Below are 135,474 nucleotides of genomic sequence, written 5' to 3'. Positions count from 1 at the left end.
TTCTCTGGATGAAATGAAAATTTTGTAACATGGCCGGTGTGCTTGTTTTGGCCTCCGATCCATCGGCGGTTTTAATCAATGGCAAAGGAAGTAGCTAAGCTCAGCTGCTGTGAAGAATGTGGTGTGTCATGTGTAGTAGTAGTGCCAGAGTACAACATTGATTGGTTGATGAATGATCGATAATCTGGTTGCTGATTGGGCAGTTGGGTACTGCCTGCTGTGGCCTGCGGCTGGCTCCAACTCAAATTGGTTGGCTGATTCTCTTGGATACTCTTCTCTAATTTTCTAGTACAAGGGGGGAAAAAAGAGCCATGTGTTGTGATCCAAAGCTGAAATTTTTATATGTTTTCTTTCTCTCCTGCTGATGCGCATGGACTTGTCCAGTTAATTCCTCTCACTCATAGTTTTGAAGATGCCAAGCACCGTTTAATTAATGATTTTTAGAGATAAAAATGATGAGGGCAGACTGAAAGATCGAAACCATGATGAGTTGGGCGATGCCGACTTGGCTATCAAATCGTGAGACGTGCGTTGGTCGTCCTCCTCCCCCGCCCGGCCGAGTTGGCTATCAAATCTCTGATCGATTGAGTTGGTCATCTGCAGTGGAACGGAGGGGAACATCCATCCATCCATCTCCGGCTCGAGCTTGACGAAGGCACCGGGACGTGAGTGTATTTTGTACTCTACTTCAGCGAGCGCGCGGATCGCCGTCAGCGCGTCACCGTGCATTCAAGCCAAAGAAATCATTCATTATTACGGCTACCTTCTTATCTTACGGCGAGAGATGAGATGGCGGATGGCCACGAAAACGCGTTCGCCGCCAAAAGCGGACGACTTGCCTCTGATAAAATAGTGTCTAGTTGCAATTCGAGCATGTGGACGAGCTCGAACGGATAATAAATTGCTATTTTTATACCCCTGCGCACAGGTAGGGGATGGATAGAGGAGGAGCTAGCTGCGAAGAACATTCCCCTGGGCTATCCTACGTGCTTCCTGGAATGTGCGGCGGTTCAGAATATAATACGCTACGGTTTGTTGCTTTACACAGTAGTATATCCACCGCTACAGATAAAGATCCGCTAGGCCTTGTTTAGTTCCCAAAATTTTTGCAAAATATAAATAGTACCACTTTCGTTTATATTTGACAAATATTATCCAATCATGTACTAACTAGACTCAAAAGATTCGTCTCGTCAATTTCAACCAAACTGTACAATTAGTTTTTATTTTTGTCTATATTTAATACTTCATGCATGCGTCTAAAGATTTGATGTGACGGAGAATCTGAAAAATTTTGCAAAATATTTTGAGAACCAAACAAGGCCGCTGGGATGTGCCCACGGAAGTATCTTCATATAGTACAAACTATATACTCCCTACATTTCAAATCACTCTGTACAATGCATTAAGTTCAAGTCTTACACAATATATAGAAAGTTCAAGGCTTTCACATAGCAAGGTACAAGCTTACTTAGACCACAGATATAAAGTTCTATGTGGTACTAACAAAAGAACCATCACATGATTACAACCTTACTGATCAGGATCAGAAAAGTTGTTAGCAGCATCAGGGTAGTTGTCAGCAACGTGCTTTGCAACCCAATGAGTTTATGTTCAAAAGGCAAGGAGTTGAAAGCTCTTGCTATGTGAGGATTTTGGACCAAGTAGGAATGGTAGAAGGATAAGTGAGTGGAATTGAAACTAGGCATACCCATCACGTTGTCATACAAATCAGACGGCACATCATTGTCAGATTTTCCCGCTTCCTTTATTGCCTTGGCTAACTTGACACTTCCCCATTTAATTGCAGCCACCAATGGATCTTGGTCAGTCCTAGCCCTCTTCTTTCCCCCTTCTTCTTAGGATTCGTGGCCTTGCTAGCTGATGAAGTCGCCACATTGTCATCTTGAGTTGCACCCCTATCACTCTGTACCTTCATCCTCTGCACCTCGGTGTCCCAGTCATCTGTACTTTCTTCCTGTGTACCTAGAGGCACACTTGAGTCCTTTGCAAACCTGCCTGTAGCCATGGTGCTCCCAAATATTGTGTTCATCTCCACAAAGTGTTGAATAGGCTTGTTTAGAAAATCAGCATCACCCTTGTGATCCTATAATATATGTACAATTTTAGCAACTATAATTCAGCCACTACAATTGAACAATTATAATTCAGCAATTATATAAATGTGAGAACTAATAATTCAGCAACAACATACCTTAATATGATTGTTGTAGTGCTCATCATCAAGAGTTATAGTGTAGGTATCTTCATCCCAACCAGCAGCACTCAACCCACGAAGATAACATACTTTACGAAACTTCTTTTGCCATGTCTTAAGGTGGTTCTTAACCTGGTCACCACTGCACACAATGCCAAATTTCTGTTGGAGAGACTTTGCACACCCATTGTAGTGAACCATCTTGAAGGTGGATGAAGTCTTGGTGCCACTAACCACTAAATTTGCAAGGTATTCAAGCATGTAGGCTGACCAAGTGGGAGCCCAAGTAGCATGACCAGCAGTCCCTGAAACACCCTCTACATCCATTCCCCTACAAAATTGACAATACAATATATGTCCTCAAATAATAATGCCAATAAAGTAGGAATCAATGTGTAGGGATATGTCCTCAAATAAAATTTCAGACAATAATACAATGATTACATTGTCCAATCAAATAAAATACAACACAACTTACACACACCAATACTAGTTTCCATGGCTTAGACGGTCTGCCCACATTTGGTCAGCCAAGCCTTGCCTAAATTCTAACATGATGGCACTCTCACTTGCTGTCCCAGCAAATGTGATGTGTTGGGTGTCCTCATCGCTGTCACTTGGTACATTAAATTCATCACTCCCATCTTCTATCACCCAATTATGAATGATGCAGCAAGAGAAGGGAGATGCAGTGGAGGAGAGCCGGACCTTGGAGCGGCGGACCTGAGGGCCGGAGATGCACCTTGGGGTGGCGGACTTGGGAGCACCTCGTCCGTGCGTTGGAGCTGGCGGCGTCGGGCGGTGGAGGACCGGGCAGCGTCAGGCGGTGGAGGAGCTGGCGCCGTTGGCCGGACCGGCGGCGGCCTTCGCGGGGCGGACCTGCCTCGCTCGACCTGCTCGCGGCCGGCGCGGTCTCCGGGAGAGACCGGCGCACCGCGGGCGGTGGAGAGGACGGCGCTGCGTCGGGCGGGCGTCGGAGATGAAGGGCGGCGTCGGGCTCCTCTCTGCCCGAAGAGATAAGGTTGGGGGTGAAGAGATAAGGTGGTGCTCGGGGGTGAACACGTGAACAAGGCCAACCGATGGGAGCGGCTCCGTCCGTCGAAATCCGGCGGACGGGTCCAACCCGCATAATCAGCGAATATTCCTTTGGGGTTCAACCCATCCCTTCCCCAACCTCCATCCAAACACTCCAAAAACGGGTCCAGCGCATCCGGGTTGGTCCCAACCTTCTATCCAAACACACGGGTAATGTTTTGGGTTTTTAGATGCATCTAAACAAACCCTCAATCTACGCTGCTGCTCTAGTAGTATCTTGCACTTGAGAGATGATTTTTTTTATGCAGCTTGGTTCGACTCTTCTACACCATCTGATTTCAAATATGAATATATGGTTTGGTTGCTGTAGTGTGCTCGGTTCAACTTTTCACTCCCACAGTTCCATGATTCTCGTGTACACTAAAGCTGCTCTCACGTAACATAAGGGATTCAACCGACTTTTACACAAAGGGCTTGTTTGGTTCCTCTTACTAAATTTTAGGTAGCTAAAATTATTTTAGCTACTCTTGGATGACTAATAGAACTAAACTATTTTAGCTCCTTTTGGTCAATGTGTTTGAAACTTTAGTTACTAAAATGACTAAAGTTTAGCTAGCTAAAATTTAGCAAGGAGAACCAAACAGGACCTAAGGACATCAGTAAAAGATCACCTTACCTCCTCACTAATTATGACCTTGTTTAGTTCACCCCAAAAATCAAAAAGTTTTAAGATTCTCTGTCACATCGAATCTTACGACACATGCATGAAGCATTAAATCTAAATGAAAATAAAAACTAATTACACAGTTTGTCTATAAATCACGAGACGAATCTTTTGACCCTAGTTAGTCTATGATTGAACAATATTTGCCACAAACAAACGAAAATTACTACAGTAACAAAATTCAAAAAGTTTTTACATCAAAACAAGGCCTATGATGGATAGAGTAATTCAGTTGCTATTTTTCTTAATTAATGTTGGTTGTGTTTAGGTGATGCTAAATCTTAAAGGAATCTCAATATCTCTTGCCTGAAGTTAGTGAAGTCATTTGTTAAAAAAAAAATCAACTAGGTAAGAGGTTCAAACCGGTAAAGTGTCTTGGAGTTTCACCTGGCTCTTGCTACAGTAGCTTCTCGCTGTTGAAGCCGCCCTATGAAAGAGACGTAATACTTTTTATCTCTGATGATGAAAACAAAGAAAATCGTATACACACTGCACAATAATCTGGCGTTATATACGTGCGGTCCGGGTGAAAAATAGTTGAGAGTTACTGTGTGGTCCGGGCTAAATAGTTGAGAGTTTGGATGGTAGTTTAATAAATAATTCGATGAAATATTTTCAGATTCAGACAAAAGCATGACAACTGTAGGTCTGTAGTCCATCCAATCCAGGAGCAGGAGGAGACGTAGCGGGGCATGGCAATCGCATCGCGACGCAACGGCGATCGGCGACAGGCCGCAGGAGGCAGACCACCGGAGCGCGGGGGACCTCGGCGTGGAGCCCCGCCGGTACACACAAACATCGCCCGCCCCCCGTCATCAGCACAAGAGTCCGGCCGGGTCCGGGGCCCCTCCTGCTTTTCGCGGACAAGGACGTCTCGTCCTGCAGCTGCAGGGCCCCCTGGCTGCCATGGCGCGCGGTGCGTGAACCGTGAACCCGCTGGCGCTCCCCGCCGGAAGCCGTCGCTAGCTCCACTGCGGCGTCGTGACTCGTGTCGTGTGCTGCGCCGTCGTCGTCCCATCTGCGCTCCGCCGTTGTTGCCGCCCTCGCTCGGAGACGGAGCGTAGCGAGCGGATTCTTGGCGGCTTGCTCGCGCGCTCCGGGCCAAGCGATTCAGGAAACAGTGACTCCGGTAGCTAGCTCCCGTCGTCGCTGCTGCGCGCCTGGACCCGCCAGGCCCGCGGAATTGGTCGAGCGGATTTCGCAAAAATCTCGTTCGATTTTCGCATTTTCGCTAGTGTTTTAGGGGCCTTTTTGGGGGTGATTCGTTCGCTGGCCGTGGTTGTCGTCTCTTCTCGCTGTGGTACAAGGCTACAACGACACATCTGTCTAGTCAGTAATAAGTTTTTAACAGCTCACTCACACTGTGTGAACTCTAGATGACCCTGAGAAACCCCCAAGTAAACACCCCCTTGCGACACCAAGTACCGTACTAACACTTTGCTTCTCTTGTCTTTTGTTTGGGAAGAAGCCATGAAACTGCCACGACATTGTCGATCCTGTGCAGGCACCACATCCAAAGGTGGCCTCACTGGCCGAGAGAGACGTCCAATGACCGCGGAGCGCCCCACGGAGAGGGACACTCTCGCCCGGGGCCCCGACGGCCGGCGCACCGTGCTCATGCATGCACCTGCACCTGCCCCTCCGTTCTCCAAAGGCGCGCGCACGCGTGGATTTGTTCCTTTCCTCCCATGTCCGATCCCCCGGCGGGCCGAGACGCGGACTCCTCCGCTCCGGTGGTGCCTGGTGCCGGGGCTCGATCGTGTCCTCAGCTCGTGACATGCCACCAGCGGGCAGCGCCCCAGAATAAGTTAACAAAGCCGTTCAGCGGCTTCCTACACTGCACGCCGTATGTACGTGGGATCACGGGCATTTTTATACTTCTACTGGTGCCCGTGACATGTGTATGCGCCTGGTTTCATGGTACTGTACTATTTGCCTTCCGTCGGTAAAGATGATGATGTGTTTTGGCGATGCTGACAGTGGGAGAAGTTTTCCTTGAGTAGGTGTGTTCTGGTGGCGACTACTATAGATGATGGCGCACTGGTGCGTGCGTGCGTGCGGGCATGTGCTATAGCAGCCGCCTGCTCGCCCAGAGCTTGCTTTGACTTGGAGACTGGATCCAATAGCATGTTTAGATCGATATTTGGAGCTAAAAATTAGTCTTGATTAGCCATTTAGTAATTAGCTAACAACTAATTCAAAGAAATTGTCCACCTATTAATCTTTCTTATTATCTGTTTGGACAGGCTAGAGCTAAAAATTAGGTAGCTGGCTGACCATTAGCACTATATACATCATTAACATGGTCCCAATAAAGTCGGCTGTGGGATTTAATTTCCCTTTTTCTTATTTGGTCTACTAGTCTTAACAATTTTTTTCTAGAGCTTTATTACGCTGGTTAGTTGGTTGGAAAGTACCATTATTGCTACTTTCAGGTAATTTTGCTTATGGATTATTTGTATGGTGACAAAGCTCCTTTTTGCGTTGAAAGAGCTATGTTAAGTTTTACGAGTATAGTAATTATTTGTGATAGTCGAAACACTTTTCCCTTGGTGCTAATTAAATTCCATCCTCAAATATCGTGGCATTCCAAGGTATCCGCAAAATCTGTACAGAGCTAGCTCTGGGTGTGAAGCAAATCCGTGTCAATCAAACTTTTCTAACTTTATGCGTTAGCTTTATATGCTAGAAAATGTAAACACTCTGCAACTTGGTTGGGTCAAGCTCCTGCGTGTGCCTTGAACTCAATCAAGGCTGATTGTAATTCCTCTATTTCTAGTTAATAAAGCTCTCTCTTCACTCGCAAAAAAAAACTTTTCTAACTTTAACCAACTTTATAGAAAAGAGCATCAATATCTATGATATAAAATAAGTATCTTACAAAAATATATTCTATAATAAATCTAATGGTATTAATTTGACACTATAAATCTTAGCATTTTTTTTCTATAAATTTGGTCAAAGTTGTAAAAGTTTGACTTAGGACAACTCTAAAAATTGCAGCTTTCAGAGACAGAGAGAGTATATGCATTGGCCAAAACTGGAGTTGGACAATATCAGTTGGTTAGCACTTCAGGTGTCCTATCTGTTGTTTGACATTCTACTTCAATGAGATGTCAAAGATATATTTACATGTAGTTTCTTTTCTTATACTCTTTTGCATAGAAAAAATTGAGTCGTAGCAACGCACAAGCATGCATATGCTAGTATATAGAAAAAGCTAGAACGACTTTATAATTTTGAGATGGAGAGGGAGTAGTACGTTAAGGTGTTTTTAGCAAATAATACTTGCCCAATCAGTCTATTAAATAACTAGACATTGGCTAATGATCTCATGATGTTCCACCTAGCATGTACTAGACGGAACATTAATTCCTGGTTGCAACACTTTGCCTCCCTCCCTTTTTCTCGTCTCTGATCTGGATGAAATTTGATAGCCATAATGGAGGCACAATAATGCTCATCTGAGTCATCTCCTCTAGGTTGAACTGCCACTACAGAGTGTCCAAATCACCTTCCTTTCTTGACAAAACCCAGGAGGAATATTCACCGGTGCTTATATATCGCACATGAGCGGAAACTGAAAGTCATGCATGCACTCCGTTCTAAGTATACAAGCTACTCTATCTTTGTATCAAATTAAATTTCTAATTTATTTGGCTGGTGGAAATAAGTCTGGCTAGAATAAGCTGAAAAAAATGCCATTTGGCTGTAGAGAACTTTAATTTGCGCTTCTTTAGATTATGATGGATCATACATGGATCCAGCTAGGTTGCTACATGCTAGGGTTTGATATTCTTCGTCTTGTCAAGGTACGGTGCTTGTCCTTTTAATTTAGGAGTAAGTGTTGTGTCACTACTCAGTAAACTAAGTTTGTATCATCAGGACGAATATTCACTGGTACATACTATATATAGCATGCATGGAAAGGTATGGCATGGATGTTAATTGCTCGGCTTTTGCAGTGCCTTTATTTTTTTTCCATGGAAGTGCACTCCACTCACTTACCACTGTTCTTTTGGTATTTTTCTGCGGGTAGTCAACAAGGTGTTTTGTCTATCTTTCGGGAGTAAGTTGTGTCTCTGCTCGCAACAACTTGTTCTCTCAAGCTTGTGATGCTTCAATTACATGCATACACATGTGTAATAAAGGGCGATCTCATCGGATCTGCAAAGCAAGATATGTTGGTGTTATCTGGATCCTTTTGGATAGAAACAGGTCTGCTAGCTTCGACCAACACCTCGATCGTGCTCACGCTTTACATGCTACAGGTATAGTAGGCATCTTCCCATTTCCCTGTTAGTTTGTTAACGGGATATATATGCGCATATATTAATAGTATATAGGTGTTCACCTTTTTATCTGTTTATTTATTTGTGAAAGAGTATGCATGCACATGCTATTCCCCGCCGTATAATTCTGATGAGTACTAAGTCAACAGGAACAAGGCATGTTGGCACTGAAAATATATCGAACGCCAATTGTTAATCTGCCACGCTGATAAAAAAGGAAAAACATGCATGTACGAGTCCGAGCTAATTGTTTTTGTTTAAAGGACTAGACTAGACAAATGGCCTGTGTGGGGTTCGCCAATGCAAAAGATATATAATTGACAAACATGCATGCATGGCTTCATCATAACCAAAAGGTCCGCATCTAGGTTAAAAAAAAGGTCCGCATCTATATACTATATATCCACCATGTGTACACCGTCACATGCATATATACATCTTTAATTACTCTATCTACACTTTTCTTATTGGTTTGAAGAAAAAGCCTACCTTTCATAACAAACGTAACAAAGAGATGAGAGAATTACTAGTTAATTAGTTACTTTAGTTTATGATTAATTTTTTTTTTCTGTCCAGGTGTATAGATTAGTTTTCTACTCGCAAAAAAAAAAGTTTTCTTGCAACTTTGGAGTGTGTCCTAATCGTTCCATTGATGAGCATCTACACAGTATATGACAATTATTTTTTTCTTTTAAAAAATATACTACTCCCTCCATCCCAAATTATAAGTCATTCTAAGAATTAATCTTGAAGAGTCAAGGCATTTTAAGTTTGATTAAAATTATAGAAAGAATCACAATGATTTATGACATAAAAAAGGATATAGTGTGGAAATATACTTAATAAAAACCTAATAATGCTTGATTAATATCATAAATATTATTATTTTATCATATAAATTTGATTAAACTTGAGATGCTTTGACTCTCCAAAATTCTTGGCTTATAATTTGGGATGGAGCGAGTATGTTACAAAGTATTCCACCTGATGATACGATATCACTATTTACATATATGACATGACAGACCCAAAATATATATTCCCTTTTAATAAATTGTTGAATCTAGAGATATTTTTAATTACTGCAACCGGAGATGGAGAGAACAGTAAATGTCACTATACGATGTCGACAGTACTTTACCCATTGTGTTTGTCAAAGTGTCACTGTTTTTGTGCGTACACAGCAGCCGTGTGTCCTTGTTGCACGTACGTAAACAGGAAGTTTCACTCTACCTTCCCGAGTTCCCGAAGTTGGTCACGTGTTCACTACATACCGTACCCCTTCTTAATTAGGTGGCTAGGGGCGGCTAGGGGTACGAATCACGCTGGCAAAAGCAAAGTGCTTTACTCTGTAAGTAATATAAATAAATAACGTTCTTAATTAGCCGACATGCAAGCTCATAGCTTCACTCGCACCTTTTGCAGTACGTACTGTAACTTTGCATGTGATAATCGTGGACATGAAGCGGCCACAAAAATTGACTAGTGCCAAGAGGCGGCTGAAGCTCACAGGCTCACCTCAGTTTGAACATCTCATCAACCATGGCTGTAAAATTATTTTTTTTATCTATACCTACTACGTGGCTAAAAAAAGGACTCACATGATAACTGTAGATTACCGTAATGTTAAAAATCACAGGCTCCACAAGCAAGGGGCCGTCCCGGAGGGAAAGCTCTCCCAGGCTGGCCTGCAAGTTCGTTTGGTTAGGACCGGACACCGGAGAGGGGAGCAATTTTAGCCCAACCCATGTTAGGCACTTCATTCTCCCTCTGAATACAGTTTCTCTCACTTTATGCTTACGGATGTAGCCTTTCCTTGCCATTTTTTCGATTTCCATATGGAAAGTTAAGTCGATTTAGAAATGCAATTATATCTTACCGAGAATGTCAAGCAGAGAGGTTCACTTTCAGAACTGCGTGTCTCGGGAACAAGTTCAGCTGAAGCTTGAATTATTCACAAAGAGCGTGCGGATGACAGATTCCTGTTCTACTTCAAAGTTTTCTTCACAATCTGGAGTGCGTGGCTTGACATATCCCGGGTACATAACAGGTTTCATAATTTTGGTACCCGGTTACATGGATGCTTCTTAGAAACACATTTTTTTACCATGATACTTGAAGAGTCCTGAAGTTGCCACCCAGAGGTATTCATCAGTTGCAGGCTCACAACTTCACCATTGCACTAGGTTGAAGAACAACATGCTGCAAAGAATTCAAGAATACTCTTTACGAGATGCGCCAACAAAAGGTTATTGTGGTTAGAAAATTAGTGTATGCATTAGAGATGTTTACCTTAACCTGTGTCCGATTGTATGTGTAGGTAATATGTATGAGCTCATCCAAAGACTGGATCACTGCAGGATACGAAAATTCCATACCTTTGGTATCCTCTAGCGTCATTACTTCATCCCATGAATCGCCATCGTTTGAGGAGACTGCAATTTTGAGCGTTCCTCTGGAGAAGGTGTTGTAGGCAAGCAGTACTCTTCCATCCTTCATCTTAACTCCATCAATTCCTTCAAGTGTGCAGTCCAGAGGTGAAAAGTGAGAGATAGCAAGTATTATTTGAAAACTCATAAGCATGCATTTTGAACTTTCTGAAACATCAAGCCATCTATTGATGGTTGCTACCGGGCTTTTTAGATGAAGCAAGTATATCTTCCGGCCTATGCACCAACGAGGGATGCATACAACCATTAAACTCCACAAACATCTAAATAAGTGCACACCAGGAATTCCTGGTGGGTGGAGTCATGCACCAACAACTCCACCACCACACGGATGATGCTTTTTGGTCTTGAAAAAACCTTTTAAATATTACTGTTACAAGGCTACTGAATCATGCAGAAAGCTCATTGGGCTCACCAGAATTTGGGTTTGGAAGCTCAGTCTCATGGACATAACTCCATGTCACACCTTCATCAACAGAATCAGCCATACAGACACGTCCGATTGTTTCAAATGATCGCAGCAACACTCGAATAGTCCCATTGTCAGTCCGGTAGGGAACTGGTTGAATCACCCCAAGTGGTTGACCTTCTATACATATAGGGCCATACTTTCTCCATGTCCGTCCGGCATCTTTCGTAACCTTTGTTGATAAAAAGTTGTTAGAACATACAACCATGTTGCACAGTGCTAAATAGAGTTGTTGTCAATTTTTACATGAATTTTTGAAAGAAATGAAACATGCGAGTACCTCAAGCCATGCACCCCAAGAATTCCAACTTTCAACTGATGATCCACACAGTAGGCGCCCATCTTCAAGCAAGAAAGGCTGCATCAGAGAAGTTAGCATTTGGTTCCATCTTAATATGGGAAAACATACATCATAATAAAAGGGACAGAAAACCAATGGACACTAGTAAGATGTGAGGTAAAGAAAAACACCACATTTATACATGCCTTATTCTTAATAGGACCAAGGATACCAGGAGGTAACTGCTCTCTCTGTGACCAGGTTACACCGCCATCTAACGATCTTTTCATGGCACCGCTCCACCTGAACAGGTAATGTTGAGCATCAGATCATTACATTCCTTGAATCAGAGATAGTTGATCAATAGTCACACATAAAGGTTTTACACTCTTACTTCTGAACTTCTTGACCAATCTTGTAGAATAGAAGAAGCTCACGTGAGGGAAGTTGAAACAAAACAGGATTCCACATGGGCACCCCATCTTGTTGATCAGCGACCACTGGAGGATGCCAGTGTCCATCCTATACAAATGTAATATTCCAAGTAAGAATTGCTCTTCTAGTTTCAGAGAACAAAAAGGAAGCATTTCGGATGCGTTGAACCCACACTATATCTCTGTAACCAGATTTTAACATCTGGAGCACCTTCGCTGGATCCACCAAAATATGCTACCAAAAAATTGTGTTCCTCAATCTGAAAAGTCAAAATTCACATGTAAATAATTTCGAGTTTCCAAAATGCAGTTGCATCTGAAGGCCATATACCTGTACAATAGTTGAAGCATGGCAACTTCTGAAAGGGGCACCTCCAGCAGGAAATGTGAGTTCTTCTTTCACAATGCACCACCCAGACGTCATATTCATAGTCATGTTGATAATGCTTTGGGTGTCCTCTTCCAAATTTTGTCCAACTTTCACCTTGCTGTCATTCAGGTTAGCGATGAAGTCAAAAGATGAAATTACCAAGCCCATTAAACATAAAAAAGAAAAATCTAGCTTCCTAACGCTGTGAAAGGCAAGCTAGAACTTACTCCTGAACAAGTCCTGAACTTTGGCCGATCTCAAGCAACAACCTAGCACTAGCAGATGGTGTAGTGAAGTTGAAAGGTTTATTTTTGGAGAAGATTTTATGTGTTGAGACAGGAATAAAGAGGAGCGCAGAAAATAGCAGGATGAAGGGTACAGCGTTCCACACGTATTGTAACCTCATCAAGTGTGTTCCTACAAGGCTGCAACAGGGTAACGTTAAAGATAAGTAAGCCATATAAGACAGCCTTTGCAATACCAAGTAGTACAACATATCCACTAGCCTAGTTTTCAGAATTGCTTTAAGGAACAGAAGATTGCAGACTGCCAACAATTTCTTTTCTTAGGATTTCAGATACGCCATACTAGCTTTGAAAAAAGAAAGGCTACTGACCTACTGTATATCCTAAAACTGGATACTAACTCCGTATCACATATTCACATTACAACTGGCATAAGGAAAAAAAACATCCATGTTCTAGGAAGAGAACGAACACTATGCATTCCTGACAGAGGATATCACACTCACTGCTTCACATTAGTGTACCACTAAATCACTTCGATGCACATATAATCACTCTTTTGAGGCCATTCTATCTCCACCAATCACCAAGAATATCGTCCTCATCATCTCAAAGAGAAGAATCGAATATTTCTTTCAACAGGGACACACATATCGATCCTCTACCTACCGCGAGAACACGGCGGAAGCGGAACTACAGGTAACCCGAGCAAAATCCACGAAGTAACCGCACCCACTTAGCCATTTAGGCCTACATCGCACAGGACCAACAGAAACGGTATGAGGAGAGGGATCACCATCCACCAGAGCACAGACTCCCAGAGGAATCGGCGGCCGTACGCCCACGGCTGGCTCGGGCGTTGGTCGGGCCGGCGGCGCTGCAGCTGCAGCTAGCAAGTTGTGGAAGCGAGGCGCTCGCTTCGCTGGCCCCGGCTTCGAATGGGGGTCGCGCCGCTGCGGTTCGCGGCGGCGTTGAGCCGTTGACGGCTATGGTTCGGGGCAAGACACGGCAGCAACGCCGCGGTGACTGCTCTAGTCGCGTCTGCGGTCAAGTCACGGAGGAGAGTGGAGACGAGGGAGAGTGGGAGGACAGTGACTGATTTGGCATAACACTTTTTGTTTAGTGCCAAAAAAAATAACGAACCGAACACGCTCAGCTCCTGCTCCTATACTGTACTATACATTTCATAATAAAATTTGTCAACAAATACATCCGTGGTTTCTCTTTCATTCCCCTATCCTCTAACGATAAGTCATCCTAGAAAAAAGGCTGAAGATTTGTTACGGATACTAACTCCCAAACAGAATGAATTAAGCAAGACAAATGCATTGTTCTGACAGGATGTTTTGTCGGAGTGAATCTGTAGCGATGACCATTACCTTTCTCTAATTAATGTTGGAATTTGGTCATAGTGAAAGAGCCCAACCAGAGCATATGATAGTTGACTGGCACGACAAGAGAAAGGGATAGAACTGCCAGATAAGGAACAGCTGTGCACATGTACATCTTTCCATTTCCAACAAATCTTTAATAATTTTACTAGTATAAGATGATGTGCCTACAAAAAAATGACTCTTGGTAGCTGGTTCCCACCAAACTAGTCCAGAGGGTGAAATGACACTCTTTCTGGAACAAATTTTGAACACTAGCGTAGCGTGCCACTCTTTTTGGGAGGGATGTATGTAGCATCTGTTAAAAATGTAGTTGCAAACGTTTCTTCAGCAACAACCTAGAAGCACAATACAATCAGGTAATTTAGCAAGTATGATGTAATTGTCACACAAAGCTGTTGAACAAAGTTTAAGTGCTTCCATGTTGCAAACCATGATCCTCCCATAGTTGCGGATTCACTTCATCGTGGCACCAGGTTTAATAACAACATGCTGCAAGGCATTCAAGAATACTCTTTAGCAAATGCAGTATCAACAGAGCGAGGAAAAAACACTAATGCTGCAAAGATTACTGTTTCATTATGCGTGAATCAGGGAAATCACCTTAATCTGCGTTCGGTTGTATGTGTACGTCACATGTATGAGCTGATCCATGGTCTGGATCACTGCAGGATATGAAAACTCCATACCACTGGTATCCTCCAGTGTCAGCACTTCGTTCCAAGAATCACCATCATTTAAGGAAACTGCGAGCTTGAGCGTTCCTCTGGAAAAAGTGTTGTAGGCAAGCACCACTCTTCCATCCTTCATCTTAACTCCATCAATACCTTCAGCTTTCAAGTCTGGAGATGTAAATAGAGCGGTAGCAAATATTTTTAAGAAATTCGTATGTATGCCTTGAAGGCTTTAGGGAACTTCACCAGAATTCGGGTTTGGAAGCTCAGTTCCTCGCACAAAACTCCATGTCACACCTCCATCAAAGGAGTCTGCCATACAGACACGGCCTATTGTCTGAAATGATCTTAGCAGCACTCGAATAATCCCATTTGCAGTACGGTAGGGAACTGGCTGAATCACCCCAAGTGGCTGTCCTTCTACATATATAGGGCCATACTTTCTCCATGTACGGCCGGCGTTTTGTGTAACCTTTGCTACTAAAGATTTGTCAGAAGCGAGAGCCATTATTTAAGAAACACTAGCTGTTACTCCCTAAGTGCCAAATTATAAGTCGTTTTAAGAAACACTAGCGGTTAAAGACAGACAAGTTTGAACAGAAGGAGTAACTTCTACATGATTTCTCAAAGAAAGAACAGAGAAACATCTGGATACCTCAAGCCATGCACCCCAAGAGTTCCAACTCTCAACTGATGATCCACATAGTAGGCGACCATCTTCAAGCAAGAATGGCTGCATTTGGAATTTAATTAGTTTTGCAGAAAACATAGCATCCAAAACTGCTATGCTATGATGTGACACAGAGCAAAAGACCAGGAATTTTGACATGCCTTGTTCTTAATTGGACCAAGGATACCAGGTGGCAGCTGCTCTCTTGGTAACCAGGTTAGTCCGCCATCCAGCGACCTTTTCATGGCACCACTCCACCTGAATGAGTTGTAGTTAGCCTCAGGTCACCAAATTCATCTATTTCTTTGGAACAGCCTGGTCTATCAGAGATAAGGGGTCCGAGGTCATAACCAAGGTCATACTTCTGGACTTCTTGGCCAATCTTGTAGAAGAGAAGCAGTTCACGAGAGGGAAGCTGAAACAGAACAGGGTTCCACATAGGCACCCCCAATTGCTCATCAGCCACTACTGGAGGATGCCAGTGGCCACCCTAAAAATGTAAGTTTGTTAGTAAAATGTAAAGCCTGCTCTTCTAGGTGTAAAAAAAAACTTATGTATGTTTGATGAATTGAACCCACACTATATCTCTGCAACCAGATTTTGACATCCGGAGCACCTTCCGTAGATCCACCAAAATATGCCACCAAAAAATTCCCTTCATCAATCTGCTTGAACAAACTTCATACGTGAGCGATTCTCATGTCTTCTTTAAAATGCTATTACATCCAGAGGCCATGTACCTGTACAATAGTGGAAGCATGACAGCTATTGAAAGGGGCACGCCTAGCAGGAAATGTGAACTCTTTCTTCACAATGCTCCAGCCAGATGTCGCAATTGTAGTAATGTTAGTAATGGTTTGGGTGTTTTCTGCCAGCCTCTGTCCAACGACGACCTTTCTGTAATTCAGGTTAGCCACAAGAACAATGGGTCAAATCTGAAGCCTACTAAAACATAATCAAAATCAAAACAGAAAATAGATAGTACAGAGCTGGCTCAGGCTGTTGAAAGACAAATCAGAACAGCACATACTCATGAACAAGTCTTGAATTGGCGTGGATCTCATGCAACGACCTAGAGACCGATGTTGTGAAGTTGAAAGGTCTCTTGCTGTGGCAGATCTTATGAGGTGAATCAAAAGTGATGAAAGCGTAGAAGAGCAGTACGCAGGATATGGCGTTCCATATTAGTTGTAGCTTGCCAGTACAGGTGGTAAGCATTGCCTTACATAGGTTGGTTCCTAAAAAGTTGCATTGGGTTAATGTTGAAGATAAGAAAGTTTATAGGTAAACTCCCGCAGAACCTACGAAAAGGAAAAATGAATAAACTTGTGCACAACAGAAATTAGAAAGCAAGATACCCATACACCAAATGTAGTATACCAATCATTAGAAAAACGGAATTTTACTTCAATCATTCAATGAAGGAAGTAGAGTGGGAAACATTTTTTTTCCTAAGGCATTCCATTGTATCATACTACTAAAGAAGCGAAATTCACTTTCGTGCTTGTGTAATCACTCGTATGAACCAATCCATAATCCATATAAAAAATAATCATCACGTGCTTGCAACTATTTAAAAGATCTGTATCAGTACAAGGAGAGGGACTATCTGTCCGGCGTATATGCATATATGAATGGATTTGTAAATATATTTGTATATCATTCATATGCGATACCAAAAAGAAAGAACTATGCAAACAGCCTGTAAATGGTGCGAATTTTGAAACAACTAACTTGTGTGTAGGGTAGCCAATTGTAAAGTAAATTAACTTGCAAAATTCGATGAACCGCAATGTCCTAGTCCTTAGGACATGCTACGGATAGAACCACGCACCAAACGGAACCGTTTAAGATCTGCACCCACGATCGGCACCAAAAAATCGATAGAACCGTGCACACTGGATACGATATGGCATCGGACCAAAAACCCCAAATGCCCAACCCAGTGCTGCCAAAAAAAAGGGACGGGATGAGAGGGAGAGGGAGCACCTTCTGATCAGACCAGTCGAGCGGGAGCGGCGGCGTTCAGCTGCGGGCGGCAGCTCGGTGGCGAGTCTGGCGACGGTGAGTCCGCGGCGGCGCTGTGGCCTCGTAGGACTAGTGTGGGGGCTCCTAAACTGCTAACGGAATCAGGCTGCTTTCTATAGTGGAGAAGCAAAGTGGAGAGTAGGTAGGAAATGATTATAGTGAGGGATTGAACACATCAGAATCTATGAAAACTATTACTCTATCCGTCTTTTTTAATTGTCGTTGTTGTTGTACGTGCCACAAGTTTGACTTGTTTTATAGAAAAATACGTGCAACATTTGTATTTCCAAATAATTTTGTTAAAAAACTAGATTCAAAGATCTTTCTAATGATACTAATTATGTATTATAAATATTAATATTTTTTAATATATAATTGACGGTAGCGGTAGTTGTTTTTCGGAAAGCGCAAGCGACAATTAAAAAGGGACGGAGGGAGTATTTCTCCAGAAAGTGCTGCAAAGAGAGGTCGTTGCATTCAGACCCATGTTTTAAATAGCGAGCTAAGACCAAGGTGTTTAGCGTTTTATAAACCGTAATTAGCATATTTTAGCGGCAAATTTATGTATGAACGTAAATAGCGGCATAATTTTTTTTAAATTATTTTAGGCTATAGCGGCAAAAATAGCGGACTATTTTTTTTTCCATGATTCAGCCAAAAAAAAAAGAACCCGCCCAATCTTACTGCAATCCATTGCCAATCTTTCGCGGCGGCTGCGCAGTTTTTCAGTAGGCCCTTGTTTAGTTCCGAAAAGTTTTCACTTTTCGGTACTGTAGCACTTTCGTTTGTTTGTGATAAATATTATCCAATTATGTGCTAACTAGGATTAAAAGATTTATCTCGTGATTTACAGCTAAACTGTGTAAATTAATTTTTGTTATCGTCTATATTTAATGTTTCATGCATGTACTATAAAATTCGATGTGACGGAGAATCTTGAAAACCAGTTTTCAAGGTGAACTAAAAAGGCCTAGCGTACATATGCGATGCCAGACGTCCTCTGATGTCTGAGCTACCGCCGCTGCCCTTCCCTGCGTCAAGGGAATCACCCCGCGCCTCTGTATGCTGTTTTTATGTCTCATTATAAAACTTAGCTATTGTTTAGTTCCAAATTTTTTTGTAAAAGAGACAATGTATTATTTTCACTTGTATTTAACAAATATTATCCAATCATAGACTAACTAGATTCAAAAGATTTACCTCGCACAGACAAACTGTGCAATTAGTTATTATTTTTATTTATATTTAATATTCTATGCATGCGCTACAAGCTTCGATGTAACGGAAAATCTAAATTTTTTTTGCAATTTTTTTTGAGAACTAAACAAGGCCTTACGGTGTGTTTGTTTGTTGCTTTTACAAGTCTCACTATAAAACCTAAGGCTACTGATGTTGATCCATCGTACTCTTAAAGAGCGAAGAATCCGAGTAACGAACCACCCAACAATTCTCCTACCAGATGCACTGTTCACACACACATCACTTATCCTGGACACCAAGGTTTATTATCCGCAGTTTTCAGGAACTGGACTGGTACAAGTCTCATTTTTTCGATTGACACTAGAAGTACTTCTACCACAAATGCCTCAGGGGCTTCCAGGATAGTGAACTACATAGACACGGTGGGAATGCTTATTGATGATTTTGATGAGTGGTTGAATGATCTGATTAGAGAGCCGCGATGCACTCGATCTCAATCCTGGCATTCAGTGGCAGCGCTGCCACTTGGTATGTTGAACGTGCAGGTGCAGGTGCCGGGAAATCTGCAACAAGAACCGCAAATATCTTCAGAAAAAAGGAAAAAGAAAGGTTAAGGATATGACATCGAGAATCTGATTATGGTAATCTGAACTATTACATCACTAGGACCAGGAAGGGTAACACAGCTCAAACTTACATTTGCCATAGACCTCGTTCACTTTCTTGAAATCCTGCAGATCAGCCAACCTGCGGGTACAAGAATAGAATCACTGAATCACACCTGGAGAGATCAAAATATCTTTAGCAAAGTAGCCTTGACCCATGTAACGAACATGTGCTTACATGATTGTTGTCTTCACAACTGAAGAATAACTAGCACCACTTGCTTTCAATATCTCGCCCATGTTCTTCATAACCTGTGACAAAGAAAGTATGATACAGCAGACAACTGTTTTCTGAACGCAAACTTGAAAAAGGCAACCTATGTTCCTGCAGAATGTCATACAGGATATCCCATTTCTGCATTTAGCAGATGCGGATTCAGTATCAAATTTCTAAAATATTTCAGATAGGTTTTCATATAGCATGAGTGAATCATATTAGTTATTTTAACAGATGTCTGAAACGCATATTGTTATGCCAGATCAATAGATACTGGGAACAACTGAGAAACTGAGTCACAAATGATATATATTCACATCTGGGAATCAAAGTCTTCACCTGCTCAGTTTGCTCCTCAACATTTTCAGATACAAACTTCCCGGTCTGAAAACAGAAAGGCACATTAGTTGTGTCATCACCTACAACCAGCAAACTAGCCGATACAAGTCATGTAGATAAAACCAACAAAATGGTAGAACAACAGCCAAAAGCAAACCTCAGGATTCAAGCCAAGAACTCCAGAAACAAACACAAGATTGTTTGCTTTGATGGCCTGAGAATAAGGGCCTAGAGCTGCCGGTGCCTTCTCTGTCTGAACAGCCTCCTTTACAGCTAAACAGAATTTCCCAAAATTGTCAGTATAGCATATGAGATGGTCCAAGACGTTCAAATTCTATTTTAGACTTCCCCCTCAATAGAGAATCAAATGCCCTGCAAAGTTGCCATGTGTAGGACTGTAGGAGAAAGAACCAGTTTTGTTTATTTGTTCAATAGCATCAACTCGCAACTCATAAACCATGTTAATTATGTTTTGGGTTTGTAGTTGTCCTTTAGTCCAGTTCCTTTCTTTTATGTTTGAAAACATCAGGGTCAGGTGAGCAATTGTTGTCCAGGATAACTGCATTTTCACAGTGTGCTAAGATTGACACTTTGAAATTAATTTCATGATTCTCAGTGACATATAAGGGATTGCGAAAATTTTCAGTGGCACAATAGATGCCTAATTGCATTTTAAAGAGGTATAGCACTGTTCTAGCAAACTGTCACTACTAAATAGTAACCATTCAGCACTTGTGAGAGCAGTTTCTTACATAGAAGTATAGAACCATGTGAATCCCAGATTTCCAACCGAAATGAACACCAATCACCTTTATGTGCCCTTTGTTCCCAACACATTCAGCATTCCACTAATCCTCTTGGCATCAGAAAGTAAACCTCATTGCTTTTCTTGCCCTTTAGAAATTAAATCATTTATCTATGTTTATATTGGCCATTGCTGGTGTCATACGCACTGACCAAGTGACCATCCAGCTAAATGAGCAACCAATAGCTTTTTTTTATTGGTTAACGATGAGTAAGCTTGCACTTCTCATTGCACAATGCAAACTTTATCGCCGGCAGAAAACATTGACCAGCAAATTCAGCAATGCACATATTTAGCTAATTATTAGCATGGATTAGCTGCCCCTACAATCGAATCGCTGCAGCAATCCATCCTCCGTTTTCAAACAAGAAAGGATGACTAAAATTCGCCGCCTCGAATTACATTTGAATATGAAATAGGATACGACGAGGTAAACAGTAAGTGCAAGGAAACCACTAGCGATCCGCGCGTCTGTTGGCGGCAGGGGAGCGGGAGGCGTACCGGTGGCGGAGGTCGAGAGGGACGCGGCGACGGAGCGGCGTCGCCCGCTGGAGAAGGACAGGGAGGAGCGGGAGGCGGCGGCTCCGAGCCTGACGGAGATGGGTGCCGCGGCCGGGGAGGTGGCGGCGAACCTGGAGACGGCGGCGGCGCTCCACGCCATGGCTAGAACCCTACCAACTGCGAGCACGGGCGAGGGCGTTGGGAGTTGGGACGGTGGGGGCCTGGGGGATTGTCGCGATTTGCGTGGGTGCGATCGCGCGCCCGCCCGTGCTGTACTAGTATTACACGGATACTCCAGCGAGGTGACGCCGATAGATTTTTTTTTTTTTAAGAAAGTGTGTATCCACGTATCCGATACCTATTATATCGGATACTCGTATCCGTACTCTGTGTAACGTAGCTAGTAGTAGGCTAGCGACGGTGACGACTGACAGCGTGGAGGCCGGAGGATTTGCTTGCTCGTCTGCGGCCCTGCGGGGTCTTTCGAGAGGCGTTTGCGGAGTAAGAGTTGGGCCTCGGCTGTTGCTGAAAGTGTTCCTGGGCTGGGCCAGAAAGAATCGGTTTGTTAGAATGCAATCTATCTATGAATTTATCCATCCTCTCGCCGAGTATTAACTCAGTATCTAAATTTGTAGAGCACTACATTGCTCAAAAAAATATATCTAAATTTGTACTATAGTCCAGTTCAGAGTTTTCTTGAAGAAGCTTTTATGTTCTGATTCTTTTTTTTTGAGAGAAATAATATTATGGTTAAAAGTGTTTCTCTTTGATTTTTTAAAATTATTTCACATAATCAGGAGAAACTATTATTTTCAGTTTTTAGCAGTTTATTTTAGAAAATCACTTTACAAGATCAACATAGAATTTTTCTCTCTCAGAAAAAACTGTTTGACCAGATTCAGCGGAGAATAAAGCTCTGAGAGTCCGCCGAGTGCGAAACAGGGCCTAAGCCCGAAATGATTCTAAACAGCCGCATACATTTTGCATGAGCAGGTGTTCGCTAGTGCAGTCGCACGACAATGCAGGAGATGTCGTCCTTGCTGCCCCGCCGCACTGCCTCGTCGACGAGCCTGACCGCCGCCTCGCGGGCATCCTCGATGCTCCGAGCCTCGTCCACCGCCTCCTGGTTCGACATCACCTTCCACAGGCCGTCGCTGGCCAGCACGAGCAGCTCCGCGCCGTCGCCGACGTCCTCGATGGCCACGTCCGGGTCCGCGCTGATGTGCTCCTTGAGCGACCGGTCCCCGAACGCGCGCGCCATGGCCAGCTGCGCGTCCACGCGAGGCACGTCTCCTGCACGCGCGCGCGTACGTCGTCGTCAACAACAACAACAACAATGGGATCGTGTCGTTTCGTGCATGCAATGCAATCGATCGAGGGGCGTTTCGTTTCGTGCGTTACCGACCGTGGATCTCGGTGACGAAGCCGCCGCGGGCCTCGATGGCGCGGCGCTCGCGGAGCGGCTCGTGGTCCACGGACAGCTGCCTGGCCCTGCCGCCGGCGTCGCACAGCACGGCGCGGGAGTCGCCGACGTTGGCGACCACAAGCTCCTCTCCGTTCATCAGGATCGCCGTCACCGCCGTCGACCCGCCGCGCCGCCGGCTGCCCATCCCCTTCCCCTCGCCGTCGTCGTCCTTCTTCTTCTTCTTCTTCAGCACCTTCCGGTCCGTGCGGTGGTACGCGCGCCGGATCGCCTCCATCGGGTCCGTCCAGAAATCGAAGCCCGGCTGCCGCGCGTGACGTCACGGCAAAAAAAAAAAAAAAAAAATCGACGCAAGCATCGATCTCAAGTACTGCTAAAGAAATGGATGTTTTACTTGGTTGAGGATGTTGTCGAAGAGGTGCTCGCGGAGGTAGGTGGCGACGTCGGCGCCGGAGTGGCCGGCGAAGAGGCCGACCTCGTTGCCGTCGTCCAGCTGCCGGAACTCGGCCACGTGGCGGTCCTCCATGCCGTGCGGCGTCCGGCCCTCCGCCAGGTGGAACCCGTACGTCACCTTCCGTCGCCCCGGCGCCGCCTCGCTCTTGCCTTTCCCCGTCCCGCGCACCGCCTCGTCCGCAGCCGCATGGCCATGGTCGCCGCCGCTCTCCTCCTCGCCGGCCGAACAATAACAATACGAGAAAAAAACCCCAGTCCACGCAAGTTATTTTTTTTACACGAAATCGTACGTACACCGGATCACCCGGCCGGCCAAGACAGGAAGACAACTCTCGATCTCACCTTGCGTTGCTGCAGGGAGGCCATGTCGTAGCTGGTCTGGTCAGCTTGATCGAGCTCTTGATCGATCGACTTCTTCACGTACGTACGGTCACCGACGGGAACTAGTAAACCTCAGCTGCAGAGGTTTACCTCGCCGTCTCCTGGTTTATTTATACCGAGGTGTCGCTGGAGCTGGAGTTCACCAGCGTGTTCTTCTTCCGGTGACTTCGTGCTAGGCTTAGGCGGGCGCGCGAGAGTTCCATGGAGGCGGCGCCGCGCGACACGTCGCGGTCCGCCGCGGGCGTGGAGGCGCCTCGTCGGAGCACCTGGCGGCCATCGTCATGGAGTGTGGCTTGGGGACTGGGGCCGGCCGGCTAGGCGGTCGCTTGCTGCTGTCCACACACGCTCACGGGCGCGCGTGCACGGTCGCAACTCTGCAGCTTGATGTTTTCTTTAGAGGAGAACGAAAGTGTACGTTTTCTAAACTAGGTCCAGTTCGCTTTTCAGAAAGCTCAAAACGGGCTTTCTATCAAACTTGTACAACTATGGCCTTGTTTAGTTCCCAAAATATTTTGTAAAATTTTTCAGATTTTCCGTCACATCGAATCTTTAGACGCATGTATTGAGTATTAAACATAGACGAAAATAAAAACTAATTACACGGTTTGGTCGAAATTGACGAGACGAATCTTTTGACCTAATTAGTTCATAATTAGACAATATTTATCAAATACAAACGAAAGTGTCACTATTTATATTTTGCAAAAAAATTTAGAAGTAAACAAGGCCATATAAACCGAAGCCAAGAGTTAGGCTTAAACTGTAAGGACTGAATGAATTTGTTTCAGACCTCGTCATCACAAATCACAGCGAAATTAAAGCACCGATGAACACCAGTACGTTTATTTTGGGCATTTGTGTGGCAAGACAGAGAGAACAATATTCCAGCATGCCCAACACAGACAAAAATTAAAAGCCTGGTTTGGATCCACCTAGCTAAATTTAAGCTAGAAAAGTGCGTACTGATATTTAGCTAATTTAAGCTGGCAAAAAGCCTGCTGACAGCTAAATATTATCTGAATGGTAGGTAAGATATCATCTAAGGCCTTGTTTAGTTCCGAACTGTAGCATTTTCGTTTTTATTTGACAAACATTATCCAATCATAGAGTAACTAGGTTTAAAAGATTCATCTCGTGATTTACAGGTAAACTATGCAATTAGTTTTTATTTTCGTTTATATTTAATACTCTGACGTAAGATTCAATGTGACGGGGAATATTGAAAAGATTTTGGTTTTTGGAGTGAACTAAACAAGGCCTAAAGATCAATAGGACCTCAGTTGAGGCTCCATTTGGTAGGTCATGTTTAGATTGGAGATGAAATTTTTTTATGTGTTATATCGGATGTGTCGGAAGAATATCGAAAGAGGTTTTAGAAACTAATAAAAAAACAATTACATAACTCGTGAAACTACAAGACAAATGTATTAAACATAATTAATCTGTCATTAGCACATGTAGGTTACTGTAGCACTTAAGGCTAATAATAGAGTAACTAGGCTTAAAAGATTCGTCTCGTGATTTTCAACCAAACTGTGTAATTAATTTATTTTTTATCTATATTTAATATTCCATGTATGTGTCTAAATATTTGATGGAATGGATAAAAAAATTTTAGGTGGGAAACTAAACAGGGTCTAAAGCTCCCACCGGTTTTAGCTTGTGTGAATCATGAATGTGTCAAGAAGCCAGACCCAATAAAAGCTACCAAAAGGGGCCTAATAACAGTGAATATGTGATCCAAACATGTCCTAAATAAGATGGCAAAATGGTACTATCACTCGATCACACTGTATAGATTCAAATGAAATTATCGGTAACACGCTGCTTTACAAGCTGACGTTCTCCCTCCTACAGTCCTACAGGAGCAGACACATACTAGTACTACACACCTGAATCTTCTAGCAGTCGAGCCATCCAGGTCCAGCTGCAACTGCAAGCTAAGGACCCTCTTCAACTGGCGAAGAACCACGTGCTGCAAAATCACAAGACACGAGGCGTTGAGGGCCTATCAGAACTGAGGTTATTCCAAACACCGAAAGGGGAGCCTGGGGTGATCTGGTCTAGAAGAACTTAGGGCACTTACAATACAGACTCTATCATGGAGTCTAAAATTATTTATTACCTCGAGCAATGTAGACTTGGAGTCTAAGTAAGACTTGTAGTTTTATTTTTTCTACCTCTTTCTTCAATAAATATAGTGCCACATCAGTAAAATATCATAAATAATATAGAGTCTTGCATTAGGAGTGCCGTGAGTGGCCACCGACGAAGCAGCGAGACGGCGAGACCTAGAGCGTGCGGTGTGCAAGGGCCGAAAGGCTGGTCGTGACCGCATCTTGGTCCGCTGCCGCGGCGGCGGCCGGATGATAGCTCATCACGGCGTGCTCTCATCATTTTCGATCCCAAAAGCAAAACTAACTCGCAGGCCTTGTTTACTTCCACCCTAATAGCTAAAATTTTTCAAAATTTTCCGTAACATCGAATTTTTAAATATATATATATATAATATTAAATATAGATAAAAATGAAAACTAATTACACAATTTAGTCGAAATTGACGAGACAAATCTTTTAAGTCTAGTTAGCTTATGATTGAACAATAATTACCACAAACAAATGAAGATGATACAGTGTCACGAAATTTTTTTCTTGCGTAACTAAACACGGCCCGCAGACACTCGCCGCCGACGAGACGGACTGACTGAGGATGGGGCCTTGTTTACTTCCTAAAAAATTTTGCAAAATTTTTTAGATTCTCCGTCACATCGAATCTTTAGACGTGTGTATAGAGTATTAAATATAGACGAAAATAAAAACTAATTGCATAGTTTGGTCGAAATTGACGAGACGAATCTTTTGAGTCTAGTTAGTGCATGATTAGATAATATTTGTCAAATACAAACGAAAGTGCTGCCCATGGAAGTCTCGCTTCCGCCGGCGCAGGACAACGCCACGTGCAGGTAGGTGCCCGGTGCAGCACGCTTCCGTTGCAAGTTGGAACGATAGTTACAAACAGTCACCGCGTAGTTGGTCACCCACCGGTCACCGGCTGCCTACACGACCCGCTGCCCGGTGGGGCCTCTAGGTTGGGGCCCACCCTGCTCATATCACCTCACTCACGTCACGCGCACCGCAGCTCAGCGGCATATTTCCTCCTTGGCCAGCCATACTGCCCCACCAGGCCACCACACCACCGAAGCCCTCCGTTTCGTACGGCCTCCCCAAAAATCTCTACCGGTCTCTCTCTCCTAACGAAGAGGAGGAGAGAGGGGGGGCAGAAGAAAACCTCGCGCGGGGGAGGCGCGAGAGGGATCGCGGGGGCCGGTGGAGGTGGCGCGCGCCGGCGCCGTCCGAGGTGAGCGCTCCGCTTCCCCACGACGCAGCCTCGCTCGCTCGCTCGGAATTGGGTTTCGGATCCGCGGATGGGGGGGCCCTAGATGCGGTAGCTGGTTCGATCCGGGTTGCGCGGATTTCGCGCTGGATTGGTTGGCACTCGGATTAGACGCCGTGGTTGGTCTGTTGTGTGGTTGCGGCCGTAGTGAATTGTTGCGATCGGGTCTCATTGTTGCGCTTGGTTCATGTGTGTCACTGAGGGGGAGTGAGGATCTGCGTAAGGAACCGGGTTCGAATTTTTTACCGATTTGGCGCTGCTGGTGTTCCAAAATAGCTCACTGAAATCTCTGGTACTCTGTGCAGTTGATTTTTGTTCCGCTGCTGTTTCTAGGAGGATGCTAGGGGTTACTTCATAGGCATTGTCATGTTGAAGTGTGGGAACGGTACTAATGTTCTGGGATTTTACGATAGATGTTGACCTTCTCAAATAAAAGCTGGAAAATCACCATAAATAAACCTGTTACCATGTATGTCCAGAGTGTCCAAAATGGTTTTTATATAGCGTCTTATGTCCTATGTTGTTTCTCTTCAAATAAACTTGATGACTTGGAAGTGGAACTAGAGTCTTACAACTATTGAAGTCAGAACTTGACTCGTGGAATTTCGTGAATGTTTTTTTAATGTGCATGTGTATGTGCCCTTTATAATCTGTAGAATTTTATTACAATCACTGTGAGAACCAGTGGAAGGCTAGTTGGTTTGTAGCCTAATATGCGTTACCAAAATTTGGCGGGCAAAAGATTTGGATGGCATCTGATAATTGCTAAATTCTGTTGGGTAGACGTATCGCACCAAGGCTGGCTGGGCACAAACCAAACAAACCTTTTTTATTATTATTTTAGGCATCATTGTTGGATTTGTATTGTTCTGATTGTAGAACTAACATGGCTTTAGAATTGGAATATCTAACCTGTATTGCCATTTATGAAACATAGTACTAAGATTGAGTTATGATTGTTGCTATTTTTGTTCACCGAACACACTTTGCCACACCTGACCTGAGTTAGTTAAGTCTGACATTCCACTGTAGTATTCTTTTGTTGACACACTTATTGAGCAATACGGTCTTAATGCAAATGCAAATCAGCACTTCGAAATGCAAAGAGGCCTGTTGTTTATATTATTTCCTATGAGGTAGTGCTGCACGCATCATACCAAGAAGGTGATAATTTTGCTGCTTCAGCGTATCTATTTTTTTTTCTGTTCGAAATTATGGTGTAATGAGTTATTTGGACCTGTATAGCTATATTGAGCAAGCTATGTATGCTTATGCTATTCAAATTTGCTCATTCAGATGGAGTACATATCCCCTGAGAGAAATCTGGAGGGGACTTGTGGAGATCCTGGGCCATTATTTGGAGACCAAGGTGGCAGCCTGTTGGACCACTTGGGTTATCAAGGAGGAGGAATTCCACAACATGAGTCTCCAACACTGGATCATGGACTTTTGGTTGATCCAGCTGATGCAATTCCGTATTTATCTACAGATTCTCCGCCCTTCATGAATGATCAAATCACTTGTAATGTAATGAAATCTGCTTCAGCTAGTCCAGAATCTTCGATGAAACAACCTCAAGAACCTCTTAATATAGAATCTGATGTACAGAATGATGCAGCTGAACAAAATGTTCACAATTGTAACTCTGAAGAACAGATCACTTCTCTGGGCTGTGATGAACATCAGAACACAGAAGTGATTGGTGCAGTGTTGCCTCCAAAGCTTCTTGAAAGCAGTGGTAATGATATATCAAACTTTCAACCAGAAACTACATATTCTGATGCCTACCATGGTGACTCTTTGTTAACTGAAAATAGTAGTAAGGGTTACCAGCTTAACAATAGTGGGGCTCCTGCTGATGATATTCCAAACTCTCCTGCGCTTCAGATGGAAAATGAGGAGATGGAAAAGTTACATGAGACTTCTCACAATGAAAACAGTGGGTCAGAGGATGATCAAATGAATGGTAGGAAACCTTTCCCCATTAATGGTCGAGACAATGAGAAGTTTAACACTTCAGCTGTACCTCCTTCTTGGGAACAGACAGAGCAGAAAAATCCTGGTACTAGAAATGGAAGTTCAACTCCAGACAATCAATTTGATTCTCCACCGGACAGGTTTGCAAGACTGGAAAGGGACACACCATCTCCAGATGGGAGAGTATCCCCTGAAAGGTTTGCAAGACTGGAAAGGGATACCCCATCTCCAGACGGGAGGATATCTCCTCCAGTTGAAGGTTCACATGCCCATCAATCTGAGAAGATGGAGTCACAATATCGTGCCAAAGATGTTGGTGAGTTAGCTCATTCTGAAAGCCCATCGATAAGACATCGGTCCCGATCTTCTGAAAAACATGACCCCAGCCGCAAAAGAGCCTCGTCAAGGGAGTTATCTCCACACGCGCGACATAGTTCTCCTGTAGAAAGGAAAAGACGGAGAGAGTCTCGACATGGTGATGTGTCGCCTCGACAAAGATCTGCATCTCCTCGAAGAAGATCTACACCCCCTCGAAGAAGATCTATATCCCCTCGAAGGTCCTCACACAAGAGGAGGGAATCACCAAGAAGGGGAGACTCACCTAGGAGGAGGCACTCACCTAGGAGGAGGGAGTCACCAAGGAAGAGAGATTCACCAAGGAGGAGAGACTCACCAAGGAGGAGAGACTCACCAAGGAGGAGAGACTCACCAAAAAGGAGGGATTCCCCAAGGAGGAGGGATAGGTCAAAATCAAGGTCACCTTCAAGAAAACATGATACCTCTAGACATAGAAAAGAACATGATAGATCTCGGTCCAGGTCTCCCCACTCGAGGGATCATCACAGGCGATCTCCAAGGTGATTCCTTGCCATTAGTAACTATAAGGCAGTAAGGCTGCTGAAATTATGAATTCCTTTAAATGACCGTGCCAGGTTCATGTTTTTCAACATACTGGATTTATGATTAGATACTGTCTGGAGTCTGGACATGCATCCTTGAATAGGTCGTTTTTGTATCATGTATACTTCTATTGTAGGACTATTTATTTGGCGTCTGCAGCATCATTTTTCTGCCTGTTATTTTATTCTCTTCTATTTATTTTTGTACTGTAGAAGGCATTCGCCAAGGCGCAGATCACCCCCAACTAGTCATCGCCATCGTTCACCAAGAAGACATTGGTCACCACCTGCCAACAGGAAGACTGGATTGGGTAAGCCTGGAAAGAATCTCTTTATTGCAGGATTTAGCTATGCCACCACTGAGCGAGATTTGGAGAAGAAATTTGGCAAGTTTGGACGTGTAACAAGTGCACGTGTTGTTCGTGATAAACGGTAATTACTTCCATATTATGCTAAATTTGTATCTCCCAGCTTCCTTGGTAATGTTGTCAACGATCTTTTTTGCAACTCTTCTGGTTTCAGCACTTTTAGTATCCTTTCTTTCATAGTGCAGTGCCATCATTGGACAAGACCTTTTGCTCGTCTTTTGTTTATGTTTTTTTATTTAAACAGTTATGATTTTTTATGCTTTTGCAAATTTGAATAGAATGCTTTTTGGTTGATTTGTGAAGCTGTTCCAGAATTAATCTATTAGATAGCGTAGTTTATTTAAACTACATTCTTCTATAAGTCTAGAATAAGATGCTCGTACATTTTGGTAGGCAATCTAATGTCTATACTTCATTGCACCTAAGTTTGGCATGTTGACTCCTAAATAACAGAATCTTGGCTAAAAGTAAAACTTAAAAGAAACCACACCTTCTTTTTTTGGTGAAATTATACAAAGTACTGGGCTTTTAAGTCGATACGTCAGAGCAAATTGCAACTGAATAGCCTTTGTTATACATAACTCAAAGCAATTAAAATGAAAAGTGGAGTTGGCCTGGCAATGGGAAATTTTCAAACTGCTTATCATTGCACTGCAAAACCTTAATTAGCTAAATTTATCCTGTCAAATCAGTAATAAACCTGAAGCAATCAGTCATAGGAATTTGCCTGGCTTATACTCTTTACAGATCAACTATAAGAAAGCTACTACTGCATTTTCTAGAGGTTTGGTATTACTTTCAGCATTGTGTGAGGGAATTTCACTGTTTTCCCCTACATTATCCAATTAGTTCCCAGCATGCAGTAACTTTTTTGAACCAATCATGTTGATGTTGTACTCAGATACATCACTTGGATAGAATGAAGTTACTCAGTACTGTTTCCATTCTTTATAGAACTGGAGATTCCCGTGGCTTTGGATTCTTATCCTTGGAGAAGGATGAGGATGCTGATGCAGCAATCCGTGCTTGTGACGAGACTGAGTGGAATGGGAGGATCATTCTTGTGGAGAAGTCAAAGGCACCTGCATGGTGAATCTTCTGCCTTGTGGGCCTCCGCACACCATTGTTGGAGGGGGATCTCATTGCTTAACCTTGCACAGATTTTATCATTCAGGAAAAAGTTACTATCGGTATGACATACTCGGTACATGTCAAAGTTCATCCGAACCTGGCTTTTGATGCTGTACTAGGAGTAAGAGTAATAAATAATGCACTTCCTTGCTGACAGTTATTGCAAGAATAAGATGTAACGTCACACCTTAGCTTGTTTCAGGGCCCTGCTGCTGATAAGAGGGACTTAGTGGTACCTTTTAGTGTCTGCAACCTCTACACATGAAATGTGATACGTGCCTGTTCGTGAGCTGTCAGTTCTCTTCTTCACCTTCGTCTCGCGCTCACTGATGCCATGAACCGATTCCGGGAGACTCAACAAGCTTTGTGATGCTGAGGGTTATGTTAGTAGTTCAATAATCTACATATTAGTAGCTTTTCAATGTTTGCATCCTCTGAATGAGGATTTGGAACATGTCCTATAGTTTGTGTTTCGGATTCCAGATGATGCTTAATTATGGTTGCCACACGACACCTATGCCCCCATCTGTTGGTGATGTATTTTTTTTTCCCGCTGACATGGTTTTCCATCCTGTATTCTTGAATCTAGAGCTGTCTGTCTATTGGCACAATATTAGTGGCATGGAAATTGAGCTTGGATGCATGCCAGTGTGTTTCTTTTTAGGTGAGCTATACAATGACAATGTGCGTACTACGTCGACGACAACTGCTCAGGTTATGATGTCGGCTCTTTTTTGGTCTGGTTTGTTGGCGTCACAATGGTATGGTTGTTGATCGACTGAGATGCTGCGGTTTTTCTCAACGATGACAACTCGATCCTGAAGGTCGCAAATCTTTTTAGAATCTGCGGTCACATGTGCGGACATTTTTTTTTTCAAAGACAATGCGGTGCGGTGTAAAGTATTTGGTGCCTCCTACTCTTTTGTCGACCGACTTTGGATGCACAGACCCTCTGATATAAACAAACAAAACCGTTTTAGCTAAAATACCCACACGTTTTGAACAGATCTGAGAGAACAGTTAGACTTTTGTCGTAGCTATAATACTTGATCTGACTTTTGTCGTAGCTGTAATATTTGATCTGGAATGTTGTTCATATATAAGTTTTACTGTAAATTATTACTGGATCGAAAAGTAATCGTTGGAGTTGTATTTTGAGAGAGCATGTAATCAAGCAGTGTATATGTAACCACGGCATCATATCTAATGAAGCAGCAGATTCACGCGCTCCGATGCTATGCCGCTACTAATTGGAATCCAGTCCCTCCCTCGCACCAGATTGTGCCACAGAAGCGAGCCTGTGAGCCTGATGCGCCGCACGTCGCTTGTTGATGACCAGTAAACAAAGCCATTATCTGAAGGTGAGAACTGGACAATCGTACTATAGATAAAATAAAATATAACCCAAGTTAGAAACACACACACAGACACACTGCCTGTGTGACTGGATACGTTGCACAGTAGCAATCGTAGTATAAAACAGAACAGTGTGGTCCTTTCATTCACTTATCCTACGCTCACACGTATCGAGCTGTAGATGTGGGTTTCAGTGAACGAGTCAAGGAGTGATACTGATATTTTTTTTCCGAGACCCATCGAAAACGCTCACATACACGTACAATTATCCTATGAATATGCACAATCTATTCTTACGAGCACACCTTTTTTTTTAAAAAAATACTTTGACAGGTCCTATTATCTTCTGATTGAGAAATATGTACGTTTAACTCCTATAGCTTAACTAAAATTAGTAGTCAAATTTTATTATTTAATTATTTTTGTAAAATAGATTTCTTTTCAAAAAAGATCAACAACAGTTTTGCTATAGCAAACACCCGTAGTTATCTATATATGGTTATCGAAAATTAAAAATCAATCCGCTTTCAGTTCTATAAAGTTAGATAGCATATTTTGTTTTTTTATTATACAAATTTTAAAATAATCTCCACACAATAGTAATAGACTGGAGTCACTCTAAGAACGGCGTCATCAGTCCTATATCTCAGCATATGACAGATATGGAAACAGATCCAATGATCATTTATGCCACAGGCCGCTCAATGCGCATTGATGGGTGGGCCTAGTGGCACTTCGATAATCATCGAGCTCCTCCGCCGGTTGAGTTCGTTGGAGATACTAGGCCAGTGTAGTTTTACCAGGATGTTATGCATATTTATTAGAGCGTCATGTCAGTAAAACTGTACTTTTTGCATGAAACGAAGAGGAGAGAGAAGGAAGTAGTTTCACCATGGTGAAACTCCGCTGGCGTTGTTTCCCACGCGGTGAAACATGATGAAATCCCCACTGAGAACTAAATCGTTTCACCATCTTGCATGTGATCCAATCATTTTACAGTAATTAAATGTTTTGTCCAGCCTTAAAAACATCAAGATGAAATTTATACATTGTGTAGGTTGTTTTATTGTTCGTTTATTCCTGGCTCCCATCCGTCCCCATCATCGTCAAATCCTCGTCGTGGCCGCCGAGTAAACAACATCATCCCATCCGGCATGTGGGCGTCACCACACCAACGTCCAAATCGCGGTCTTTTGTCGCGTCATCGCCACTACCCAACGCCCCTCCACCTAAGGCCTTGTTTAGTTCGCAAAAATTTTCAAGATTCCCCGTCACATCGAATCTTTGGTCGCATGCATAGAGCATTAAATATAGACAAAAATAAAAACTAACTACACAGTTTACCTGTAATTTGCGAGATGAATCTTTTGAGCCTAGTTACTCCATGATTGGACAATGTTTGTCAAATAAAAACGAAATGTTACAGTACCCAAAAACAAAAAATTTTGCGAACTAAACAAGGCCTAAAGTCCCTAACAGCACCTTTTTTTTTTTTTGTCTCTACTCGTCTCTACTCCCACTAGGAACAGCAGCCATGATGCCACGCTCGGACGTGGCCATTCTAACTTCTAGTTTTAGTGACCGCGCACCCTCTTGGCTAAAAGAGAAAAAGGTATAAAACGTGATATATTATATACCATGGCTATATCGAAGAGGATTAAAGTTGTACGTGTTATTATCGTGACAAAAAAAAATATGTCAAAAAATGCTGACGTTTTAAAATGGCTATATCAAAGTTATTATATATAAAAATCATTTACTAAGCATTTATGTAATATGATACTCTCTCTGTTCTTACAAAACTATATTTCATACCTAATTTAATGGTACATTTTGTATGATAAATGTTAGCATTTTATATATAATTACTTTGATTAAATTTTAAATTGGTTTAACTCCTGCGAATTGCATCCTTTGTAGATCGAGGTAGTACGTAGAAAAGCTATGGTGGAGCTAGGACTCAGTTGGATGTCTGTTTTTCGAGAAAAAAGGAAGTCCAGTCCATTAAATAGTTTACACTACTGACGAGTAATATAAAGGTACAAATAGTGAAATGTAAATGTAAACTATTCATGAAATAAATAAAAACTAGCAAATATTTAAAGAACTATAATCTGTCATTTACTTGGTGCTCCTTCCTAACTTGGAAGTGACCCATAGAACCCTAGCCAGTTGTGCACTATAGTAGTAGCATATCGGTGCACGACATTCTTTCTATCGTATGAATATGTGGATATTGTAGATGTGTTCTTCCTCTATTGTAATGTGCCTCCAACTACAATAATAATCTATGTGTATTCATTGGGGTCAGCTGACCCCGATAACTTGCCAGAAATTTAGTTAAAGCTCTTTAATCGACCTGCAAATTATTCTTTTAAATAGAGAATTAACATGTGTTTGACCCCGTTGTTTAGTCCTTGACCCCAGTGGCATAATATCCTAGATTCGCCCCTGATAGAGGCAGTAGTAATTTTTGTTTGTGCTAGCATAGTAGACCCTCTTTCACGATGCATTAGTGTGAAGGTGGGCATTATAGCTAACAATGGTGGAAATGTGGAATTTGAAGGTGGTGAGCTCTTGAGAGGTCACACGATGATAACTTTGATGAAAGATGAGTTGTCATGGATGTCTAGAGACAATACGGCCATATTTGGTGTGGCTCTGATGACAGCTTTGATAAAGGAGCCGTACCAAAAGTCTAAAGAGGAGCCATTTTTGGTGGTACATAAGAGAAATTGGGACTGTTTTTAGTGTATGGAGGAGATACAATATGAGGCTCCTCCCTTCATTTTCAGTGGATGAGCTACTGAGCGAGGAGCTATGTCAAACACACACTATGATATACCACATGATTAAGCTATATATGGAGGCAGAGTAAGATCCATTACACGTCTGCAACTCTCAAAAGAAAATGGATTAAGTCTATTTTTGGCCCATTAACTCTTGCCTTTCTCTTAAAAGCCATCGAACTTTAGCACATCAACTACCAAAGTGTTTGATTTTGACCACAAAGCCATCTCAAAACCACTCATGAGTTTGACAAAGGCAAGAGTTGATGGGCCAAAAATGGACTTAATTAAGTAGTTTAGTTTTTGATATATTGGATTTTTTTGTTGTAAATATGAATCTAAAATTATTTAAAATATAATCTATATGTTTGAATTTCTTATATTTTAAAATTCAAAATTTTGAATTATTGGACTGAATTTGGATGAAGAAATGATCAAAACAAAAATAATAGATCTCGATGAGGTAAACAACTTTGTAGTTGATGTCTTCTTTATTTGAAATCGTTTACAATCCCAAAATTTTGTTTAAAGTTATCATATTTTAAAGTTTATTTTTAAAGTTATTAGAACAAGCTTGAATGGTGAAATAACCAAAACCAAACTTGTAAATCTCGATATGATATACAACTTTGTAGTTGATATTTCTTTAATTAAAATCATTTATGGACCTAAAATTATGTTATTTGAAATTCAAAGGTTTTGAATTGTTTGCAAGAATTTGGATGGAATGAACAAAATCAAACTTGTATATATCGACGAGATATGCAATTTTGTAGGCAATGACTTTTTTATTTAAAATCATTTACCATCCCAAAAATCTTTTGAAGTTATCATATTTTGAAATTTGTTTTTTATTTTGATCAAACAAACTCGGATGGAGAAATACTAAAACTAAATTTATAGATCTTTTTGACTTTGTAGTTGATGGCTGTTTTATTTGAAATTATTTACTGTCCTAAAATTCTATTTGAAGTTCTCATGTTTTAAAATTTAAAAGTTTTGAATTGTTTGAACGATCTTGGATAAAGAAATAACCTAAATCAAAGTTGTGCATATCGATGAGATAGGTTATATTTTTATTTGTTACCAAAGTTTAATTTATGATAATTTTAGAACTTCTTTTTATGATAAAAATCCAATAAAGCATAGATAAATATTTTGATACATATATTTATCAACATGTAAGTTTATTAGATTTTTTCATAAATATCTAAAAAACTGAAGGTGTTGCTGATGACACATGTAAACATGTTATATTTGGAGGGCATGCTAGCTGGTTTACCGAAGGTGTATCTGATGACACAGATGACTCTTAGCTCTTACTGTTTGACTATATATTTTCAATTTTTCATACAGCGTGCGCTTATATATAAGTATAACGATGATATCCATATTTTTAAAAAGGAAAAGGAAAAGGAAAAACATGCATGGTCTATGGTCTTCGGAGAGAGAGAGAGAGAGATTTCCTGCTTTGCACCGTTGCACGTCTACCTCGTCGTGCTAACAAGCAAAAACATTGGCCATCAAGAATTTCTGCGTGAACATAAGACAAATATACCTAGTCAACTAACACAGTCCGTTAATTTAGATTATCAAAGCTTACAGTCACGCACGTATGTACAACTAATCGTAAACAAGATGCCCACGTAATTAATTATTTATCCTTAATCTCACAGCTGTCAGAGTATAGTTTACCCACGACGATACTACGACAGTTAGATTCTGAAAGCGCGTAGAAAAACAACGCGGGAGGAACAAATTAAAAAGGAAGTCCAAGAATGTTCTGCTACGTACAACCAGCATAAAAGACCACCTGCTTATTGTATATTTATTAATTCCTTTTGTTACTCGAGGTTTTCCTCAACTTCAAATTCAGAGATTAACGGCTGAAAGTGAAAATGTTGACAATGACGGTGAATCAGGGGCTAATAACGACGAAACAAACTAGGGCAAATCCGAAAAGGTGTACATTGTTTAGATCCCGATAGGATTTATAGTGCGCCATCCAAACAAAAAGGCTTCTAGGGGATTTTGGTACGTGTTTGAGAAATCCAAGGCATAGTCCAATATCCTTTTGTATGAGCTTCTTGGGAAATATTGGGTGGAACTGACAATTTTGTCTCGCTTCAACCTTATCCACGGAACCATTTGAAGGGTATTTTAGTAATTAACTTGCACAATGCATCCACTATCCATAGTGTAATCTGGGAAAATCAAGATTCTCAAAATCACTACTCTCTCCATCCAATATTAGATGACGATTTACAACCTCTCACGCCAACCAACGTTGAAGCCAAAAGTCTAAAACATCCTTAAGGGCTTCCCCAGCGCAAGCAGATGGAATCGTTAGCCTCATATAAAAGTAGTCTTCCACCTATGCAAGAGATGAAACGAAGCAACACTCCATTTATCACGGTGCTGATGTCTCTACTGCTCTTGCAGAGCTAAAAGCTTGTCATGCTCTCTGCACCCAAAGCTCTCCGTAGGAAGTAGTGCTTCTGCTCTGTGTCAGTTGAGGCTATTGGAGCTTCTGTAAGAGACTCTGCACCTCTGCGAGGCTACCAGCCTTAGTGACTTGGAAGTTTAATGCAGACGTGGAGTTCGGGGCAGCACTCCATGCTGTCGCGTTGGGGAAGCCCTAAGAAGCAAAGATAGAGATGTATTGGAAAAGAGAAAAGTATATTGAAAAAAAAAAGAGAAATGTGCATTAGGAAGTGTGAATGTCAAGTACTAAAGATAAATTTTGAATGCTATAAGGTCATCTATTTTGAGACAGATAGAGTATCTACTATCTAGATTCTTATAATCCCTGGAGGATCCAAACGGGGCCTTATCTTATGACGTAAGGCTTATGACATGTGGTGTGTAAATATGATGAAAAATTAGTTTTTATTATTGTTTTAAAAATTTTTGCATGGTGCGGCACCCACTGCAATGAGTATAGATCCACCCTTGCTGTGAAATGGCTCGAGTAGTAATCTAGCCACCATTGATGCCCCGGAAGCAATTGGCAAAATGAAAAATTATTATATAGAGTATAATACCTTTAAGTTCTAGATTGGTGTAGGTATTCATGTTCTTTAGATTTATCTTAGAATTTAATAATACTAATCTTTTAGTAATGATGGCAAAATGAGAAATTATTATATAGGCCTTGTTTAGTTCCAAAAATTTTGTAAAATATGAATAGTACCAATTTCGTTTGTATTTGACAAATATTATTTAATCATGTACTAACTAGACTTAAAAGATTCGTCTCGTCAATTCCGACCAAACTGTTCAATTAGTTTTTATTTTCGTCTATATTTAATACTTCATACATGTGTCTAAAGATTTGATGTAACGGGAAATCTGAAAAATTTTGTAAAATTTTTTAGGAACTAAACAAGGCCATAGAGTATAATACCTTTAAGTTCTAGATTTTTGGTGTAGGTATTCATGTTTTTTAGATTTATCTTATGATTTAATAGTACTAACCTTTTAGTAATGATGATATGTTCATGGACGACAAAGTATATCCTAATTATTTTTCTCAATTTCGAGATCTGTCAGCATATGTGGAGCGCACTCATTCCTATAAGCGCTCCACATATGTTTTGCTCATTGAAATAATTTGAAAGGGAAAATGAATATATTTTTCTTGAAAACACGTGTTTAAACTGTTTAATATTTGTAATTGTGTAATCAGACACGTAGATCCCTTCCCTATATAATTATTACTAATACAGAAAACACAAGAGGTTTCTTTCGCAAAACTGCCACTCCATTTGCCTTATCTTCCGGTAAAGCTAGGCAACTAAAACAAGCTGACAGCAAAGCAAAGCTTGAGGCTTTTTCTCCAAAAACGCGCCGTCGCCGTTTCTTCCCCCCTGTCAACCTTTTTTCTTTGAGAAAATTCGACCCGCGGGATCTTTAGCTCCGGACCCCGTGTGGATTAGTCGCTGTCACGATCGAGGCGGGGCGCCAATTGCGGTGGCCACCACCTCCAATCCACTCCCCGTGGTCGCCTGGCCGAGCTGTTCTTGCTCTGTCCTCTCTCCAACTCCAAGATTTGTCTCACACCCGATTCCTTAGCCTCCGCAGCGCCTCTTCCTGAAAAGGAAACGCGAGTTCTTCAGCTCTAGATCGGTAGAGAGGCGGTTGCTTTGCGGGCTCTGAGGTTGGAAACTTTTTCTTCTTTCACTATGCAGCATCTCTTCCTTCCTGGATCCAGAGGCATGTTACGATGTGACTCTGTTTGGGGATTAGAGTTGTTTCTTTTGTCCTGTTGTCTGGGTTTTGCTTGCAGATCCAGTTTTGGATACCGTGTCTTGAATCATCAGCTTGTGAATTCCAATATAAACGTTCCTTGCTTTTTCTTAACACAAGTGTTCTACTCCTTGGGATTTTCCTGCAGGTTCAGTTCTTGTTCTTGATTTGTCTCACCAACCCATCAGTCGGGTTGCAGGCTTAGAGCTGGAAGGAATAATTTGACTAGAGAAATGGGGCAGTGTTGCAGCAGAGCGACGGCCCCGGACTCTGGACGGGGAGGCACCAATGGTTATGGCTACTCTAACCAGGCAAAGCCAGCGCAAGCACCTCCGAGTTACAACCTTCCTCAGCAGGCGGCCGAGGTGAGGTACACGCCGCCGGCGATGAACGCACCGGTAGTCCCACCTGTGACTGTGCCACCGAAGCCAACGGCGGACACGATTCTTGGCAAGCAGTACGAGGACGTGCGCTCTGTCTACTCCCTCGGGAAGGAGCTTGGCCGGGGCCAGTTTGGGGTGACATACCTCTGTACAGAGATTGCCACTGGTAGGCAGTACGCCTGCAAGTCCATCTCCAAGCGCAAGCTCACCAGCAAGGCAGACAGGGAGGACATTCGAAGGGAGATCCAGATCATGCAGCATCTGTCTGGACAGCCAAACATTGTCGAGTTCCGGGGAGCATACGAGGACAAGAGCAATGTCCATGTGGTGATGGAGCTCTGTGCAGGCGGGGAGCTCTTCGATCGCATCATTGCAAAGGGGCACTACACAGAACGTGCAGCTGCGACAATCTGCAGAGCAGTTGTGAATGTTGTCAACATTTGCCACTTCATGGGTGTGATGCATCGTGATCTGAAACCTGAAAACTTCTTGCTTGCGACCAAGGAGGAGAATGCAATGCTCAAGGCCACTGATTTTGGGCTTTCTGTCTTCATTGAAGAAGGTAATGTGAATATTATGCTCTGTGGACACTTGGTATTGCATTGTTAGCTGAATATAAATAGCAGTTAAACATATATTTGATCTGTTGAGGTTCATGGTTGGTTGTAATTATCAATTTATCTTTTATCATATTTGCGAATGACCCTGCTGAGTAGTATTCCATATGTTATCTGATTTTGGGTTATGGGAACATATGGTGCTTCTTAATCCAAGCAATTGGGGAAACTCGAATCTTTGGACATGTTCAGGCATTTTTTTTTGTCACTTCAAAGTGTATACTGTATAACATGACATAATACTTTAGTAACTTGAAAAGCTTTCGCTCCTGCGTATCTCCATAGAGAACCAGCCAAAAACTAGTGGTCTTTGATGTTCACTTTTGAGGGGAAAAGCACTGAAAACTGTACAGCTGTTTCTACATCAGTTAGGCCCTGTTTGGATCCATTGGCTGCTAATAGCTCATAGCTAATAGTAGCTAGCTAACTATTAGCTGGTTTGGCCAGACTAGTGAGATAGTCAATAGTTGGGTATTCAGCTAACAATTAGCTAGACTACTAACTGGACCTGTTCAGATCCAAAGGAATTAATTACTAGCATCTGTTTCTATGTCAGTTAGTAGTGGGAAACCAGCAGTAATGATATCTCAATGGCTTTTTATGTTTGACTGGTTGAAACCCGGTCGTAATCACATTAAGATATGAAACCCTATATCATTTTATTGCCCTCTTAGTGGCAATTCTTATACCTGAGATATATATTAATATTGTTGTGGGCAGTAATAGCAATTGCAGAATATGACTATTGCTTATTTTGTGTGTGGGTGGGTGGAGGCAAACCATTCTTCTGTTTTTTTTCCTCGTACATTTTCATCAGTCATCCCCAGTATATTTTTTTTTCTATGATTCCTAATAAAAGAGAACTTGCTGTCATAAACTGTAGTAACTTGTTTGTGATTGATACCATTAGATTAGATCCTAAATTTCCAGGCTTGGAGTCTCATTATCTTTGCACTGTATAACAGGAAAGATGTACAGGGACATTGTTGGGAGTGCTTATTATGTTGCTCCTGAAGTCCTTAGGCGCAGCTATGGAAAAGAGATAGATGTTTGGAGTGCAGGTGTTATTTTGTACATTCTTCTCAGTGGCGTGCCTCCATTTTGGGCTGGTATATTGACCTCTGAGAACTACTTCAACTTTTGAACTAATGCATACTATTAAGCAGCAACATTGTCCTTTTTTTTTGTTGTTGTTTATCCTCGGTTTTTGCTGTGTAGAAACTGAAAAGGGGATATTTGATGCTATTCTGCGTGAGGAGATTGACTTTGAAAGTCAACCTTGGCCATCAATTTCTGAGAGTGCTAAAGACTTGGTTAGAAAGATGTTGACACGAGATCCAAAGAAAAGACTGACTTCAGCTCAAGTTCTTCGTAAGCTTCTCATGAATTAATAATTCCAAATATTCGAAGATAGAACTTTTTTTAAATAATAATAATATGTGTATGAAATGCTCGATCAGAACATCCATGGCTCAGAGAAGGTGGGGACGCATCTGATAAGCCTATCGACAGTGCTGTTCTTTCTAGAATGAAACAGTTCAGAGCAATGAATAAGCTGAAAAAAATGGCCCTAAAGGTTATTGTCTTCATAATATAATAATAGCCCAAATTGGCTAGTTTTTCTTTATCTAATGATTTTTAGTAAATATATGTGCAGGTTATTGCTTCAAACCTTAACGAGGAAGAGATCAAGGGGTTAAAGCAAATGTTCATGAACATGGACACAGACAATAGTGGCACAATCACATATGAAGAACTCAAAGTAGGATTAGCCAAACTTGGATCAAAGCTGTCAGAAGCTGAAGTAAAACAGTTGATGGAGGCTGTATGTTCTAATCTATAATCTATATTACAGTACCATTATTAGAATCATGTTCTTGACTGACATGCTTACCTTTTGACCTATTCCAGGCTGATGTTGATGGGAATGGATCCATTGACTATGTTGAGTTCATCACTGCCACAATGCATAGACACAAGCTCGAAAGAGACGAGCATTTGTTTAAGGCATTCCAGTACTTCGATAAAGACAACAGTGGGTGAGTACTTCAAATTGATATCTCAAATGCTAGCATAACACGCCACACTTGTTATCCCATGAAAACATGTCTACACTATCGATTATGTAAAAGAAATACTCAACCCCTGGCACTGACTTTCTTCCAAAGTATGTCTCATGCATAAACTATTTTTGTTTTCTCAAAAGCAGAAAAAACTGTTTTTTGTCTAACATGGAGATTACTTTGATTTTATGCAGCTTCATCACAAGAGATGAACTGGAATCTGCTTTGATCGAGCATGAGATGGGCGACACGAGTACAATAAAGGAGATCATATCAGAAGTTGACACGGACAATGTAAGCTCTTCACGCCATTGTCTTTTCAGCTGTGTTTTGTTTATTCTTTTCATCTTCTTGATGCTGGTCATTTGCCTGCCACAGGATGGGAGGATTAACTATGAGGAGTTTTGCGCAATGATGAGAGGAGGGATGCAGCAGCCAATGAGGCTCAAGTAGCCTGTTCCCTTAGTAGAAATGGTGTACCATTAGTTACTGTTCTTCACTCTTTTTTCTTCATGTTTGGTACTTGGTAGCCGGATAAAGCTTACAATGGGCGTTGCTTTTGCATTGTTGACAGATGATTGTGTATATCTTTTTCTTTTTTGCTCGTGTTTGTTGCATTGTAGTATCTTGAACGTCCCTTCCTTTTGTAAGTTTGTTTATGTAAGTACATCTAATAAAAACTGCATTTTTGCCTCTCACTTTGTACGGTTAAAATCTAGTTTTCAGTTGGGTAATTAGTAATAGGAAAAAGGTCTATTTTCAATTACGTAACCAAGATTGCTTACTAGTTCTGCTACTAAAATTTCTTTAGTGGTCTAATTTCTCACCTCATTTGATTATATATTCAAAAAAGAAATTGGACTATATTACTGCAAAATATATTATTTCTAGGTATAATAAGGCAATATAGCATGAAATAAGATACAAATATATATAATTTTTGTGCGCTAGGAGCCTATTTGAATGTTTTTTTAGTTTTAAGGGAATTGTAGTTTCTACCATAGTATTGGGAAATAAGAACATTGAGTTCCGAGGTGTTTGGTATGCAACAAGAACTTCTTCAAAGGAGAAATCCAGGTACATTAAATCCATGGTATTTCTTGTGCGTGACTCTTGTGGCCATTTTGGTTAAAAAGCGAGGTAAAATGTGATAAATCCATCTGTTTTTTGGATATAGAACGGGTGCACCTCGCTTGTCGGTCAAACTATGACATCGTTATCTCACCTCCCCCTCCCCTTCCCTTCCCATGGTCATTAGCAGTTCACCACTTCACCGTGCAAGTAAACTCTGTGCAGCCTCTGCATTGTTTTAAAATTGATGACTTTATTACCGTGGAATGTGGTCAGCAAATACGTCCGGTTAATGCTTATAATGTGCCCAGATATTCGGCCAATACATACCAGGCCTTATTTAGTTAACCCTGAAAACCAAAAAGTTTTCAATATTCACTGTCACATCGAATCTTACAGCACATGCATAAATCATTAAATATAGACGAAAACAAAAACTAATCACAGAGTTTGACCGTAAATCGCGAGACGAATCTTTTGACACTAGTTAGTCTATGATTGGACAATATTTACCACAAACAAACGAAAGTGCTACAGTAACGAAATCCAAAAAATTTTCACATCTAAACAAGGCCCAAACGTGTTTTCCTTCACAAAAAAAATAATGGGCCTTGTTTTACTTTTTTTTTACTTCCCGATGACTTTCCTGCTTCACCATAAGTCCATAATCACTGAATCAATCCAATACCTAGGGTGCTGTGCCATCAGCCAATGCAAAAGCTGGTAATAAAATGTTCAAACAACGCAATAAATTATCTTATATAAGAAAAAAGATACATAAAGTACTCGGTACAAGAACACAACTTTACTGTAGCTATGCAGTAGCGAATTGTTATCAAGAACCTGAACATGCTTTCAAGGTCACAACAGAGGCTCCATGATGACTAGGAGCAATGGAATACACTTGGGACCAAAACACAACCGAAGCAAACTGTTGAACATTACATTCTATAATGTATATGCATCCAACTATCCAAGAATCCCAGGCCTGGCACTGCACAAGTATTCTCTGAAGGCGTCTGCTTTGTTAGATTTGCCGGCATCTAACATCAACTACAAGGTGGCGTCTGCTTTGTTAGATTTGCCGGCATCTAACATCAACTACAAGGTGGCGAATATGTGGCCCGTACCATTTGACACGTTCAACGTGCTCCACTAACACGTTCCAAGATAGTCCTGCGACACAAATGGCATAAAAATGGAATTTTAACTCTTGGAGAGCAAAAATGCATCGCAACAGATAAAAGCACACCATTTTTTACCATGGTTTTTGGCGATATTACTGATGGATTCAACAACATTGTCCAACCAGCGTGTCTCATCAGAGTCATTGACATTCCCATGTATATGCAATATGCCGCCGCCAATCCTACACATAGTAATAGAGTAAAATGTTAACATCAGAGGTTTGTTGTGGATCCAGCAAATTGACAAAATTCCAACATCACATTCAAAAATTATAGAGAACTTGTTTCCAAGTGAGACCACAAATTCCACCAAGCAGCCCAACGTGCTCCACCATGGTGCAGGCATTTTCAGTGTGTCAGACAAACCAAATTTGGCAGCATGTAAATGGATGGATTGGGACGGCGGTCTCCAGCAACTCCAGTTTGACCATATCAAGAGAGATGATACCTCAGCATGAGTGGGAGGATGATAGCAATACAATGATCTTTGTGCATGAAATGAACTTCAGTCAGGGAATCTTTAGCATCCCAGATTTTGGCAGGTGCACCTCCAATACATTCTGCTAAATGTAAACTCAATTGCACTTTGTTGGTTCAATAAAGCGGGGGAAACCTTTTCTCTAAAAAAGACTTTGCAGGATTTCCTTTGGGATGTCAGACTAGCACTACTAAGATCAATATGTTGATAAGCAGTTTTAAAAGAACATTCAGAATATTCTGAAACAACATTTTGCTGCTGTCGTGTACACCTCTGCAATTAATGTTATAGGGATATGAAACCCTGGATGTCGTTGGTGATTAGAGAAGAGAACAGGGGTAGAAGAGAGAAATTAGAAGGGTTGAGAATAACAATTGTAATGGTTAACCGTAACAGGGTATAATGCATGTGTGTGCATGCCTGTGGAATCTGACCTAGCCTATTATTATGAACTAATCAACCCTAAAAGATTTGCACACGACTTTCAAAAGATGGGCACATTCCAAACTGACTCCCTAATACAACCAAACTCCTTAGTAAAACCAACTCAAACAATACTAAGAAATCATCTTAATTAATAATTACTGAAGGATGCAGCTACTTGTACAACAGAAACAAGAACCTCAGAGTGTCCAACTAGAGGAGGCCAAGACAAAAGCTTACCTAAGCAGTTGACCTCTCTATATAAAATCTTCTTTGAACACTACAAGAAACCTAGAATGAAATATCATAACCGAAACAACTCAGGTGGTGATGCAGACAGATCACCTTAAAGCTTCAACAGCAGTGGCCCAGCTACATTCACTTGAGGGTAACAATCCAAGACAGACTCGATCAGCAACACCCTGATTCAAGTCCAGTAAGAAATAACGATCAGCAGCCATCGTAATTCATGTGTTAGACCAAAAGATGATATTTGCCAGTACACACTTTGGGTGCAGTCACCCGGTTATCTCCTTCAAGTATAATGCATCGATCCTCCACACTGTTGTCACTAACATTGCGCCGAAGAGCCTCCAGAGCATGTGGATTCCATTCACATGCATAAACTAGCTTGGCATTAGCCCTGCAAGAGTACGAGATTAAGAACAATATTTTTTGGGGGGGCGAATAAAATCAGAATCTCTGTGTTTGACCAAGGGCTATCAGAGAATGTACTTCACAAGAAACGGAAGAACAAAGTATCCAATTCCAGCAAACAAATCCACGACCACCTCATCTCTGCAGTTTAGCTGTCCCATGCGAAGTTTCTCTGAACGATTACCAGAAGAAAACATGCATTTTGTTGCATCAAGTGAATAGCAGATGCCATTTTCATAATGGGTAACCCATCCATTATCACCCAGAAGAAGTTCCAGTGTACTATCTCTTGTACCATTTGGCATGATTTTACCCTGCCAAAAAAGGACAGATTGAATGAATCATATTGAAAAGGGCCTCCCCAACAGAAACAAATGCTTGGTAGGGTAACCAAATGCTTGCCACAAGCCAAGTCACAAATTGTAAGAATAAAAATACTTAACATGGAAATTCAATTGAGGACGGGAGACCACATGAACATACAAGGTATTGACTTCAAGAGAAATAGCAGCCCAAATAGATGTTATAGGTTCACTAATAAAGAGTTCATCCAGTACTAACTTGGCGTGCAAGACGTTGTGCACCAAGTGACTTGGCAACTAGTGGCCAAAGTTCCTCGCTAACTGATTCCCACAATGGATTCTTAAAACATGTCTTCGGAAGTATGACGACATCACCAAGTGTCTCCCACCTACATCAGAATGACATTAAGCAAGCAAGAGCAACCATAGTTGTAATGACAATAGATATTTTTATCAGAGAAACAAACCTAGCTGGAAGCTGCTCCAACAACTGAGGGGGCATCCCTTTACTTTCCAGTAGAGAAGATACAAGTTCTTTCATGATGGTTTGAGGAGACTTGGAAGGCTTTCGGCTGATGGCTAGTTCATCTTTCATAAAGGAACCACTGCAAGATGACAAAATATTTAATGCATCCTTAAGAGATAGGTTGTCTACGACAAGTTTCTTTTCAGTAAACAATAATGATTCCCCAAAGGTAGATGAAACATCATGTGTCATCTTGATATGCTCTTCAGCATTTAGGACTCGGAAAGCTTCTTTAATAGGAAAAAGAACATGGCCATTATCATGGCTCACTCGAACTTTTCTAGAAAGATCCAACCATCCAAACTTTTTCAGAATGTCTTTTGCTAATTTGGCATACGTCTTCTCCAGTTGAAGAACCAGAGGGCCTGAATCCATCAAACCACCAGAACAAGCATCTTGTGATTTTGTATCATGATCAAAGATGCCATTTTGCCCATCTCTTGGCAAGTCAGCAGCAGATATTGCATCACGACTTTGAACTGTGTCATCTTTGTTCCTATCATATTGAAACATAGACTCCACTGAATGCAGATCAAGAATTATTGGTTGACTGAATTTGGTTCCAAATGCATAACAAGATGCACCACCACCTAAAATAACAAGATCATCTTTAATTACAACCGATGAACTACGGACACAGAGGGACTGGCTCAGTAATGGAACGGAAACACGAAACCAGACTCGATGCTTTAAGTTCAGCAATGAAATTTCTTGGTTGTTTTCTGTAATAGGACAGCCACCAAGTATCCCAAGATAATTTTTGTAGATGAACATGCAGTGTGAAAACCTAGGTGACGGAAATCCCCCATTTGTGTTTTCCTTGTTCCACCTAAGTGTTGTTGTATCAAAACTGTAAAAGTCCTTCAGCGCCCGTTGGCCATCATGACCTCCGAACATGAATAGATTTGTACCATATGACACCATAGAATGCGAATGTCGAGCACATGGCCATTCGCCTGAAGCAGCAAGTACACTCCATTGCATATTTTTTGTGTCCAATACATTCATACAAGAATATATGCCTTCATTACTGAGTCCTCCAAATACATAAATTTTTGAAGCTACTGCAGCAGCTGCATGTCGGTGCCTGCATAAAGAGACAGAACGTCCATAAAATATCGATCACGGGCAAAGGGGGATAACAATTTCATCTAAACAGTACCTTGGTTGGAACAGATCTCCACAGCACTCCACTTTTGACCATGTATTCCCAGTGCTCAGCAAAACCCAGACATCATCAAGAATTTCTGAAGGGCCACCTCTACCTCCAATTAGATAAGTGCTATTACCAACTGCAGTAACTGTATGCCCCATCCTTGGTGAAGGAGATGCTTTGAAGATCATTTCTATCAAAAAACCAGATTTATGATCGAGCAGAAGGGAATAGTTTCTCCTAGCATGTCTTCCTGGTCCTCCAAAACCACCAAAAGTTAGGACCTGCTGCTCTTCTCCAACAGTAAACACACAAGAGGACTGGCCCCATAGGAAGAGCTTCTCAATTGGTTCACCACTAATCTTCAATGTTGTGGTAGAGAGATGATTTTTCTTTTCTGACAACTTCTCCTGCGTTAATAATCTACAGACAATACAACAGAACAGATGAAAAGGGTTCAATAGAAGGCTCCGAGCTACTGGATAGTCACTTTGTAAGAAGACTAAAAGTACATTATCAGAATTATGGAATAACAGAGTCGACAACTAAATAGGTGCAGGACCATCAATTCATTAAATAGTGAAGGGAAAATCATGGTTTAGTAATTCAAAACAATCACCTATCTGCTACAAGAAAACAAAAAAAAATCAAAACCAGATGGAATTTAATTTCTCACTTAGTTCAGCTAATGTTCAACAAAAAAGTTTCCTAAAACCAGTGTTCGCTTAAATGGACATGTAATCTGACTAATAGGCTGTGTAGTCCAACAAGGCTAAACAAAGTTGACCACCTTTTAAGCATTTACGGAAACACTGCTTATAAAATTCACCATATGTAAACAACATAGACAATTAACAACCAAGTTAGTGGGTCTAACGTGCCAAACTACCATGTACTGTGATGCACCTCTTTGAAGCAACCAAATGATATCAAATATCCACTTCAGAGCCCATCAAACCAATAAATTTACGTGCTAATCTAAGAAAAATGAAAAGTAGGAACAAGATGAGACAAAGAGATAAGAGAACATGCCGTTTAGCATTACCAAAACCATGCTTGGCACCCTTGCTCCATGCAGAGTCTTGATTTCCAAAATACCTTGCTTCTATTGAACCTGTATCATCATCATCACAGCTATGCCCACCGTTTCTCCTTTTTGTAACTAAGTACTCATCATTTGTTTTGGCACATTTATCTAATGGTATCTTAACTTCAGGACCCATGGAAGCCTCATAATCAACAGACTGACCACCACTTCCATTACAGTTGTTTGACAACTCTGATGAGTATGACAAACCCTGGCAATTTGATTGGAACCAACATGAATGAGAAAACAACTAGATTATTGTGGTATGTACAAAGATATTTGTAAATGAATTGGTGGTCAAAGTAAAAAAATTTTGGGAATACACAAATGTTTAGGACATATACTATGGATAAATGAAGATAGACTTACACCTTCTGATCTTTTTAAAATGACGCTGGCTAGTTCAGTTTTGAAATACCAGTGTCATTTGAAAAAGATAGGAGGTAGTATCTGACAAGTGGTCGTAAATCAAGAAGTAACTATCGTCATCTGGTTGAAAAATCTTACTCAGCTCATTAAGTAGTTTTATAAACAGAAACGTCCTAGATTATTCTCTCTTATAAAAGAAATACTTAGTTTACTCTCCACTCCAGCTTAATGAACATTCAGCAGAAACATTTTTGGACTTACACAATATCCAAAGTTTCCGAACATGTATGTCATGCACACCAACAAAAAAGTTGGAATACAGTAAGACAAGCATAGCTCAATACCTTAGTCTGGAAGAGATCCAGAAATCCATCCATTCGCCTTTTATTTGCCTCCATTTTACTGTTGGCAATTCTAACAAGGTATCGAACATACTCCGGAGAAACAACAAGTTCGTCAATCTGCCCCAGTGGCACTTCCATGCGAATTGAGCATCTTATTGCTACCATTGCACGTTTCTGCAAGCTTGTGATACCTGAAAACCAGATTAATCGGTTTTAAACAAACTTAATCTGATATTCCTATAAATAAGGACAAGAAACATCATATCGAACTCAGCACTACACGTTACACAATCCAAGGAATCCATCTCTCATCATACAAACCTTCACTTGTGAGTCAATTTATCATTTCAACTAAAAGCACGAACCAAAAAACATACTTTTCTAAAACTATATATGCAAAACTAACTATAATGAACCCTGCGCCTGCCATCAATGATATTAGTATTCACAAATCGTTCCACAACTCCATGTATTGAAATACTGTACAATAACACTGATGGTAAGGATACAGTGCTGAGTTGTTCATGGAAATCGAAGCCTTATCCAACATCTCAACATAACTCTAAACACAGGCTTGAAGGAGGCACGCTACAATCACAGATCACACAGCTCACCTGATTCACGGAAACCTGCACCGATCGCGGCCGCGACGAGCGCCGCAGCTGCGGCGGCGTCCCTGCACTCCACCGCCACGATCATCGGCTCGAACCTGAACACGAGCTCGTCCCCCGCCACTCCCGACCCGCTCCCGCCGAACAGCTGCTCCACCACGGCGTCCGGGTCGGCGGGGTCGTGCGATACGTATACCCACCCGCCGCCCCGCGCCTTCTTCTTCGGCTTGGTGGCGCCATCGCCCTGGCCCTCATGCTGCGGCGGAGGCTGCGCGAGGACGGAGACGCGGCCGGAGCAGGAGGAGGTGGTGAAGAGGTCCGGGTGGGAGTTGAGGACGTCGAGGAGCGGGGCGATAGGGGCGTCGACGCCGCCCTTCGGGGACTTGTCCGGCGTCGGCGAGGAGAGCGCAGCCAGCGCCGCCGCCTTCCGGCGACCGAAATCCATGTGACCGGCGGGAGGCTGCCTTTCGCGGGGTGCTAGGGTTTGGGTTGGGCTTTTGCGAGGTTTAGGTGCAGTGCAGGCGTGCAGCGGAGAGCCTTGGAGATTGGGCCTTTCTATGAGCCCATTTCTACCCTGCCGAAGCGTCTAGGCCGGCCGAAGTTCACATGGGCTGATTTATTTCAATAAACACGTCATAAGAGAATGAAAAAAATCTACTTTTACTCTTACAATTTTGACGAAAATCCGCCTTTTCTCCCTCAACTCTAAAACCGGGCAAATCTTTTCGGCATATAAATTGCTGCTTAAGAAGAAGGAAGAAGAGAACTAGAACCAAGAACTTGGCGCCTCATCTGATGGCCTTTGGAAGATTATCTAGAACATGAGTATTTTGGTGGCGAGTGTTCCATGAATTGTTGCCGGCAAGACATATCCTCTCGAATAGACACATTCAGCTGTACTTTCTATCATGGCTTATCAGCAAAATAAACGGTTATTTACTCTCGCTGGGACATAGATATTTTGCGGGTCGTGGGCTTTGTGGATGATGTGAAACAAGAGAAGACATGGGGAACTGTCGATAACCATTCAACAAGCTGTTATTTGGGCACAGGATACAGCTTATGATCTTTGGCAGCTTTGGCCTTATTTAGTTTGCAAAAAATTTCAAGATTCCATGTCAAATCAAATCTTTAGTCTCATGCATGGAGCATTAAATATAGACGAAAATATAAACTAATTGTACAGTTTACCTGTAATTTGTGAGATGAATCTTATTATCATAGCTACTCTATGATTGGACAATATGACAATAAAAGCGAAAGTGCTACAGTAGCCAAAAAGTAAAATTTTTGCGAACTAAACAAGGTTGTCACTCGGTTCAGCAGCGAACGACTAATGAGGTCCCCCCCCCCGAGGCTGGTTTAAAATCAATTCTGATGCCGCCTTATGTGAGAACAAGCACAGTGGGGGCGACGGCCAGCATAATTCGGGATCTGTTGCACAGGCGATGATCGTGGTTTCGATGCTTGTCAGATGAAAGTGTTAACGTGCTGAGACGGGTTAGTGTTGGCGAAGCGATAGGGTATACAATAGGTATGGCTGGAAAGATTGTTTCGAGCTTGTCAACCTGTGGAAGAAGTTTGGAGAAAAAAACTGTGGAAGAAGCTAGGACAACTAGCGCCCGTTAATCCGGGTTAAGGAGATTGATGATGTCAGGCTTGCCTTTTAAGATTTCGGGCTTGTTTGGCACAGCTCAACTTCACTAGTAAAGCTGTTTTTTTAGAAAATAGCTTCATGAGTGACTTTCTAGATGAAGCTGAGCTGTGTTTGGAAAAAATATTTAGCAAAATAGCTTCACAAACTACTTCATGCATAGTTGAGAGAGAAATAAGAGAGAGCTGCAATAAGCTACTTTTTTTTCAGCTTCATCCTAACTTATGTCTTTGTGAGAGGAGGGGGAAAAACAACTTCACCCATGAAGCTGTTTTGAAAATAAGTGTTTGACAAAAAAAACAGCTCACAACAGCTCATGAAGCGAGTAGTACCAAACAGGCCTTTCTCTTTTTCTTATATTAGTAGATCTTGTAATAAAATAGCACATGTTTTAGCTAAACAAGTATCGAGCACTCATTGCACTCATCGCACGGAGATATTCCACAACGTCGTAATCCAAGTTCTTGAATCCCCATGAAATAAATTTAATTTAATTGCAAGAAACAATGAATGCATGTTGCATCCACTGGAAAAAAAGTGAGCTTCGAATTCATCTTCATTCCTACAGACTACAGTACAGTTGTATCTTCTGTCCAAATCAATATGTTCGTTTGAAGCTGTATGTTTCCCATATATGGCTGTATTGTGATGTGTAATTCTAACAGCTAACCGTATCCGGTGCTCCACTTTATGAATCTCCAAGAAGCTGAGTTCTCTGATACACCACAGTTGATCTATTTCCCCTATGTATAACCGAAGGTCCAAGTCAGTGAACCATGAAGCTGATCTGGGTGCTGTAACATTGAGGAAGGAATGATGTCTGAAAACAGAGCATAGCATTTATTTTTCTCAAAATTCTGAATGAAGACCAAACATCACTTCTTAACCAATGCCCTTCCACTCTTGTTCACTAAATCTTTCTAGTTCATCCTTCCATTCGCAGGCATAAGCCTCATTGTTTCTTTAGTTCTCTCTGTTTCACCAGTGGTTTCGCCATGTTCCTCCTATACGTAGTTATGTACTCATTGGCATCACGCGCAGGCCCTTATCACTCCTCGTAAAGACAACTAATTCAATAGTTCGCAGCCTGACAATTTATTAACCAAAAAACCTCTTGTCCTGCACGTCAGCAGATTAAAGGTCAGCGTGAGTTCATTGCAACTCCAAAAAAAATATAGCTAAAAGTGAATCTTAGTAGAGTAACCCTTAATCTGGGGAAGGACTAAACCCAAGCAAAGTAGATCTAGTTTATATTTCTTTACAGGAAGTATCACTGGAAGAGTTGCTCTGAAGAAGCACTGGATCCAAAAACCCCTCTAACTTAACATGGTGTCAGTTGCAACACAAGGCATGAGTGGAAGTCAGATGCAGGATATGAGTGAGATAATAAATAAGCACATCTAGCAATGCTCTAGATGATTCATATTTATTCTGCAAGTATCAAACTAACAAATGGATAAACCATTAAACTTGATGTAGAAAAACACAGGAACAAGGACCAGACGTAATACTTGAAAAGAAAAGCGGAGTTCACAATGCATTTTGTCTTCTACCTTGCAAACCACACCAACTCCACAATGTGCATTCTATCTACACATCTCAACATCTTCCGGATGAACCTGATGAAGGCTGCAATTAAAGGATAGTATCATCAACCATCAGAAAATGCCAGGGAACACACAACTAGTATCTGTAACCAATTTAAATACTTAGAATAAACTGTTTTTACCTCAACTGCCAGTTTTCGCACGGTGAAAAGGGACAGTACTATCTCTGGATCATGTATTCACATTGCATGCAAACACAATCTGAAGAAGCTAGCATGACATAACCAGCCAAAATTATGTCCCTAATGTATATGGTCCTTTACAACATCTTGATCCATTTCAGCTTTTGATTTCACAATACTAGCTTCCACCAGTTCATCACAAAGAGCAAGGGTTGCCTCCAAATTGTCCTCATTAAAGTTGAAATCAATATAAAAATTGTATACATCTGGTTCAGCTGTAAAACCCTCCTTCCTCATATCATGAAATAGTTTTCTTGCCTCAACAAATTTCTTCTTTTTATTCAGCAATCTTATAAGAGCACTGTATGAGGATGCAGTAAGTCTGAAACCCTTCTCTATCATTTCATTGTGGAAATATTGTGCCTCTTTCATACTTCTTGCCTTGCAGTGCCCCTTGATCAATATATTGTATGTATTCTCATTTGGCTCCACATTCCGAGAACACATCCCCTTATAGATCTCAGTGGTAGATTTCATGTTATTGCCAATGCAGTACTGCTTCATAAGAGAATTGTAAGTTGTAGCATTTGGATGGATATTCTTCTCCAGCATCCACTCAAGCAGCTTCTTTCCTCCTTCTACCCTACCTGACATGCAAAAACCATTCATCAAAACATTGTAAGTCACTATAGTAGGCTTAATTCCATTATCTAACATTTCTTGCAAGAGGTCATGGGCCCTGTCAAGCTCCCCTGACTTGCAGAGTGCATCAATAAGAGTTGTATAGGTGTAAACATCCGGTTTAAGACCCGCTGCATCCATGTCTGCCATAGTCCTCATGGCCTGATCCAGATAGCCTGCCTTGCATAGGCCATTTATCAGGGAGTTGTATGTGCAAGCATTCAGCTCAAGCCCCTTGTTAGACATCTCATGCAATAGCTCATTAGCGGCCTGAACATCCCCTTGCTTGCATAGTCCATCTGACAAAGCTGTATATGTCACTACATTTGGTGCCACTCCTCTCTGAACCATTGTATTATGCACCTGAAAGGCCTCCGCCATCTTCCCTCTCTTGCAGTACCCATCAACAAGCACTGTGTATGTTACTTCATCAACATCCAACCGCCTGGCCAACATTTCCTGAAGCACTTTCTCTGCCTCTTTCAGCTCACCAGCCCGGCAAAGCCCATTGATCAGCGTTGTGTATGTCACCCCATCAGTTGCCAAACCTTTTCTCTGCATTTCATCAAACCACCTTCTTGCAGATACCAAATCTCCTTTATTACAAAAACCACTCAAGACAGTCGTATACACAGCCTCATCCAATATCACCTTATGATGGACCATATCCTCGACAACTGTCAAAGCATCTGAAACCCGCCCTTTGTCACACAATAATGCAACAACACTAGTATACACAGTTGCATTTGGCTCCACCCCTCTTGCCACCATGTCATCCAACAGCTTCACCGCATTCTCCAGCTCACCAAGAGCACAGTATCCATGGATAAGAATCCCATATGTGACAACATCAGGCGGTGAAGCCATTTCATCGAACAGCTGCCGTGCATCCTCCACGCGGCCAGCACCACAGAGCACCTTGAGTAGTATATTGTAGGAGCAAACGTTCTTGTCCGGGAGACCTTGAAACAACTCGATGGCTTCATCAAGAGGGAGGCGGGAGAGCACGGCATTGCAGGCCTCCGGGGACGGGGAGATGCCGTACTGGCGGACGCGGCGCAGTAGGGGCGCGGAGGGGAGGCACAAGAGGAGAAGGTCGAAGGAGGCGGGGTCCGAGGAGAATGCCTTGTAGGTGGAGATGTAGTGCTCGACGAAATGTCTATGAGGGGAGGGGAAGCGGACTGCGCGCGCGAGGATGGCGCGCGCGGCACCGGCGCCAGCTCCGGCGCCGCGTACTACGGCGAGGTGAGCAGCTACGGCGAAGCAGCGGAGCAGGTGCGGGTGCGGGTGCTGCTGAGGGCGGGAGGGGAAGAGGAGGAGGAGAGGGAGGAGGAGGCCGGCGAGGTGCGGGTGGGAGGCGAGGAGCGGGAGCCCGAGAAGGAGGTGGATTGGGCGGAGGACGGGCAGGAAGGGGAGCGGAGGAAGGGAGGTGGGGTGAGGCGAGGCGAGCACCGCGGCGGCCAGGCGGCGCGCGAGGGCGTCGTCGTCCGGCGAGTCAGGCCGGGGAGGGCGGTAGTCAGGGAATGGACGGGGGGCGGCGGTGGAAGTGAGGGACTCGGACTCAGCCGTCGGCGCACGACGGTGGCCCCGGCGGCGTGGGTTCGAAGACGAGGTGGTGGCGTGGCCGCGGCCGCGGCCGGCGGCGCCCACGTGACGGAGGGCTCGCTCGGAGGTTAAAGAGGAGGAGAGCTTCGCTGCTGCGGCGGCGGCGGCGCGGCGGAGGAGCATCCGGCGGTGGCGCGTCCGGGAGTGCTTCCGGTGCCCGCCCTGGCGCTGGCGGCGGCGGCGGCGGGAGATGGGCGCTGCGCTGGGCGTGGGCGGGTAGTAGAAGGCGGAGGCGGCCGCTCTGCCGTGCCCGTGGACAGGCGAGAAGAGAATAAGCGAAATTTACAGGACAGCTGTTACACCGTTGGATCGGGATCGTGCGGCTTATGGTAGAACTTTAACAGGGGTCGGAATCGGACGGAAAAGAAGCGGATCCGATCCGAAGAGGAGTCGAGTCGGAACTTGGAAGACGAAGAGGTCTCGGACCCAGGACGAGACAATATATACGCCGTATATACGAGTTGATGGTTTGCTCGTTGTTGTTAGCAGGAAAGAGAGTAATTATAATGCCGAACAAGCGGCAGCAGTGCGAGCTTGAGCCCTGCCCCAGCTGCCAATGCCACCGCGCGGCCAAGCAATTCAAGCAGCAGGAGCACAAGAAGCATCTCTATCTCATTCTTGATGACTGGGAGAGGGGATACAGCGTCTACAAGGTCGACGTCGAGTCCTTCGACGCCCTCGACGCCGGGCCGGAGCCCCTCCCCCTCCCCGAGCCCCCGGTCGTCCGCTTCGAGGCCCGCCACGGGCGCTCCTGGTATTTCGCCTCCCACGGCACCAAGATCCTTGCCATGCAGCCATGTCCTTACCCTGCCTTCCCAGTGTTCGATGTCCAGACGACGGCGCTGGCCGTCTGCCCCTGGCCACGCCGCGGCGGCAACAAGCTCGCCGTTAAACCACTGTTCCTGTCCATCGCTGGCAGCCTCTACCTTCTAAGAGCAGGCCAGTTCGACATGCTCAGCGCCGCGCCGCCGCCGCCCGACAGCATCTACCCAGAAGACGCGGGGTGGTCGTGGAGCCGAACCGGCGCTCCCCCACCCTTCGAGGACTTCAACCGCATATGGGCCTCCGTGCTACACCCCGATGGCCGCACTCTCTTCGTTTCCCATAAAGAGAGCACGTTCTCCTTCGACACGGAGAGCAAGCAGTGGGCGTCGCATGGCAACTGGATCCTGCCGTTCAAAGGCGAGGCGTACTTCGATGCCCAGCTCGACGCCTGGGTGGGCCTCTGCTGGCATAAGGGTGGCTTAGGCTACCTCTCCTGCTGCGACGTCGCGCCGGCTCCGGCCGACCTCAGGAGCCTGCCCGCCTGGAAGCTCGGCGAGGACCAACTGTTCGACGCGAAGTCCAGGAGGCACCTTGGGGCCACGCTCGTGTGGATGGGCGGCAGCAGGTACTGCCTGGTTGAGTCGCTGGCGCGTGACGACGAGGAGGACCTGCGGCGCCTCCATGACGATGGCTACTACCCGCATCGCCGTGTGCTCGCGGTCACCACGTTTGGTCTCGAGTACGATGGACAAGGACACCTTGTCACTACACACCGCAAGGTGCAGTCGTACGAGATGACCGATGCTCATCAGTTTCCTGAAACGCATTGGAAGCCTGTTGCTTTCTGGATGTAATTAAGACATTCTTTGTTTGTTTGTCACTACATGATTTTTTTCACCATCTGTTGTTTGGTTTGGTTGTACAGTGTTAGGTTCACGAATTTATCGGCCAATACTAAACGTCGCTTGCCTAAAAAGTCATGGCTGTTCGTTGATTTATTACGAGCAAAAAACATTATTGACTGGCAGAAAAAATATAGCTTATAAGACAAGCAAACAAGCTCTCCTCTTGGTGCACATATTTTATAAGACGATAAAATGGCTCTAGAGTAGAAAATAAGGGAAGAGGAAAAAAGCAAGAGTGACTAAATTTTATGAATCTTGTTAACCGGGAAGCTGACCTGTTTGGGCCGGCTTCTGCTCCTGCTTTTATGCCAACTGCTCTAGTGGAGCAAAAACATTATGTAAAATCACTTGGTAATACATGAAAAATATAGGTTGTATCGGAATTATTACCAGTACCCTAAATACATTTTTAATGTAATCATATCATGAAAATAAAACAGAGATAAGAGATCAAACTACTGAAGTTCAAAAAATAAAAAGAGAGATCAAACTACTGCAAAATCATTTTTTTTGAATGAAGTCAAAATTTATTAATTAGCAGCATGAGGCTGCTAGGAGGGTGAAATGAGCACCCAATACAGAGTCTAGGGCTGTCCTAAAAGGACAGTTGTTTACATGCTGAGAATTGGTATAAGTAAATTCAGCACTATCTCTTTTTTTTGTGAACATAAACTTTATTAAAACTCAAACAGTATTTTTACAAGCAAGCGACACGACAAACTCTGGAAAAGAAGAAAAAAAGACCTGACTACTACTCGACCTAATAGCATAATGAGCAAGTTGATGTGCGGTGTTATTTTGAGCTCGACTAATCTTCAGAACTTCCACCCGGCAAAGATCCTCTATCCCTACAGTAGCTTCTTGAATGGTAGACCAAATCACGGAACGATGCTGTACAAGATTCCTCAGCTTCCCTGCCACCACAGAACAATCGGTTTCCAGAATCATGGGGACCTCCGGCCAGCGCGCTGCAAGGATAATCCCTTCACGGCACGCCACAGCTTCAGCCTCCACTGCATCCCGGCAATGGCGAAGCAATCGCCAGGCTGACAGTTTAATCCCACCACCATGGTCCCTGATGATCACACCTATTGCAGCTACACCAGAATCGGGTAAGAAAGCCCCATCCACGTTAATCTTCATCCATCCTGGTTCTGGCGGAACCCACTTCTTCTCTAGCCTGGCAACCCTCTCCAGCTGAGAGCTCCCAATCAAGGCACAGCGCTTCCCCTTGTCTTCAGCATGGAAACTGTTTAATTGACACTGCATGAGAGAATCCCTGTAACGAGTAAGAAACAACACAGAACTGTCAATCGAGAGTCTTTTGCCTGCCCGCAGAACACTGTTGCGCACACTCCAAACACGCCATAGAAGCATCAAAAGATTTCCAATGACCTCCACTGGGAACCGGCTCACAAGGGCCAGCAGCCACTGAGGCCCAGTATATTGTAGATCCTCCTCAGCCGGAAGTACCCAATGCATTCTCATGGCCTGACGAAGAGCAACAGCATGTGGGCAGCGTACACACGCATGGAAACAGTCCTCACGAGCATGTCCGCACAACTCGCAGGTTTCATATTGTGCCAGATGTCTGAAGTACTTATTAGCTTGAGTGGGGATACCATTATTGGCGACCTTCCATGCAAACACCTTGACTTTCTCTGGTACATTAGTAGACCACAGGTTTTTCCATACCGTTCTACCATCAGGAGGAGTAGAGCTGGTGCCGATGTTCCCTTCATCGTGTTCAATCCTCATGGCTAGTCTATAAGCACTTTTGACAGAAAACATACCCGATGTCTCAAAGTTCCAAGCTACATAATCTGGACAGGGATTGCTGGGTATTTTTATTTTGAATATCTCCTCGACATCACAGGCATAAAAATATCTTCTTACAAGTGTCTCATCCCAGGACTTAGTTTGAGCATCAATCAAATGAGAGACCCGGCGTAGTCGGCAATGCCGAACGCTGCCAACTGGCTTCATGCCATGAGCTCTGGGCAACCAGTTATCACGCCAAATGCGAATACTTTGTCCATCTCCCACTCTATAGACCACACCTTGCTTTAGTAGTGTCAACCCAAACTCAACTCCGCGCCATGATGGGGAGGCATCTCCAGCAGCAACTGTGTCCAGCAAATTGCCATTGGGAAAATATTTGGCTTTCAGAACTCTAGCACACAGGCTCTCAGGAAAGAACACCAATCTCCATGCTTGTCTTGCTAGTAAGGCTTGGTTAACCAATCTGAGGTCTCTGAAGCCCATACCCCCAAACCCTTTTGGCATAATCATCTTCTCCCATGGAACCCATTGAACCTTCCTGTGGCCATTGTCAGAACCCCACCAGTAAGCCCGTATATGTCGCATCAACTCATCACACAATGTTAGTGGGAGCTTGAAAACACTCATCACGTAATTAGGCAGGGCTTGTTCAACTGATTTAATGAGGATTTCCTTACCAGCCACAGATAACTCCTTTTCCTTCCAGGCACACATTCTCTTCTGGAACCTCTCCTCAAGTGGTTGGAAGACTCCTCTTTTCATTTTTCCATTAGGCATTGGTAGCCCCAGATACTCTGTTGCAATGAGCTGTAGAATGTTGCTTCTACAGATTTTGAAGACTTTTTCTCCTCTTGAGAGACATGAGTTGATGAAGGACTGAGTGTGAGGTTTTATCTCCCATCTCGGTGGATTTTGGTAGTTTTGGCCATTGAAGAAGATAGCCAGTTGTTCATTATCTGTTAGCAAACTTGGATGTTGTATACCAAGTTTTTTGAGGATTTGTGCAGCCAGATCCAATGCCGCAGCTTCAGCCATAATGATAGAGCTACAGTTCATCATCTTTGCTTTAATGTAGATAGTAGAGGGAACAATAAAAATTTCCAGTTCAGCATGTCTAGCAGGATTTCCGTCGTTGTCAGGAGTGATTGAAGCATCTGTATAGTATCGTGTTCCTCAAAGAGCAGCAGGTAGTGAGATTCTATAATGATTAGGGCCTAGTTCCTCTAATGTTCGCCTTTCTCTCCTCTTTTCTTGGAGTTCATTTCCTTGTTTATCTGCATTAAGTTCAGATATGGATGTAGTTATCTCCGCTGCTGTTGAATGATGTACCTGTAAAACAGACTATTTTTTTGTTGTTGAAGCGAGCATTCGCTTTCCAAATAAACCAAAGAGTAGTTATTATGTTTTGTAACTCTTCTTCTTCTTCTGTATTCATGGTGATGATGGTTGATAGCCCTAGCAAAATCACAGTGAAAAACACAGGTGAGCATCATTTTCAGCCATATTGCAAATGAAGCATTCTTTCTGGCTGCTCCTCCACCGCAGAATCGTTGAACACCACTACGCGAGAGGAGAGATCTGAACGAGACCAAGTTCTACCATAAGCCGCACAATCCCGATCCAACGGTGTAACAGCTTGTCTTGTAAATTTCGCTTGTTCTCCTCTCGCCTGTCCACGGGCAGCCCTCTCGCCTGTCCACGGGCACGGCAGAGCGGCCTCCTCCGCCTTCTACTACCCGCCCACGCCCAGCGCAGCGCCCATCTCCCGCCGCCGCCGCCGCCAGCGCCAGGGCGGGCACCGGAACAACTCCCGGAAGGGCCACCGCCGGATGCTCCGCCGCCGCAGAAAAAAGGCAAGATTGACTAAATTTTATGAATCTTCATAGGAGAAAGAAACTTCAGCCTTCAGGTGACAGATGCCAACATACCAATACCATCTTTATTTATTAGCACAGAAATTTTAATACAAAACAGCACAGCTCAGCCTCAGCTCATGAACATTTACATCGGCTTGACTTTACAAACTGCAGGAGTGATTTTATTCCTCACAATAGCCTTTTTCGAAACACACAAGATAGGCAAATATTCACAGATTTTCATGTATTTTTAGAGTTTTACTGCTGCTGTTGCTGCTTCACCAGGTTCCTCAGAACGTAGTGAAGGATCCCGCCATGATCAAAGTAAGCCAGCTCCACCTAGAAAACACGTTTTTTTTTCTGTTATTCGTCACACAATTCATACTATTTTAAAATCAATACAATTTGATTAGCGCTAACTGCTAAGCTTGTAGGCTAGTATTTGAAAATGCACTGTTTCATCTCACAGTATGAACAAAAATCTAAGTGGTGTACGTGCTTGCAATCATGGAATGTAATGCCCAGAAACTTTATCGCGGTAATTCAGTTGTATTGACCACTGTGCTGTGAACATTTCTGCAATTACCAGTTCCACATCCTTTTATTACTCGAGAACTTACCAGGGTATCAATCCGGAGCTTGCAGGTAAATGACTTCCCAGTGTCAGTGACCACTTGGACATCTTGGCCCGGTTGTATCTCACTCACATTGGTAGGGAGCCTTATTGTGTAGCGCTCATGACCGGTGAGCCCCAGAGAATCAGCATCCTCACCAGGCTTGAAGCACAGCGGTAACACTCCCATTCCCACGAGGTTGCTGCGGTGGATCCTCTCGAAACTCTTGGCGATCACTGCTTTGACCCCCTGATGACATAGTTTTGTCAAAGAAATGTGCGAGTTTCCGGTAGCCAGCAAAGAAATGGCAGTTGTATGATATGCATATACCAGTAACATTGGTCCCTTGGCAGCCCAATCCCGAGAACTTCCACTGCCATATTCCTCTCCAGCCAACACTATGGTATGATGCCCATCAGCTTTGTATCTCTGAAATAAGCACAACCAGTGTAATGGCCTATTACTAGGAGTACATAAGAAATACTCATCGACAAAAATAATGATCTCAAAGTCAGATGCTTTTTGAAGTCAGGTTGGCTAAAAAAAAGGTCAAGCATATACTTTGGCATACTTACCTTTGGCTACCATCCAAAAGGATATTTGCTCAAATGTCAAGTCTAGTTAGTAGGAGTATGAAGTAAAATGGGCACTGTGTTTCATAATTAATTCAATGAACTGAGCCTAGCTCAGTTGGCCAACAAGGCGAATAGAGTGCCTATTTGTTCTTAATATAATGCTGCATACTATCTCGACAGGAACGTAGCTTGGGGAAGAAGAACTGACCATTGCAGCATCAAACACGAAGAGCTTATCACTTGTAGGGACGTGAATCGTCTTCGGTCCAACTTCTCCATTTAACAGCCTATTCACAATCCTGATATTTGCAAAAGTTCCTCGTGCCATCACTTCGTCGTTGCCCCGACGGCTTCCATAAGAATTGAAATCCTTTGGCTGCACACCGCGCTCAAGCAGGTACATGCCAGCAGGGCTGTCCCTGGGGATGCTCCCAGCTGGTGAGATGTGGTCTGTCGTGATGCTGTCACCAAACTTCAACAGGCAATAGGCATTCTCTATGCTGCGTGGACCTGGCGGAGTCGGTGTAATATCCTTGAAGAACGGAGGATCATGAATGTAGGTGGAACTGGGGTCCCATGGGAAGCGCTTTGCCTTGGGAACTGACAGCTGGTTCCACATTGGGTTGCCTTGTGTGATTGCTTCATAGGTGCTCCTGAACATGTCAGGCAGCACACTTGATTGCTCAACCTGGTATTGTTATAATCCAACCTTAAGGCGTGATAAGTGCATTCTATATATGATAAATGCATACTGAGCAATTTAGAAGAATGCGACAATTTTGAATTTACCTCTGCAATTTCTTCATTTGATGGCCATATGTCCTTGAAGTACACATCTTTTCCATTTTTTCCTTTCCCAATTGGTTCCGTCTCAAAATCAATATCAACCTGATGCAAATGTATATATATTGATGGGACAAAATACGACAATTTATCCATGGTGACTACACCAGGAAAAAAAATCAATAGGGATAAACACACTGCTTACAGTGCCAGCAAGGGCATAGGCCACAACCAGAGGAGGGGAGGCAAGGTAATTGGCCCGAACCAATGCATGAATTCGCCCTTCGAAGTTCCTGTTACCAGAGAGTACTGCAGCAGCAATGATATCTGACAAAGGCATGCCAAGAACATGGGATTTCATTTTCTGAAGTACAATTGAGCATGAGAAAAATCAGGCAAATGTGTTTAGTTAATAAGTATGAAGTTACCGTTGTCAGTAACTGCCTTAGCAACATCTTCATCAAGCTCCCCAGAGTTACCAATGCATGTTGTACAGCCATATCCAATTAAGTTGAAACCTAGATGATCTAAATACTTTTGCAAGCCACTGATTTTGCGACATAAGTCAGGATTTGAAGATAAACAATTTTCATGTTTAAAACTACTAGGGAGGGGCGGAATTTCTACCTCTTCAGCAGATATTTGGTCACTGCCCCGGATCCTGGCGCAAGACTAGTTTTAATCCATGGATTAACCTGTCAATATACCAAAGTTACGAAAGGCATGCTGTGCTGAGAAGTAATTATGGCAATGAAGACTCACCTCAAGGCCAAGCTCACACGCCTTCTTTGCAACAAGGCCAGCACCAAGCATGACACTTGGGTTCGAGGTGTTTGTGCAACTTGTTATGGCAGCGATCACAATGCTACCATGTCTAATCTCTGCAGGTTGTCCATGGAAGGTGAACTTGACTAGTTTATCCTGTTGCTCTTTAGGTATGCCAAAGCCCTGTAACCCAAACAAAAATTGTAGACAACAAATAAATTACTGTTCTGTTGGTGAGCGCAACAGAAATCGTGTAAAGGATAGATAGGCTATTTTACTATCATGGATGCTGGCAACATTCAAGTTAATTTAGTACTCTTACCTTAAAACCAACTTTATTTCTGAGACAGGCACGCCAGTCTGCTTTCATATCTTTCAGAGCAACACGGTCATGAGGTCTATGTAATACATAACAATGAATAGGTACAATCATATTTAGAAAAACCTATGTGTAGCATGATAAGATCAAGATAAGCATAGGTAGCAAAGAAAGTTACCTTTTCGGGCCTGAAACACATGGTTCAACATCTGCAAGATCTAACTCTAGGTACGATGAGTAAACTCTTTCTGTTTGAGTCTGAAACTACAGATCTGTATTAGACATATGTTTCCTTTAATATCTGAGATAGTAGTACCAATGATGCTAACCTCGTTGTAATCAACAAACATTTTGTTAGCTCGAAGATATGCCTCTACCATGTCAACCTATTTGTCAGGACATCAAAACATAAGAAAACTATTGGACCAAAAAGGAATGTCCAGACTACAATAGATTGGATCCATCGAAATGTTTTTTGAGAACCAATAAGCAATTTTAAGGTGAAAAATGGAAGCAAACCTTTTCATCACTTCTCCCTGTCAGCTTCAGGTATCCAAGGGTCACATGATCAACAGGGAAGAAGCCCATTGTTGCACCGTATTCTGGTGACATGTTAGCAATTGTTGCCCTGTTAGCAACTGCTAACTCACTCATCCCCTCACCTACACGCGAAACCCACCCGTTAGTGGTAATATTAAAAACTGAAGTTGTGTAAAAATTGGCAGAAGTAAAGTTATACCATAAAACTCAACAAATTTGCCAACAACACCATGCTTCCTAAGAATATGTGTCACTGTCAGGACTAAGTCGGTTGCAGTAACACCATCACGCAATTTCCCTGTCAGTTTAAATCCAACTACACTGGGCAAGACCATGCTCATTGGCTGTCCATTAAGAAAAATATTGCATTAGACAAAATCAAAATCAAGGTTCATATGCAAATAGAATATCCTAATGTGTACAATGTATTATGATCTCTGTTTTATTACCTGACCAAGCATTGTTGCTTCTGCTTCAATTCCCCCAACACCCCAGCCAGCAACCCCCATTCCATCAATCATAGTAGTGTGAGAATCCGTTCCCAGCACACTGTCAAGATATAAAATGCCATCCGTATTGAAAACAACTCGTCCAAGATATTCAAGATTCACCTGAAAAAATAGAGTTAAGAAAGCATCAAATGAAACTCAAGAAGCATAATGCAAATTAAGGTGCACAGAAATTTGGGACTGAGAACTAATCGGCCTATAAAAAAATAAACTGCACCTGGTGAACAATTCCTGAACCTGGTGGAACAATAAGCATATTATTGAATGCCGTAGAGCCCCACCGAAGGAAGGCGAAGCGCTCCTTGTTCCTGTCGAATTCGCGTTGCATATTAGCTTGGAGGGCATTCTCTGATTTTACCACATCAGCCTGTACCGAATGATCAATGACTAGATCCACTGGAATCTGCAAGTGAATAGCAAAAAGGTGAGAAGTTGAGAAATATTAGAAGATGGTCAGTCGTGTGACCATTCTTGCATGATGATGATTCTTATGTGTCCTAGTGTACTGAGTGCTGCCTACCATGGGATCAATCTTGCCAGGATCATCGCCCAGTTGAGCCATAGCATCGCGCATGCTTGCAAGATCTACGATAGCTGGGACACCAGTAAAATCCTTCAAAGAGAGGAAAATGAATAGTTGTTTTACACCACATGAAGCGAAGGATGAAGTCAGGTCACTTCCACACCTGCAGAAGCACACGGGCAGGCTTGAAAGGTATCTCCACCAGCTTGGGAGCAGTATTCTCCCAATCAATGATGTTTTCGACATCCTTCTCTGTAATCTGAAATCCGTCACAGTTGCGGATGGCTGACTCCAGTAGATACCGGATAGAATATGGCAATCTTTCTGAAAACGGAATGCATAAATGAATTACAAGTTGTAAGGCTTGGTATGACGTATCCTCCTTGGGGATCTTCATATTATTGTGTATAAATTCACCGTAGCATTTCTCGGCTAAGTACCTATCCTAGGATCATTCAGGGCTGGTAAGCTGTAGTACTTCCCGTACTCTCCACCACCGGGCTTTGGGAGGCTTGTCAGCACATGCCCAAAGCGGCTATTACCGTCAGCTGCAGGTAAGGTCACATACGGAGATCAATATTAATGAGTGGTAATGACACCACAAGCAACAACCATTAGGAATTCAAAAGAATCAAAACCATAGAGATCTAGAATTTATTAGGGACTGTTTGGAACGTAAGAACTTCACAGGAATCAGTCAATTTCATCACATAGAAAAACGCAGAAATAGGATTTTTTTTTCCCGTGGTCCAAACATGCCCTTAAACTTTAAAGGGTGACATGATCAGCGACATTTGGCTGCTTGGAACTACTTGATCGGTCACCTAATACAACTTCAAATCTCCGAGCTACCCAAAATACACAGACCGTATGACAACTCTTCTTCTTCTCACATATATACAGATAAAGAGAAATAGTGAACGCTGAGCCTGATGAGCAACACCGTACACCTCTCAATTCGAAAAAAATGGTACTAGCACTTTGCCGCTTTCTTTACTTTTTACCGTTGAACAACACTTCGTTTTTGGCAAGAAAAGAGGGTACTGAGGAGCATTACCCATGGTGGCGAGTCCGCGCCACGCAGACGCAGGCCGCTCGGCGATCCCGGCGCCTGAGCAGCACCGGCACGGCGCCGACCCGAGGAGGCGAGACGAGGTGAGTGCGGAGAGCCGACCCTCGGAGGAGGGCGCGAGGAAGCGGGCGGCCCCAGCGAGCGGGGTAGCCGCGGAATAGGAGGAGGAGAGGCGGCGGAGGCTGTGACGGAGCGGCGAGGCGGCCGCTCTGTACATCGTCGTGCGCTGCGGCGATCGGCTAGTGATAAAGAAGACGGGGAGCTGCCCCTGCGGCCTGCGCGCCTGCAGAAAGGAAGGCTGCCTTGGAGGGAAGCCGAACCCCCACCGCCAGGCGCCAGCCGCGCCCGCGCGCGAGAAGGTGCGCGAGCGCGCGGGGCCCGCTGGCAGCGGACTGCGGACAGGTGGGGGGCGTTCTGGAGAGCGCCTCTGGACGCTTCGTGAGCGCGTGTCAGTCTGTCAGACTGTGCAGTCAGTGAGTGCCACGGCGGCACGGGGCCGGAGTAGTCATCTTGTCCGATCTCGGGATCGTGATCTGCTGCCCGAGGCATTCATCAGAGCTGAGGCCTTGTTTCCTTCGTATTTTTTTATAAAAAATTTCTTAGATTTTTTGTCATATTAAATTTTTCAATATATGTATGAAACATTAAATATAAATAAAAAAATATTAATTACATAATTTATTTGTAAATTGCGAGACGAATTTTTTAAAACTAATTAGTTTATAATTAGATAATATTTATCAAATACAAACGAAATGCTACACTGTCTATTTTATAAAAAAATAAAATTAAACCAGACCTGAGCAGGGAAACACTTGTAGTCATACCGTGGGTAAGCATAAACTCTAGCCCGTGATATTTCAAAGTTCAAACTGGCACCAAATCGAATTCCCCTCCACGGGCCACGGCAGTGGTGGAACTAGCCTTTTTGATTAAAGGGGCTAAAAAATATGATTGTATTTTTAGTATAATAAAATCATTAGTAAAGTACTCAATCCATCTTAAATTGTAAGTCGTTTGACTTTTTTAATATCAAGTTTGACCACTCGTCTTATTCAAAGTTTTGTACAAAATATCATTTTTGTTGTGTATTGGTTTATTAATAAAAGTTCTTCAAGAATGATTTAAATTTGACTATATTTGCACAAATTTTTTGAATAAGACGAGTGGTCAAACTTGAGGTGAAAAAAAAAGTCAAACGACTTACAATTTAGGATGGAGGGAGTATCTCTAATGATAAAATAGGTCTTAACAAAATATATAATATTTATGTAAAAATTTTGAATAAGATGGATGATTAAACAAGATATCTGAAATTCTAAAACGATATTTTTTTGGGACGGAAGGAGTACCTTAAGATATAAAAGCTCATAGGGTCTGCAAATAATTCAAAAACCTCCAAAGTCACAAGGATTTGTGTTTCATAAGTGCGTGAGTAGTAGCATTCACGTACTGCACCGTAGCGCCACCTTGCACGCCACTCTGGAGGTTGATTGACATCCACATTATGACAACATCATGGTCAGGCTATGCGATCACATCAAGTTTCTATTGTCGTGCCATTGGTCCCTCCTGTATGGTCCACAATTGAATTAGTTATTCAGTAGTATTTTTCTCTCATAATAAATTAGTCAATAGTACTTTCTGCCATTATTTATCAGCCAAACGAACAAGGCAGTGTCATCATGTTTTGCCTTGCTATCTCTGGGCTTGAGCTCTCTCGCACGGTGCCAGTAACCCTGCCCCTGCCATGCTGTCGCTACCCCGATGGTACAACAAATGCCACCGTTGTTAGCCTCAGATCCACCGGTGACCCTATAACCCTCGGCTGAACGTGTTCCAACATAAGGAGCCTAGCACGACAAGGTGCACTTTAGTTTGGTTGCTCAGCCGCATTGCTGCAAAGCCCACTACTCAGTTACAATGCCAATTGTTGAGTACCAAATAAATGGATCACCTAAATCCCTAGATTAGTACCACAACTGTGCAACTAACCCACCGACCAATATCTTAATCAGCTAGAGGCTCAGAGGCTACACCTAGCGGGTTCCCTGCCGCAATCTTGAACAGCAATAGCCAGCAACTCGAAGATTAGGATAGGAAACCCTAGGACCACCGAATCCACTCTCTTTGTACTCCTCTCAGCCTCCGACATATAAGGTAGAACAGGGGCTCTTGTAGAAGAAATTGAATCCTAGATCACTGCAAGCTATGCTCTCCTACCTTCTCTCCCTCTTAACCTCCATAGTAAGAACTCGATTGAGCATTCTAACATAAAGAACTAGGTGTTAGATGCTGGGTTTAGACACTCGAACTAGGAAATTTTTTTTGTGTGTTTTGAGTGCTAAACTACCATGGGCCCACACATTGAACCAATAATTGAATCAATAATAATCACACCATGATTACGAACCACGACACCAAACCGCCAGGCTAGACAACCGTAGTGTGTGACACAAGCTAGCGCCCGCAAACCCCGCGTGGGCACAATGCAGCGACACACGAGGCAATGAGGTGGCGCGAGAACAAAAAATCAACTCACAGACGATAGGTATATATGGTCTTTGTGCCTTTGGACTTAATGTTGTTACAATCAAAAAGTGACATAAGTGTCTGATGGAAAACAAAAGATGTTGTGGGAGAAAAATACTGCTGAATGCTTACTGATTTGACTAATAAACTCAAACGAACAGACTGGTTTAACCTCTTGCAAAATTCCTCTAAAATTTGTATAAAACAAGTCATTATGTAGGATTTATAGAAATCCAACCCTTTTTATTCCAGAAGGGATGATACGAAAAAGAATTACGGAGTACTATTGGATTTTGAATCCACGAGAGTTTTTCATTTTTTGTTGAACCGTGGTAGCGTGCGGGGCCTTACAGGAGACGCACGCTCTGGCTCGGTGATCCTATCACTCTCTCGAGTCAGCAGGTCCGGTCCCGACATAGACCGATCCTTTGCACGGTTGCGCATGCGCCTTCCGAAGTCCAAACGGTCCAAATCGAGCTACCCTTTTTCTGTCTTCTCCCTCCCGTCACCGTCGGACTGCCTCTGCCTGCGTCGCGACATGCCAGGCGCCGCCACCCTCAGATCGCGCGCGGCCGTCGCGGCCGCCGCGTGCCTTGCGGTCCTCGCCGCGGCGGCGCTGCTACACCGCAGGCGACGCCGGAACCTGGCGCCCTTCTCGTCTCGCCGCCTCGGGGTCGGGGGGCGCCCCCGCCGCGCCTGCGAGGAGGAGGAGAAGCCGCAGGCCCGGTTCAAGCGCGTGCTCGCGGACAACTCCTACTCCCCGTTCAAACACCTACGTCGTCAGAGTGCTCAGCCGGGAAGTGCAGAAGGCGAGGGACCCCTGCCACCTCCTCAAGGTGCGCGCATGCACTCCTGGAATCCTGCTCCTGCTTGCGGGGATCTCGGCATTGCCGTCGAACTCGTATGGTTGTTTGCTTGTTTTAGGAATTCCACGGCGCCCCTGGTACGTAGGATCGAGCTACGCGACGCAACAGGGGTGGGGGGTGGGGGTGGGGGCCTGGGTGGGGAGGCTAGTAGAGGATTAGAGGAATGCAGTTCGATGTGGATTTTCTGTCTGAGGAATTTCGTCGAACACCTGAGGGCAGCGCTGTGCATTCTCCAGTCAGTGGCTGCTTTATGCATTCATGGAAAACGCTGTTCTATTGCGTGCTTCTATTTGTTCATACTACTCTAGTGATGCACATAGTGGAATAATAGCATAGTGTTACAAGCTACAGAAGAGCTCCAGGTCATGCTCTTAACTGAAGACTAGATTATTGCTGTTACCATTTGAAACAGCAATCGCTTGTCATGTTCTGGACTCTGGAATACTCAACTAACTTTAATATTTGTACTGCAATTGCTGTCTATTTTTCTCGAGGAAGTCAAGCTGTTATTTGGAGTTAGTAGTAAAGGGGATGTAGAGTTAGTAAAGGGAATGCTCAAGTAATTGCTATCTATTTTACTCGAGGAAGCCAAGCTGGATGGTTGATTGAATAAGTTTTGCTGTAAGATATGAAATTTGCATATCTAGCATATAGAGTATTGATTACTCATCAGACCATATCCCAATTGGTCCCATTCTTTTTAATTCTTCTGACATTCCATTTTAATTGATACAGAATCATCACAAAAAGTTCATCCATTTGAGGAAGAAATCACATCTTTGCTAAACAACCCCCCTGATTTCCATAGCTTTATGCTGGGTGCCCAGTGCCCAAAAATGAGTACTACATATAATTGGGTTGATACAGAAGCTCAACTGGAGCATCTGGCAAGATTATTAGGTGAGGAAAGAGCTTTTGCTGTTGATACAGAGCAACATAGCATTCGGTCTTTCCTAGGATATACGGCACTAATGCAGGTAATTACTGGTAGATGCACGTGCACCCTCAACATTCTATTCTTTATAAGTTTATTATTATTTTTAATATAGATTGTTCTGTTTAGATCTCCACCCAGAATGATGACTATTTGATAGACACAATAGCATTGCATGATGTGATGGGCATTCTACGACCAGTCTTTGCTAATTCTTCTATTTGTAAGGTAACACATCTTTGTACCTGCTGCCACCTGCCAGTGGTAAGCCATTTATTTTCATTTTTCAGTGGTGACTGCAAACTTTAAGCTCTATTACAGTACAAGCAAAGATACTGCCACAAACTCTATTTACATGCCATTGAAATGTAGTTGAGTTTACTTTTCGGATATGCATTATAGGTATAAGCTGTAGGACCTACTGATGTCAGCAGATTATTTTTTCCCTTTACTGTGTTTATATGCCCCTCAATTACTCAGCCTAGAATAAAAGATAAGCTGTAGGAGTGTAGGACATCCTAAATACACACATTTCTCTTTTGCCTTATGCTGTAGATATTCCATGGAGCTGACAATGATGTTCTTTGGCTTCAAAGGGATTTTCATATTTATGTTGTGAATATGTTTGATACTGCCAAGGTAAGTACCTGCATAACATATCCTTTTCACGCATTTTATCTATTCTGCAAAGATTTCTGGTATGTAACACATTTAATGTCATTTGCTTGCTAGACCTTTTTGGTACAGCATGTTGTGTGGCATGCATTGCTTAAATTGACACCCCATTTTCACAAGGAACAATTCTGTGCAGGTAGTTTAGTGATTTTTTGGGTCATTTCTAACTTTTTGTAGATCACATCACATGTATGCATGTTGTAACTGCTCTATGAAATGAAAGGAATATGATTAACAAATACTGTATCACTTGAAAAAGTTGTATTATTAACAAATGAAGGAAGACCCCCTATACTGTACCTAGTTAACTAAGAATGTCAATCCAGAAAAATGTTATCTCCCTCTTTATTACTTTTATCATGGTTTCTCAGAAACAGGTTGTTTTCAATTGTACTATGCTACTATATGATATTGATTGCTTCAGTATTAGGTTCTAGATTATATGGTTCATTTAGTCCAAGGGCGGGGAAATGATATGATGATGTGGTGTTCTTGTTCCTCCTTTTTCACTCACCTTTTAAAAGTGATATAATAGATTTCAGTCAGATAATTGATTATACTTTCTATTACTGAAGCATGGAAATGTCAACCTCATAACTGCAACATGAAAAGCTTTGTGAATGAACATATCATGTGGTGGAATGCCATTGCAGTTAAGAATCAGAAGTTCAGAACTTTTAGTTATAAAACCATCTTTGCTCACCGTATAATCGCATGCTACAATCATGCTTACAAATCTTTTGGTTTTTGAACAATTTTATTTCTTTCCCCCTCACTCAATTTTTTGATAAGTTTGTGTGAAACGTCCTTTTTTTTCATTTCTGAATTTACATCCTTAGTTTGTTTTTTCTATGCTATGAATGCGTGCATCTTTTCTTAATTGTGCCTTACAACTGATTTTATTACAGGCATGTGAAACTCTATCAAAACCACAAAAATCACTTGCATATTTGCTTGAAGTATATTGTGAAGTGACCACTGACAAGACCATGCAGGTAGGTAATCGTTCAGTATCAGCTTAAAAGTACCGGGTTCAGTGAAGCCACTCATTTATCCAATGCCAGTTGACCTTATGCACTCATGCTTCCATGAGAGGACGGGAAATATGAGGCAGAATGCTTAAAAAAGTGTATTCGGTTACTGAGGAGTACACTATTTATTATGTTTTCACATTGTAAATTACAATAAAACAAAGAAGCAGATCTAGGGTCTGCTTGGCATGCTGTCCCATGGAGTCAGAGTTTACTACAGGGATACCACTTTTTTCAGTTGTTGAATAGAAATATAGATTATATTCAAAACATAGTGCTAAAACATACTTTTAAGGCATGTTTGGCTTACATATGTTTATCTTGTATTCTGACTTGCTCAATTTATATCTTAATATAAACAAGGTAAGGTAGCTTACTACCCATGAGAACTTATAAGGTCAACTGTCCACCGTACATTAGCTCCAACCTACCCAGTTAGTTTTGATTGGTTTCCAAATAACTGGTCTTTACATCCTTCACAGCCTGGTTGTCAAATCTTAAATTATGTGGAGTCATTACATGCATCTATGAATGCATAGTTCCCATGCTGTTTTAATCAATTCAAATAAAGATAATTCATGATCACCACCTTTGAATTTATCTTCCGTTGAGCAAACTCTAAGTTTCTTTACAAAAGATATTTTCTTGAACTTACTTGCTATCGAGCATTATGTTTGGTGTTGAATAGATGACATGCTTTTGAAAATGATAACCAAGTACATACATGTTGTAAGCCATATTTCTTTTGGTATTCAAAATAAGTTTGTTGGAAACTCAAAAATTCCAATATTGCAATTGCCTGATATCCGCTCCCATTTTGTTTCTTCCTACCTTGATTTTGAAACCCCAGCGTGAAGATTGGAGACTGCGTCCTCTGACTCCCGAAATGATTGAGTATGCTCGCACTGATGCTCACTATCTGTTGTACATTGCAAATTGTTTGGCATCGGAGCTCCATGCAAAAGCCTGTGGTATGTTCTAAGTGCTGTATCAGCTTTTCCTTTCCTATAGTTTGTGCTTCATTTTTGTTCACCGTTCAGTAACCTCACAGTTATCTAATATATTTGAACTTGCTATCTCAGAGTGTAGAAGTCATAGTTCCATTAAGTTTTTAAACTATTTCACATGGTATGAAGAACAAAAGTTCTTTGGATTGTTGGTTCTTGAGTTGGATGATGCTGTTTTTCATTCTTAGACACTAGCAGCTTGAAACACTTCTTGCTAGTACTGGGGTTCAGAAATGAAATGCATTATCCTTGGAAATGATGAGTCCTTTTTAAAAATTACACTATTCGACCCATGCCTTGGGATTTTCCTGGGTAAACTGTGAATAATCAATTAAAATTAGGAAGCATGTGCTATCAATGGAAAAAGAACTTTGAATCGTACACTATGGAGTTATGTAAGCTGGGGTATTTCATTAACAAGCATATGCAATCCTATTCACCTGCGGAAAACTAGATGGCCACTTTCTTATTATTTTGAGTGTCAAAAACTTTTTTCACAATGTCAACATAAGCTTTTGAATGGTAAGCACAATGTGTCATCTCTATATATTCCTGATGTGTAGTTAAGAAAGGAAGCAGTATTAAGGGGGACCAAGAAAGGCAGATGGCAGTGATGAGGCACTCATGACATCCTATTGCTGAACTGCAGAAATTGATACATTAACCCTCATAAGATTTGGATAGTCCTAAATATTTTCTCTTTTCTTGTCAACATCAAATCACATATTGGTACGGTGGTACCCTTGGCCTTCATCACATGTCTCAAGTCTTTGATCATCTGTAATATCTAATCAGATACTTCCAGTGATAAAATCAATTTTTTCTTCGAGGCTAGTCATCGCTCAAATATGGTCTGCATGCAACTGTATGCAAAAGAAATTGAATGTCCTCCTGGAGCTTCCAGTGCAGCATCTATTCTCTCACGAAATTTGCAAACTCATGGTCTCGACTCCAAAAAGTCTAGTGAAGTGAAGGTGCTTCTTTTATGTATTCACTGTTTGATTGTAGAATGTCTTCTGGTTAGCTTGCCAGCCAACGATTTTAGTATTTTCTGTTCCTGATTTTTTAATCTTCTGCATCTGCAGGATCTTGTTTGGAAATTCTGTGCATGGAGGGACTTAATGGTCAGTAAAAAAAAAACTATTTCCCTTAAAATGGCTCCCTCTCCCTCTGCAAAGTAAATCTTTTTAATTACTTATTTGTTGTTACCTCCGGTCAGCAAATCTTGATGTTCAGACAAGTGAAAGCAGCAGCAAACTAGTTTCTGACTTGTCTGAAACATGAACTTTTCTTGACTGGATGTAGTAACATTTTTATCAATCTTTGAATTCCGGATCAAACATTGGAACATCATCGTGTTATTAAAGGGTTAAAACAGACAATCTTCAGTATTTCTTAGAAAGTTGTACACTTTGTTCTTCCTGGAAATGCATTTGTTGCTTCCATGTGCCCATTGCTAAACTTGCCCGAGTGACATCTGGTGGTCACCAGGATAGTCATGCATATTTGCAGTTATGTAGCTGCAGGTCTGTTCTTCCTTTCTAGTATCTCCTAATAACTTGGGTTTTGGGTCCTTCCAGGCTCGGATGCATGATGAAAGCTTACGATATGTTCTGTCAGACCAAGCTATAGCTGCCCTTGCTGTTAGTCTTCCAAAAGGCCCAACAGAGGTGTTTGCTGTCATATCAGAAACTGACCTAAGCATTTCAAGTATGTACCCTTCCTTGTCATCACCGTCACCTCTTGTGGTCGCTCATGTTGAAGAACTTTGCTATCTGCTAGATGACATCACTACCAGCATGGAAGGCATCTTTAAAAGTTTACTGGAGAAGTATAAAGATCCAAGTGGATTATGTCGACTGTCAGTTTATAATTATAACCTTATAACACACCTAAGTTTGAAGCAAACAAATATGTTTTCTTTTGCTCCAAGTGGAGAAAAGTTGCTGACAGCACCGCCTAATAAAAAGGCTTCACGGGATTTATTCATTAAAAAGTTCTCCTGCAAGTCCCCTGTATATCACAATTGCAGGATTTATGCTAGTGATGGAAGACTACTTTGCTACTGTGACCACAAAAAATTGGAATGGTTTGTCTCTTAAATATACACCCATTAACTATTTACATGCATGTAGCATGAATGAAGAGGTATTTTGTCAAACTGACGAGCTCTTCTATCCCATTCCCAGGTATGTTCAACGTAATTTGGCGAAATTGATTGAAGATAGTCCTCCAGCAATCATGCTTCTCTTTGAACCTAAAGGTCGTCCAGAGGACGAAGATAATGAGTTCTATATTCAGAGCAAGAAAAATATTTGTGTTGGCTGTGGAGAAAAGAGCCATTATATTAGATACAGAATAATACCATCATGCTACAGGATGCATTTTCCAGAACATCTGAAGAGCCATCGTTCACATGATATTGTACTTCTTTGTGTAGACTGTCATGAAATTGCTCATTCAGCAGCTGAGAAATACAAGAGGCGAATAGCAGAAGAATTTGGAATACCCCTTTTTGTGCAAAAGATAATGAACTCGGGTGATATAAGTTTGATTACGAGCACATCAGTATCTGAAGATAAATTGAATGGAACAGGTGTCTCCCCATTGCAGCTGAGGACCGCTGCCATGGCTCTTCTACGGCATGGATCCACCATGCCATTGAAGAGATGTGAAGAGCTAATGCAGGTGATGGCATCCTTTTAGTATTTCTGGCTCAATATGTAGTACTTCACAGTTTCGGGAGCTTTGGCATTGACGTATTAACATACCTGTTTTATCCTACCCGTCCATATTCTTTCCTTGTTAAATATGTACTTGTTCTTAGCTATAGATCTCTGTTATGGATCAGTTCAGTTCTTTGCAGATTGTGAAGTCATATTATGGTGGTAGGGATGTGACTCCTGAAGATCTCGAGGTGGCATTACTTGTTGGTATGAGTCCTCATGAGCGAAGGCGTCTGGAAAAGAAAAAGGGCTATTCGTTCAGAGCTCAGGCTCAAAATATTATTAGAAAGAGCAGCAGCAATACCATCTCAGAAGACAGTGGACATGGATCAGAAAATTCTCATTCCTTATCTGAGCGATTTCCTGAGGATGGAACTGAGAGTAATGGTCAACAGGAGTTTGACGAGACAGAGAGTCAAAACCAGCTAGAGAATTTAACCCTGAGCCAGGTTGGCTCAAGTTTGCCAGTCAGCATGGAGGACACCACTTTTGATCATGACACTGTGACACTCAAGACAGATACCAAGCAGCAAGCAAGAGGCACCTGCACTCCTGGAAACAGCCATGTCGACAGGGAATTATCCATCCGCGACAATTCTAGCCAGGCCATTTCCAAGAATGCTGAGAAGAAGATTTCCCTGTTGGGTCATGGGCATCACGGTAAACAAGTTGTGGAACTTTTGCTTTCAAATGGTGGGGAAGAAGCTATTAACCAGTTCTGCCAAAGATGGAGGCAGATCTTTGTTGAAGCTGTTCACCCCCGTTATTTACCTTCTGGCTGGAATATTAACCACAGGTTAGTTGCCATTCATATATGCCTTTTCTTGAATTTACCAAGCTGTATGTGAAGTTTTAGCCATGTACCAGTGACTTCAAAAGATCTTTCTGTGTCGCGATGTTTTTCGTCCAGATTTCCTTTCATCACCAGATATTTACTGCTATCTGTATGTCCTCTTGTGTGGTGCAGTGGACGGCGGGATTTCGGTGACTTCAGTGTCTACAAGCCACCAAGGAAAGATGCTCAATCTGCAAGGGATTAGGCTACGCGGATGTCATCAGTACCATTGCTGTCGTTGTACCCTGAGGTTCAACTTTTACTTCCCAGAATTGGTTGCATCCCCTTAATCCTGATATTTTGTACTTGTATGTATCACTCAGTCTGTGTGCTTGTTCGAGTACCTTGCTTTATCTTGAAATACCAATTTCATCAGTCTCTACTTCTTTTGGCATGAACTTTGCATCAGTTTAGGTGAGCCGTTTTTTTATACGAGTGAATTCAACTCAACAGATTGAATCATCAAAGTTCCATTTTTATCTCGGAATTGTGATGAAATTGATGTGTTCGGGACAGGCCTTAAACTTGGGTTCCTTTTTGAACACATAAATTATTCAGGATTTCAGTGGAAATAATTCGATTCCTGTAGAAATGGGCAAGAGCTCCTCCAAATTGTGGTCGTAGAGAGTATCTGTTGTTTAAGGTGGGATATCCTGAGCAGGATCCCACTATCCTTTGTGGAACTAGAGGCCATAGCATTATTTTTGGTTTTTCATTCCCGACAATTCATCAAAAAATGAAGTGTGGAGCGTCAGCGGTATGCAGGGGGTGCAGCCAGCTCGGCGGAGCCACATGATCCTCCCCATCTCGCCGTCACTGCCCCTCCACCACTCAGCTCGGCTTGAATACCCCACCGTGCTCACCTCTCCACCCAAACCCAATCCTTCCAAACCCATTTCCCTCCCTCCCGTTCCGTCCCCGCCCCTGTCTGTCTCTTCTGCTTCCCCCCCGCGCGCCGCCGCCCGCTGGTGATCCCCGTCGCCGCGGACCAGCAGCAGCAGCCATGTCGTGCTCCCACCTCTCCACCGCCTGGTCCTCCTCGGCGCTCGCCAGCAGCGCCTCCACCACCCAGCGGCGCGGAAGCTCCGCCCCGCGCTCGGGCCTCGTGGTGCGGTGCTCCCTCCGCGAGCTCCGCACCCGCATCGACTCCGTCAAGAACACGCAGAAGATCACGGAGGCCATGAAGCTGGTGGCCGCCGCCAAGGTCCGGCGCGCGCAGGAGGCCGTCGTCTCCTCCCGCCCCTTCTCGGAGGCGCTGGTTGAGGTGCTCTACAACATGAACCAGGAGATCCAGACGGAGGACATCGACCTGCCCCTCACCCGCACCCGCCCCGTCAAGAAGGTGGCGCTCGTGGTCCTGACCGGCGAGCGCGGCCTCTGCGGGAGCTTCAACAACAACGTGCTCAAGAAGGCGGAGGCCCGCATCGAGGAGCTCAAGCAGCTGGGCCTCCAGTACAGCGTCATCAGCGTGGGGAAGAAAGGCAACGCCTACTTCCAGCGCCGCCCCTACATCCCGCTGGAGCGGGACCTGGAGGTGAACGGCGTGCCCACCGTCAAGGACTCGCAGTCCATCTGCGACCTCGTCTACTCGCTCTTCGTCTCGGAGGAGGTGGACAAGGTGGAGCTGCTCTACTCCAAGTTCGTGTCGCTGGTGCGCTCCGACCCCATCATCCAGACGCTGCTCCCCATGTCCCCCAAGGGCGAGATCTGCGACATCAACGGCGTCTGCGTGGACGCCACCGAGGACGAGCTCTTCCGCCTCACCACCAAGGAGGGCAAGCTCACCGTGGAGCGCGAGAAGGTGAAGATCGAGACGCAGCCCTTCTCCCCCGTGGTGCAGTTCGAGCAGGACCCCGTGCAGATCCTCGACGCGCTGCTCCCGCTCTACCTCAACAGCCAGATCCTCCGTGCCCTGCAGGAGTCGCTCGCCAGCGAGCTCGCCGCCCGGATGAGCGCCATGAGCAGCGCCACCGACAACGCCATCGAGCTCGCCAAGAACCTCTCCATCGCCTACAACCGACAGCGCCAGGCCAAGATCACCGGGGAGATCCTCGAGATCGTCGCCGGTGCCGAAGCCCTCGCCTGAGCCCTTGTGACTTGTGTGGTGCGGGGCTCCTGCTATATATAATTCTTTTTCTCATTTTCCTGCTGTCCACTCTGCCTGTAATTCCTGATTAGCACAAACGCAACGGAGTTCCGTGTTCCTCGCGACATACAGTACACAAGAATTTCAATCCAGAGATGCCAAAATGTATAATCTGAGTATTCTAAATCTTGCCTTGTCTTGCGAATGTCCACCTAGTTTCGATGCTTTAGCTCCATTTGACACATTATATTAGTTGCCCTGTGCGGCTGTGCCCAGTCTGAAACTGAAATAGAATTGCTGCATCTAGCACTAACTCTTATCTAGTTCATTGGATTGGATTGCTACACCAACTTAGCTCATTGGATTCTGTATGAACAAAAAAAAAAATGGTTCATTGGATTGTGCGCCAGCGGCAGAAGACGGCCAAAAGATGCCAGATGGTGCAAGGGCCAGGTGCGGTTGTATCTCTGTCCTATTTTACAGATCAAGTGCAAGAAAATTACTTCTATGTTCACATAGACAAAAAATCGGTTCAAAATTGCAAGATTTTGCAAAAATAGAAAAGTGAGAACTTGTTCTTGAGAGTTGAGAGATCCCTAATAGTAGGCTGAATGTCAATATAGATACCGTATGAACATCCGTGTCGTCGATCTTGTAATAAGGACAGAAAAAAAAAACTCGTGCTAACCAAAAAGCTAAAGAAGGTCGTACATACATGAGTAAAAAAGCTGCAGTAGCCACTAGAGGTGTATTGAACGCATTTCAAAGAAATTTGACAGGTTCCATTCAAAACTTGTCAAACTGTTGCGTTCGTTTATTTAATAGAAAAACTGTCCCGAAAAAGTATGTAACTATAGGATATCTGGATATGTGCTGATTAGAAAATATTAATAACATTTATATCTACAAATAAATTTATTATAAAATATATATTCAAAGATGCATTTAGTGATACTAATTATGAACAAAAATATTAATATTACAAACCCAGCCGTCCCATCAAAATTGAAGTGCGGATGGTATATACGTTTTTCATAGTACCCTACACGTCGAAATTGAAGAGCTCCGGCAATTGATGGTGGCTGGTGACCGGGGATGTGTTGCAGAGGCTAGATGGACTCAAGAAGCAAGTGTGGTTTCTGTACGGACAGAGGGAACTTAAAACAAAGACTTGTGCGTAACAACCACAGGTCCATAGGCAAACCATGTGGGTAGACCAGCTATACCAATTGAGGAGGTTAAGGTTATTATCCATGTCCACCACCGTAAAACACCCACCTCTATCTCTCTCTCCAAAAACGCACGACGAAGGCCTTGTTTAGTTCAGCCAAAAACTTTTCAAAATTCTAAGGATGTAATCTTTCGACATATGCATAGAGCATTAAATTAAATATAGATGAAAATAGAAACTAATTATACAGTGTGCCTATAAATCGTGAGACAAATCTTTTAAATCTAGTTACTCTATAATTAAATAATATTTATCAAATAAAAAGAAAGTGCTACATTGTTAAAATAAAAAAAAATCGCATCTAAACGAGACTGAAGCCAACAACTACGGCGACAACTTGCACAAGAGCCTCACTCAACCTTTCGTTAGGCTCGCCGGATCACCGCATGGCAGAACTTCTGCGACGGGTGCAGCTCTCCAAAAGACGTATACGATTTTTTTTTCTGTGAGGGAACTCCAAAAGTTCTGCACATAGGTGTTTGAGACTGCTCCACAAACTCTGCTCCACAAATTCCATCGCGGAGCAGCTCTACAAAAAACTGGAGTTTGTGGAGTATCTCTTTAGGTGCTCTCATAACTCCACCCTTTTTACTCGAATTGAGTGCGTGGAGTTGAAACTGTTTAGCTAAAAAACGTGGAGTGGAGCTGAAAAACGTGGAGCAGAGCAGTCCCAAACACCCCCAGCAGTATTGTTCGTTTGGGCTTATCATCCAAATGTCAGCCATTCACCAGTATTTTTCTCTCACAATAAATCAGTCAACAGTACTTTCTGCCATGACTTATCACTTATCAGCCAAACGAACAAGGCGCGGTGAGGCCTGATTTAGTTCCAATTTTTTTTTAAGATTTCTCGTCACATCAAAACTTTTTGTACCCATGCATGAAACATTAAATATAGATAAAAATAAAAAGTAATTACATAATTTGTCTATATTTTATAAGACGTATTTTTTGTGTCTAGTTAATCTATAATTGGACAATAATTGTCAAATACAAACGAAAGTGCTACATTAGCTAAAGTTAAAAAATTTCGCAAACTGTACAAGGCCTGAGATGACGAATCGAGGCAACGTGAGATGGGCCTCATGACTAAGGCCTTGTTTAGTTCCAAAAAATTTTGCAAAATCGATACTGTAGCATTTTCGTTTGTATTTGACAAAAATTATCCAATCATGGACTAACTAGGCTCAAAAGATTCGTCTCGTCAATTTCGACCAAACTGTGCAATTAGTTTTTATTTTTATCTATATTTAATACTCCATGCATGCGTCTAAAGATTCGATGTGACGGGGAATCTGAAAAATTTTGCAAAATTTTTTGGGAACTAAACAAGGCCTAAACGAGATGGTCTATACAAAACGCAAGGCCCAACCCAAACACACCAAAAGGCCCACGATAACGGTTCGTTCTTCCTCCTGGAGCCAGCGTTTCAGAGCTTTGCTCTCGTCAGACTCTGGAGCGACGGCCGGAGCCGGCTACTCCGGCGGAAATCGCCTCCCGAATCACCTCCGTGGACGGGAGTGGCCAGAACCATCTTTTTCCACTCCTGCCTTTTCCTCTCCCGACTACTTTGCTTGCGCGCGGGGGGCGCTCTCGTGGCGCAACTAGGCGACCGCGGCCGGCTGCTCTGCGCCACGTGCTTGGGTCTATCCTCATCGGTTCCTTCGCGTTCAGGCCCTTCGCCGGCGACCAATACCCACTAGGTATGCGCACCCCTCTCTTCCCTCCCTGCTGTGAGAAACCGAGTACCCCGAACCCTAACTTAATTTATTTGGGTATTTGTATTCGGATCTGATCTAATTACAAGTTTATGTACCTAAGAAATTCGATTGTTTTGATGAAGTTATTGGTGTCTTTTAGCGGGTCCGCCCCTGCTCGAGGGTTTAGCAATTTGCCTTCTTCTCTTGATGATACGATGGAATTAGAGCTTAGCTGTAAGCCTTCTTTTGTTTTGTTATTAAAAAAAAGTAAGAGTTTAGAATTCAGGCGTCATGTCATGTTGCAGCACAAGGCCATCCACTAGCACCGTCTTGATATTATTGATGTAATCAACATCCTATGTAGAACAGAGAATCGTTCTCTTTTCCCCCATAATTATGAGACCAAATGTTTTAATTTATGCAATTTACAAGGTATATATGAATGTTGATTCGCAGCAGTTTACTGGAGGTGTGGAACCACTTCTGATGCTGTCTTTGTAAATATTGATGGAGCTAGCTGAGTAGAAATGGACTGTAGTCAAGATTCCCAAGAAGAAAGCCATCAAAGAAGGGAGAATGGTGAAGAAGCTGAAAAGGCGGCTGACTATGGAAATGCTTTGAGCCGTAAGGAGGCAACAGAAGAGCTTCTTGGTTGTGTTGTTCATAGTGAGGAAGAGGCATACAGGCTGTACTGTGATTATGGGCATCGAATCGGTTTCAGCGTGCGGAAGGGCAAACAGTCTTACTTCATTGGTACCAAGAATATTCGAACAAAGGATTACTACTGCTCAAAGGAAGGGCTTAAATATGATGAGCCTGTTACAGAAGCAAATTTTAATCGACCAGACACAAGAACTAATTGCAAAGCAATGATCCGCTTTAGAGTTGACGAGAAGGGGCGATGGACAGTTATACGCTTTGTTCCTGTACATAATCACCAGTTGGCGAAACCTGGAGAAAGGCACATGCTGAGATCAGCTAAATCGCTTGCTGTTGGCAAATCAGGTGTTATAGATCCATCAGCATCTACAGAGTCACATCCAATCAATGGTTTCTCTGATATGACAGGTGATATAGCTGAGAATTCAGGGTATACTATAAGGGAATGTTACAATCAAGTGTGCATGCAGAATATAACGATAATTGAGGCAGGGGATAGCCAAAGTCTTGTCAGCTATTTCAAGCGTAGAACTAATGAGGAAGGCATGTTCTATTGGGATGTCCAAGTTGATCAAGAAGGGCGCATGACTAACTTCTTCTACAGAGATGGTAAAAGTAGAAATGATTATGGCTGCTTTGGAGATGCCATTATATTCGACACAACCTACCGCACAAACAAATATAACTTGATATGTGCCCCATTTGTTGGTGTTGACCACCATTGGCAGAATGTTGTTTTCGGCTGCGCATTCTTGTTAGACGAGTCTGTAACTTCCTATGCCTGGGTATTTAAATCATTCTTGGAGTCAATGGGAGGCCGATCGCCAAAATCAATATTCACTGATCAGGATGAAGCTATTATGCAGGCAGTTGAACAGGTTTTCCCTAACACACAACATTGCTTTTCCTACTGGCATATTGTGAAGAATGCACAATCTCATTTAGGCTCACTAAATACATCTCAAGCATTTCAAAGTATGTTTACCAAGTGTATGCAAGGATCCGACTCAGAAGAGGATTTTAAGGAATCATGGACTGCAATGATCCAGGAATACAAGCTACAGGATAATAGCTGGTTGATTGACCTTTATGCATTCCATCGTAAATGGTGTTCAGCATTTAACAAAGACACATTTGATGGTGGAATTAATTCTTCTCAGTGGGGGGAGGTTTCAAGTAATATTTTCAATGGAATTTCTGATGAAAATACCTCTCTTACACGTTTTGCCCTTTTGCTAGAAAAGGTTGTCAAGGATCTACGTAGAAATGAATCTGAAGAGGATTTTCGCTGTAGCCAAACTGCTCCAGTCCGTGCAATTAAGCACAGTACAGTTCTGAAGCAAGCTGCAGAATCATATACACATAGGATCTACAAATTATTTGAAGCAGAATTTCTGGATGGGTGTGGAGCAACTTCTTGCCACGAAACTTCGAGTGGTGGAAATTTATTGAGGTTTGGAATTACAATGCAGGGAAGGGGTTCAAAAGTATGGGATGTTGTTCTTGACACTTCCACTATGGAGATCAGTTGTGGTTGTAGAAAGTTTGAAAGGATGGGTCTTCTTTGTTCGCATGCCCTCAAAGTCTTCACCCTGCAGAATGTGGACACAATTCCAGAAAAGTATGTTTTGAAACGCTGGACAAAAGATGCCAGGAGAAGCATGTATACACTTGCTCAGGATGATTCAACCCAACAGGAATGCACAGAGGCTGAACTTGCATATCGCAATCGGGCAATGCAGTATGCATATAACCTAATTATAAAGAGCCAGGAATTGGAAGAATCAAGAAAAATATTCTGGGATTCCCTTGAAACTGGAGAGAAGGCACTGGAAGTATTCTTTGAAATGAGAAACATGCGCACTCAAGCAGCAAAGGATGCTAATAAGAATGAGAAAAAGAAGAAGAAAACATCAAAAGGACCAAACCCAAGTAAGTGACAGTTTTAAACTCCCTCCTCATAGGGTATCATTTTATTCAAACTATACACTATTATGCAGAAAAAGCAAAACAAGCCCCAGGAGTTTCCTCAACTGATCTGGAGCTGATAGTCCAAACTAATGAGCATCAATTTCAATCTTCACAAGATGCTCAGGGTAATGCAACCATTGGAAGACCATATTACTATCAGGTACATAGAAAAAGTTCCTTTTTTTCCTTTTCTTTTTGGCATTTAATGGATATTGTACTTACATACTTCATGTTCAGGTTCCGCAGACTTTTCCAAATGCCCCTATCCAACCAAACCAGATGTACATGCATCCAAATATGCACACAGTGCCCCTTTGCACACCGCAGGTACTTGCATCAGCAGACTGACCTGAAAATGTTTCTTTCACCTTGCAAAAGATCAATGTGATCTGACAGAAGGCGGTGGGTGGGTGGGTTCTCTTTGTAGAGGTCTCTCTCCACTTTTATATCAAGTATAGATAAAATGTTGACCTGCGTTAGCAATGTGGGCACCGCTTTCTGTGTGAACAGTCCTTGGCCCTTTGTACATGCCACCTTCTAACTCCAGAATAGCTCATTTTTAAGTGGTGATGGTGGCCATAGTTTAAGCTTGATGGTTGTATGTCACCCCAAAGTGCGCTGTGTCACACATGAGGAACAATGAAGAACTTTGGCAAATCATGTCTGAAGGATCCTTGAAGCTGAGGAAGTCACAATATACATGGCCACTAAGGTCAACCAACAGAAAGCAGCAGCAACACCGTTCACACAATGTAACACAACGGCAACAGGATTCTGGGAGACATGCAACAACATAGCAAGTTTAACTCTGAACTGAACTGAAACAAATTGATGATCTGAACTCTAGATATTGCAGCAGCTGAGCTCTGAACTTCTGAACCAAGTTGGTGTGGAAAAGCCTCACGTTATGTCGCTAAAAAGGATCTTTACCCCAAATAGCAGACTATTTCTTTTATTTTCTTTTTAACTTATAACAACACTATATGTTAAACTCCAAGAAAATAATAAACTTGTGGCTCGTGAAAAAAGATGCTTCATTTGGTAGATCGGTTCAGTGGTCTTCTTTTAGAGAAATTTAGGACCGGAGCTCTTCATGTCGCTGATGGAAAGTTTAATGCATGGTCAACTGTTGGCAAGACCCTGAGAGATAACAGAACCAAATAAAGATGCAGACAACACTAACTGTAGCAAAAATATGGGTATGGAGTTTAGTTAGGCATTATGGATGTAGGTGCAACAAAATTGATATGCTCTCTGAACTTATTTGCCCTTGCTTTTCTTATGTTCAGCAGGATCTGTCTGCATTTGCAATACGCCCCAATTCAACTTTTGGTGGTGCCAAGAACATCTGAACTTCTGAAGGATATTAAGGTATGCAATGTACATGCAAAATTCTTTTGTGTGTGTCATGCCTACTATTTGGAACAATTTCCTTTGTTTTATTGCTCTTGCTGGCACTTGTGGCAAGAGGATGCATGTTATCTGCAGAAGTAGTCCAGTGCATCTCCCATGTATTTTATTTTTCTCAAATGTTGAACATTAGAGCTGGGTAGCGGTCCTGTCCTGGGCTGGTATAAGTATTTTACAGGGCAAGGTTGCACTTACACCATGTTCATACGATTGCTGTATGCATGATACCAGCCCATGCCCGCAGTTATGCACTGAAGTTTTGTTACTCTTAATTTCCAGGTCCAGGTTCCTCTGGATGTCATTGGAAAACCTTATTCAGGGATTGTGAGTTGTGACTATCAACTCCGCTTTTGAGCTCTGTCGACCTATTTATGTAGGCCTGGCGGCACTTCTTCATGTTTGGTTGGTTCAGGGGTTCTTTCTTCTGATCTTAGGGAAGCAGCTATTCTGGCTGTTGCAGTGCAGCCCCTTATCCAGATAGCAGTGGCTTGCTATTAATATCACTCAGGCAATTTTAGGTTTGTAAACTGTAAGGTAGAAGGTAGAAGGTAGTGAGAGGAGACGATCATTCTACAGATCCAGAATCCAGTTGCATACTATACTGATGTAGGGATTGATTTGCTTGTGCTAAGGCCTCCATCCGCTTTGGGTGTGAGTGTCCAGCATGGGTTCAGCTTGAGTTGAGCAGATGAGTCACTGTACATGGAAGCAAGCAAAGCAGCTGGGAGCCTGGGAGTGGAGGAGCTGGCGACCAGCGCTAGCTGGGGAACTACTCAGTCCTAGACGTCTGTCGATCCAAAGTGACACTGACGGGCTGATGGCTGACCTATTTTTTTTGGGTATGGTTTCTCTTCTGAGTTGTGCGTATCAGTTTATATTATGTAATGTATATTGTACTCCTGGTTGACGAAGAGATGATGAATGGACATATTCTAGGAAAATTCAACGTTATTTGGATTTTTGGAAGCGGTGTTGGTCAGTACATACTGAATTGCTGATGACTGATGGCACAGGCTCCACCTCGCAACTGCCATGGCTGGGCGGGTCTCGACACAGTGCCTGCTGCTGGAGCTAGAACTGGACCTGGACCGGCGGACCCCCTGCCAGACAGCAACGCCGATGACTGAGTGACAGCCCACAGTGCCTGCTGCTGGAGCTAGAACTGGACCTGGACTGGCGGACCCCTGCCAATGACCGAGTGACAGCCCACAGTGCCTGCTGCTGGAGCTAGAACTGTACCTGGACCAGCGGACCCCCTGCGAGACGCCAACGCCGATGACCGAGTGACAGCCGCTCCCGGCGGGCTGGCCACCTCCGACTGCCCACATATGAACGGCAGTCTGAAACTCTGTTTGCTTGACAGCCTGCTCTGAATTGGGGAAACATAAAGGGTACTGGATTGTAGATTGAGAGAAATTGGGGGATGGAGCTGTTGATTGGGTTCAGTGGTGAAGGAAGCCGCTAGCTGCTGCTTGGGTTGATTCAAGAGAGATTAGAGAAGGATTGGAAATGTTGCTGTTGGTTCGCTTGAACTTTGAGTTTCTGATTGTTTGCTTGTTCTCAGAATGTAGTGTCATGTAGAACTTTAGGTTGCCAACACCTTGGTTCTGAGATGTGACAATAAAAAAATTGCGACTGTTGTGATGGTATTTTTGAAATTTCAGTTGGTAAGAAATGCTGAAAGAAGAAATGTCATCATACGATCGTTGCATTGCTTTGCCTATTTCCATGTTTACCCAAATAGCATCATCGTTGTATGGCACTTCACTCTGAATGCGAGTTGTTTTATGCTAGCTGAGAAAAGAGTGGGGTTAGAAGTGATGTTAAACTCACCACATCGCATGTGAGCCAGCAACAATGCGAGATAGCAACAAATGCAAACTTCTTTGGCCAGGCTAAATACAGCCAGTTATCGAAACACCAGGGAATTGGCAATTTCTCTACCATGGGTTTGTTGATGGATAAAAATCTAGACCTAATGGATTTGTGAGCATGAGTCTGGGGATGTAGTACCCAAACCCATAAACCTTATGAGTTTTTAAAACCCGATCCATCACAGTGAAGCAATCATATCACTGCACAATATCCTAAATTCTTCTACTAAACTACTATGTTCAGAAACATATATAAGATGATAGGTCTATTCAAGAAGAATGAATACAATTTCATGTTCTGAGACATGATTTTTATGTTGTATTTTTTTCTTTGTTGCTATGTGGATGTCATGGACAACCTGATGAGTACCCATGACTCGATGGGCATGGATCTGGGCACCAAATTAAACTCGTCATGGGTTATGAGTTTTTTAGCGGGCAAATTTTATGTTCATGGATATGAGTTTGGGCTAATAAAACCCAGCGGGTTTATACCCGTTGCTATCTCTAGCTACACCACACCGAGCTTCTCTAGCCTAAAGTTTAGGCGCTATCCCATCGATATTTGGCGCATATGAAATATTATATGTAGACTAAAAAATAATTAATTATACAAATTGTGACTATTTTACGAGATGAATCTTTTAAACAAGAGAAGCAATCACTCCCACTGAATAACCAATGCAACATTAATGAATAACCAATCACTCCCAGATGCGCAAGGGAAGCACCCGAAATCTTATGGTACGACAGAAAGTGAACTTCACAAGAAATTGCTTGACAGCTACAGAATGAGAAACACTCAAATACATGAAAACAAAACCCCAAGTTTTTTCAGTTTGTTGTACATCAACAGACACAGATGTACTTCTTCCGTCTAAAAAAGAATATAATTATAAAAAACGTGTCAGTCAAATTATCTTAACTTTAACCAAGTTTATAGTAAATAATACTATTAGCATTTATATCTTAAAATAAAGTTATTATAAAAAATATTCTATAATCAATCTGATGATACTTATTTTATATCTTAGCACATTTTTATATAATTGTAGTCAAAGTTAAAACTGTTTGACTTCTCGAAATAAGAGAATTGTATTCTTTCGTGGACGGAGAGAGTACATCAACAGATAGAGAAATATGGTAGATCCTACCTACTAGGCCACCTAAATGAACCTATAATTTTACATTACATGACAATATCTGCATACTTAAACTTAGGTTAGTAATTTCGTCTTTCGTCCAAGCATGCGAAATATCATTACCTCACTCCCAGAATGGATGAAGAAAAACAGTTAATGTTTTGAGAAAGCATCATCAAACCCATGTTGACATGACACAAATTATGCGCCCCTTCCAGCCTTTGTATTTGATCTTCCATCCATTACTAATTTCTTGCTAGCTAAAGATAAAGAAGGAAATTAACTCTCTCTCGAATCTGTCACAGTAGCTGTTTTGTCGCTTGGACATGTCACACATGAACGTATGCCTTCCAAACTACTCCCTCCATCCCATTTTACCCGGCGTGCACCTGTTTTTCAAATTGCCCACAATACCGGGCGGTGCATGTTTGCCGAGGCATCCGTTTTGCTCTGACCTATTCTGAAGCTGGGAGCATAGGTTTGGCTGGTGGATCTTGTTCTGTGGAGATATGTCACTTTGTTTTGTTTTATCTTCTGTTGTGTTAGTCATCTGTGCTTGTCAAGTTTTTTTATTAGTGGAATTTTGTCAGATTTGGCCGCATAGTGAAAAATGGGGCTTAGTCCCTTTCGTGTAAGCTTAAGCCTTAAGCATTCTTCATGAATGTGAAGGCTGGAACCTTTATTCCTTAATCTAAAAAAACAGAAGTCTTGTTTTCCAGTCTCTTGTTTGGTTCTGGTGAAGGTTGCGACATTGGGGTATTCAAGTAAACAGGGCAGTGCTCTCCACCACTTTCTCATCCTCGACCTCACCACTTTTTAGCGTAGAAATATTGTTTTTCTCTCACAGCATCAACATCAACAATGGCCGAATTTCAGCGAGCCAAACAGGGCCGGACCCAAAGTCCAATCCCCATCCCCCCTTGACCCTTCCCTTCGTCTAGGATTCCAACTCCATACTTCAACTCCTCAACCCTGATGCTGGGCGATGGATCTGCAGATGAGCAACAAATGTGAGGAGCACGAGCAGCGGGCTGAAGAGGAAGGAGATCGAGTGGCAGCCGTTGTGGGCTTGTGGTCAAAAGGTTTGTGATGAGTGCTGCACTTCAAACTCCACCTGGAGGGCCTCTACATCAGCGATTCAACGGTCACTTCAGAGACCAATCTATAAATTTTCAGGTATCCAAACTCAAGATCACTATATTGTCGGTGCCACATTTCGGTCCTAATGTTCAAAAAACCAAAAAAAATTTAGCCAGCACGTTTCTTGTGAAAAATCGCTACCTTCAAAATACCAAAATTCTCCGTTCAAAGAACTAAAATGACCTCCACAATGGTATTTATTCTGTCCATGGTCAGTGGTCACTTGCAAAGACACTCGTGACCCCACTCGCTAGTCGCTAATCGGTTGCCTCGCTTCCATCAACCTTACTACTGTAGGGCAACTGACATTCCAATGGCTCCACTGTGCTCCAATGGCTCCACTGTGGCTGCCGCCGCCGCAGTCGTATCCGACGCCTTCCACGAAGGTTCCCTGCTTGACTTTACCCCGTCCCCTCCGACGCAATCTTCTACCCTCCACCGCCGCTATCCCAATTTGGTCCCTTTCCATCGTCTCCATGTTTTCTCCACTGCAAACCTACCATAATCGTCATCATCAACCGGATAAAGCTTCGATTTTTACCGACAGTCAGGCATGGCCGGCACGCCGGAGGAGTTCCCGGTGCAGGGGGGCCCCGAGCCTGAGCCGTTCTCCCCCTCCGTCTTCCTCGACCTTCCTCCGACGCCAAGCGAAGAGGACCCGCCGGCCTCCACGGACGACCTCGCGCTAACCTTCATCTCGCGCATCCTCATGGAGGAGGACATCGACGAAAAGTTCTTGTACCACTACCCCGACCACCCAGAGCTCCTCCAGGCCCAGCAGCCATTCGCGCAGATCCTCTCCGATGCAGGCGCCTCCTCCGATTTTTTCGCCACCAACAACGATGGAAGCGGCGCCTGCACCCTTCCGCCATCCTCGGACGTCCCGGCGTTGGCCAACACCACCTGGCCCTTCGATCCAGTCGAGTTCCCCCAGCTGTTCCTGTCCTCGCCATGCCCAGACATGGGAGTGGGAATCGGCGAGTTCACCGCAGATGATGCCAACCGATTTTTGTTGCCCCAACAAGACGCCGCCAGCGCGAGATTTCAGAGAGCGGACAAGGCCAGCTCGTTCCGCAATTGCGGCAGCGCTGGCATCCAATGTTCCGAGTTGTTGGCTGGCCCCGAGGAGGAGACGACTACATCGACCACCTCCTCTCCTCCTACCGGAGACAGGGAACACGGCGCGCTGGCGTCGACCTTCTTCAGTGGCCAGAACAGGGTAAACATAGACATGCTCAACCAGGCGTTCCTCAGGGGCATGGAGGAGGCCAAAAAATTCTTGCCGATTGACAGCAGCCTTCTCGTCGAGGCTCGAGGCTGCAAGCCACCACAAGTCTTTATCCCAGGCCATGCGAGGAATGAAGACAAGGTGGACAGAATGCTAACATTCCAAGGAATCAGTAATGCCCGGGGCCGCAAGAAGTGGTGTAATTGGCAGGACTTGGAGAGTACAGAGATGAGCAGGAACAGCAAGCTGATGGCGCTGGCAGAGTTGGAGGAAACAGATGAGATCATTGATGAGATAATTCTCAATGAGTATCGCTTGTGCCTCAATGGAATGCTGGGTCTGGACATCACCATGGATAGCAAGGATGGGAATTTCGTCAGGAAGGGGAATTGGAAGTCTGCGCTGAGAAGGCGGAGCCTGAATGAGGCAGTGGACTTCCACACATTGCTTATCCACTGTGCACAGGCCATTTCGACGGACGATCGTTGGAGTGCAGCCATGCTACTTGGGAAGATCAAGCAGCATTCCTCACCGAGGGGGGATGCCAATCAAAGGTTGGCACATTGTTTTGCAGATGGATTAGAGGCACGACTGGCAGGCACAGGAAGCCAGGTTTACAAGTCGCTCATGTCAAAGCGAACCTCGCAAGTGGATATCCTTAAAGCCTATCAGCTGTACCTAACAGTTTGCTGCTTCAAGATGATGGCTTACAAGTTCTCCAACATGACCATTGCCAATGTTATTGGAGGGAGGAGAAAACTGCACATTGTAGACTATGGCATGCGTGACGGGATCCAGTGGCCAAGCTTCCTTGGCATTTTGTCTACTTGGGAAGGTGGACCACCAGAGGTGAGGATCACCGGCATTGACCTCCCCCAGCCTGGATTCCGCCCAGCTGCTCATATTGAAGAGATCGGACGCCGGCTCAGCAAATGTGCCCGACAGTTTGGCATACCATTCAAGTTCCAAAGCATTGCGGCAAAGTGGGAGATGGTTTCTGTTGATGACCTGAACATTGACCCTGACGAGGCACTCATCATCAATGGTCTATTTGATTTTGGGAACTTGATGGATGAGGGTGTTGACATATATAGCCCAAGCCCTAGGGATATGGTCCTCAATAACATCCGAGAGATGCGGCCAGATGTGTTTATCTTTTGTAATGTCAATGGCTCCCATGGCACGCCATTCTTTGTAACACGGTTCCGAGAGGTACTGTTCTTTTTCTCGGCATTGTTTGACATGCTTGATGTTACAGTGCCACGGGACAATGACCGACGCTTGCTGATTGAACGGGTCCTCTTTGGACGGTTTGCTATGAATGTCATTGCCTGTGAGGGCTCCGATAGGGTTGAGCGCCACGAGACATATAAGCAATGGCAAGTGCGGAACCACCGGGCAGGACTAAAACAGCTGCCTTTGGATCCAGATATTGTTAAGGTCGTGAGGAATAAGGTCAAGGACAGCTATCATAAGGACTTTGTCATCGATATGGATCACCAATGGCTCTTGGAAGGGTGGAAGGGGCGCATAATCTGTGCCATGTCGACGTGGGTCGCAGATGATGCTTTCTCGGAACATTAGTTGCTTTTCATCATTGATTCTGAGAGTGAGCATCCTTGGACTCTAGAAACGAAATTAATAGCCTAAGTTTAAATGTAGATATTGTCCTGTAATGTATAATTGTTACGTTCAGTTAGGTGACATAGTTGCAGCTTAAAGAAATGTAAGATCTCACCATATCTCTGCATGGGTTATTGCATAGATCGTGTTGATGTACAACAAGCAGAAGAATCCTGGTGTTTTTTTTCTAGTACATAGCTGTATGAGTGTTTGTTATTCTGTAGCTAACAATCAGTTTCTTTTAAGTTCACTCTCTGTTGTACCATCAGATATTTGGCATTTACCTTGTGTCTGGAGAGAGTAAAGAGGTGCTTGATTAACTGTTAATGTCATATTGGTTATTCAGAGTAGTTATTTCTACATTTTTCTAATTTTCTACTGACTGTTTAAAATACAAAATTAAGGATATTTTTACTGTCCTCCGGTTTCAGATTTCTTTGGTGGTTCCTGCCGAATAACATTTTTATTCATTCCTGCATTCAGACATGTTCAGCTACAAAGAGGTGTCCAGATTCAAGATTAAGTTCAGTTTCTGCAACTTGTGATGAGCTGATTTCGGGGACCCGCTTGGTGAACCATAACATAAGTCTATAGTTGTTGGTTCTGAACGAAGGTTTCATGCTGGTACAGTATGTTCTGTTGTTAACTCATTCGCATCCATCCTTTGTTTATGTACTACAGCTTTTTAGATGCATGATCAACAAAAGTAGTGGTGCACAAGTATTCAGTTAGGCAGATTATGAATAGTGAATAGACCTTCATTTAGTAACATTATTTGGGTTTAGTGTATTATGTGTCTGCCGGTTTCTCTTGTAGCAAAACGATATCTGTTTCACTTCTTGGGCAGTAAAACATATGGTTATTACTCTGTTTTCAAGTACAGTTTGTTCAATGCAGACTCTTAATTAGCAGTAGCTGTAAGATAGCTACTGTGCTAAATTTGGACCATACATGATAGTAGCCTATAGACAAGTATGCTCTATGATCTTTATACATAACTGATGTAATGGAGAATGCCACTAGGAAATGAAAGGCAAAGTTCATAATAGCTGCTTTTGATACAAAGCTTGGATTTCTTGATTATACACCGAAATGGCGAGTGGTAACAACAATTTGCACCAAGGAAATGAAGGTGGGCATGCCACACAACTTTGTACATGTGTAATACAGATTGGATGAACTGAAATATGCATTGAGTATGAAGCATGATCCATCTTTGTAGCTACGGATGCTCAATTACGACTAAGCAGTAAGCACACAGGTCTTTCATCTGCTTCGCTCTATTTTGTCGTTGGTTTCGGTTAACTAGTCTTGTGTAAGAATCAGTTGATTTTGCTGTGCATGTATCATATTGTAGTGCATGTTGGCAGAATTCCTATGAAAATTCCTTTACTACTTAGAGATATACATAAATAGAGGGTAATGTCTTGGAGTGTAAGTTGCAAAATTAGATAATTAGTTCGTCATGTTTTGAGATGAGCCAAAAAGTGTATGACAAAAGAGTGAACACTGTCACTTTAACCTTCTTTTCTTTGTTCTGACAGATATAAATCAACATATTCTGCCGACAGAAATATAGCAAAAATAAATAAATAAAAATAACTACCCTTCATATTTTGAATACCCAAGCAAAATATCCTGGGCCCGCCACTGAACACAGGCACGGGTCCAAGAATTATTATCACACCATGTCACTCGATCAGGATAACAAATACGAGGACCAGCTACTCGATCTGGTATGGAGGGCATGCAGTGCAATTGCATGGTGCATCCATCACCAGTTGGAGTTGGAGAGGAAGCGGCGAGACGACTGAGGCTGAGACAGCTCCGGCGCCGGCGCTGGTGCTGGCAGCGGCGCCGGCGTCGTCGCCGGAAGAATGGTGACGTTGAGCTTCATGCCAAGCTTGCAGTGGCTGCCCACCGTGCAGATGAACCACCTCCGGCCAGGCTCGTCGAGGCTGAGCAGGTCGTCGCCGGAGTTCCAGACGGAGGCGGCGCCCGCCTTGTTGCACGCCTTGAAGTCCGGCCCGCTCACCTCCGCCACGTTGTGGAAGCTTGAGGCGTACTTGAACGCTGCAAATTAAAAGTGTTGCCAGATCATCAGAGAACGAGCGAGGTCTATGTGCATATGCACGTACGTTGCACATAGGTCATGTTTGGTTCCCTTTACTAAATTTTAGCAAGCTAAACTTTAGTCGTGGGTAGCTAAATTTCTAAAAACACGGACTAAAAAAGTTAAAATAGTTTAATCTCACCGGTTATTCAAGAGTAGGTAAAATAATTTTAGCTAGTTAAAATTAGCAAGAGAACCAAACGGGATCTATAGTAGAAGGTTTTTGATAGATCCAGCTGCGTGCGAGTACCAAGTGTGTCGCCGACTGTGAAGTGCTTGCTCTCAGCCCAGGCGGCGTAGTCGAAACCGAGCGTCCAGCCTTGGCTGTCGCCCACGACGTGATCCGTGGCGGAGGCGAGCGCGGGCAGGAAGACGAGGAGGGCCATCGAGGCGGCCACTGCAGACAGCAGCATTTGCTTGGAAGCCATGGAGACGTACGGATGCCTTTGCCTGCCGGACTCTTTTTTTCTTCTTTCTTTCTTGGCTGTGCGTTATGTATGCGATGCCCTGAGTTCAGAAGCACACATATTCAGCTGCTTATATAGGCGACCATGGAGAAGAGAGCTTGTTTGTTTGGTTCCTAGCTAGGATGTTGGAGAATCGGTCAGCGCTGCAATTCTGCGACGGGCTCCAAGATGCAGGCTCAGAGCGGCAGGGAGTGACGGGCCAAATCAAGCATTTGTAGTTTGTTGGACATGTCCATGCATGTCGTCGTCTACTACATTTCTATAACTCTGTGCATTTCCATGCCCTTGTAGTGAAGTGAAAACTTTGCATTGGAGTAACCGATGACAAAAAGGGAAAGAATGGAAGCATCTCATCTGAAAAACAAGCGTGGTGTTTGACATGGTCTCAGTGTTGCCTATTCGCTTCGAACTAGGTAGGGCCAAGCGTATTCTAGATGAAAGCATGAGAGAGAGGAGAAGGGATGCAAGTTGCAATCTTTTTTAGATAATGGTTATAAATTCAGCTCCATATACCTCTTCAAAGAAGCATAAGTCCAAAATTATCATAAAGTCTATTTTTATTATTGGGTACAATTTGGTCACACATAACCCACACTCACACCACATGTGTGCGCGTCCGTACACACGCAAATAAGAGATCGATAATGGGGCATAGGAGATTGGGAGGCTCTCTAACTTCCGGTGCACAGAAAACATGCAGTACCATTGAACGTACCCTAATTTTTTAGAAAAAAAATAGAAAAAAGTGCAACAATAGAGTTTGAACCCTAGTAGATAACATCTCACTAGACAACCCTACCACTACACAAATACAACAGGCCTATTTGCATCATAAAGTCTAATTGACTCTAGATTTCTCCTCTCAATTTCTCTTGATCCCTTTTATAGTTTCAAGCAAAGTTCAAGTCTCCAATGGGTGCTCACTTTTTTTTGGAAGGAACAGGAGGGACAAGCCCTAGCCCCCTACTAGCCATATGTTATTATATTATAAACAGGTAAACATGAGATACAACAGGAGAATTTAAGAAACAGAAAAGGTTACAAACAAGATCAAATTGATGCCCACTGGAATTAATCTCTGAAGATGAAGTCATCGTTGGATTGATCTCTACCAATTAGGCCCAACGGTCTAATTGGGTCTTAACTCATGCCCTAATCAGAGACGCTCACCCCATTTATAGTTGAAGGGCCTCTGTCACCCTGCACTATAAAGAGAGGTTGGGGCCGGCGGCACTCAGTATGAGGTTCACCGTAAGCCGCCAAACCCACCGACAAAACTCTAAGCCGATCTTGAGTAGGGGCGTAGCCAGTGACGGAAAGACCCCAACCGCTGCCACTGCACTACACCACCATCTTCGACGCCGGTCACCACTGCATCGCCTTCTCACCAAACATCGCTGCCTAGCGCAGATAGTCGCCGACCAAGAAATGTCATGCACCAGCTCAAGCACCCCGACTCCACCCTCCTCTGATAGTCGATGACACTCACACCTCTCCCTCTTCCTCTCTATGTTTGCACTACTTGTTTACCATGAACATAATATGTTTTCCCCCCTAGATCTACCCTAGAATGATCCTATAGAGCTAGCAGTCATTTCTCATGGACCAAAGGCTCCAACACATGACGATAATTATTTTGCTGATCTCAAGCTTTCTTAAAGATAGGGTTGTTGCTCACATTTTACTTAGTTGATCTCAAGCTTTGTCGGTCTAGTCTCGGAGGCATTCATAGGTGAGTGTTTATGTGCATGCAAGTTGTACTTTGCAAAAAAAGAATTTGTTTATGAAACTGTATTTAATTTGTTATCTCAAAATACGCAAGATCTGAATTCAAGGTTGAATTCGAAAAAAAAAATCATACAATCTTTTTTCTTGTGTGACTTTGTTCATAAACGTTGGTGGAGAAATTATTTTGCACACACTACTGGATTCGTATTCTTTGCCGAGAGCCAGGAGCCCTCGGCAAAGGCCTAAAAGCTCTCAGCAAAGAGCTATCGGCAAAGAAGCTCTCGGCAAAGAATTCTTTGCCGAGAGCCACGTGGCAGGCTCTCGGCAAAGACTTTGCCGAAGGCCAGAAACGCTCTCGGCAAAACCCACGGCGCTGTCGAGGAACGTCAATGTTGACGTCGTCTTTGCCGAGAGCCGTGCTGGCAGGCTCTCGGCAAAGACTTTTTATTTTTTAAAAAAAAAATCTCGGCAGAACCTCCCCTGCATGGGGAGGTTTTCAAAACCTGCAAAAAAACCGACAGCACATATATGACACGAAGACCACACATCCAAGCAAATTTTAAATTAAAGAAAGGCGCATGACAACAAATACTCATCAAAGTGGCTTCTACACCTTTGATAAACTACAATTTACATAGTAGGTTTAAACTGAAGTTCCATAACATGTAGAAACTATCATACAAGATACTTTCATAAAGATGTATAGATAAACCTTGCTAAAAAAAATCAGTACAAGATACTTTCATGGAAGAGGATGATTTATGTCACATTATGCAGGAGCATAGTTTGCAGAACATGTTTACTCTCCTAAATCAGTGCACTGTCCCATTATTAAGATGACAAATCCAATGTATTTTCAACTGTAGAAACTATAACTTGAACAGAATAAAAATGAACACTGTTAATATACTATCAACAGAAGTCTATACAGAAAACAGATGGAGCAAAGCTACCATAGGTGACTCTGACGGTCAGCTTGTTTGTTATGCCTACTACAATAGTGAAAAATCATAAAGCATATCAATGCGTAAGGTTGTTCAATATGCCAACATAAAAATTATTGTTTTTACTAATTCTATAATTCAGATCGTAGGTAATGCCTTTGTGCAGAAGATAAATGAAAAGAAAAATTCAGTCTGCTTAGGAGATGCTATACAGACAAGTGAAAAATGGACAGCACCAATGCTCTATTTGCAAGGGTTATATGGTCATCGCTGGCACAATTGCAAGAACGGTAGCCAAGAGGATATTGAAGCTATGTGGGCTGTGAGGTCAAGATCTGGTTCAAATCAACCTGAGGCTATGTCTGTTGACATGAAAAATGCTCCTGTAAAGTCAAAGGCTGCAAGGAAAAAGAAGCAGGTTGCTAACAAGCAAAAGGGCAAGAGTCTTTTGGGCTCATTTGACAGCCCTGCAATGGCCACAAGAAGCAAAAAGACACTGACTCTGCTAGCCCTGCTATGAGCACAAGCAAGAGAAGGTTTGTGATTCTTTCATAGTCTCATATGTATGTGTGCCTTTATGTTTGTGAACCTAATGTACTGTAACATGTGTGAACTTATGCGCAAGTCATGTGTTTGAACCTTATGCATGAGGGAGAGCAAATTCGTCTTTGCATAGCACTAAACAGCACAACTGACGAAATTCAATTCCTATCTAGGGAATAAAAGATGAGAATGGTGCTATATAAGGATGGAAATTGTTTCAGTGTTATATAAGGATGGAAATTGTTTCAATTCCTATCTAGTGATTTAACTTACTTTGCGATCTTCTGCAGCGACTAACTTGCTGTTTCAGATCCTTCTCATTCACAAAGTCACTCTGGATATTATTCAGAACAGCAACTTTTTCAGAGAATAGTTTTAAGGAAGCTCCACGCTCTTACTTCCTGACATGATCAGCTATCAACTCCTCATACACAGGAATGAACAGGCATGGATGCACCTGAACAGAAACTAATTCCTTCAGTTGCTTCTCGACATTATCCCAATCATTGTCAGCCATAAATTTTTTTAGAACTTGGATATCAATTACTAAAATTAAGATGGCTAAAACCAGTGTCAATTTGAGGACGATGGCACAATTGGCATCATTACTGTCATTAGATGGCTAAAACCATTGTCAATTTTAGTGCAAAGAAACATAAGCTGGAATCCACTTAGACTTAGTAATATATTAATGGAGTGGCTAGTCAGACCATATTCTAATACCAAAAGAATATGCAATGAACGAAGCATGGCTGATTCTAACAAGTCAATTTCATATTCAGTGGCTAATCAACACATGAGAAAATCACTAGTATTCAGAATATGCAATGAAACACATTGTACTGCTGCTGATCAGTTTTAGTACATTTGCATCCCACTGCTGAACAAGTCTGGGATTACACAGCCTTCTACTTGCTAGTATTTGGAACTACATACAAATATGTAGCACGCTGTTTCATCCTTGGTTAATGAGATACTGTAAATCAGTTGATTTGTTCGTCATATAAAAATGTAGTCGTATCACCTTGTTGGCTGCAGGCTTGGGCGGCGACGGCGGTGGTATCGCCATGACGAGTCGTCCGGCCTGCATCGCGGAGTCGAAGTACTGGGTGACCGGCACTGATGATAGCTGGTCGTCGGACGTCGAAGTCGAACAGAGCAGTGATCTAGCACTAGCAGGAGTCAGTTACCTTCATGGCTGCCGGCCGGCTGAGCTCCAAGCGTGTAGTTGTAGGATGGATCGGAGTAGTCGACCGAGGAGTGTGTGAATGAACAATAGTTTACCGGCGATGGATCCGATGCAGCGGCTGCCTGCGGAGCGTCGTCGTCGTTGCTCAGATTCCTGCCAGCCGCTAGAGCGGCTTCTTAATTTCTCGCTCGTCTCCGGCGTGCGTCGCGTGGCCAGGACCCAGGAGGCGAGACGGACGGAGATCCTCCGGCGAACTCGCTGCGGGCAGGAGTTTGGGATAGAAGAGCTAGCGGAGCTGTGGCGGCGGGGAGTGTGGGTCGGCGGTGCGCGGCAGATTTGGTCGTCGGCGGCGGCGCGCGGGCGGCGGCGGCGGCGTGCAGGGTGGGCGCGTGTGTGCCGTGTGCGTTAGGGTTGGGCGCCGAGTTGGACCAGGTGGGGATAAGAAGAAATTTTTTTTTTGAAAATAACCTTAAGAAATAGGCTGATTTTTTTTTAAAACACCTTTGCCGAGAGCCGAGAGCCAGGTGGGCTGCCTCTCGGCAAAGACACTTTGCCGAGCGCCAGGTGGACAGGCTCTCGGCAAAGAGGTGTTTGACTTTTTTTATTCTTTTTTATTTTAGACCTGAGTTTTTTTTTGTGTCCTTGTTACCCAATTTCTAAATACATTTCAAATTTTGACATCAATTTGACTTTTTTTGCTATATTTAACTAATTAATCTTCTTTCTTTAAATTTTTTCACGTAATTCAAATTTGAACTGCAAGTACATGAAATATTGGAACTTAGTGATTTGAAAAATGATAGTCAAGATATTTAGTGTATATTGAGGTTGTATCCACAACCACACATGAAATCTCAACCCTCTTGCTGACGTAACATATCGAGGAATGTGAGGGAAAAGTGTTTTTTAATTATATAAATTCCAAATGAAGTCAAAAAATCACGAAACTTAGCGACACGTCGTGTTATCGCATGTGAAGGCTGTGGTAAAAAATTTATAAGGTTTCGAGCAAGTTGCGACACCAGATGTCTAAAACCCACACATGTCCACATGTGATCAAATATGATCACATGCGGAGATGTTTGGCTTTTAGACATCTAGAGTCGCAACTTGTTCGAAACCTTATGAATTTTTTACCACAGTCTCCACATGCGATAACAAGACATGTCCCCAAGTTTTGTTATTTTTGAAGTTCATTTGAAATTTATATAATTAAAAATCACATCAACGACACATGGATGGTTATGTTTCGTATAAAAGACATTCAAACTTTTGGGTGAGTTTATGGATATAGCCTCAAAATGCACTCTCAAACATGAGTATCATTTTTCGAATGGCTATATTTTATTATTTCATACACCTGCAGTTCAAATTTACTTTTTCAAAAAAAATGCAAAGAAAATAAATTAATTTATGAAATATAGCAATATGTTATAAAAAGCTCTCAAATTTGAACATGTGCTTGTATATAATATGCAAGGGCTATAGAAAAAATCTAGGCCCAAAATTTTAAAAAAAATCTTCACTCTCTGCCGAGGGCAAGCGCAAGCCCTCGGCAAAGTGGGTCTTTACCGAGAGCTAGTCTTTGCCCTCGGCAAAGGCCACCTCTTTACCGAGAGCCTAACGACGTGGCTCTCGGCAAAGGTGGCGACTACGGCAGCCGTTCACGGCGCGGTACCTTTGCCGAGAGCTTGCCTTTGCCGAGAGCGTAGCTCTCGGCAAAGGTGACCTTTGCCTAGAGCCCCTCTTTGCCGAGAGCCTGGCCGTCGGCAAAGGCTCTTTGCCGAGAGGATGACCTGGCTCTCGGCAAAGGCAGTCTTTGCCGAGGGTCTGGCTCTCGGCAAAGACAGACCCTAGGCAAAGCTCGTGTTTCCCGTAGTGACAAGTTCAGCAGGATTAATTATGCCTTTGTGACCATGTTCTCTTTTATTTGCATCTGGAGGAAGCACACGATAAAAATTCTCACTGCATTGATGTGCAATGGAGAGATTGCAATGCTTGTTATTCTATCATTAACTATGCATTTTAAGACAAATCTTGGTAGATATCGATAGGCAAAGTTGTACAGAAGAAACTTGAACGATATTTGTAGATTAGGACGAATTAATGAATCAAAATGCATATACATCTGCAAAAGACTTGTCCAGGCTACTCTTAGGCCTTGTTTAGTTCACCCAAAAACCCAAAATTTTTCAAGATTCTCCGTCACATCAAATCTTGCGGCACATGCATGGAGCATTAAATATAGATGAAAACAAAAACTAATTGTACAGTTTAACTGTAAATTGTGAGATGAATCTTTTGAGCTTAATTAGTCTATGATTAGATAATATTTGTCAAATAAAAACGAAAGTGCTACACTACATGAACCAAAAAATTTTGTGAACTGAACAACATGTCAATGATGATCACAAACAAAACTCAGGGTCTAATAATATCCGATCCCTACAAAAGGCTACAAGCAGCCCATCATAGCTTTGGAGCTGCTCATGAGCATCTCCTTCTCCAGCTTCCTCAGCAACGGCAGCTTCTTCCCGGCGACGGTCGACCGTGGAGGTGGAGCAGCCTTGTCCTGCTGTGAAGATGACGAAGTGCGCGCAGAGTGGTCGCTGGTGACGGTGGAAGATCCGGTACTGGACGCAGCAGTGCCGCTGGCGTCGTCGGCGGGCGGGACGACGTGCAGCTTGACGTCGTTCGGGGAGACGCGCGCGACGCGTGGGAACTTGCCGTTGGTGTAGTCGTAGGCGACGCGGAGGCAGCCGTCGGCGTCGTCCTCGTCCGCGGCGCTCTCGACGACGGCGCGGAGCCAGAGCACGAGGTGCTGCCCCGTGCACACCGTCCCGACCCGCGTGCGCACGCGCACCTGAGCTCCCTTTCCGATGCCGCACTTGCTCTTTGCCGGAGATGAAGGCTTGGACTTGGAGTTGGAGGGTGGCGGCGGTGAGGGCTTCTTGGCGGCGGCGACTCCTGTCGGCGCCAGGGGTGCCTTGCTCCGGTTCCGGCTGATCTCCAGCTTGCGGCGCAGCCTGCGCATGGTCGCGGACGGCACCGTCATAGTGGGCATGGCGCGCGGCCGTCCGCGGATGAGGAAGAGGAGAAGAGCGATTAGGGCTCAAGAACGGCGGCGTCTAATAAGCGCACCGACGAGAATGAAGGCGATTGGCTTCTGAGATTGAACGTGACGTGCCAAGAGGCGGGGAGGAGGTTCTACAAGCCACAGTCGGACACGGAGTCAGCTCGGACTTTCAGTTTGTTTTTTTGAGAAGCTCGGATTCACAGCGGCGCATTCAGCATTCGGACTGTAGTACAGATCACATGACCACATTTGATCCATCGTCTGTTCTTCGACCGGCCCAACTAAACCCATTTCCAGCCCATGTACAGATTCAGTTCCATGGGCCGAACAAGTGAACGCGCGTGGACCAAGTCAAATTCGTAACTGCTCCCTTGCGTTGCGTCTCTGCCGCGGTTTGTCTCCCCCTCCCGCAACTTCCGACGCCGCCACCATCCCTTTTTCGGTTTCTCTTCTCCCTCGGAGACCGACCGAGAGAGCGAGAGGACGAACAACTGACTCTCCATGGAGACGGAGCACCACTCCACGGATCAAGAACAGGGCCAGATTCAAGAGCGCCACGCCCAAGCCCAAGGCTCCAACGGTTCTTCTTCCTCTTCATCCGCAACATCATGCAATCCGATCAGGCGCGCTGCCGAGTACATGGCTGGACCAGGGCCAAGGGAAGCTTGCGGCAGGCTTGGATCCCTGATGCCGTCCTGCTTGCGCGGCAGCCCGTCAGGGCCACCGCCGCCGACGGCGACGAGGGTGCACCAAGTCTGGCCCGGGAGAAACGTAGGCATTCAAATTTTAGCAGGCTTTCCTCTCACCTCTGCGTTTTGCTGCAGTAACAGTCATCAGATTGCAAATCTGCAATGCAGGTGTTCTTCTTGGACGGCCGTGTGATCTGCGGGCCTGATCCGCGAGGCCTCATCCTGACAGCCATGGCAACCCTGCTCGCGGAATGGATCTTCCTGTGCTACGTCGTCGATCCGTCGTCGGCGCACCCGGCTCTCGTCTCCTCGGCTTCCCTCGTCCTGCTGGCAACCGTCGGTATTCATGATCTCGATCGTCACAGTCTATGCTCTGTCACCGAGCTCCAATTCGTCACAAACTGATACCAGCACTGCCATGTTCGTTCACGTAGGTGACTGCTAGTTTCGCAATGGCCGCGACAAGAGACCCAGGAATCATACCAAGAAACAATAATAATCCGGCTGAACTTTCACTTTCATCAGTAGAAGATGGAACCACAGGTTCTGCCACAAGGGCTCCTCCGAGTCGGTTCCTCGTCGTCAACGGCGTCGAGATGCAGCTCAAGTTCTGCCGGACCTGCAAGATCCACCGCCCTCCCAGAAGCCACCACTGCGCCGTCTGCGACAACTGCGTCGACAAGTTCGATCAACACTGCCCCTGGATAAGCCAGTGCGTAGGGCTGGTATCATGCTTCTCTGACGCCAACTACTGAAGGAGTACTCATATCTCGATCGCCTTGGTTTCACATCTTCAGAGAGTAATGCTTGGTGTTTGATTCTTTGCTTTTTTTCTGCAGAGAAACTACAGGTTCTACTTGCTATTGATGTGCTCGGCGTTAGCGTTCTACGCGTTCATACTCACGTTCTCGGTGACAAGAATCAGTGTCAAGTTGGACGCTGCCGCTGAAGTCTTCAGTTATTTGGTCACGGCTTTGCCTGAAACGTTTGCTCTTGCAGCACTCAGCTTCATGGCTGTGTGTGTCCTGGCATGCCTTCTGGCCTCCCATGCCTTCCTCGTAGCCAAGAACGAGGTGCGTGCATATATACAAATAGCCTTTGACCTGTCGATAATGTGTGGTTCTCTATCATGTTTACACATTTCTCAAATAGGCCAGGCACAGGCAGTTCCACTTCTTTCCACCATGAATTGTGTTTGAGTAGATTAAAATCAATAGAAAAGAACTTGTAATCAAGTAGGCCAGGCAGTCCCTATCCAACACTCAAGTAGATTAAAACCAGTCTCTATAATAGAAATAATCTTATAGCACTAAACACCAACTTAGCAAATACAGTATATATTTTTTACGAGTTATGTATATCAATAAACACTCTGACTTAGCAATCAACACTCTTAACTTGTTTGCCACCCTTTCTATGGGTGGCTGTTTAGTTCATGCCACAGGTTTGGTGTGCCATGATTTTTCAGCACTGGAGACTGAACTTGTCATATACTCTCTCTTTTACTTGTTTATTATTTTGTACCAAAACATTTTAAGTAAAGTTCACTGTCAAAATATACTAAGACTTTCAAAACCCGTAGTCAAATTTTGCAATCGGAGTAGAAAATTGCAGTAGCTAACCAAAGCAAATCTCTGTAGTACTGTAGCTAACAAAAGAGGTCCCCTTTCTCTGAATTTTGTGCAGACTAGCCATGAGAGGTACAAAGGGCGGTACCGTAGCTCGCCCAATCCCTACGACAAGGGTGTTGTTGGGAACATCAAGGAGTGCCTCTTTGACAAGCTCCCGCCTCCAAGAGTCGATTTCAGAGCCGCCGCCGCCGCCGAGGCCGAGCTATACTTTGGTTCATCGGTTCAGCCATATCAGCCGGCGCCGGTGGCGACAACGACGACGGCGAGCTAAACTTTGGTCCCTCAAGGTGACGCCGGTAGGCTCGCAGTGCAGGAACAGTGTGCTAGGGGCTCATGACGTGGACTATTTTATATTACAGAGCTGAGGAAAAGTACTAGCAGTAGAAAGAGACTGCACTTGTGCCTGGTTTCATGGTTTGAAAGGCTTGGACGAACCAATGCAGGGATCTTTTTATGGTATTGTAAAAGGACTGACGTAGTGACGTGTGTGGTTGTCTTTCCATATGGCATTTTAACCAAATCTTCTCTCTTATGCTAAACACGTGGTAAGCAGTTCTGAAAACAACCCATGAATTAAAAGGGCTTGTTTTGATGTGGCTCTCACGGGCTTTTGGCTCCGGCTCTATTGGTAAAGGCCAAAGAGAGCAGGGCCAGCTACACCAAAGGAGCACTAGGCCGCCGGTAGGGCACTCGAGAGCTGCTTGAGCGAAGTTGGCACGGAAAGGGTAGTACTCGTAGTACACGTGTACACTTAGCACCAGATAATGCCAATGCTTCTGGGCTGGGGTTGCATGCACTACTCCAGAGTCCGCCTGCCGGGAGCTCCCATCGATCGCGTCGATCCGTGGCACGTAGCGGCAGAGCGCGCCACTCGCATTCCGCAGCCTCCTCTCACTCATCGGCCTTGTTTAGTTCCAAAAATTTTTGCAAAACAGGCACTGTAGCATTTTCGTTTGTATTTGACAAATATTGTCCAATCATGCACTAACTAGGCTCAAAAGATTCGTCTCGTCAATTTCGACCAAACTGTGTAATTAGTTTTTATTTTCGTCTATATTTAATACTCCATATATGCGTCTAAAGATTCGATGTGACGGAGAATGTGAAAAATTTTGCAAAATTTTCTGGGAAGTAAACAAGGCCGTCATCTCATCAAAAGAAGAAAAGAATACGCACAGGCTTTGCATCACATTTCGACCGGCATGTCGGCTTCCTGCAGGCAGGGGCGCAGGGCAGGGCAGGGCATCTGCACTGCACTGCCCTGCCCGGCGCGCGGCGGCATCACAAGCAACGGAGCAGGCGAATCTCTCCCTGCTGCTGGCTGCTGCTCTGCCTCCTTCTCTGAGAGAGACCCTGACCCCTCGAGCAGCCTGCCGCCCAATCGCCGGGACTCCGCATCCCCCGTCTTGTCACCTTCGTCGTTCCTTATCCATCCGATCCAACTCGTGCGCATCAAAGTCCCTAGCTTGGTTGTTATTAGGGTTTCTTTGGTGGAGTTTTATAAGGCTTTGGCTTATTTCTATTTTAGTACTTTTCGATGAAGAGTATTTTAACATCAGCAGCTAAATTTCAATAAAACTGGTTAATAAAGCTAAAAATAGTAGTTTCATTGACTTCTAGCTAATTATTTATAAGAAGATTAAAAAGAAAAGAACCATGAATAATACGTACATCAACTGGTGAAGCTAACCCCATCAGATGATAAGATCCATCAAAAAAGGCCTTACCACTACTGTTTCGTCTATCTATAATAGATATGAGAGTTCCATCATATCAAGATCCAACGATAACATTTATGAAAAACTAATGTTAACAACTCACTAGACGATAACACCAAACATGTTGTAAGAACTGAATGCCTATGACGATCTCTTCGACGGTAATAAGCTGGTTGCTTCTAACGTCCAAGCTGTGGACACGCTCTTCAATGACATCGGTGCAGGCTAAAGATGGCAATGTATACCTGAAACCCAAAATCCGGTGGATAATTACCTTATTAGGGTAACAGTATGGCTATATTTTTTTACCCATGGGTAAGATAATGAGAAAAAAGTTTTACCTAGCGGGTAAAGCAAGTAAGGGTATGGGACTGCATTGCCCGTATCCATTAACCCATGGGTAATTTTAACCAGATTCAATAAGTTAGAATCATAGGCCAAAATCACCATACACAACCCAAGCACAATAAAAATCATATATAATGCTGTCAAATTCTAGGCCCTCACCTTAGTACCTCACCCATCTGCTCCCTCCCCTTTTCCCTATCTCCTTGCGTCGGCCACACAGCACAGGAACTTGTGATTTAGCCACTTGTTATCTAGCAATGATGAATTTATCTATTAGATTACTTAGATCAGGTGTTCATAGAGCTTGTATATTTGATGATTTTATTAATAACTTGTGATGCGTTGGCTGAAATTGGGAGCCTGAAATATTTAAGCATGTATTTACTTTTTGCAAGTATTCTTGGAATCATGGGTAAGGATAACCCGTGGGTTACCCGTTACCCGCGTGGGTAAGGGTATAGGAAAAACTCTTACCCGTGCACGAGTATGGATAAATTAGCGAATAAAATATTTTTTTTCATGGATAAGAATATGGATAACATATATTTAGCAGGTAATTACCCATTACTATCTTTAGTGCAGGCAATATCAGAGTTATAAGGCCAATATGGTCTAGCAGCTTCGACTGTTCATGTAGACCTCCTAAAGCACTTGTAAGACGTGTTATTTATATTGTTACTTTCTTCTACTTCATTATAATGATGCAAAAAAATTGCATTTTCTAGAAAAAAAACAACTCATTAGACGATAACAGGGCCTTGTTTAGTTCATCCAAAAACTAAAAACTTTTTAAAATTCTTCTTCACATCGAATCTTGCGGCACATACATAGAACATTAAATATAGATAAAAACAAAAATTAATTAGATATCTATAAATCACGAGATAAATCTTTTAAGCCTAGTTATTTTATAATTAAACAATATTTATCAAATAAAAACAAAAATACTACAGTATTAAAATTCAAAAACTTTTTGATCTAGGCCTCCTGAAGGAAAAAATTTCGCGATACTGTAGCATTTCGTTTGTTTGTGGTAATTATTGTCTAACTATGGACTAACTAGGCTCAAAAGATTTGTCTCGTTAATTTCGACCAAACTATGCAATTAGTTTTTATTTTCGTCTATATTTAATACTCCATGCATGCGTTTAAAGATTCGATGTGACGAAAAATCTTGAAAAAATTTAGATTTTTAGGTAGAAGTAAACAAGGCCCCTGAACCAAGTCTATAACAACAAATTTCGAAACAACAAATTTCACCGAGGCGTCTCTGCTCTCTCCCCAATCTTTCAGAATCATGGCAGAGTTGCACCTCGAAAGCCGTAAAAAGCCAACAGTGAAAGCAGTGGTTTTTTTTTCTTTTTTTTTTCTTGGCCTTGTTTAGTTCCAAAAAATTTTGCAAAACTTTTTAGATTCCCCGTCACATCGAATCTTTAAACACATGCATGAAGTATTAAATATAGATAAAATTAAAAACTAATTGCACAGTTTAGTCGAAATTGACGAAACGAATCTTTTGAGCCTAGTTAGTCTATAATTTGATAATATTTGTCAAATACAAACGAAAAAGCTACAGTGTCGATTTTGCAAAATATTTTGGAACTAAACAAGGCCTAGCGAATGGAGTAGTACTAGCTGCAACGATAGTACTGTACTACTCCGTATCACCGTAGATATGTAGCATGTCTATTCCTACTCTCCCCGGAAAGAAAATGCATGTGGATATATGTGTGTGGGCAACTGGTACGTGTGTATGATATGGTGGGTTTCATCAGATGGAGCAACACTTCAACTGCTACTTATAGTGTGGAATACCTTGTCAGCACTTTTCATCATCTTCAAAAAAGCGGGCATATCGTTTACTATACGCAGAAACACAAGAAGGTATGTTGCTTGGGCCTTGTTTACTTCTATCCCAAAAGACATATGCATAAAGTACTTAAACAAGTGAAACCAGTTTTTTTAGCTTCATCTATTTTAACTGAGAGGAGGAGAAAAGAGAAAAAAAATTATAAATAATATATAAACAGTAAATACATGAGAGAAGCCGATGGACCGGGCCATAGTAGAAGTAGAGGCGAAACGAAACAGCCGCGCCCGTGCGTGGGTCTGCTGGTAGCTGGGCGGCAGCTGTATGCGTTCAGTGCACTCGCAGCACTGGTCCACTGCACTGTATGCGCGGGCCCTGTCCCCTCGCCTGTGACAACAAATATACGTGCCGCCCAGTGACGAGTGCTTTGCCAAATGCCACCTAGCTCTGATCCATCAGCTGCAAAGCCACACACAGCAGCAGCAGCTCTCCTCCCTCATTTGTTACATAGTGCTGGAGATCTATATCTCTATCTTCCTAGCCAGCTACATAGTGCTGGAGATCTATGGCCGGAGTGAGGGAAGAAGAGTTCGACGAGGGAGATGTGTGGGACGTGCTGCAGGATGATAACCACCGTCCGCCGCCGCCGGCGGCGGCGGCCGGGCTCATGGCAACTACTCCACCAAGCATTAGGAGGGGTAGTAGCAAGTGTAAGAAGGTCGTTGCTGCGTCGTCCAAGGACGAGTCGGTTGCCGCAGGTGGCGCCGGCGCGAGGGGCCTCAAGGGAAGGTCGTCGGCGCCAGTGGCCATTCCGGCTGGCAGCAGCTCGAGCTCGGCGAGGCGGCGAGGCGGCAACAGCGGACAAGACGAGGAGGAGGACGACGGAGGAGAGATGCTGCCTCCGCATGAGTGGCTGGCGAGGAAGATGGAGCGGATGGGCGTGGCGTCGCCGCCGGATCAGGCGTGCCGGCCGGGGAGGAGCAAGGGGCGGGAGCTGACCAAGGTCAGGGACGCCGTGCTACCCAAGACCGCCTTCTCTGAGCGGTAGCTTATTAGTGTTATTATTAATAAGCTTAAGCTAGGTGGTCATTGGTCAAGCAAGCATCCATGCTCTTACATACATACACACACTGCTAGTAACTAACAAGCTAGGCATGCATGTTCCTAGCATTGCTCAAGCTATAGCTACTACGTGTATGTACAAATAAGATGCATGAATGCGTTTAAATTCCTAGCTATTATGTAGCTACTATATAGGTCATTGACATGCATGCTCCATCATGTTAGCTGGCTATAGTAAGTGGTGGTTTCTTTTTGGGGAAGTACATGTATGATGGGTGGATATGTGGGCATGCAAGCTTATGTGAGCTATAGTAACTAGTTTGAGTTGTTGCTCTCGGTCCCGTGGATGTAATAAACATTTAGACATAGTACTCATATATGCGCGTGTTTATGTGTGTGCTATGCACTAGTTTGTACTTCGTAGGCTGCGTGCCATGCATTGCAGCCACTCCCCAACCAACTACCGAGCCACATGCCTTGTCTACACTCTTTATGATCTGATCTGATCTTATCTGGTCCCTGGCACTGCTGCATGCCTTCTGCTCCAATTCCTTTTGCTTCTGTTTTCGCAAAAAAAAGATATAAGAACTAATAATTTAATGAAAGAGAAATTCATAGTTTTTTTTGGGGGGAGAGAGAGAAATTCATAGTTAATTATATATTTTAAATTTCTTTTTAAAACCCTAATACAAGACTAAAAGGAAAAAGACAAACACTAGATTATTTTTTTGAAGGTCAAGCACTAGATTATGTTAAGGGATATTTGGATTTGGATTTGCTACCGGTTTAAATCTCCACGCTCTTCTCTTGCATAATTTATAAAAAGACACCAAAGAATGTCTTAGTTCTGATATTTATAGTTTTTTTTGCTTGCCGGCAATAATTTGCTACAACTAACTTAAAGTGTGCCGCCGAGCCATAGAAAATATGGCTGGCCTTGTTTAGTTTCTAAAAAATTTTGCAAAGTTGTTCAGATTCTTAGTCACATCGAATTTTTTAGACGTATGCATGGAGTATTAAATATAGACGAAAATAAAAACTAATTACACAGTTTGGTCAGAATTGATGAGACAAATCTTTTGAGCCTAGTTAGTCTATGATTGGATAATATTTGTCAAATACAAACGAAAGTGCCACAGTGTCGATTTCTCAAATTTTTTTGGAACTAAACAAGGCCTGGAGACACATTTTGTATGTCTTTGGGCTAAGAGAATCGTCTCATACTTTTTTACTCTCTCTCTATATATATGTATATGACGTGTGGAGCCTAAAAGAATTTTGATTAAATTTAGTTACCAACTATCAATTTAATCAAATTTATCTAAGTTCAACTACAGCTAGCAATCAAATACCCGTTATCATCACGGGACAAGCACCAGAAATCAACAAGAACAGACAGGCTTCACAACAATTTCCAATCACTAATTGGGCCCGACGTAGGCTCTGGGCCCAGGATTCCAATCCTTTGTAGTTATAGTATAGCTCAAACTACCATGTACTCGTACGTACAAAAGCTCCCCAAATCGTGTGTTTGTTTCCAAAATCACAGATTGTTAACCGCTCTCTAGGAATATCTATTTTTGCAACCATATTTTTAAAAAGTAATTATGTCTTCCCATATATTTGATTTGTCAAATTTAGAGGTGAACCCTTACTTCTAACTGTAGTTTTAATCCAATCAAATTCATATTGCAAAAGGAGAAGTTCTATTATATTATCTAAAAAATAATGTTGCGAAAGGACAGGAATAGTTCTGTTATGGAGTAAGTTCCCCAGTTTTACCAAAACTTTTAGTGTTTTATCTTATCTTTTGGCAAAATATATCTAAATATCATAGGCAAAAGATAGCAAAACTTAGGCTTATAAACCTGTTGTATTTGGGACCTAAAAGGGCAAAAATCGCCTCATATTAGTCCAACACTAATACAGTGTTAAAGATTTACTACGAATAACACTTCAGCGTAAAGTTAAAATGCCAATGACCAAAGCATCTGAACAGCCCCGCCTTGTTTAGTTTCTAATCCAAAAAGTTTTCATTCATCACATTGAATATTTAGACGCATGCATAAAGTATTAAATATAGATAAAAAAATAAATTAATTATACAATTTAGTTAGAAAGCATGAGACGAATCTTTTAAGCCTAGTTAGTCAACGATTAGCCTTAAGTGCTACAGTAACCTACATATGCTAATAATAGATTAATTAAACTTAATAAATTTATCTCGTAGTTTTCAGCCGAGTTATGTAATTACTTCTGACATCTTACGAAACATCAGATATAATATTTTAAAAAAATCTAATCCAACCAAACAAGGCCTAAAACAAAAGTGTTGCAAAAGCAGTTGTTTATACGCAATACAATCGTAACTCGAGGGGCTTTGCCGTAAAAGCCCATTAAAAGAAACCATAATAAATAGCGGTGACACGCCATCCCCACCGAACCCTACCGCGAGTTCGCTCCCCTTCTCCTGTCATCTGCTTCCGCCGATCGAGTTGCCCCGTCGATTTCGCCGACCCCTCGACCCGATCGGCTCCACTTATCGTAGCTCGTCGCTCGGTGAGCCCCTCGATTGATTTTCCCCAAAAGAGCTGCCAGAGTTCGCGAGAATTTGGCGGGTTTTACTACCTGTTCGTCAGTTCAGTTTATTGCTGATGCTATCCTTGACTGATTTCATCTTTGCCTTTAACTTGTTCAGGTATTGATGGCCAAGACGTCTTTCAAGATGGAGCACGATCTCGGTTAGTTTGCTTCTACTCTCTCGTTTCGTGCGCTGTTAATTTCGTGGTTCGGAATTGGGTCTCTTGCTTGTGGTTGATTGGTATGAACGGGGCGATGCTCATTTATTAGGTTGAACTTGTCGATGGTATAGTAGATTGGATTGAACTGGCATTATTATGGTAGAAGATTGGCTCACTTCAATGATGGTCGTATATTGGACTGAACTCTTGAGTTGGGGTTGCTGTCAACAGGCATGTGGATAATTGTTGTGATGATTTATTTTTGGGCTGTATTACAAGGGTATGTTTCTTGTTTTTGTTTCTTTCCTAAGTTTATGGGTTGTGATTCTAGATGTATGCTTGAATTGAGTTATATGTAATGCGGTTACTATGGATTATAGGTTGCTCTGCTTCTATGTTGAATTATGTAATGCAAGTTACTATGGATTAGGTTGCTCTGCTTGTATGTGTTGAATTATGTAATGCGGTTACTATAGATTAGGTTGCTCTGCTTCTATGTGTTGAATTATGTAATGGGGTTACTATGGATTTGGTTGCTCTGCTTTTTGTGTTCTGTTTTAATGCAGCTTTCTCTTTTGATCTTTGGTAAACCTGTTTCTGTGTGACATGTTAGGGACAGACCATGAAGCTGGTTTGAGTTCTGCCTTGAATTGTAATTTGCTAAACCTTTGAGTAGAGTATTCTCTACGTTCTTTTTTAAAGATGTTTGCCATAACTATCCATTGATCTATTTTATTTGTTCCAACAACTATGTAAGATCAAACTGGTAACTTCAATTTTGTTTTTAAAAGTACTGTTGCGATGTATGGATCTTGTGCATCTGTTCTTTCTCAGGACAATAATCCTTTTGGAAGAATTAATAGTGTTCTTAGTTTTTTGGGAAGAATTAATAGTGTTCTTAGTTGTGGGAAGGCCTTGATTTATGGAATATTAGTTTGCTTATACTTCCATGGGATTGCAGATGGTATCATCTTCATGTTTTGACATTTGGTTTGCATGACTAATTATGTTATATATATATAATATATATGGTCTACATTTTCTTTATTTGATTCTTGGATTCAGTGTACTGGTTTTCAACATATGGCTACCACTCTGCTTGGTATATATATTTACTGCACGTCCTAACGTGGAAGGTTGACAGGATACTTTTGCTCCTATTTGTACATGTAGTTGATTATAGTCAAGATGTGTGTGTCGGCCTCAATTTGTTTTCACCCTTTTTGTGCAATATGTCTTCCCCTTTTCTTAACTAGAGTTCTGAACCTTATTTACTATTACAGAAAAAAGGCAGGCTGAATCTGCCAGGATCAGGGATAAGTACCCCGACAGAATTCCTGTAAGATATGTTCATCAATTTTTTCCATGCATTTTTTATGCATGCATGCTTGGTTGCTGATTTTTTCATCAATGTTTTCAGGTGATTGTTGAGAAAGCTGGCAAGACTGATGTCCCTGAGATTGATAAGAAGAAGTAAGTTGTCATCAAGATATCTCATTTGTTCTGATAGTTTTTGCTATTTTTGCTTAACATCTTTGTGTGCAACCATAATCTGCATGCTGGTCATATTCAGATGATATACCATGGTGAAGCCAGCCTGTGTTTTAACATGTCTTCTTGATTGGGTTCTTGAAAGCATGACTGATCCATCTATTTGTTGCTTTCTGGATCTTAATCATTTTCATTAACATTGATCCATATTTGTTGACACCTGCAGGTACCTTGTTCCTGCTGATCTCACTGTCGGCCAGTTTGTCTATGTGGTGAGGAAGAGGATCAAGCTGAGCCCAGAGAAGGCCATCTTTGTCTTTGTGAAGAACACCTTGCCACCAACTGGTATAAATTGAACAAACATCGCTATCCATTCATTGTTGCTGCCCCTGCATTGTTATGTTCTCATTTATTAATACTCTTTTGTGGCAGCCTCTTTGATGTCTACGATCTACGAAGAGAACAAAGACGAGGATGGCTTCCTCTACATGACCTACAGTGGCGAGAACACCTTCGGCTCTGCATAGAGCAACCGCCCCTGCCACTGTAAATAAACGAGCACGATGGGGCTGCTGCTATCGTAAACCTATGTACATATGCTGCTGCCGGATTGCTTCAATGGCTTCAATGTGTCCTTAGCTTTCAAGTGTTTGGATTTCTCTTGTGATACTGAATTCCTTCAGTAGTGAAACATTTGCTTATTCCACTATTACTTCACTGGACGTTGGGTCTCATCTGATGTGTGATTGGTGTTTATCTGTGACCATTGTGTTTGTTTTAAGCTGCAATCTGCTGACGGCCAAGCCAATGCTATATTTTTCTTGATTGAACCGATAGATTAGACAAAAAAATTGTGCCTGTCATTTTGATTTGGTGGCTTACTATTGAAGCTATACTATATACTCTCTCTGTCTAGAAAAGTATGCGATTGTAGCACAATATATTAAGTTGAAGTAGCTTGAGTTTGGGCTAACTATATTGAAATAATATCAATATTATAAGAACAAATAAGTATCATTAGATTTGTCGTGAGATACTTTTTTGTGTCATCATAAACATTAGTATTTTTATCTATTTGATGAATAATATTTGATAAACTTTAGGATTCTTTGAGTTTGGGCTTTCTAGAATTGCATTTCTTTTTTTATATATTTTTTATATGGAGTCTTAATAGGTAATTTTCAGCCCTGAATCGGTCGTGAATAAGACCTTGTTTAGTTCGCAAAAATTTTCAAGATTTCTCGTCACATCAAATCTTTGGTCGCATGCATGGAGCATTAAATATAGACGAAAATAAAAACTAATTGCACAGTTTACCTGTAATTTGCGAGATAAATCTTGAAAGTGTTATAGTAGCAAAAAAACTAATTTTTTTGCAAACTAAACAAGGCCTAAATAAAACTGCCACCTTCGGGACTCATCATTTGAATTTGCATGATTGGGGAATGGAATGGAAAGAAGATCTTTTCCAGTGATCCTGCCGTTGGGCCTCCGAAAGTGCGACGAAAATGTTCCTTTGGCACTCGGGAAACTATTTTTCATTTACTCCTCTGTATCCATTGAGATGTTGTTTTGAACCAATTTATTTTCTAGGGTTAATTGGATATATGCTATATTGCTATTTAAATCATCATATTTCAAAAAAATAGTGCTGTAATTGACATATTTATAAGCATATATCATTACAACTCTTCTCAGTTACTACCTGAATCTTGTCTCAGTTTTGAGGATTCAAAATCTGTTGTCACTATAACCTTTGGATAACTACTGGGATCCACCTATATCAAGTGTTGAACCGGGCATCTTTCCCGGCCCCTATGTGCCCAATTCTCATCCGCATGCTTCATGTTGGCTCCTTTTAATTTTAGTTTATGCACAACTAAACCAAGTATCTATTTGACAATTAATCTTTCTATAAACCAAGTATCTATGTGGAAATTAATCTTTGTGGGAAATAGTCTAATGAATGATCATTTGATTAAGCCTGTCTGAATTTTTCTAGTATGGCAAGTTTTTGGGACGGAGTAGTACTTTGGTATTGCGGTGTTGCCCCAAATGCTTGTTCCTTTCTCCCTGTTCCTTCTCCTCTCTCCATAGGCAAGCACACGTCCCATGGTCGACCATCCATTGCTAGCGAGCTTGACTGCTACGGATCTGGGCAGTTGGGCTAGCTACAGCTTCCTTATCTAAGATGCTCTCCTATCTCGTTGTCTTACCCAACGATTCGTTCTGCATCCTCGCCATCGTAGATTTGTCACTGGAGGGTGCCAGATTCAGGGTTGGATCCCAAGTGGGAAATGGTGGCTAGTGTTGGACCAATGGGATAGAGGCTCATGCTCGCTCAAGCCTGCCATGGCCAACTCTCGAGCAGGGTGAAAGTTGTTGGTGAGAAATAGAGACATGGTATTTTTATGCACAAATTGTGATGGTGTGGTTACGAGCACATGAATTGTAGTAGTTTTTTTCCTCTGTTTCTCTTATACTATTCCCTCCTCAATGACATTGTAGTTAGGAAAGACCCACTAATTATTAGGGTTTTTTTCTCTCTTTCTTTTTTATTCCATCCTCATTGACATTGCAGCATCATCGTAGGCTTACTTCCCTGTATTAGAGCACATATGTCTATTCTAGTCCACTAGGCATATTTGTTTTTTCATTCCAGCGGCGCACATGCATGGCTCAATAGCACCTAATAAAAATTAAATACAACGTGCCTACTGGACTAGAATAGGCATGCGTGTGACCATACATGCGTGCGAAATCAAGAAATTCTACTTCTTTTCTGCATGCAAGGCAATTTAATGCTACCGTAGTGTGTTGTACATGACTAAGGCCTTGTTTAGATACACCCAAAAACCCAAAACTTTACAAGATTTCCCGTCACATCGAATCTTACGACACATACATGAAGTATTAAATATAGATAAAAAGAATAATTAATTACACAGTTTACCTGTAAATCACGAGACGAATCTTTTAAGCCTAGTCACTCTATAATTAGACAATGTTTGTCAAATAAAAACGAAAATGCTACAGTGTCAAAATCCAAAAACTTTTTGCATCTAAACAAGGCCTAAGTATACGTCAATACCGCTCTATATTTGAATCCATCAATAAACTTGACAATTTCGCTGGTGCGTCTTCAAGGGACCCGAGGGAATACTAGGACAGTGGCTCAAGTCTTGCTCCTTGTACACAACGTCACTTCATGCATGCGTCTAAAGATTCGATGTGACGGAAAATCTAAAGAATTTTGTAAAATTTTTTAGAACTAAACAAGGCCTTAGTACCAACCAAAGCGATCGAATCAAGGGTAGTAGAGTTGTCTGGTACACGGTAGCAACCAGACAGACAGACAGACGATTGCAAAACAGGCATCAGACGATTGGTTGGTCAATCATCAGGCCTGGTATCGGGAGATACGTCGTCGTAGCTGCTACGTGAGGCGAAGAAAGATATACGGTTGTAACGTCCGGCGTGGCGCACGCGAGAGGTCGGCAGTGGCCGCACGCAAGGCACAGCTAGAAGCTGCCTGATGGGCCGGAAACGGGAAGGCCACCCAGGAAATAATCGGGCATGGGCGTCACCACCGGCACCGCACCGAGACTCCGCGAAAGAGAGAGGAAGAAAAAAAATGAGTAAAGTCTATCAGCGGTCCCTAAACTTGTTTGGATGTGTCATCCCGGTCTTTAAACTCGCAAAATGACCGTTTAGGTACCTAAACTTGTTCGGTTGTGTCATCCTGGTCCCTAAACTTAAAAATCTCTCATATAGGTCCTCAAACTTGTTCAGTTGTGTCATCCCGGTCCCTAAACTTGTTTTTAAGTCTTATCTAGGTCAAAACAGGACGAATCTAAAAACTCTATATTGAAAAATAATTCATAGCTTTTTCATATGAACTCAAATGAAGATAAACTTTATATCAAAATTGTAGGCAGCAACATGATCTACAACTTTGCAGTTGAAAAGTTTTTAAATTAAAATCGTTTAGGTTCCCAAAATATTTTTTATAAGTTTATAGATTTTAAAATTTAAAATTAAATTTTATAACACTAAACGACTTCAAATAAAAAAATTTTCAACTACAAAGTTGTAGATTGTGCTGAGAACTATAACTTTGGTATAAAATTTGTCTTCATTTGAGTTCATATGAAAAAGTTATGAATTATTTTTTATATAGAGTTGTTAGATCGCTTTGTTTTGACCCAGATGAGATTCAAAACCAAGCTTAGGGACCGAGATGTCACAACTGAACAACTTTGAGGATCCAAACGGATGATTTCTAAGTTTAGAGACCGGGATGACACAATTGAACAAGTTTAGGGACCGAGATGACACAGATAAACAAGTTTGAGGACCTAAACAATCAATTTGTGAGTTTAGGAACCGGGATGACACGACAACACAAGTTTAGGGACCGGTAGTAGACTTTACTTAAAAAAATATATCTACAGCCTCCTTGCTGCGTTTTGTCATTAATTAGTCAGCATCACGTCGCAATCAAACAAACAACGCAAGCAACGGAAAAAATCCTCTGCTATCCCCAACCCCACGTCCCCACCCCAGTAGCAGCAGGATGAGTATTATATATACACACTAGTGTGCTTCAATTGGCGGAAGAAAAGGAGAGGAGAAGCGAAGCAAAAGCAAAGCAGCAGGCCTCAAGAACAAGGTACTGGATCGACAACTACTCCCAGCTGATGATTCCAGGATTTTGATCTTGTTTGCTTACTCTACTCAGTCCTTGAGCTTGTTCTGATCTGATCCTTCCTTCTTGCTGCTCAGCGCCCGCCCACCCCCACTTATTAGATTCCCATCTCGTGTTCCTCTGTGGTCTGTGCTGCTGCAGGCAGGGGAGGAGACCGGCGAAAGGGGAGCTAGAGGAAGATGGCCGGCGCACTGCAGCCGCCGCCCCAGCTGCTGCCGCTGCTGCTTGCACTCCTCCTCGTCTCTGCTGCCGCCCCTCAGGTCCGCATCCTGGTTCCACTCCCGTCTCTTTAGCTGCGTTTCTTGCTTGCTGTAAAATATAGGAATATATTGTAAATAGAACACTGCGAAGGCAGTAAACATATAATCGAGCAAACCGAGCCTGTTTAATTCTTCGCCTGTGGGATAATGGGATGGGATCCTATCACAAGTTACGCCTACAGATCTGCTTCTTTCGATGATCGATTTCTATATTAATACAAGAATCCTAAGATTTTGAAGTGGTCTATAATTTTCACTAGCAATTTTTTAAATATATATATATATATATATGAAGATTTTATTTAAGTAAGATATGATCAAATATTATGATGAAGCTACTTTCTTAATGAGTAAAGCGACATCTATCTACTATCTTATTATATTGTCAAACTTCATAATTTTGTATTATGGTCTCGGCTACGAAATATATTTTGAGTTGAAGGCACTGAAATACCAAACCCCACCTGCACTTTATCGAGCCTTATGTCTCCCTTTAGAATTGTACTCTCTGCAGTCTGCCTACTATTTCCAGACAGCCACGGCTGGGGTTGGGAAAGCATATAACCACATATGAATGTGTCTGTGCAGGTTGTTGGAGTGGGGGTCGGAGACAACTCCCTGAGAATCATCCAGGTCTATTTTAAGCTTCTTCCTCTATACCCTCAAATCAACCTAATTTTCTCTTGTTTCTGCAATTACTCACGGTATACATGTCTACTGTGGCAGGAGGATATTATTGAGACAGTCAACAACCATCCCAGTGCTGGGTGGACAGCCTCACGTAATCCTTACTTTTCAAACTATACCGTAAGTGGCAACAACTCCTGTTAATTGCATCCATAAACTGACAAAAGCATCATCTATCTTCTCTTACTTCAGTGACCTCAAAACTATCCTTTTCGCCTTTTTGGTGCAGATTGCGCAATTTAAGCACATACTTGGAGTGAAACCAGCACCAAAGAATGTACTCAGTGATGTTCCTGTCAAAACTTATCCAAGATCACTGGAACTTCCAAAAGAGTTTGATGCTAGATCTGTGTGGTCCCGTTGCAGCACAATTGGGAACATACTTGGTAGGTTTATTTGGTTAACTCGGTGCATTTCAGCTGTATATCAATTTTAGTTGCCTGATGGATACTCGTTTCTTGTATGAATTTTTCAATCCTGGATAATCCTGGTCTTCGTGAGCAGATCAAGTAAGTTCAATGGTCTACCATATATTAGTAGCGCCTAAAAAGAACGATGCAACATGCTTACAGTATATTGTCTTGTCTCATGATAACAGGGTCATTGTGGCTCTTGTTGGGCTTTTGGTGCTGTGGAGTGCCTCCAGGACCGTTTTTGCATTCACTTCAACACGGTGAGTGGATACAAAAGACCTTGCTGTTCTCATAGTTTTTTTAACAAAAGATTATAAAGGCATGCTTTGTTCTTTTCTCACATAACCAAGCTATTGTTCTTTTCCTTGCAGAGCATTTTACTTTCAGTCAATGACCTACTGGCATGCTGTGGTTTTATGTGCGGCGATGGGTGTGATGGAGGCTATCCTATAATGGCATGGCACTACTTTGTTCAAAATGGTGTTGTTACTGATGAGGTATAGGTCTATTGGTGTATTTTCTACTTTTCATCGCTTCAATTTCTCTGTATGCATCAGTAGCAATGCTAAGTTTTGTGATCCTACACCAAAACAAGTATTGTGGAAACTGAATGGCACATGACTAACTAACTCAAGATGTATTGAGTTAGTTTATGCAGCACTGACTTCATTTTGCCAAATGCTATAATGATTAATTACAGTGTAAATTTGAGCCACCTTAACTCTTTTCCCCAACAGAACCTAGTGTTAGTACAAGCAAATCATAATCTTCAGCTGTTTCTGTATGGTTGCAAGAGTTATCCCAACATGGTATAAATACACCATCATGAAAATTACACTCTAATAAGTTGATCTCAACTCTTGGTTTGAGGCAGACCATGATAGTGCCTTTATTTACAGTTTGCAAAATAAGTTGATCCTTTTGTGTATTCAGAGCATAGCTTATGACCATCATGAAAAATTTCAGCATGGCATACAAAGATAAGGTTAACTTTGCTCTGTGTTGCAGTGTGATCCATACTTTGATCAGGTCGGTTGCAAGCATCCTGGATGTGAACCTGCTTATGATACACCTAAGTGTGAAAAGAAATGCAAGGTGCAGAACCAAGTTTGGCAGGAAAAGAAGCATTTTAGCATTGATGCGTATAGAATAAATTCAGATCCACATGACATAATGGCAGAGGTCTACATAAATGGTCCTGTAGAAGTCGCTTTCACAGTTTACGAGGTAATGTCCAGTTGCGTTGTCTCAAGTTCTCCATGCATTTTTTCAACAAATTTTGAAGCTGAGACGTTATGAAGGACTATAGGGTGCAGATACTGTAGAGGACAAACATTACATACAAAAACATAGAAAGACTATTATCTAAATAAAAGGTTAGTAATGACATGACAAAAGAAGAACAAGAAAAACATAAGCCAAACACAAATCTAGTATATACAGTAATATGCTTTGGGATCATTCATAGTGTTAGAAAATATATTATTTGAGCGGAAAAAAACCTGGTATTCATATGCACTTTATTTTTTTCTGATTTGACAAAAAATTTGTCAAGGATTTCGCACACTACAAATCTGGAGTATACAAGCACATCACCGGTGGCATTATGGGTGGCCATGCCGTCAAGTTGATTGGATGGGGAACCAGTGATGCTGGAGAGGATTACTGGGTATGTTGTTTAATCTCCATATTTTATTCTGTAAATTATCAGACGATGAGGCCCTAAGTTATTTTTGTACAATCTTCTTGTCTTTGCAGCTTCTTGCAAATCAGTGGAATAGGGGCTGGGGCGATGTAAGTTTGTGACACATATCCATCTTATCAAAACAACAGTGGTTCCTTGAAACTTAGTATGATGTGTTCAACAATTAATAACTTCTATTGGGTAATACTTTCCAGGATGGTTACTTCAAGATCATAAGGGGCACAAATGAATGTGGCATCGAGGAGGACGTTGTTGCTGGAATGCCATCTACAAAGAATATGGTTCCAAACTTCGGCAGTGCAGTTGGAACAGCTGTAGTTTAACAATTACGTTTGGCCTCAAATGCTGTTGGAATTAACTGAAGTATTTTTAAAATGGAATTGTTAAAGAGCCAATATGGTGTATGTAGTTTGTACACTAGCTCATTCCAAAGGTCGTTATGTTGCTGATGCCACATCACTTTGTTCAGAGATGGTGGAATAACATTAATAAGAACTAGAATATGAATATTATGGTTTCAAGTCCAACCAAATTTGTGCTCAGATGATATCTGGCCGCCAAACCTTGTAAAAATCTCTGTTGTAAAATAAAAAATCAAGTCGAGGGAAAGTACACTGCAATGCAATGTCTGCAATCAGTTCATTTTGCACTATTCCAGAAGAATTGCTCGTGTTGCTTGCTTTAATCTATACATATGTAAGTGGTCTAAGTGAAGAACATGTCATTCCCAGAAATTGTCAAGATTGCTAATGTATAGCAACTTTGCACAATTAGATTAGATGCATCCATAAGCAACTGTATAACAGACATCATCAAGCTCCTGCATAATTGAGTGCAAATACAGGTCTTTTAAATTCTGTAATAATAACGGCAATGGAATCACATCCAACATCATCATTGCTTGCTTGGAACATTAGCAGCAACTACCATGGATTACATAACACCACCAGATACATACATCATTACATATACTTCCACACAAGTAGTTCCAGTTGTCTTGTCTCATGCCAACACCTGTTATATGACATTTCACCAATGGATCACGGCGCTGTGGGGGGTATAATGGATGCTTCCTCAGCAACCACACAAGGAACCTCCATCTGCTGCTGTGGTGCTCCAGATGTGATATCTGTCTCTGTAGCCCGACTTTGAGGAATCGAAGTAACATTCTGTTCCACAAGCCTTTCGACAGGGACCTTGACAACATCACGCCGAACACCAATATCCGACACATATCGCCCGACACAATACATGCCGCTGGTCACAATTGCCAGGCCACCAGCACTGGTTGTCAGGAAACGCAATGGCGATGAGGCCACAGCACTGAAGGCAGCAGTCAGAGAAGCAAGCTGCCCGCTACGGCCAACACTGAAAGCAGTCTCCACAAGCAGCCCAGTCTTGCAGTATATGGCAAAGTCCTCGCAGTTGTTCTTGAACAGGGAGTACATGCCAAACCCATTGTCCAGGAGGTATCGTGCACGGTGGATCACAACATCACTGGGGTCAGAGGCAGCCAGGGTGCAGGTTCCTCCACGAGCTTTGGCAAGGAAGAAAGCAGGCGACACGGCATAGTCAAACAGGTACAGGCTACCCCCATCTAAGAAGCAATCGAGGCAAGAAGTGATGACCCCATCAGACTTAACTAGGTGGCCACATTTCTGGCAGGGAGGACCCTCAGTTGCTGCCGGAGAGGAGCTATAAAGGAACCAATCCAAGAATGTTCCTGTTCCAATCTCATGTCCAGCTGCCCTTGTAAAATGGATAACCATGCCATGTCCAGCATATATCCCTGATAATGTACCACAAAACTCAGATTAAACTCTACTAAAAGCAAAATAAGTGCACAAGTTTGAAAGAGGGAGAGTTTATGTTCACACCATTTTTTTAAGGACGTGAGGGGCTGCTATGTTCCAACTTATTGTCTGGTTATGCCATGCCAGAATAGGTCTATGGTCTGATGACACTATTATGAAATATATGTATTTATGGGTGGGGCAAACTTGGCTCTATGAAATTGCGAATGGCATAATACTCAAACATATGGCTTCCATGAATTTTAGTTGCACTTATATTCATTACTAAAGGAATGTTCAAGCTTTCACAGACGACTAGACCTTTTCATCAATGGACTCCTGATTGCTTTCAGCTTCAAGAACTACACAAATGTATAACTTCCCATAAATATCAAGTGCACTTATATTCATCATAGTAGGACTCGGGTTCAAGTTTTCCCATGCCTTTTTCATCAACGGCCTCCTACCAAGGCTTTAGTTTTACTGAATCTTATTGTGTTCTTTTTGTTCAAACAACAATTATTGGGAAGATTATAATTAAAAAGGCAATTCTGGTGAAGCAGGGTGATGAGCAAAGAATCTCTTAATTAGAAGAATGGAATGCTTTGATAGACAGCAATCAAAAAAGAGAAATTTCTAAAATTGACATCCGATTCGTGATTTTCGCAAAAGTTTAATTTATGCGCAACACTAAGCCACCATACCAAAATTTGATATTGTTACTTTTGCGTGGGAAGTAGTGATGTTTGCCCATCAGTAATGTTCTCTAGGAGTGCCTACGTATGCAAGTCAATGGATTTAGTAGTGTTATTAATCACTGATTAGGGTTCAAAATGAGATCCAAATCTATGACGCTTCGATTTGATATCAAACCAACGAAGGGAAATAACACAGGGAAGCGTACCGTGGTGGGCGTAGATGTAGGCAGCCCGCCAAGTGTAGATGTGATCCCCGGCCTTGAGGTCGTCCCGATCCACGCGATTCGACAGCACCCCTACCATCCCTCGACCTCCGACGACGACAAGAACACCGACAATGGCTCCTCCTGCTCCCCCAAATCTGAATGCAATCTGATTGGTCCCTGTTCCTAATCACGCGCAATCTCGTGCATGACTATGGAGGTGGTGAGGATTGGAACCAATCGATGAAGCATCAGATTCGGGGGTAGGGGGAGACGGCGACGCTTGCCTGAGTTGGATCCTCGTGGTGGCGTGCTTAGCGGCGAAGGAAGGAAGAATACCCTCGGGCCTCGCCTCCAGCTCCGCTGCGTTGGTGCGCGGGGGGGATCGCGAACGAAAAGGACTGAAGGCAAAGCAAGCATAACTTTTTTTTCTGTTTCTTTTTGCGTTCAAACTCTATCCCAAACGAAGTTGTCCCAAATCATGTATTGCCATATTTAAACTTTCACTCTATGCCAACTCAAGCATCTTGAAAATACGAGTTTATAGAAAAAATATATTAGTGTCTACCATATTTAAAAAGTAATTATGGATATCAAATAGGTAAATTAAAAACTACATTTCATAATATATCTAATAATGCTATTTTAATATCCATATATAAATATTATAATTGTTTTCTACATAGATGGATGGACGTTATGGTGTTATTGACACCTTAAAAAAAAATCCGAGAAGTCTGTTAATAAATACATAAACATGTGTTAGACCCCCTTTGTATGTAGGATTTGTGAAAGAGTTAGGATCCTAAATCTATAGAAATTTTTCTTTGTGACTGTTTAGAACAAAAGATTGAAAAAAAAAGTCTACATAACCTCCTCAGCTACATAGGGTCGACTACTTCACCTTATGAACTATAAAACCGGATTTTCTATTTCTGAATTTTTTAAAATCGGTCAAATAACCCCTCAAGAGGTTTTCCACAGTGGTTTTGCTACAGTGTTTTAGACGGTCAAATACCATATTTAAACTTCTTCTACACACTGCCGAAGGCAACACTATGTTAGCAAGAAATAACAACAAAAGACAACCAACAAGCAGTTCGACACACTCAATAGAAAAAAACTTGACTAAAGACGTTCAGAAAAAAAGTGCGCAAAACACAACTAGAATAAAGAAATATCCTCTTGGACTTAGCCCAGATATAGCCCATAAGAATGAGGCCTGCAAGCCCAGCCCCACCCGACAATATATATCACCCTAGCCAGAGGCCGCGCACACTCTGATCTCCGAGTCCAGAATCCCAACTCGACGAGCGCCATTCTCCGCTGCGGCGCCGGATGTTCGACTCGCCTCGTCATCCTCCGCAACGGGTACCACTGCTACTGGGTATATCCTGTTTTTATTGATGAATGTCGATTACTGTTACTTTTCAATAATTTCGTTGCAACATTATTTCATAGCACATACGTACATACAGCATCGTCGATGCTCGCGTAGTAAGTGGAGTGGAGCCCTTCGTTATCGCATACTGTACTAATTGCGCTTCCGCTTCGGGTGAGCACGCGGCAGGCTCTAATGGCGTTGTACACGATGATGGCCGCCACCCGTAATGATGTGCCGGCAGGCGAGACGTCGAGTCGAGTGTTCTTGGTCCACCCTGTGTCCAGAACTCCAGATATCATTTCGTAATTTCGTTCATCACTGGAAGGCCAAGCCCCACAATTTTCCAATTAGGCCTTGTTTAGTTCCTCGAAAATTTTGCAAAATTTTTTAGATTTCCCGTCACATTGAATCTTTAGACGTATGCATAGAGTATTGAATATAGATGAAAATAAAAACTAATTACACAGTTTGGTCGGAATTGACGAGACGAATCTTTTAAGCCTAGTTAGTCTATAATTAAACAATATTTGTCTAATACAAACGAAAGTGCTACTATTTCTATTTTGGTCTTGTTTAGTTCGCAAAAATTTTTAAGATTCCTCGTCACATCGAATCTTTGGTCGCATGCATGGAGCATTAAATATAGACAAAAATAAAAACTAACTGCACAGTTTACCTGTAATTTGTGAGATGAATCTTTTGAGTCTAATTACTCCATGATTGGACAATGTTTGTCAAATAAAAACGAAATGCTACATTACCCAAAAACAAAAAAAATTTGCGAACTAAACAAAGCCAATTTGTAAAAAATTTTGGAAGTAAACAAGGCCTTAATTAATCGGATATCTTCTGATCACAAATACTCCCAAGTATAAAGTCAGGCCTTGTTTAGTTCACCCCGAAAACCAAAAAGTTTTCAAGATTTCCCGTCACATCGAATCTTGTGGCACATGTATAAAACATTAAATATAGACGAAAACAAAAACTAATTACACAGTTTAGCTATAAATCACGAGACGAATCTTTTGATCCTAGTTAGTCCATGATTGGATAATATTTATCACAAACAAACGAAAGTGCTACAGTAGCGAAATTTTTTCACTTTTCGGAACTAAACAAGGCCTCATATCCATGTCGATACGGTTGGTAGTAGTATGGAACATTGGAACTACTAGTATTTTTGCCATTAAGGCCTTGTTTAGATCCAAAAATTTTTTGGATTTTAACGCCGTAGCACTTTCGTTTTTATTTGACAAACATTATCTAATCATAGAGTAACTAGGTTTAGAAGATTCGTCTCGTGATTTACAGATAAACTGTATAATTAGTTATCTTTTTTATTTATATTTAATGTTTTATACATGTGCCGTAAGATTCGATGTGATGGAGAATCTTGTAAAGTTTTGGGTTGTTAGGTGTATCTAAACAAGGCCTAATATAACCACGTTTGGCATTATGCCAGTATTTGACATTTGGGGTACTACCAAAATCCAACAGGTGAAGCACGAGCTGGTCGGCCGTGCCATGCATGCAGTGGTAGATGCACCGTGCACGCACTGCCATGGATAATTGCGGCAGGCTGGGCGGGGACCTCGCCTTGACAATAAGGACTTGTTTAGTTCCGAAAAGTGAAAAGTTTTCGATACTGTAGTATTTTCGTTTGTTTGTGACAAATATTATCCAATTATGTACTAACTAGGATCAAAAATTTCGTTTTGTGATTTCGAACTAAACTGTATAATTAGTTTTTATTTTCGTCTATATTTAATGTTTCATGCATGTACCATAAGATTTGATGTGACGAGAAATTTTGAAAAATTTTTGTTTTTCAGGGCGAACTAAACAAGGCCTAAACAATGGCACGCTAGGCCAAGGACATGTCAGCTCTTATCTCTTTCACGCAACAGTGGTACAGTAGGCTCCACGACCACGACAGGATCTCCTGCGCCTCTGTGCTCCGGCCTGCCCATGGCTGCGCGAGCGGGGCGACGGCCGGTGGCGGCCGCCGCCGGCGAGAGCGAGACTGCAGCAGGAGAGCACACGGAGACGAGGCGGCGGAGAGGATCCTGGGCGCGAGGACTGAGGAGAGGGGAGGGGAGGTGTGCAGATTCCAGACAGGAGCAGCCCATGCCGCCCTGGGCCCTGGGCCCTGCCCTCGTGCTCGTGCAACACTGAAACGGACTCGTTTAGTTTTGAAAAGAGTTTGGATTTCGATACCCTAGTATTTTCGTTTGTTTATGATAAATATTATCTAATTATGAACTAACTAGGATCAAAAGATTTGTCTCGCGATTTACCGCTAAACTGTGTAATTAGTTTTTATTTTCGTCTAGGTAGCGTTCCCGTGCGTTGCTACGGGATAGCTAATATTTTTTATTAAAAATACATGTATCGCACAATAAGATAATAATATTATAATAAAATTCAAATATAAAGTTACATTTAACTTAAAGAAACAAAGTTTCTGAAATCAAACATAGTCACGTAGAGCACGACGTTATAGCCTCATAATTTCTACTCTATAGACCTTTCCGTGATACGACCAAGATAATGTTTAATATCGTCAGTTGTAGCCATAGTTTTTCCAAGCTCAACGTTCTCTTGGTTACTCAACTGACATGTTTTTTTATTCTTTCACCTTCTTTTTCATGAAAACTCATTGCATATCGTTCTCTCTCTGTCTCTTCTGATTTTTATAACCCCCATCTGGTGGCACCAACCCCGAATGGGTACATGTAAGTAGTTGACAACATAAAAACTTAAAACCTATAGAGACGCAGTTGAAAGTTTATATACCTCGACTTGTTGTATTTGTAAGGTCCCCCAAAGGTACACGATCATTGTTTGCCATTGGCGTGTCCATCCCAACTATGTGTCTCGCCGATTCAAAGGAAAATAGTGACTGCTAGTGGCAGCATGTGAAATGAAGAATCAAAGAATAAAAACCATAAATTACAGGAATTAGCCTGTCTATTTTGGTCGCTAATTTATAGGGAACAAAACTATGTACCGATCCGAAAACAAAACAGAGTTGTAACTGACAATTTATTCCCTTGTCTACCAACCATTATTACATCATATTTTTCTCTGCCTGCAAGCTGTCAAATAGAGAGTTGTTTTAAAATTTTTATTTTCAATAGCTGTACCCGCAGTCTAAAATTTTACAAGATTTTGTTACTTTTGAAACAAAATGATGTGTATAATATAAATGCATAGTACTTATATTTTGTGTCACATAAATGGTTTAGTACTTATAATAGAACATGATTTCAGTTGTCTAACTCACCTTGCTTTAGGGTTGTGGACTGGTCAGGAAACGCAAGGGCGAGGGCGACTCTAGGACCTGGCAAAATGCAGGATTGACGGCTTCAAGGACGCTCGCAGGGCTGAGGTGCGACATCCTCGTCCGCTTCAAGGACAGGCGAGCGAGGGCGAGGAAAACTCCAGGACCTAGCAACACACGTCGGGCTCGGGTGTTGGGCGACGGCGTTGGGCGCGAGGGCGAGGGCGAGGGCGAGGGCGACCTGGCAACGCATGTCGGGCGACGGCGTCGAGCGTCGGCGTCGGGCGAGGGCGAGGGCAGGACCTGGCAAAACGCAGGATTGACGCCTTCAAGGACACTAAGTGGGCTGAGGTGCGACGTCCTCGTCGGCTTCAAGGACAGGCGAGCGAGGGCGAGGAAAACTCTAGGACATGGCAACGCAGGTCGGGCTCGGGCGTCGGGCGATGGCGTTGGGCAAGGGCGAGGGCGACCTGGCAACGTAGGTCAGGCGACGGCGTCTGGCGTCGGCGTCGGGCGAGGGCGAGGGCGAGGGCGACCTGGCAACGCAGGTCGGGCGTCGGGCGTTAGCGTCGGGGGCGAGGGCGAGGGCGAGGGCAAGGGTGAGGGCGACTATCCAGACCAGGCAACGCAGGTCGGGCGTCGGGCGTCGGGGGCGAGGGCGACTCTCCAGACCTGGCAACGCAGGTCGGGCGTCGGGCGTCGGGGGCGAGGGCGAGGACGAGAGCGAGGGCGACTCTCCAGACCTGGCAACGCAGGTCGGGCGTCGGTGGTCGAGCGTCGGGCGAGGGTGACAGCGTCGAGACTACGTAGGATTAGAAAGAGATGCAATTTCATATCAGGAATTCTATATTTTTCCTTATTTCATTTCACACCCTTCTACATCCCTGATTATATATTATTATGCATTGTAAATTTGCATCAGTAATCCTTTCCTGTTTTCTTTTTCAATTTATACCCTTCCACCTCCTACTATACCTACGGGATCGACGATTCGCAAGTAGGGAAACGGGGGAGCGACCCCAAAAAAGTCGTACCATGTGGCGGTCTTACTTTTGTTCTTTTTAGTTGTAGGAGATTTTCGTCAATATTTAATGCTTTATATATATGTGCCGCAAGATTAAATGTGACGAGAAATCTTAAAAAATTTTTGCTTTTTTAGGTGAGTCTAGGATGAGTATGCTCGTCGCCAAGCCCGATGCAGCAACGCCGGCTCGCCCCCAATGGTCGACCGCGCGCTTGTTGTTGTTTCTTCTGGAGTGTAGTACGAGTATTCTATCCAGCCATCCGTGCCTTTTTGGTTTCTGCTGTGTGTGTATTTTTTTTATATAGGCTTTGTTTAGTTCCAAAAAATTTTGGGAAATGGACACTGTAGCACTTTCGTTTGTATTTGACAAATATTGTCCAATTATAGACTAACTAGGCTTAAAAGATTCGTCTCGTCAATTCCGACCAAACTGTGCAATTAGTTTTTATTTTCGTCTACATTTAATACTCCATGCATGCGTCTAAAGATTCGATGTGATGGAGAATCTAAAAAATTTTGCAAAATTTTTTGGGAACTAAACAAGGCCATAGTCGATGCTCCAAGTTGTCCCTAGTTCTTAACGTGACGGTGTCAGTGTGTAGTTCTCCCAGACTGGTTGTAGCTGTAGTCGTCGTCGTGTAGATGTAGCAGTAATAAGGGCAGTCCAATAGTAAAAACTAGACACGACTTTCATAATAACCACATCAGTAAAAAAAAAATTTAGAAATTATCTTTCACAATAGTAGTTTCTCCACCTAATAAATGCTGACTCTTTTTTCTTCTCTCTCCTTTATCTCTTCCTTCTCAACCAACCAAAGGACTCCAGAAATAGCACTAGAGAAGTCGGCATGCGTAAGCGGAGGCGTGAGTAAGCAGTTGTCACGCGGACGCGGGAGCGCAGGCGAGCTCACGCTCCAGCCAGCATGCGGAGGCGCTCCCAGCGGTGTCCTCGAGTGCCGGCGGCGACTCGAGCAAGCGAGCCTGGTGATGCCCGCGCAACGGACGGCAGGAGGCGGGCCGTGGCTCATGGCACAGCGAGCTCGCGCAGTTGACAGCGGGCGGCGGAGCAAGCGAGCACGGCGTCGTTGGGGACGAGCTGGACGGGCGGCGCGAGAAGGGCGGGCGCGTTGCTGCAGCGGTGGCCGGCGAGCGCGAGGCCCGTGGTGTGAGCGCCTCGCAGCAGCGCCGACTGGCAACGCGGGCGGCACAAGAAGGGCGAGCGCGGTGCCGCCGGAGGCGAGCGGGAAAGGCTGCGCGGCGCTACGAGCACGAACGAGATGGACGAAGAAACCATCAGTTTCTTCCCAACGGCGATTTTGCCGTTTCTTTGTGCCTTGGAGCGAGCGTCGACGTCGTTTTTGGGTGAAGAAATGGTTTCTACGTTATCCCTTCTCTTTCTTCATTAATTAATCTGCCATGTCAATAGTTTTTCTTAGGTGGTATCTCATTTAAGAGGGATAGAAACCACAATTAATGCCCATTGGGACTGCCCTAACTGGAGTAGTTGTAGTATAGTACTGCTACGACTGCGAGTAGAGTACGGAGTACAATTGAGAGGGGCTGCGGTAATAAATAACAGTCAACCAACGTCGTCATCTTCTTCTACCACGTGTGACTTGTTCTTCGTCTATGCTAAGGCCTTATTTAGATATAACCAGATTTGCATTAATCTTTATGTGTTAAGTTAAATTAGAGTAAATTTAAACTAAATTTTATTTCAATCTGTACTAATAGATATTGAATTGAGGCGAATCCAATAACATATAGAAGAGTTAATTAATGGGACATATCCTTAATCGCGGTTGAGCAAGACTAGGCTCTTATGCTTGCTTCATTCCTCGCCATTAGCACTTCTCGCGAATGGCCCTGTGGGTCCAATGTAGGGGCAATCTAGTGGATCTAGTGGAACACTACCTATCAGGGTTCAAACTCTAGTGACTGCACTTTTTTCTAAAATTGTTTCAGTGTTGATTTAGTGGTATTGCGTGTTTCCGAACACTGGAGACGAGTATGTCTCCCAATCTCTTTCTTTGTGTGTGTGTGTACGAGTGATGTGAGCGTGGAGTATAACAAACTTAACAATCTCAGCCTCGCTCGCAACCAAATGAAATCTATCCCTCTAAAATTAATGGATGATCAGGGTCTTATTTGAGTCCATTCATATCTATCTCGATCAGTTCATATGTGTTGAAGGATATGGAAGATCAACTAATTTTAGAGGATCCAAACATGGCTCATGGCTTATATATATATAATTCATTTTCACTGGACCGGCGCGTATCATCGATGTACAGCATGCATGTGCGTGCCCATATCATCCATATATACTGCGCGTTGGGCGTTGGTGGTGTGATTTTGCGTCGTCGTCGTAGTACTAATAGCGATCGAAGCAGCAACGTGCTAAAATCATTGCCGCTACTAGAGTACTACTAGAACGTGCCTGTCTCTGCATGCATGCACGTCGTATCTGAATCCAAATGGCGGGCATAAGTGCGTTTGGCCCCCCTGTGTGTGTGCGTGCGGTGAGTGTGTCCGTCCTAATCCTACAGACTCTCATCACTGATCAGCACGGGGATCGGATACGATCCGGCGGCCGGATCCTCCCACTCGATCCATTCACGGGCTAGTAGCTGCATGCTCGATGAGGAGATGCACGGGGTCCGTCCGGCCGGCTTCGGCGTGTCGCCGTGTCGTCGGCGAGGTCGTGTGACGCCCTTAAAAACGGCGGCGGCGGAGGGTGGGACGGGAGCGCGAGGCCATGCATGCATGCATCTCGGTGGACAACGGTAACGGGGCACCATCATCACGCACAGCACAACACAACGCCATGCCATGCACCAACAACACACGAACGGGACGAAGGAGCTGAGTGGTCCAGGGAAAAGAGAGAGAGGGAAGCGTCTGTGTCCTCTATGTCGTCACAGGGGACAGGTGAGGAGGTGACTGGTGACTGGTGGGAGCTTCGCTTTTCCTCTCCCGGCGGGCCGGCCCCCGGAGCCCTCCACCTCCACCGACCGGCCGGCGGGCGACGCACAAAGCGGCGAAGCTAGAGAAAGTGGTGTATTTCTCTTATAGATGTAAAAATATAAGCAACAACTATAACAAAAATTTAATTTTAATAGTGATTTTTTAAATTCTTGTGGGTGCATTTGCACCCACCAGCTATAACATAGCTTCGTCACTGGACGCACAGGTGGGAGGAACTGATGCAGCAACAGCGGCCAGGCCCAAATCTGTAGCACTTCGTCCGAACTCCTAGCTGGGCGGCGTGGAGGAGAGGATTCCGATGCAGAAACATGAAAAGCAAAGCAAAGGAAAAACAAAAGCAAATAAAGCGATCGAGCTGAATCTGTGATCCGGCGAAACAATAGAAATCCCAGCGTCGGCTCTCTCTCTCTCTCTCGATGGCCTTCACCTACTAATCACCCATCCCTATCACACTATTAAAGCAGAGACGATCCCAGGGATATGGAGCTGGTCCATGGCATGGAGTAGCACAAGGCCGGAAGAGAAACAAGGAGATGGGGGGCGAGATTCTCGTACGTCCCACAAAGGAAAAGGCAAATCGCCTAGAAGGGCGAGACAGTGAGAGAGTGCCTGCCCCTTCACGGAATCACGGTCTTTCCATGACCCACCCCAGCGCTGGTACATGTTACTTTGTTTGGTGATGAGGTCGTCTTATGAATGTTACTAGATCCATTCCAAATTACAAGACGTTCGA

At 43.0% G+C, this 135,474-nt stretch overlaps 20 protein-coding genes across 45 annotated transcripts in view; 11 read left to right on the top strand and 9 right to left on the bottom strand.

The window, feature by feature from the left end:
* Positions 1-268, top strand: part of LOC8080117 — a 1,091-nt gene extending 823 nt beyond the window's left edge. The window contains exon 1 of the mRNA XM_002462883.2: positions 1-268. This exon is cut by the window's left edge and continues 823 nt beyond it. The gene's annotated coding sequence lies outside the window, so the exon portion shown is untranslated.
* Positions 1,257-3,170, bottom strand: LOC110433174. Its single transcript, XM_021454920.1, has 3 exons — positions 2,927-3,170; positions 2,216-2,549; positions 1,257-2,107 (listed from the first exon to the last, which is right to left on the bottom strand). The coding sequence occupies exons 2-3, from the start codon at positions 2,543-2,545 to the stop codon at positions 1,781-1,783; spliced, it is 657 nt and encodes a 218-aa protein (XP_021310595.1). The 5' UTR covers positions 2,546-2,549; positions 2,927-3,170; the 3' UTR covers positions 1,257-1,780.
* Positions 10,190-14,349, bottom strand: LOC8080116. Of its 4 annotated transcripts, none has more exons than XM_021454455.1 (10): positions 13,897-14,349; positions 12,500-12,697; positions 12,234-12,390; positions 12,076-12,162; positions 11,863-11,990; positions 11,675-11,771; positions 11,469-11,546; positions 11,135-11,360; positions 10,562-10,785; positions 10,190-10,471 (listed from the first exon to the last, which is right to left on the bottom strand). In XM_021454455.1, the coding sequence occupies exons 2-10, from the start codon at positions 12,676-12,678 to the stop codon at positions 10,433-10,435; spliced, it is 1,215 nt and encodes a 404-aa protein (XP_021310130.1). In that variant the 5' UTR covers positions 12,679-12,697; positions 13,897-14,349; the 3' UTR covers positions 10,190-10,432. The 4 variants fall into 4 exon arrangements, with proteins under 4 accessions (XP_021310130.1, XP_021310131.1, XP_021310129.1 ...); XM_021454456.1 differs by lacking the exon at positions 13,897-14,349 and adding an exon at positions 13,321-13,628; XM_021454454.1 differs by lacking the exon at positions 13,897-14,349 and adding an exon at positions 13,314-13,627.
* LOC8080115 lies at positions 14,031-17,400 on the bottom strand. 4 transcript variants are annotated; one of them, XM_002460724.2, is made up of 11 exons: positions 17,242-17,400; positions 16,283-16,490; positions 15,993-16,149; positions 15,831-15,917; positions 15,615-15,742; positions 15,414-15,510; positions 15,238-15,315; positions 14,829-15,054; positions 14,512-14,750; positions 14,341-14,400; positions 14,031-14,246 (listed from the first exon to the last, which is right to left on the bottom strand). In XM_002460724.2, exons 2-10 carry the CDS (start codon positions 16,468-16,470, stop codon positions 14,365-14,367), a joined length of 1,236 nt encoding a protein of 411 aa, XP_002460769.1. In that variant the 5' UTR covers positions 16,471-16,490; positions 17,242-17,400; the 3' UTR covers positions 14,031-14,246; positions 14,341-14,364. The 4 variants fall into 4 exon arrangements, with proteins under 4 accessions (XP_002460769.1, XP_021310126.1, XP_021310127.1 ...); XM_021454451.1 differs by having other exon boundaries at positions 14,031-14,400; positions 16,283-16,553; positions 17,242-17,399; XM_021454452.1 differs by having other exon boundaries at positions 14,031-14,400; positions 14,512-14,741; positions 17,242-17,399.
* On the bottom strand, positions 18,687-21,309 carry LOC110433044 (reactive Intermediate Deaminase A, chloroplastic). Of its 2 annotated transcripts, none has more exons than XM_021454630.1 (6): positions 21,008-21,309; positions 19,859-19,974; positions 19,702-19,746; positions 19,324-19,397; positions 19,178-19,227; positions 18,687-19,065 (listed from the first exon to the last, which is right to left on the bottom strand). In XM_021454630.1, exons 1-6 carry the CDS (start codon positions 21,165-21,167, stop codon positions 18,974-18,976), a joined length of 537 nt encoding a protein of 178 aa, XP_021310305.1. In that variant the 5' UTR covers positions 21,168-21,309; the 3' UTR covers positions 18,687-18,973. The 2 variants fall into 2 exon arrangements, with proteins under 2 accessions (XP_021310305.1, XP_021310304.1); XM_021454629.1 differs by having other exon boundaries at positions 18,689-19,043.
* LOC8080114 (probable protein phosphatase 2C 58) lies at positions 21,872-23,504 on the bottom strand. The gene is made up of 4 exons (XM_002460723.2): positions 23,226-23,504; positions 22,825-23,097; positions 22,413-22,734; positions 21,872-22,300 (listed from the first exon to the last, which is right to left on the bottom strand). The coding sequence occupies exons 1-4, from the start codon at positions 23,247-23,249 to the stop codon at positions 22,008-22,010; spliced, it is 912 nt and encodes a 303-aa protein (XP_002460768.1). The 5' UTR covers positions 23,250-23,504; the 3' UTR covers positions 21,872-22,007.
* On the top strand, positions 26,415-31,676 carry LOC110432561 (serine/arginine repetitive matrix protein 2-like). 6 transcript variants are annotated; one of them, XR_002449988.1, is made up of 5 exons: positions 26,415-26,622; positions 27,955-29,492; positions 29,751-29,966; positions 30,857-31,154; positions 31,236-31,676. XR_002449988.1 is itself a non-coding variant. In XM_021453273.1 (4 exons), the coding sequence occupies exons 2-4, from the start codon at positions 27,955-27,957 to the stop codon at positions 30,993-30,995; spliced, it is 1,893 nt and encodes a 630-aa protein (XP_021308948.1). In that variant the 5' UTR covers positions 26,415-26,622; the 3' UTR covers positions 30,996-31,676. The 6 variants fall into 6 exon arrangements, 2 of the variants coding, with proteins under 2 accessions (XP_021308948.1, XP_021308947.1); XR_002449987.1 differs by having other exon boundaries at positions 31,226-31,676; XR_002449986.1 differs by having other exon boundaries at positions 29,748-29,966.
* On the top strand, positions 39,103-43,187 carry LOC110432856 (calcium-dependent protein kinase 2). Its single transcript, XM_021453842.1, has 9 exons — positions 39,103-39,337; positions 39,575-40,371; positions 41,392-41,535; positions 41,645-41,797; positions 41,887-42,002; positions 42,084-42,251; positions 42,338-42,465; positions 42,684-42,783; positions 42,868-43,187. Exons 2-9 carry the CDS (start codon positions 39,660-39,662, stop codon positions 42,940-42,942), a joined length of 1,596 nt encoding a protein of 531 aa, XP_021309517.1. The 5' UTR covers positions 39,103-39,337; positions 39,575-39,659; the 3' UTR covers positions 42,943-43,187.
* Positions 44,288-51,219, bottom strand: LOC110432829 (tRNA wybutosine-synthesizing protein 2/3/4). Of its 4 annotated transcripts, none has more exons than XM_021453725.1 (11): positions 50,701-51,214; positions 50,087-50,277; positions 49,319-49,584; positions 48,296-48,709; positions 47,075-48,220; positions 46,867-46,996; positions 46,384-46,619; positions 46,156-46,291; positions 45,994-46,070; positions 44,823-44,929; positions 44,288-44,736 (listed from the first exon to the last, which is right to left on the bottom strand). In XM_021453725.1, the coding sequence occupies exons 1-11, from the start codon at positions 51,140-51,142 to the stop codon at positions 44,636-44,638; spliced, it is 3,246 nt and encodes a 1,081-aa protein (XP_021309400.1). In that variant the 5' UTR covers positions 51,143-51,214; the 3' UTR covers positions 44,288-44,635. The 4 variants fall into 4 exon arrangements, 3 of the variants coding, with proteins under 3 accessions (XP_021309400.1, XP_021309401.1, XP_021309402.1); XM_021453726.1 differs by lacking the exon at positions 44,288-44,736 and adding an exon at positions 45,889-45,928 and having other exon boundaries at positions 50,701-51,217; XM_021453727.1 differs by lacking the exons at positions 44,288-44,736; positions 44,823-44,929; positions 45,994-46,070 and having other exon boundaries at positions 46,155-46,291; positions 46,440-46,619; positions 50,701-51,218.
* On the bottom strand, positions 52,804-56,598 carry LOC8083091 (pentatricopeptide repeat-containing protein At1g05670, mitochondrial). Its single transcript, XM_002460722.2, has 3 exons — positions 54,081-56,598; positions 53,905-53,980; positions 52,804-53,470 (listed from the first exon to the last, which is right to left on the bottom strand). Exon 1 carries the CDS (start codon positions 56,487-56,489, stop codon positions 54,201-54,203), a length of 2,289 nt encoding a protein of 762 aa, XP_002460767.1. The 5' UTR covers positions 56,490-56,598; the 3' UTR covers positions 52,804-53,470; positions 53,905-53,980; positions 54,081-54,200.
* LOC8080745 (putative aconitate hydratase, cytoplasmic) lies at positions 61,744-67,712 on the bottom strand. Of its 2 annotated transcripts, none has more exons than XM_021454763.1 (20): positions 67,360-67,712; positions 66,743-66,850; positions 66,466-66,626; positions 66,300-66,392; positions 65,997-66,182; positions 65,720-65,881; positions 65,470-65,614; positions 65,250-65,392; positions 65,060-65,116; positions 64,909-64,994; positions 64,734-64,809; positions 64,409-64,594; positions 64,274-64,341; positions 64,075-64,193; positions 63,852-63,973; positions 63,653-63,751; positions 63,072-63,551; positions 62,619-62,717; positions 62,295-62,537; positions 61,744-62,013 (listed from the first exon to the last, which is right to left on the bottom strand). In XM_021454763.1, exons 1-20 carry the CDS (start codon positions 67,589-67,591, stop codon positions 61,933-61,935), a joined length of 2,946 nt encoding a protein of 981 aa, XP_021310438.1. In that variant the 5' UTR covers positions 67,592-67,712; the 3' UTR covers positions 61,744-61,932. The 2 variants fall into 2 exon arrangements, with proteins under 2 accessions (XP_021310438.1, XP_002460765.1); XM_002460720.2 differs by having other exon boundaries at positions 64,909-64,988.
* LOC8080744 (protein RRP6-like 3) lies at positions 70,336-78,374 on the top strand. 2 transcript variants are annotated; one of them, XM_021452373.1, is made up of 13 exons: positions 70,336-70,742; positions 71,508-71,749; positions 71,836-71,934; positions 72,262-72,345; positions 73,290-73,376; positions 74,263-74,383; positions 75,215-75,393; positions 75,505-75,543; positions 76,000-76,129; positions 76,202-76,508; positions 76,609-77,107; positions 77,286-77,941; positions 78,113-78,374. In XM_021452373.1, exons 1-13 carry the CDS (start codon positions 70,349-70,351, stop codon positions 78,183-78,185), a joined length of 2,910 nt encoding a protein of 969 aa, XP_021308048.1. In that variant the 5' UTR covers positions 70,336-70,348; the 3' UTR covers positions 78,186-78,374. The 2 variants fall into 2 exon arrangements, with proteins under 2 accessions (XP_021308048.1, XP_021308047.1); XM_021452372.1 differs by having other exon boundaries at positions 70,337-70,742; positions 76,000-76,508.
* Positions 78,717-80,271, top strand: LOC110432281 (ATP synthase subunit gamma, chloroplastic). Its single transcript, XM_021452374.1, has one exon. It carries the CDS (start codon positions 78,984-78,986, stop codon positions 80,064-80,066), a length of 1,083 nt encoding a protein of 360 aa, XP_021308049.1. The 5' UTR covers positions 78,717-78,983; the 3' UTR covers positions 80,067-80,271.
* On the top strand, positions 82,687-88,761 carry LOC8080743 (protein FAR1-RELATED SEQUENCE 9). 6 transcript variants are annotated; one of them, XR_002450105.1, is made up of 7 exons: positions 82,687-83,000; positions 83,454-85,589; positions 85,658-85,788; positions 85,866-85,955; positions 86,918-86,999; positions 87,318-87,877; positions 88,052-88,761. XR_002450105.1 is itself a non-coding variant. In XM_021453749.1 (6 exons), exons 2-5 carry the CDS (start codon positions 83,525-83,527, stop codon positions 86,978-86,980), a joined length of 2,346 nt encoding a protein of 781 aa, XP_021309424.1. In that variant the 5' UTR covers positions 82,687-83,000; positions 83,454-83,524; the 3' UTR covers positions 86,981-86,999; positions 87,318-88,761. The 6 variants fall into 6 exon arrangements, 3 of the variants coding, with proteins under 3 accessions (XP_021309424.1, XP_021309422.1, XP_021309423.1); XR_002450104.1 differs by having other exon boundaries at positions 87,975-88,761; XM_021453749.1 differs by having other exon boundaries at positions 86,921-86,999; positions 87,318-88,761.
* Positions 91,419-94,880, top strand: LOC8080111 (scarecrow-like protein 34). Its single transcript, XM_002462879.2, has 2 exons — positions 91,419-94,031; positions 94,529-94,880. The coding sequence occupies exon 1, from the start codon at positions 91,748-91,750 to the stop codon at positions 94,004-94,006; it is 2,259 nt and encodes a 752-aa protein (XP_002462924.1). The 5' UTR covers positions 91,419-91,747; the 3' UTR covers positions 94,007-94,031; positions 94,529-94,880.
* On the top strand, positions 105,235-106,899 carry LOC8080741 (probable protein S-acyltransferase 7). The gene is made up of 3 exons (XM_021454981.1): positions 105,235-105,519; positions 105,634-105,867; positions 106,481-106,899. The coding sequence occupies exons 1-3, from the start codon at positions 105,247-105,249 to the stop codon at positions 106,694-106,696; spliced, it is 723 nt and encodes a 240-aa protein (XP_021310656.1). The 5' UTR covers positions 105,235-105,246; the 3' UTR covers positions 106,697-106,899.
* LOC8080740 lies at positions 110,743-111,818 on the top strand. Its single transcript, XM_002462877.2, has one exon. The coding sequence runs from the start codon at positions 110,867-110,869 to the stop codon at positions 111,347-111,349; it is 483 nt and encodes a 160-aa protein (XP_002462922.1). The 5' UTR covers positions 110,743-110,866; the 3' UTR covers positions 111,350-111,818.
* Positions 113,828-116,307, top strand: LOC8080739 (autophagy-related protein 8A). The gene is made up of 6 exons (XM_002462876.2): positions 113,828-113,922; positions 114,062-114,104; positions 115,388-115,443; positions 115,525-115,577; positions 115,822-115,940; positions 116,028-116,307. The coding sequence occupies exons 2-6, from the start codon at positions 114,068-114,070 to the stop codon at positions 116,120-116,122; spliced, it is 360 nt and encodes a 119-aa protein (XP_002462921.1). The 5' UTR covers positions 113,828-113,922; positions 114,062-114,067; the 3' UTR covers positions 116,123-116,307.
* LOC110432844 (cathepsin B-like protease 2) lies at positions 120,109-124,020 on the top strand. 2 transcript variants are annotated; one of them, XM_021453782.1, is made up of 12 exons: positions 120,109-120,267; positions 120,445-120,563; positions 121,152-121,196; positions 121,290-121,370; positions 121,480-121,636; positions 121,755-121,759; positions 121,849-121,923; positions 122,035-122,160; positions 122,672-122,890; positions 123,219-123,332; positions 123,422-123,457; positions 123,563-124,020. In XM_021453782.1, exons 2-12 carry the CDS (start codon positions 120,483-120,485, stop codon positions 123,689-123,691), a joined length of 1,068 nt encoding a protein of 355 aa, XP_021309457.1. In that variant the 5' UTR covers positions 120,109-120,267; positions 120,445-120,482; the 3' UTR covers positions 123,692-124,020. The 2 variants fall into 2 exon arrangements, with proteins under 2 accessions (XP_021309457.1, XP_021309458.1); XM_021453783.1 differs by having other exon boundaries at positions 120,138-120,267; positions 120,381-120,563; positions 123,563-124,013.
* On the bottom strand, positions 124,121-126,527 carry LOC110432845. Of its 3 annotated transcripts, none has more exons than XM_021453787.1 (3): positions 126,350-126,527; positions 126,066-126,248; positions 124,121-125,157 (listed from the first exon to the last, which is right to left on the bottom strand). In XM_021453787.1, exons 1-3 carry the CDS (start codon positions 126,480-126,482, stop codon positions 124,409-124,411), a joined length of 1,065 nt encoding a protein of 354 aa, XP_021309462.1. In that variant the 5' UTR covers positions 126,483-126,527; the 3' UTR covers positions 124,121-124,408. The 3 variants fall into 3 exon arrangements, with proteins under 3 accessions (XP_021309462.1, XP_021309459.1, XP_021309460.1); XM_021453784.1 differs by having other exon boundaries at positions 126,066-126,242; positions 126,350-126,500; XM_021453785.1 differs by having other exon boundaries at positions 126,066-126,274; positions 126,350-126,480.

Source organism: Sorghum bicolor, chromosome 2 (genome assembly GCF_000003195.3).
Source record: "Sorghum bicolor cultivar BTx623 chromosome 2, Sorghum_bicolor_NCBIv3, whole genome shotgun sequence".
NCBI lineage: Eukaryota > Viridiplantae > Streptophyta > Magnoliopsida > Poales > Poaceae > Sorghum > Sorghum bicolor.
Note: the sequence above shows the minus strand (reverse complement) of the source record. Positions and strands in the feature narration are given on the sequence as shown.

Excerpts from the sequence above, each read along its gene's own strand:
- LOC110433174 (XM_021454920.1), bottom strand. The coding sequence starts at position 2,545 with ATGGATGTAGAGGGTGTTTCAGGGACTGCTGGTCATGCTACTTGGGCT. Across the intron at positions 2,108-2,215 it reads ACTACAACAATCATATTAAG|GATCACAAGGGTGATGCTGA; the intron begins GTATGTTGTTGC and ends CATATATTATAG.
- LOC8080116 (XM_021454455.1), bottom strand. The coding sequence starts at position 12,678 with ATGAGGTTACAATACGTGTGGAACGCTGTACCCTTCATCCTGCTATTT. Across the intron at positions 12,391-12,499 it reads AGTTCAGGACTTGTTCAGGA|CAAGGTGAAAGTTGGACAAA; the intron begins GTAAGTTCTAGC and ends CCTGAATGACAG. Across the intron at positions 10,472-10,561 it reads ACAATCGGACACAGGTTAAG|CATGTTGTTCTTCAACCTAG; the intron begins GTAAACATCTCT and ends AATTCTTTGCAG.
- LOC8080115 (XM_002460724.2), bottom strand. The coding sequence starts at position 16,470 with ATGCTTACCACCTGTACTGGCAAGCTACAACTAATATGGAACGCCATA. Across the intron at positions 15,743-15,830 it reads TCTGGTTGCAGAGATATAGT|GGTGGCCACTGGCATCCTCC; the intron begins GTGGGTTCAATT and ends TTACATTTTTAG. Across the intron at positions 15,316-15,413 it reads TTGGTCCAATTAAGAACAAG|CCATTCTTGCTTGAAGATGG; the intron begins GCATGTCAAAAT and ends TTCCAAATGCAG.
- LOC110433044 (XM_021454629.1), bottom strand. The coding sequence starts at position 21,167 with ATGGCGTGGAGCGCCGCCGCCGTCTCCAGGTTCGCCGCCACCTCCCCG. Across the intron at positions 19,747-19,858 it reads TTCTTGGCTTGAATCCTGAG|ACCGGGAAGTTTGTATCTGA; the intron begins GTTTGCTTTTGG and ends TTCTGTTTTCAG. Across the intron at positions 19,398-19,701 it reads TTGAGGAGCAAACTGAGCAG|GTTATGAAGAACATGGGCGA; the intron begins GTGAAGACTTTG and ends TCTTTGTCACAG.
- LOC8080114 (XM_002460723.2), bottom strand. The coding sequence starts at position 23,249 with ATGGCCTCCCTGCAGCAACGCAAG. Across the intron at positions 23,098-23,225 it reads CCTCCCTGCAGCAACGCAAG|GAGGAGAGCGGCGGCGACCA; the intron begins GTGAGATCGAGA and ends TCGGCCGGCGAG. Across the intron at positions 22,735-22,824 it reads TCGACAACATCCTCAACCAA|CCGGGCTTCGATTTCTGGAC; the intron begins GTAAAACATCCA and ends CACGCGCGGCAG.
- LOC110432561 (XM_021453272.1), top strand. The coding sequence starts at position 27,955 with ATGGAGTACATATCCCCTGAGAGAAATCTGGAGGGGACTTGTGGAGAT. Across the intron at positions 29,493-29,747 it reads CATCACAGGCGATCTCCAAG|AAGGCATTCGCCAAGGCGCA; the intron begins GTGATTCCTTGC and ends TTTGTACTGTAG. Across the intron at positions 29,967-30,856 it reads CGTGTTGTTCGTGATAAACG|AACTGGAGATTCCCGTGGCT; the intron begins GTAATTACTTCC and ends CATTCTTTATAG.
- LOC110432856 (XM_021453842.1), top strand. The coding sequence starts at position 39,660 with ATGGGGCAGTGTTGCAGCAGAGCGACGGCCCCGGACTCTGGACGGGGA. Across the intron at positions 42,252-42,337 it reads TAAAACAGTTGATGGAGGCT|GCTGATGTTGATGGGAATGG; the intron begins GTATGTTCTAAT and ends GACCTATTCCAG. Across the intron at positions 42,784-42,867 it reads CAGAAGTTGACACGGACAAT|GATGGGAGGATTAACTATGA; the intron begins GTAAGCTCTTCA and ends TGCCTGCCACAG.
- LOC110432829 (XM_021453725.1), bottom strand. The coding sequence starts at position 51,142 with ATGGATTTCGGTCGCCGGAAGGCGGCGGCGCTGGCTGCGCTCTCCTCG. Across the intron at positions 46,071-46,155 it reads ACCGGGTGACTGCACCCAAA|GGTGTTGCTGATCGAGTCTG; the intron begins GTGTGTACTGGC and ends GACTTGAATCAG. Across the intron at positions 44,737-44,822 it reads TAATATCGCCAAAAACCATG|GACTATCTTGGAACGTGTTA; the intron begins GTAAAAAATGGT and ends TTTGTGTCGCAG.
- LOC8083091 (XM_002460722.2), bottom strand. The coding sequence starts at position 56,489 with ATGCTCCTCCGCCGCGCCGCCGCCGCCGCAGCAGCGAAGCTCTCCTCC.
- LOC8080745 (XM_021454763.1), bottom strand. The coding sequence starts at position 67,591 with ATGTACAGAGCGGCCGCCTCGCCGCTCCGTCACAGCCTCCGCCGCCTC. Across the intron at positions 66,851-67,359 it reads GCGCGGACTCGCCACCATGG|CTGACGGTAATAGCCGCTTT; the intron begins GTAATGCTCCTC and ends CCTTACCTGCAG. Across the intron at positions 62,718-63,071 it reads TCGTGTTTGATGCTGCAATG|AGATACAAAGCTGATGGGCA; the intron begins GTCAGTTCTTCT and ends TGCTTATTTCAG.
- LOC8080744 (XM_021452372.1), top strand. The coding sequence starts at position 70,349 with ATGCGCCTTCCGAAGTCCAAACGGTCCAAATCGAGCTACCCTTTTTCT. Across the intron at positions 73,377-74,262 it reads CCACTGACAAGACCATGCAG|CGTGAAGATTGGAGACTGCG; the intron begins GTAGGTAATCGT and ends TTGAAACCCCAG. Across the intron at positions 75,394-75,504 it reads AAAAGTCTAGTGAAGTGAAG|GATCTTGTTTGGAAATTCTG; the intron begins GTGCTTCTTTTA and ends CTGCATCTGCAG.
- LOC110432281 (XM_021452374.1), top strand. The coding sequence starts at position 78,984 with ATGTCGTGCTCCCACCTCTCCACCGCCTGGTCCTCCTCGGCGCTCGCC.
- LOC8080743 (XM_021453747.1), top strand. The coding sequence starts at position 83,525 with ATGGACTGTAGTCAAGATTCCCAAGAAGAAAGCCATCAAAGAAGGGAG. Across the intron at positions 85,590-85,657 it reads ATCAAAAGGACCAAACCCAA|AAAAAGCAAAACAAGCCCCA; the intron begins GTAAGTGACAGT and ends ACTATTATGCAG. Across the intron at positions 85,956-86,917 it reads TGCCCCTTTGCACACCGCAG|CAGGATCTGTCTGCATTTGC; the intron begins GTACTTGCATCA and ends TCTTATGTTCAG.
- LOC8080111 (XM_002462879.2), top strand. The coding sequence starts at position 91,748 with ATGGCCGGCACGCCGGAGGAGTTCCCGGTGCAGGGGGGCCCCGAGCCT.
- LOC8080741 (XM_021454981.1), top strand. The coding sequence starts at position 105,247 with ATGGCCGCGACAAGAGACCCAGGAATCATACCAAGAAACAATAATAAT. Across the intron at positions 105,520-105,633 it reads TAAGCCAGTGCGTAGGGCTG|AGAAACTACAGGTTCTACTT; the intron begins GTATCATGCTTC and ends TTTTTTCTGCAG. Across the intron at positions 105,868-106,480 it reads TCCTCGTAGCCAAGAACGAG|ACTAGCCATGAGAGGTACAA; the intron begins GTGCGTGCATAT and ends AATTTTGTGCAG.
- LOC8080740 (XM_002462877.2), top strand. The coding sequence starts at position 110,867 with ATGGCCGGAGTGAGGGAAGAAGAGTTCGACGAGGGAGATGTGTGGGAC.
- LOC8080739 (XM_002462876.2), top strand. The coding sequence starts at position 114,068 with ATGGCCAAGACGTCTTTCAAGATGGAGCACGATCTCG. Across the intron at positions 114,105-115,387 it reads CAAGATGGAGCACGATCTCG|AAAAAAGGCAGGCTGAATCT; the intron begins GTTAGTTTGCTT and ends TTACTATTACAG. Across the intron at positions 115,578-115,821 it reads CCTGAGATTGATAAGAAGAA|GTACCTTGTTCCTGCTGATC; the intron begins GTAAGTTGTCAT and ends TGACACCTGCAG.
- LOC110432844 (XM_021453782.1), top strand. The coding sequence starts at position 120,483 with ATGGCCGGCGCACTGCAGCCGCCGCCCCAGCTGCTGCCGCTGCTGCTT. Across the intron at positions 120,564-121,151 it reads TCTCTGCTGCCGCCCCTCAG|GTTGTTGGAGTGGGGGTCGG; the intron begins GTCCGCATCCTG and ends GTGTCTGTGCAG. Across the intron at positions 122,161-122,671 it reads ATGGTGTTGTTACTGATGAG|TGTGATCCATACTTTGATCA; the intron begins GTATAGGTCTAT and ends TCTGTGTTGCAG.
- LOC110432845 (XM_021453787.1), bottom strand. The coding sequence starts at position 126,482 with ATGCTTGCTTTGCCTTCAGTCCTTTTCGTTCGCGATCCCCCCCGCGCA. Across the intron at positions 126,249-126,349 it reads ACCACGAGGATCCAACTCAG|GAACAGGGACCAATCAGATT; the intron begins GCAAGCGTCGCC and ends GCGCGTGATTAG. Across the intron at positions 125,158-126,065 it reads CTACATCTACGCCCACCACG|GGATATATGCTGGACATGGC; the intron begins GTACGCTTCCCT and ends GTACATTATCAG.